Source organism: Carcharodon carcharias, chromosome 5 (genome assembly GCF_017639515.1).
Source record: "Carcharodon carcharias isolate sCarCar2 chromosome 5, sCarCar2.pri, whole genome shotgun sequence".
Taxonomy (NCBI): domain Eukaryota; kingdom Metazoa; phylum Chordata; class Chondrichthyes; order Lamniformes; family Lamnidae; genus Carcharodon; species Carcharodon carcharias.
The window spans coordinates 141172014-141316192 of NC_054471.1; the positions used below are offsets into that span (position 1 = coordinate 141172014).

General features: G+C 42.6%; 1 protein-coding gene across 1 annotated transcript; it reads right to left on the bottom strand.

The window, feature by feature from the left end:
- Positions 1 to 17447: 17447 nt before the first annotated feature.
- Positions 17448 to 101701, bottom strand: kcnk3a (potassium channel, subfamily K, member 3a). Its single transcript, XM_041188559.1, has 3 exons — positions 101685 to 101701; positions 100126 to 100415; positions 17448 to 18292 (listed from the first exon to the last, which is right to left on the bottom strand). Exons 2-3 carry the CDS (start codon positions 100406 to 100408, stop codon positions 17448 to 17450), a joined length of 1128 nt encoding a protein of 375 aa, XP_041044493.1. The 5' UTR covers positions 100409 to 100415; positions 101685 to 101701.
- Positions 101702 to 144179: the final 42478 nt, after the last annotated feature.

A 144179-nucleotide genomic window follows, 5' to 3' on the forward strand; every position in this document is an offset into this window, starting at 1 on the left:
GTATAATCCTTCTGAAGACCGTCAGGTAAGAGCCTATTTTAATAAGGTTGAGAGAAATAAACAAATGTAAAGGGAAATTATTGAGCAAATATTATCCTATGGCATAATCCATAAAGCGTAAAGGGAGATGGACTGAGAGAATTAGCAGATATGACAACCATAAGTTTTACTGCAAAGAACATTCACATAACAGTTAATAAAGGCCACTCAGACGGAAGGAAATTAATATACTAATATGTTAAGTTTTGTGTTGCTTCCCTAAAGGGTACAGCTGACAAGAAACGCACTAGCTTGCTTCATGAATCAATAACTACTCTGCATCCATTGTGTAGAGAAGGCTCCAGTACCCAGGAGCTCAGTGAGATGTTCATTCTGGTTGAATAATAGAAACAGAAATGCTGGAAATACTCACCAGGGCCAGTAGCATCTGTGAAAAGACTTAATTCTGGTAGACCTTCCCTGCTGGTTGTGAACATAGAATAAGAAAACAAGTCAGGGCAGCCACTCAGTTGGCCATTAAAACAGGAAGATTTGAGGCAGAAAAAGTATGTAGTCAGGTAGTTATAGCAACTATTTTGACCAAGTCAAGCAAGATGATGTGCAGCAGCAGAGCTTATCCATAGTGCTTTTATTGTTACGAAAAACAATACGCTTTGCTTTTAGAATCTAACCATACAAAGTAAATTTAGTTTCCGAATCCATATTTTGTGGAAAAATTGTTTAAAAATCTCATACGTCACCCTGAGCTGCTTTTCTATAACCTCTTGACTCCTCTTTCTCACTAATTATTGAAAAGCCACAAATTATGTATGAGTAAATGAATAAACTCTCATTTTTGTGACCCTTAGTAACCAGAATGCCCCAGCCAAAGTCTTGACCTTTGCTAATTCTGTGGTCATCCACAATCCCAGAAAGCAGTTTACTATTCTTCATATGTTCATTGTGTTATTGTGAGAAAGTAGCAAGTATCCCATTTAGCATTTCTGGGTGAAGGTAAGGTTTCAACCCATCTGCATTAGCAGTCAGCATATAAATGGCTATCTCATATTGTCTGGGCTCATATGACCTCCAGATTTGCACAGTAGGATTACCTAGAGACCAGCAGAAGCCTTGTTACCCACCTCATCACATTTCAAATGCTTGATGTTATCTTCAGGATGCTATTTGGTTGCAACTCCCCTGCACCTCAGCATTAAATGTAAAACCCTTCTGGCCTGTTATATCTTTGTCTTCCAGACATTTACCTCCAAGCTGAATAACGAATTATTTTAAAGAAATGCCCAAATTCTTTCTTAGTTTTTAAAATTTAACCCATAAAAAGCCAGTGAGTGCTTTTCCACTTAGTGGCATTGCAAGTTGGCAGGCCCATTTATTTTTCTCTCCTTTGTGTTGATTGGATGATAATTGAGATGCCCAGATAATACTGTCAACATCACCCCTCATGAAATATCCTACCTAATGGCAAATCCATGTACTAAAACAGCAATTGGTGCAGACAAGCCAACATGTATCAGTGTCAGTCCCCAGCCTGGATAAATGAGGAGGGGCAGGTGTAAAACCACCAGCCAAATAGCCCCCAAAAAATAATGGTTGATATGAAGGCGATCAGCCAGCATTGTCGTGACTCCATGTAATGTGGGAAAAGCTGAAAGAGAAAGGAAAAGGAATAGCAACTCCATGTACTATAGAGCCTTTTATAATTTTACAATAATATATACAGCTTGTAGCTATTATCTTGTTTCTGTACATTCCAAACACTGGCAAAATATAGTTCATAAAAAATCATCATAAAAGTATGACTGGCAAATCTTTTATCATTCTTTACAAACTCATGGAAATGCATCATTACACCAGTTGCATGGGCTGGCCATGCGAAGGAAATGATCCATAGTTCCTCTCATCCAAGCAGAATGCCTGTTTCCTTATGAAGCTAGTGCCTCTTTAAACAAAGTAATGTCAAACATTTTTAGTAAGTAATCCTGTTTACCAAGGATTATTGTTCCATTATCTTTTTAGGTGTCTCCAAGTATCTGTAGTGTAGAATTAGTAATAGTAGAATATCTATTGATAAAATAGTCATTTGAAAACTGTTCAGCAAATCATTTTTATTAAACTAAGAATTTTATTTACAACAAAGTAGAACACAAACCATCTTGGGTATATCCAGAAACAGCACACACAAAGCTAGATACTCTAGCATTATCTGCAAAGTTATGTACAACATAAAGTGAGACAATGCCAAATGTGTTTAGTTATCCCAGTACATCATGGAAATACACCTCATAAAAACAAATACCATAGGATAACAGATTGCCATTATGCAGTGCAGTTAGAGGGCATGTGCACTGGAATGTAAAAGCTCAATAAACAACAATGAACATGAGCACTGTGCATAACTGTTGAATTTCTATAGAGCTATAGCATTTTGCTGCACAGAAGATGATCATTCATCTTAACCGTCTATGCTAACATTTTGCTGGGGCATTCCAAAACTAATTCCACTGACCTGCTCTGTGCCCACAGCCCTGTCTTACTGTACTTCAAGAAATGTTGACATATATGTATATATATATATATATATATATATCATCAATTATTGTACAATTTGCTGTTCATTATTGCTATTATAACTTGGATGATCTCACACCCAGTTCTAAAGAAAAATACACTGTACATTTATAATGACAAGATGTGGTTCACTGTGCCTCATTACACAGGTTTTCAACTGATCATGCTTTAGGCCATTTCCAGAGGCAGTACGCAAGTTTAAAACACCTTTCATGCAAAATTCATGCAAACTTTATGCCCACCTTAGTTCCTTTAGCATGAATTAATGCTTTAAATATGCAGCAGCAACTCACAGTGAAGCACTGAGAATTTGGCATTTGTGAGTTCCTGTATTTATATTCAACTATTCAATGTTGAGTTCAATGTACAAGATTATGTTGTATGAATCAATTTGTACATACATTACAAGATGATATGCTGTTAATCAGCATGCTCCTTTAATAGTTGTGAGGTACCTTTAAATTAATTGAAGGTGAGCCAATATTTGACTACAGAGACACAGAGAAAGTGGTGGGATGGTCACAAGACTACCAGAGTAAAAGTGCAGTCTTGGCATTCACTTTATGGGGATACCAGTGGGGAGCTTCAGCCACCTGTAGTGCAAATCATAAATTTAGATCTGCATAGCCCATAATTTTCCAAAAATTCCTGCAGGTACCCAGATTTCTGCTGTCAGTAGGCAAGATTCCCCATTGGCAACTCATTTAATAAATACAGACGTGACTTTACCAGTACATGCTGTTAACTTTAAGGACTGACTACTCCCAAAAGATCACCCAGTAGAAGCAACTGTTATTTACATTAACATCAAGACAAAACAAATAATGAACAATTGCTTTATTTTTCGCTTAAATTGAGCACTTGCTTGTAATATGCAACATTCTTCCTCAAACTTGGTTCTCATTTCTTCAGTCTTCTCCATTTTCAATATTCGCCCTCTCTCTCTCTCAATGCAGCATCCCTGCTGTCTGAGGGTTGTTATTCATAGCTAATACCATGATATCACAATGGGGTAAGGCAAGGAGGCAGCCCCCCAAGAACTACCTCAGCCAGTAGGGGATTGAACCCACGCTGTTGACATTATTCTGCAACACACTCTCGCCATCTGAGCTAACTGATCCCCGTTTTAATAATCAGGATCTTAAAACTCAACTTAATCAAGACTGATCAGTTTATCATGTTTTCTCTTTTACTGTTAACAACTTTGGTTTCCTGATAAAGTAAAATATTTGAAGGATGCCAAACCCTAAGGCTGGGAAATTATAAATACATATTAGTAATTTATATGTGTACTGTATGACTTTGCGGTAAAGACAACTGGGAAAGAAGTTAGATGCAATTGATTCCAAATAAGCCAGTTTCATTCATTAGGCAAATATTTAATATCTTAAGATGAATAACTTCTGGCAAAATACTTTCCACCATTTCTCATGCCATCCTAGTCATATATTGAGAGTCCTGGATTCATTTTTGCTTTATTTTTCTCAAAAATACAATATAATCCCTGCAGCTTTAATAGTTTTTTTTGTTACCAACACCAGTTAATAAGTTCATATATTTACACCAGAAATTAACCTTAGCTATTTCCTCATTTAAGTTCTTACTGTCTTAAAATGTTTTGACTTTTTAAACATATAAATCTTTTCAGCTCAATGTAACAGAAAATGTAACAGGCAGAATTTTCTGTGCCCGCTGGCGGCGGGCGTGATAGGTGACGTGCGTGAATAATATGGCGCAATCGGCAGGAAGGCAGGTCGTGATCGTCCGCTCAGCCCACCAACGGCGAGCCTCGTTTCCTGCCAACGATCATCGGGGAGTTCATTGTAATACATGAGCATATCAGTAAAAGACCATCCCACCAGGATCTTGGATGCCCGCCGGATCGTCCATCCACATTGGCGGAAGGCATATCAACGTGTTTCACAACAGTGCTCAGGCGATGTGCACTTGGTGGAATTCACTTTGGGGGAACTGGAGGTGAGTGAACAGCATCGTTCTGCAGAGCACACCAGGGTCGCCTGTTGCTTTGCAGCTTCAGGGGCACCGGGGAGCTGGAGTGAAGTGCTACCCTGCCACGGAGGCGACAGTTGACGGGGGGAGGTGTCCGGGGGCAATTAATACTCAGCCATGTTGTCTGGTGGAGGAGGGGGGCAAATGCTGTACTGGCATTGGATCTCGCACACAGGAAATTGAGTTGGGGAGCAGGGTGGGCGAGGGATGTGACCATGCAGTAGGGACACCTGTATAAACTGACCATTCCTCTGCTACTGAGACAGCTCAGACGCAGCCAGTGATATGATTGGGGTCCGGCTCCTAGGCTGCCTGCCCATGCAAGCAATGTGGAGGCACAAAAGTGCCACCAAATGCTCCAGACCTTACCCCACCACCCCCACCCTGCCATAGACTGTGAGTCCGCCACCACTTTATTGGACCACGGAGCAGCTGGGCTGAACATGTTGTACAATCTCCTTGCCAACACTGGTCATGTAACAGTCACTGCTTGAGGTGCTCACAGCCACTTGCAACCTCAGCATCCCAGTTAGGAACAATCTTCCCCATGTCACAAGCTGACAGGGCAGCCATGCAGTGCACTCATCTCTGACCATCCGTGAGGTGGCCAGCACTCTCCGGGAAGTGTTAAGGAGCCATCACACAGGGCCAGGAAAGGTGCTAAGTACAGCCATGATCACCACATCTCTCTCTCTCTCTTTCATGCCGCAGGAGGACCACATCAGGGGCATGGAGCCTCCTGACCTAGCTGGCTTAATGGCCTGCAGAAGCAGAGAAGACGGAGGAGAGAGCAACGGAGGCTCCTGGCCGCGCAAAGGCAGGAGCAGCAACCTCAGAAAGAAGGGACAGCAGAGGCTCCCGCACACGCTGCCCAGGTGTGGCTGGTCAGCACCTAGTGATACCCAGGGTCTATAGAAGCTGCCTGTAATTCCTGCAGTTGACCAAGGACCAGTGTCACCGACGACCTGGTCACTCACATCTGCCACTTACAGCAGGACTTGGCACCAAGGGGACATGGAGGGCATCCACTGCCAGTAGCTGTGAAAGTGAATGCGGCACTCAATTTCTATGCCAGAGGCTCCTTTCAGGGCTCCACAGGTGACCTCTGGGATAACACAAGACACCACCCACAAATGCATCCATGAGGTCACTGATGCCATCTTCTTGAGGGCACACAACTTTGTGCATATCGTCCGGGACTGTGACAGCCAGGATGCAAGGGCCATTGGATCCTCCCGGATTTCGGGATTTCCACAGGTGCAGGGTGTGATTGACCTCACCCATGTGGTGCTCAGGTCTCCGTCGCTGTACATGGTGAACTACATCAACTGCAAGGGGTTCCGCTCACTGAACGTGCAGCTGGTGCACGACCACCAGAAACGCATCCTGCAGGATTGCTCACAGTTTCCAGGGACTGTGCACGATGCCTACATCCTCAGTCGGTCACAAATCCCTGGAGTCTTCCAGAGTCCACAGAAGCTGCAGGAATGGCTCCTCATGGAAAAGGGCTACCCACAAAGGCTGATGACACCCATGCGGCAGCCTCAGACTGCAGTAGAGCGACGCTATAATGAGGCTCATGCTGTAGCTCGCAAGGTTGAGCAGACCATCGGGATGCTGAAGATGAGGTTCCGGTGCCAGTCTGGTGGAGCCCTGCAATACAGTCCACAGAGGTTGTCACACATTGTTAACTTCTGCTGAGTCCTTTGAACCCTAGCACTGCAATGGGAAGATGAGGTGTCTGAGGGGAAATGGAGGAGCTGCACGTCTCCTCCGATGAGGAGGATGCCAATGGGAATGAGGATGATGGGGTCCTCAAAGGCAACAATGACAGGGATGAGGCCTTCGCACAGGGATGAGGCAGGTGCACTCAGAAGGCCCTCCTAACTGCTAGGTGTGTGGAGGATGATAATGGTATGCAGTGAGGTGACTCCATAACCCTCACATCGCACTTGTGAACGTTTGACCTCAGTCTGACTTATGGCAGCACGAATACTGTCTGTGAGAATGTTCCTGTCATGGAGATGCATTGGAGGCCCTAACAGTCACTCAGTTGCCAGAGGATGATGATGACACGCAGTGAGGACCCTCCATAAATCTTCATGTCTCTGAGAATGTCCGACTCCTGTCTGGCTGAGGGCAGCTCGCTTACGTTCCGTAATCAGGGTCATATCATAGAGAAGTAGCCATGAAACTTTAGAAGCATCTGATCTTTTGTCCGCCTTCAGCACCTGAGCCCTTCAGGACCTGGAGCACAGCATCAGTGGTCATAGATGCTGAAGAGATGGGGACCAGGCCCTCCTTAAAGTTGCTGAGAGTACATCAAAAGAATGAGAGAACTCTGTGGCGCCTGCTCACTACATTCTGACAGCAATGACTAGCAGCGCTGAGCTGCAAGCATCAGTAATGTCTCCAGGGGGTGTGAGGCTGGACCGTCACTTTGGTCTGAAGGCTGCACAAAACACAGGGTAAAGGCCCTGGATTGAGACACCTGCCTCTAACTTGTGCAGAAAGGTTTCACGTCTGAGTGACAAGAACACTACTCATCACAACAAGGAGCCATAGGCAGGGAGTCATTCTTGGGAGTTTATTGACAATAGTGAACAGTATGTACAAGTGATTAACACCCATGCCCAGGCTGTGCAACTAATTCCCTTTAACTTTTGTCCCTCATTTTGTTAATTTAGTTTATTTGGTGGACTCTAAAAGAGTTAATTCCCCTTAACTTTCCTAACCCTGCCGTTACATCTTGTTGCTCTCCGGGCATCCACTGCAGAGGTGGAAGCAGCCTGCTGACAGTGACACCCTGTCTGTGATGACTTTGGCAGGGATCCTCTGAAAGGCTGAGACTTGGAGGACCCCAGCCTGCTTTCGGGGTCATGCTGTGTGGCCCATGGAGCTGGAATGTTGAGGTCAGTTGCTGAGGTCACAGGAAGAGGGAAGTCGGATTGGCCGGACACCCTCAGAATCACCTGGGCCCAGGGTGGGCACCTGCAGATCCTCCTCCCTATGGGTGTCCAGGGGCTCTAGGCTGACTTCATTAGCTGGAGTGAGATCGAGCTGCCCGGCACCCCTCTCGCGTACACATTGTTGGAGGCCAACTATGGCATCAGCAATGGAGCAATGGCAGCCACCATGCTACCAGTGCTGACTTCTATGCATTGGTATGCTGGCACTATCACCTCAGCCTGAAGGCAGAGGGACTGCTCTATTGTGCCTTGCAAACTGAGAAGTGCAGTGGACATCCCTTCCTGATGTTCCTGAGCTTGCCTTTGCAGCTCCAGCAACTGTGACATGACCGAGTCCAGAGGCTCGTCATCCGACTCGGACTCAGCAACATTCTGGCCTCCAGCAGTCTTCCGAGTGCAGGACACCTGGGAAGTACCTGCCTCCACCTGCTACAGAATGAAATAAAATGATATAAAATAAAATAAAGTACTAAATAATCAAGGGGCAAAAGGCGGGGAAGAAATAAATACAATAACTATCACTGGAGAAAAAGTACTCGGGAAACTAATGGGGATAAAGGCTGATAAGTCTCCTGGATCTGATGGGTCGCATCCTAGGATATTAAAGAAGTAACTACGGAGACAGTGGATGCATTGGTAGTAATCTTCCAAGAATTCTTAGATTCTGGAAAAATCCCAGAGGATTGGGAAACTGCCAATGTAACACCCTTATTCAAAAAGGGAGGGAAGCAAAAAACAGGTAACCATAGGCCAGATAGCTTAACATCTGTCATTGGGAAAATGTTAAGAGTCTATTATAAAGGATGTAATAGCAGAGCATTTAGAATTACATAATCTAATCAAGCAGAGTCAGCATGGCTTCATGAAGGGGAAATTATGCCTGACAAACTTAGTAGAATTCTTTGAGGAGGTAACAAGCAGGATTGATAAAGAGGACCCAGTAGATGTAATATATTTGGAATTCCAAAAGGCGTTTGACAAGGTACCACACGTAAGGCTACTTAAAAAGATGAGCTCATGGTTTTGGAGGTAGTATATTAGCATGGATGGGGGATTGCCTAACTAATAGAAGACAGAGAGTTGGGATAAGGGCGACATTTTCAGGATGGCAATCTGTAAATAGTGGAGTGTCACAGAGATCAGTGCTGGGGCCACAATTATTTACAATATATATTAATGACTTGGATGAGGGAAGTGGATGTGCTATCACCAAGTTTGCGGATGACACAAAAATAGTTGGGAAGGTAAGTGGTAAGGATGACACAAAGAGTCTACAAACGGATATAGACAGGTTAAGTGAGTGGGCAAAAACTTGGCAGAAGGAATATATTGTGAGAAAATGTGAGGTTATGCACTTTGACAGGAAGAATAAAGGAGCTGAATATTATTTAAATGGAGAAAGACTGCAGGAAGCTGTGGCACAGAGGGATTTGGGGGTCCTCATGCATGAATCCCAAAAAGCTAACATACAAGTTCAACAGGTAATAGGGAAGGCAAATGGAATGCTGGCCTTTATTTCAAAGGGAATGGAGTATAAAAATAGGGAAGTCTTGCTAAAACTATACAAGGCACTAGTTAGACCACACTTAGAAACTGTGAACAGTTTTGGTCCCCTTATCTAAAGAAAGATATACTGGCATTGGAGGCAGTCCAGAGAAGATTCACTAGGTTGATCCCAGAGATGGAGAAACTTTCTTATGAGGAGAGGTTGAGTAGGTTCGGCCTGTACTCATTGGAGTTTAGAAGAATGAGAGGCAACCTTATTGAAACATAAAAGATTCTTAGGGGGCTTGACAGGGTAGATGCTGAGAGGTTGTTTTCCCTTGTGGGAGAGTCTAGAACCAGAGGGCATAATCTTAGAGTAAGGGGTCACCCAATTAAGCTAGAAATGAGGAGGGTTTTCTTCTGTTAGAGGGTAATGAATCTGTGGAATTCTTTACCAGAGAGGGCTCTACAAGCTGGGTCATTAAGTATATTCAAGGCTGAGATAGACAGATTTTTAATCAGTAAGCGAATCAAGGGTTATGGGGAAAAGGCAGGAAAGTGAAGTTGAGGATTATCAGATCAGCCATGATCTTACTGAATGGCATAGCAGGCTCAATGGCTTGAATGGCCTACATCTGCTCCTACATCTTACAGTCTTATGGTCTGTGGATCAGACAGTGCGATGTGCTCACCGGCTTGTGATCCCGGGGCTACTGTAAAGCTTGGTCCCACGGAGATGTGTGTTTTTGCACTGGTGGAGGGTGTGGGTGAGCACTGTGATGAGACTTCAGGGAGGGTGGCTCCAGATTCCTCTCCAGCAATTTCTTCGGGGCTTGATCAGAGGCCATGGGTCATGGACTCTGTTGGCTGTTTCCCAGGTGTGCCTGCGAAAGCAAGGAGAGGTAATTAGTGCATGGCAGTGGCCTGTGAAACAGGACACATCACTCACGGCATGGTTGTCTGATGGATGTTGCACTGCTGGATCCTCATTTGGTAGAGAAGCGTCGACCTCACTGTCAGCACAGAACCAGTCCAATTTGTGGCCAGCTCTGTTTTCAGAGTCTGTGGGGACCTTGATTTTGGGCATTCTGCCACCGGTCTGCTACCTCTCTCTCTTGGTGTGTGCCAGCTTGTCCTGCAAGGATAGAGATGGAGAAAGAGTAAGCAAGACACCGACCAGGCCAGATGATAATTATGCCAGGCCTGTGTGGGCGGTGAGCGGTCCCATGGATGGGATGAGGATAATGATGGTGTGTGTGAGGGAGTGAATGTCCCTTGAACTGGCAGTGAGTGAGAGTCCTGTGGATGTGTGATGGGTGTGTGAGTGTGTGAATTGAGAGTGATGAGAAGAGTGACTTACTCTGGCTGAGTGGAGGAGATCATTCATCCTGTTTCAGCACTGGGTGGTTGTCCTCTTCTGAAAGGCATTGGCGCTGACCACTGCCTCCCAAGCTGGATTGGTCATGTTGCTGCCCATCCAGCAGCCAGAGCGGGGGCACAGGACATCCTGGTGGGCTCCACAACATCCAGCAGACACTCGAGGGAACCGTAGTTGAAGTGGGGGGCTGTAGTCTTTTTACCTTTGCTGGTCATGTCTTCCATGCAGCAGTGGTGAGCTGGAAGCAATGAGTGCTGAGCCTGCAGCTGGCCTTTAAACATGGCATCTAGCGTGATGCAGCAGCAAGGTGATGGCCAGCGGGCAAATGAGAGCCCACCCGCCATGGAAATGGCGTGTTCCCCAGAAGTGCATAAATAATGAGGTGGGTTCGGGATGATATGGCGTGAAAACCTGCTATCGCAGCCGGCAGATAAAACATCACTTTAGCTGCCTGCTACCACACTTAGTGCAAATCTGGGAAAATTCCACCCAGCATGTCTAACATATGACATTATATGCGTAATATTGATGTAAACATACAAGTAAATAAAATGCTCATTTACTTATGCCAAATACACACAAAAAACAGACACAGTAGGCAAATATGTGTCGATGATCACTTGATATGTAAATATATTTAAAACTTAATATACTTTTAGTGCAGATTATTAAACTGTAAACTTATTCACATTATTTTATTTTTTATTTTATGTACATCTGAAATTTACAGTATGTGCCTAGCAGACTATTTGGAATGTAATGTATGTATTTGTATTAACTTGTCCCTATTCAATACATATTGAGGCCTTCGTTGGCTGAGGCTGCAGCTGAGCCAGTCATCAGTCCACTATCAATAATAATATAATTAGTTCATTAGCTGTGAAATTTGAATGCTAGATTTAATTTACAAATTTAGGGATGTGTATTTTTCATGTCATAGTTGAAGCCCGAAAATGAAATCAAAACTTTTTGTTTTCCTCTCATGTATTCCTCTAAGTAAAATCTGTCTAGTTTCATTCCACTGAAGGCTGAAAGGTTTCCTTGGACAGCCGCAAGATGTTTTATTTCTTGATCTTGCGTTGAGTTGTGGAATGGAAAGTATTATATTTGGCTGTATGCTTACAAAGTATTTCTTTTTATAAGCCTCAGTACACTCTGCTGTTTACTGTGAAGCATTAAGATTGAAAATATACTCTGTCCTGATTATAGCACGATCCTTGGAACCTAAGCATTTTCAGCATTAAAGAGAGGCATGCTTCTGGGAAGATTCCATAACGTAGCATAATATCTAACAGTGGAAAGTGAAAATCCATGTGCAATGACCATAGAGAATAGTAGTGCACAACCTATATTTTATGATTAATAAATTGTAAGTATTCATCAGCATTATATATTAAATGAAAACTAAACAGGCAGATATACTTTATAGTAACTTAGTAAAGATGAAATATCTGCTTTTTTTGTTAGCTTGATTATTTGACTTTTGATAGCATAATGTATCAAAATGGTCCAGACTTCAAACATCTTTTATGCCCCTTGGGCACAAAGCAGATATGCCCTCCAATTAATCCACAGTTTTAATAAATGTTTTAAGCATCTGGAAACCATATGAATGTAGTGTAATAAATGCAATAAGTCCACCAGAGAAAAAATGCAGAATTAGATATGTACATTTTAACTTTGCAGGATCATGCAACAATTGCAATTCAATGCAAGCAGCAGATACTTGGATGAAAACTAATTTTCTGATTTAAAATCAGGAGATTAAGAATACGACCTGGTTAGGGATGAATGACGTACATAAATGTGATCTGAGTTAGTTTTAGGTCAATCCTACTCATGCACATAAAAGCTTCAAACTGATGAATGATATATTAATTCTACATTTTATTCACTGACCAGCTTATATATACATATATATAACGTGTGTGTGTGTGTGTGTGTGTGTGTGTGTGTGTGTGTGTACAAAATACAGTTTTTCCCGATTAATATTGATGATAACATTGTGCCCTGCTGATTCTACTGGGGAAATTTAGAACATAGGCAGGCAATGCTGCAAATTCTAGAGGCTATAGGATAAAGATAGAAAAATCAAGAAATCAGAAATAGCAAAAGATGCTTTTATAATTGGACACAGACATACATCTGGGCGTTAGTTGACAAACGTACCATGGATGCTAAATCCACATTTTTGTGATGGGAGGACTAGGGTTTTGCGTTAGTCGAGGGATGCATTTCTTGCTGTGCCAGCCATGCATCTCAAGCAACTCTAAACTCCATAGGGCAGGTGCAGCAGACAAAACATGGATTTGAGGGAACATTCACTCTCAGGGTCACATAAATGGTTTTCCAAAATGGTTGCGTAAGTGCACCACCACTCTGCCCACATTTGTACCAGCATTCATCCAAGGGAATTAAGCAGTATCAGTGAAGTTTATGTGGGCTGTACACCCCTGTCTGACTGTGGTGCTTCCAATCCATGGGCTGGATTTTGTCAAGATAGCAGTGAACTCAACGGCAGGCCAGAAAGCGAGGTGCAATCCTGGCTCTGCCGTTTGGATGAGTCCTATTCGGATTCTCTGTCCATCAGATAACTAATTAGCTGCCATCAGGGTTACTGTCCCTTTAAGGGATGAGATCCCACCTCCAGGAGCTGCTACCAATTGGAGGGCCAGCAGATCTTCAGTTTCAGCAGCACTACTGGGAACAATGACCACTTCTGGGTTTGCACCCAACCAGAAGACTGAGTGATGGACACTAGGCTCACATCAAGGTAGGTGTGGTCAGAGGTCGCTGGGGCGAGTTGGGCAGGTCCCAGTGAAGGAAAGGCTGGAGTGCTTGCTAAGAGGAGGGACAGGTGTTGCCGCAGAAGTGGCCACTGCCCAACTAAGAGGCTCCGTTCTCACTGAGCCTGCAGGGAAGCCGCACGGGTTCACCAGCCACATGGTGGAGGGTCCACCTGCCGCTAGTAAAATGCAGGAACAGGCCCTCAATTGGCTACTTAAGTAGCACAATTGGCCTCTAGTGGGAGGGCCATCCTCCACCTTCCTTGCTACTCGCAAAATGCCATGGCAGCGAGAAAGTAATGGGCATGCCAAACCCACCCTCTCTCTTGATTTTTTTGCCTGCAACCCCACCACCTCCCAGCCCACTCCTGCAAGCCCCATAAAATCCAGTCCCATGTCTGCCAAGATTTGAACCATTCCTGATACAGGCATGCTGCTGTTGTAGTCATCTAGAAATGTCATGTTATGAATGCCAGGCTGCAATTTTCTCTTATGTAGATTTTTTAATATGTTAAACTTAAAGAAATATTTAAACAAGACCTGTTTATTAGTTTTTCTGTTTCAAATTCAAATTGTTTGCTTGTAATATTTGATTTCTTGATATTTTTGAACATATTTTGATATATGGAAAGGACAAAGTATCAAAAATGCTGGAATTGCACACTAATTCAGTCAGTATTTGATAGGGAAAGGCTTGTGTTTCAAAATTACAGGGAAGTAATCTGAACAATCTGATATAACCATGCAATTTATAGGGATAAATTTACTGCATCGCAAAATGAAAATTAACATCTCTGCCACACAAACCCCAATCTGCAGTTTAAACGTTTCCTAACAATAAATCACAGAAGAAAATGGGAAATTACCATTGACTAACATTGTCGAGGTCCTAGCGCATGTTCATCTATTTTTGGAGGCAATGGTGAAACTCGATCTTGAGCGATCATGTAAAATGAGGTAATAGTGAGTCAGCAGCCCGTTTTACCATTCTCCCACATTTTATGTCAATTTAAATCTGGAGAGATGTAAAACAGACTGCCAACTCACTATCATCCACTTTATGCTATTACACAAATTTACGGTGCACCTCATTGGTTTCAGAACTCAATGGATAGGATTAATAAATGTAGAGTAAGGAACCCTGTACAAAGTCAAGGAGATTTGGATTCTATCAGCCTAAATGACTGCGGCTTAAAATAAAATAGAGAATTTCACAATTATAGATTTTAACCTTAAGGTCCTGCCAGTCCTTGGCACTGTGGTCCTTTCTTTGTTAAATTATAACTATATCAGTAAGATACCGAACAGGGAAAGAACCTGTAACACTATGGATGAAATAAGAAAATTATCAACCAGCAATTCTTCACTATCTCGCAACATTTTGCAAACATATATTTTAATTTCCAGCCCAATTTTAGGGGCAGGATTATATGTCCACGGGTGTGATGAGGTTTCCAGCAATAATTTTTAAAAAAATAAAAACTTTTCAGCATCATTTTTAACATGTCCCTCTTCATGTGACTGAGGCACATATGGGGACATGTTTATATCATTTGTAAAATCTTTATTGGTCAGTGTCTAATTCTTCAGCTCCCTGAGGCAGCTCTGTGCCCTCAGGGAGCTGTCAGCGCGCGTCACCTCATGCAAATGCAGACTTCCTCCCACCCCCATCCTGGCAGCGCTGGGTGTTTCAGCACTCCTTTCACGTTGGCTGGTCATTAATTAGCCAGCCAGTGTGAAATCGTGGTCGCGGCCCAATTGCAGGCGGCGGTCCATTTCACGGCTGTTCCTGGGCCCACCCACTGCACCGACAATGGGAAAATACTGCCCTAGGTGTTTCATTATCATTATCAAAGCAGTGCCTGTTAATCATGAGTTTACTCATGTTTAGATGACCGAACATAGTTAAACTAAATTGAGGGGTTTTTTTGCACTTGTAATGCTGCATGGGGCCTTTCGGCTTATGGATTTCTGATGTGCTGTCAGCAGCATAAATTTAGAAATTTGACCACTAACATGTGACCATTAAGATATGCAGTAACACACATGCATTCATGCAATACAACTGTCAACAATGTGATAAAATGGCATGGTGTAATATCAGAAATAGCTTTATGCTAACAGATAGAGTAAAAGTTAAATCTGAAATGAAATGAGAAAATATTGGTAATATGCAGCAGGTCTGTCCACATCTAGAAGACTTTGGTTGCTCTTATCTCTTTTTAACAGCTGAGTATTTCCAGCAATTTCTATTTTTAGTTTTCAAAGTCCTGTTTTATTCCTGTTGAACTAGCAGCACAATAGGAGATAAATTAATTACATATTTCTTTAGTTTGCAATTTTATATTGATACTGTCAATCTTGACCTATTATAATGTTCATTACATTTATAAATAATGTTGGCAACAAGTAGTTAAGAAATGAGCACAACCGGTGTTAAAATATCTGAATAATAAGATTTAATAATTGATTGAGCTAATCCAGTCTGCAGTGGAAAACTAATTGGACAGAAAAGAGGGGAAAGTGGCATTCTTGAGAAACTGGAGAAATATTAAATCGTGTACAAGAGAAAATTTTGATTTTGATTTGAAATGGGCCAAACCAGTCAGTAATGAGTTATTATTTTGTGGAGTTACGGTCAACGTACATGAAATGGCAATTTTCCAAGCTAAATGTTTGTTATACGTGGGAGTTTGCAGAACGTGGGTTTGATTACATCACCTTGCTTCCTAAACTCAGCTGTTCACTGTTGTACATTGAATGTGTTGTACATTGTAAAAATTCAAGGAAATCGTTACTCACTGAAGTAATCTTCCTATGAGCTATTCCAGCATTTTGATACTTTCAGTTTTTTCTCTCAAACTTTTTTCCCTCCTCCTCTCTCGAACATATTGGCTACTTGAAGTATGTCCAGAGGGTGTCATTAATATTTCTTTTAAGTGGCCATTATTCATTACAGTTAACTCCCGCCATTCGCAAGCCCCTCTATCGCAAATTAATTTACCCGCGCAAATGTGTTTGTACACCCGATTGTGGTTCATAGCCCCAAAATTCATTCATCCATGATTTAGAATGTTAAACTCCTCACCTTTCTCGTGTTTTTCCCATGTAGAAAGCACACACTGTGCATGTGCCGTCTCGGCGCATGCACATGTTCGCCATTCACAATTTCACCCTTCACGAGATTTCGTGGGAACGGAACCTCTGTGAACAGGGGTATTTTACTGTTTGTCTTGACAATATAGGCCTGCCCCTGAATCTATTTTTTTGAAGTCTAATCCACTCTAAATATAGGGCCTCGGGTTTCATTTCCATGGAGGGAGTGAGCTCTGCCGAGCTGCCGCTGAAATGTAACTGAAGATTGGACCAATGCAAGTGCTGCAGCCCCCAGGTAAGGACTGGGGCCTCCATATGGATTAGTGCCACAGTGTGCTGTATGAGTTTAGCAAATAATAAGCGAAATGCTAGAGCATTAAAAAAAAGGGTCTTGGGAGATGCACAGTACCACCACCACCATATTGGGAGCTTTATTGGGCCGGAAAGCTCCTGAAAGTGTGCATTGCCAAATTTTTAGGATATAATTTCTGAGCCATAAGGAGCGAAAGCTGCTTCAAACCGTTACACTCACAGCCTTGGCTCCTGCCTTCAGTTCCAGCTCCTGCCACTCTCTTCCTCTTGACTCCCAGTTTTATTCCAAGCTCCCACTCTCTGGTATTAAAAGTAAATATTTTGACACCAGCTTTGGCTTTGACAGATTTGAATATCCTGAACTGCATAATAACACTACTCATTATATGTGAGCAGTATTACCATTAAGTAACACTGCAAGCAATTTGAGACCTTTAAATCTGTTTACTATAGATGGTGATTCATTGAATCAGGGTATTTATTAAATGCAGCTGACGATATGTCAAATGTTTATCCCAGGTGGAATTAAATTAGGATAAGCTGCAGTTTTCTGGTACCATTTCCAGGGACAGATGCTCTTTTTAAAAAAAATGTTTCCATCCCTGTATTTGCTCGTGCACTAGGCAGTTTGTTTGCATTTTTTCTCAAGCTTAGTATAAATCCCAAGGCAAACACCATAACTGATATGTTTCCTTCCAACTTTTTTTGAATAAACATCTTTGATTTTCACGTGGTAAGATATTAAACAAAATGAATATGGTCCAATTGACTTACTAACTTGTAGATACTGTTAATTATATACATGACATCCATTAATATCTGAACTAATCTGTTGAATCCTTATTATACAGAACTTCTTCTTTTCATTAGTCCTCTGATGGCAGATAAGCTGTGTAGTCCTGTAGACACAGAGCTAATAGTAGATCTGTGCAGATTACACACGCATCCATTTGAAAAATTTTCAGGAAGCCTATTTGGAGATGCATCACTCTGTTCGATGCAAGTGTTGGATGTCGATATATCTCTGGGGATGATCATAGGAATTGAATAATGCAACTTCTCACGACTCTTATACCAGAGACATGAACACATGGAGTGAAAATGAAGAACCTCTGCATACATGTTCCGGAAGTTCCCAGAGGTTTCTGTTGTACGAATGGTACTTTGTCCATTTCTTATTAACAAGGCTTTCTGCTCTGCATCACGTTTTTCATCTTCTGCATTCATCGTCATAAATCTCAGAACTACCAGATTGAGGAAAGCTCCAATTACTGTCAGGCCTGTCAAAATGTAGACAAAGCTAAATGCCACATAGTGAGGGTTCTTTTGAAGAGCATCATGTTTCTGTAGAGCCACGTAGTCCCCAAAGCCGATGGTGGTGAGTGTGATGAAGCAATAGTAATAAGCATGGAAAAAAGTCCAATCCTCATAATATGAGAATGCAGCAGCACCAATACATAAGGTGCTAATGCAAGAGAAAAAACCAATGATGACCATGTTTGCCATGGAGACTTCTGTTCGTTTCATCCTAAGGCACTTCTTGATTCTGTGTAAGAGATACTTGACAAATGTATTGATTCTTTCTCCCATACTCTGAAACATGACCAGGGTGAGTGGAATCCCAAGCAGGGCATAAAACATACAGAAAATCTTCCCTCCATCAGTGCTTGGAGCAGCATGGCCATACCCTGCCAAAGAAAAATTTACATTCATTTGTTAACATTTAGGATTTAATATCAATAAAGCTAATTTTATTACATTAGTCAGGAAACTTTGCATTAAAGTATCCAATAAACCTGCTACAAAATAGTTTTGTCCAGAACATTAAAGGGGACATAATTTCTCACTAATGTCTTTGAAAACCTTGCGAGTGCAAAGCAAGGAAAACCCACATTTTGCATGTCACGTTCTTACTTGCAAACAGAGACAACCAAGACAGATTGACTAGATACTAACTGCTAGAATTTGCAACAGCAAAACACTGTGCACACTGGAAGTCTGGAATAAACACAGAAAATGCTGGAAATACTCAGCAGGTCTGGCAGTTGTGAAGGGAGAAACAGAGTTAACGTTTAAGGTTGATGACCTTTCATCAAAACTGGGAGTGCTTAGATATAACAGTTTTTAAGCAAAGCAGGTAGGAAAGGGAGAGGAAAGGAAAAAAGGGGAATTCCTGCAATTGGGTGGAAGACAGGAGAGCTTAAATGACAAAAGGAATGATGGCGCAAGGCAAAAATAGACAAGTAAAGGACAAGTAAAGGAAGTGTAAATGGGGAAAGCAGGACCACTACCAACAGCTGCCTTCCAAATGAAAGGGGAAGGGGGAATTAGCTGAAATTGGTAAACTCAATGTTGAGTCCAGAAGGCTCTTTAGTACCTAGTTAAAAGATGACATGCTTTTCCTGGAGCTTATATCGAGCTTCTTTGTAACAGTGCAGAAGCCGAGGACAGAAAGTTCGGAGTGGAGCAGTGCGGAGGATTAAAGTGACAACCAACCAGAATCCCGGCGTCACTATTATGGACTGAATGGAAATGTTGCGCAAAGAAATTGCCTAGTCGGTATTTAGTCTCCCCAGTTGAGAGAAAACCACATCTTGAACAGAAAATACAGTGTACTACATTGAAAGAAGTACAAGTAAATCGCTTTTTCAACAGGAAAGATTGTTTAGAATCTCAGACAGTGAGAAGAGAGGAGATAAAAGGGCGAGTGATGCATCTCCTATGCTAGCATCGGAAGGTGTCATGGGAAGGGGTGAGAATGTTGGGGATGATTGAGGAGTGGACAAGCATATCACAGAGGCAACAGTCCCTCCACAATGCTGAAAGGGGAGGGGAAGATGTGTTTGGTGATGGCATCAGGCTGGAGAAGGTGGAAATGATGGAGGATGATCCATTGAACATGGAGACCGATGGGGTGGAAGGTGAGGACCACAGGAATCCTATCATGATTCTGGGCTGTGGGGGTGGGGGAAGGGGGTGGGGGGGCAAAGGGTGAGACCAGAAGTGCAGGAAATGGAACAGACACAGTCAAAAGCCCTGTCAACCAAGGTGAGGGGGAAGTTCTCACTTGAGGAAGAAGGAAGACATTTCAGAAGCACTATTATGGAAAGTTGCATTGTTGGAACAGATACAATGGAGGTGAAGAAAGTGGGAGAATGGAACAGAGTCCTTAGAGCAAGCGGGGCGTGAAGAGGTGCAGTTGAAGTAGCTGTAGGATTCAATGGGTTATAGTGAATTTTGGTCGACAGCCTATCCTCAGAAATTTGCCAAGATGGAGGACATTTCCATTGTGGTGAAAATCCTGGAAATGGCCAATAATTCTAAGTCCCACCCTCAAACCCGGCATTTCTCATCTTCGCGTGGGCAGGACTGGAGTTGGGCCAGGGTTCACATATGCACGATTCGCAGATTAATGCTGTAGATTCGCAGTGTTTAGATCACCAGCTGCCTCCACTGAAGTGGGATTTTGGAAGGTGAGGAGTGTAGAATCTGGAGTATGCAGATTAGAACAGGTAAGAGGAGATCTGAACTTGGCGAATGCATTTGGATAGCCAGGATAGCATTTGGAGAGGTAATGTACCCCTTTGGATAGGGTTCTGGGATACCTTTAAGAGAGATAAAGCATCCTTTGGGATTGTTAAGAGTGAACATAATTATGCGCTTTTTATGTACAAACTCATTGGAACAGTGAAGATGTCAAAGAACTGTCCAGCTGTCAAAGAACTGTCCAGCTGCCATGGAAGTGTTAAAGAGCTGTCCAGCTGTCAAGGAAGCATTAAATTCAGTCATGCTGTCAAGGAGCCATTCAGTGGTCAAACCTCTCAAAGCTGCCCTGTAAAAGCTGTCAAATCTGTAAACCCTGTCAAAGCTGTCCAGGAAATGTCAATCCTGTCAAGGAACTGTCCAAGAATATTAGGTAAGTTGGCATGGAGGGGGTAAGTGCAAAGGGTAGTGGGTGTGGGCATGGGTTGGCATGAGTTGGCACTAAGTTGGCATAGGGTTATGGGGAAATGAGGGTGGATAGAGGGGCACACACTTGGCATTGGTGTTATAGGGGCATTGGTGGGATTTTTTTTTAATTATTATTTTTATTTATTTAAACACAATGCCAGAGCACAGCATCCACACCTGGCAGCCTTTGCATTCGTTCCAGAGTTGCCTGCCCCAACTCTCGACCGAAAATCCGACCTGCAGGCGGGCATTTTTAAATGTTGGGTTCACCGAGCCATGATATCTCCCAACGTGGCAAACCCACCTGGGGACAAAAATCTGGGCCAGAGAAGTCAAGGAAAGGAAGGAAAGAGTCGGCAATGGACCATATGAAGGTGAGGTGAGGGAAGGGTGGAAATTGGAAGAAGGGCTGATGAAATTTACCAGTTCAGGACAGTTCAGAGCAGGATGTGACACCAATACAGTCATCAATGTACCAGTAAAAGAGGTGAGGAAAAGGACCTGTGCAGGACCACAACAAAGAATGTTTCCACAACAAGGCAGGCATGACTAGGACCCATACAGAACATATTTTATTTGTAAAGGCAGTAAGTAGAGCTAAAGGAGAAGTTGTCCAATGTGAGGACATGTTCAGCCAGTTGAAGGAGATTGGTGGTTGATGAGAACTGGCTGCGTCTGTTGATGGAAGAAGCAGACAGTTCACAGACCACTCTGTTGGGGGATATGTAAAGGGATGAAGACGAGACACTAGGGTAAGGAAACTGGAAATTGCTGAAATGGCAGAGGATGCTGGAAGTGTCATGGATGTAGGTGGAAAGAAAAGGAGAGAAAAAAAGTTGAGGAAAGAAGAAATCAGTTCTGTGGGGCACAAGCAGGCTGGGCCAATGAGTACATTAGAACTGTGGATATCTGTGGATTTTGGGAAGGAGGTAGCGTGGGCAGTTTGGATTTGGAGTCTATGAGTCTAAAGGCTGTGGATGGACAATATCCAGAGGAGAATAGATCACTGTTTCTGTCTCCACAGATGCTGGTATGCAATTCCTGTTTTTATGCTACTATTTTCACTTGGATTATTTTATGGAATAATGAAAATTTAAAATACTCATAATATACTCTTTAATTCATGATTGCAGAAAATATTTAAAAGCTAAAAGCAGTGTGTGAAAGATGTTACTGTTAACTAAAATAGTTAAGTTATGGAACAGGCTAAAGTAACTAAACATATTTCCACTGGACAAAGTACTATAGAGTGATACGATGCTATATGATAAGGATGAAATAAATAAAGCTATTAAACTTATATGATGACCATAAGGCTAACATGGCCAATGCTGGGAATTCTGCAGTGAGTAACTCACCTCCTGACTCCCTAAAGCCTATATACCAAGGCACAAGTCAAGAATCTGATGAAATATTCTACATTTGCCTGGATGAGTACGGCTCCATCAACACTCAAAAAGCTCAACACAATTCAACACAAAGTGTTCCGTTTGATCATGATCGGCACCTCATCCACCACTTTAAACATTCACTCCTTCCACCATCGATGCACAATGGTAACATGTACTGCGGCAACTCACCAAGGCACTTTCACTAGCACCTTCCAAACCTATGACCTCTACCAACTAGAAGGACAAGGCATCAGACGCCTGGGAACATCAACTCCTGCAAGTTCCTCTCAAAGCCACACACCATCCTGACATGGAACTGTATTGCTGTCCCTTCACTGTCACTGGGTCAAAATCCTGGAACTCCCTTCTTAACAGCACTGTGGATGTACCCACAACCCATGAACTGCAGCGTTTCAAGCAGGTATCTGACCACCACCTCCTCAAGGGCAATTAGGGATGGGGAACAAATGCTGCCTTGTTAGTGATGCTCATGTTCTGCGAAAGAATAAAAAAAATGCATGTGCAAAACTCACAAGCCTTGAATAAGGTTAGTGATTATGAAACACTTTTGTTCCTCAGGGTAGTGACCTCTGCAACAAATCCACAAGGAGGTTAGCTTGGCGTAATTTGACAGTTTTGAAAAAATCTTGATCCATATTTGTTGAGAACAGGGTTGTGGTCTATATTGATATCAGCAGTACTGTTTGATTGCATTTTTCAGGTGAAATAGTGGAAGGCCCTTAAAGGGTGATTCCATACCCAGCATTTCCAGCAACAAGCCTCATTCATAGGCAGTGCAACTCAAGAAATTACAGACCCACATAGGCCATAACTGCGCATCTCTTAAAACCCATGGATGGCAGATAGGGGGCTGGGGATGTGGCTTTTCCATAATTCATTGCCAATAAATGATGCTCTCCACCAGGGGTGTTGTATAGCTGCTATCTTATAGAGAATCCATAAGTGTGTGTGAGAATAGAGGTGTATGCATGTATGTGCAGTAGTCATGGAAAGCAGAGATAAGTGTACGTAATAGAGTAGCTATACTTGGATATATAGACCATGGATGTAGCTAGTTGAAGAACAAGATGTCTTCAGTTGTTTGGATTTTCTTATGTTTTTATAACAATCAATGCTGATAACAGCTCTGTGGGTTACACAATCACTATGGTTAATTGTTGATCTGTTTGGGTTTGGGGTAAAGAACTAAGAAACCATTTGTTCCAAAACCACTATTTATTGCAAAAGTTCAGCACTCCATAAAAATGATTCATTTGTGGGTTAATTAATGCCAGTGATCTAATTTTTAGTGAACGTCTCGCTTTACAAAGTGTCACTATAACTGCTGTACTATTTGACATAACTGAAAGCCAATCCATTGCAGTGAAAGTTGCATATAACAAACCTGATGTCAATTTTGAACAATTTAAGCAATCTAGGAAATTCCAGTTGTGTATTACAGCTGTAGAGTCATTGCAGAGTCCCACCCCTCGCTGACAGCAGAATACAAGAGCTCATACAGATTCATTTCTATCTTGGTAAAAGGATGCACACGAGACAGAGATATATGTTAAGGATGCAATAGCCCTGAAATTCCATAAATATAACTGACACCTTCCTCAGGATCATGCCCAGTAGCAGCCAATAGGAGTGCACCTCATCAGCATGGAACAGAGGACAGAAACATCACTCTGATCAGATAGCTGATGCCCAAGCTCCAAGCAAGTATGCATTCTTGGGGCATAGGTGTCACTGGCAAGGCCAGCATTCACTGCCTATCCCTAATTGCCCTTGAGCAGGTGGTGGTGAGCCACCTTCACAAACTGCTGCAGTCCATCTAGTGTGGGTACACCGGCAGTGCTATTAGAAATGGAGTTCCAGGATTTTGACCCAGTGACAGGAAGGTATGGCAATATAGTTTCATATCAGGGTGGTGCGTGGCTTGGAGGGAAATTTGCAGGACAAATTTATCTGCTGCCCTAGTCCTTCTAGGTGGTAGAAGTTGTAGTTTTGGAAGATGCTTTTAAAGGAGCTTGCTGCATTGCATATTGTAGATGGTACACACTACTGTCACTGTGTGCCAGTGGTGAATAGGCAGAATGGTTAAGGTGATGGATGGGGTGCTGATCAAGCAGATAATCCAGAAAATATTTTTAAAGGAACGTTTTCAAGGGCTGTTTTTCAGATGAGGCATTAAAACAAAATCCCATCAGCCTATTTAGATAGATGTAAAAGATCCAATGGCAATATTCAAAGAGAATAAGGATTTCTGCTATGTTCCTGGCCAACCTTCCTTTCTTAACCAACACTATTAAAGAAAGAATTTACATTCATCCCATATGCTGTTTCTATGGCGTGGCAGTGTGAAAACTTCGTTGTCCACAAACAACTGTGACTGCATATCAAATGCATCGCCCATGAAAGACTTTGGGGCAAGCTGTTGGAAGATATGAGAAGTGTTGCATAGAATGAAAGTTTATTTGTTCATTCTCTTGCCAGCTGAACTTTTATCAGGTGGAATTTTCACTGTGACTATCCCATGCATACAAATACACAAACATAGTACAATCCATCATTCAATTGACCAGGATTGCTGGAAGGTGCAGCCCATGAAAAGTCAACAGTTTGCCTGGAGTTACTCTAAAAGCTTCTGTGCACTGAGTCAGGATCAAGTTCCTGAGATGTCTGTCTGCGCTATAGTTATTTCCCTCTATAACCTGTTACTATGCAATCAGATGAAAACAATAACTTTTATGGTTTATCAAAATTATGGGGTAAAGAACTAATGAATCGTAGAGTGTGAATACTCAGCCATGGGCTACGGAGTTCACTCCACAAGCAGGAAGGAGCAGATACTCCATAGTGGTATTTTTGAAGTATATACTGTTTCTTTTATAGCTGTAGTACTTCACTTAGTACCCTGTTTCCACAATTTTTACAAATTATTTGACAAAGCAACATAATTAATTAATATCTAAGGGAAAAATTTTGCCCTCATCGGGCGGGCTCGGCGGGGGCAGGTATGGGCGGTTGAGATGGACCGCAATTTCATGCTAGCGGGCACTGCATATGTGGGGAGGGAGGAGGGCAAGTGTGCAAGCTTGCACATATGCACAGGTGCGTGCAGCAAAAGTTCCTTGAGGCACAGAGCTGAAGATTTAAAAAATGAAAATTAAAGACTTATAAAATGGTAAAAAAACACATGGCCCCTCATGTGACTGTACCACATAAGCAGGGACACATTCTTAATGAAATGTTAAAATGTTTATTTTATTTTTAATTGCTGTTGGAAACCTTTTAATTGGGACTTTAATGGCCTTAATAGGCCTTTTAACTGTTGGCAGGGGCGCTGTGGGCTTCCACACACACCTGCCAACCGAAATATCATGCGACTGAGCAATGATGTCGGGACGCTCACCCAACGTCATCATACATCATTTTACACTTGTTCAGGTCGGGCATGTGCCCGCCGAGCGCAATATTCTGGCCTAAGTTATATTAAACACAGATCGTGCTTTAATTCTCTTCAGTACAGATGTCAGTGTGTTGCTTAAATCTCTCAAGAAATGAGTGGTGCCAATGTTATGAACTTCTATAACCAGCACAATAAATTAAATTTATGGGGCTATCCTGGATGGAGCATGTTAGACTAATCAGTCATAGAGCAAAAATAAAATTCTCACTCCATGACACAAAAAGATAAAAGTGATTTATAAAACGTGTGTTGATTTATTTCTGTACTATGACCAAACTCTTATATTTCTCACATATGTTTAAACCTAGTTCCCAGGGAATGGATGAGATATGACGTATTATGCGCCTGTATATATATGTCTCTCTTGTACACTTAAAGGATACAACAGTTGTATATTAAAGTTCTGATTTAAGAAAATGTTGTTCTATAAAGGCATTCAATGACATCCAAAAAAGGGTGCAAGGTCCATGATGCATGATTAACTTGTGCCCATTGCTTCTGATGCAGGTAGCTCGCAAACTTCAAGCTGCCCGTTCATTTAAGTAATTGCAGCATGAAGCCAGCAGTAAATGCAGTGTTAAGTGTCTACACCCCTGAGCAGGGGACACAAAATCATGAGACACTAGCACAAGTTGAAGCTAGCCTGCACTACTTAAAACCAACCTGCACCTCTTAAAAGGGAAATTTATTTTGGCTGTAACAGTGCTGGAAGCCATTCTAAAAGTGAGTCTAACCTGGGACAGACACAAGAATGCATAACATGGCAGAAAGAAGAATTCAATTTTCCAGCAAGGCACTGGAGGCCCTGGTGCAGGAGATGGAGAAAAGGAGTGTACTTTATCCACAGGGGAACATGGCATCCAAACAGACATTGCAAAGACAGTGGGAAAGTCATGACAGTCAATGCCAGGAGTCTATATAGCCAAGGACCTGGGTTCAATGCCACAATAAATTCAATGGCCTCAAGGCCAGTGAATGTTTCTTCAAATGTCACATCCTACCAATGCACAGGCAAAATTTTTCGCTGAAAGGGCAGGCATGCGCCCGACCCCCCTCGAGCATAATATAGCGCATGATGACATCGGGTGCTTGGTTATGGCTTGTCTTCTCCCGGAACAACAGAGGAGCATTAATTAGGCCGCTCTCTACCTGCAGCGCCATTGCAGCCTGGCCAACCACAGCTGAAGAACACCTCACAGGGCACATCCAAGTCGTGACCCTTGAACTGCAAGGCATTCGTAAAAACATAAGAACATAAGAAACAGGAGTTGACCATTCGGCCCCTCGAGCCTGCTCCGCCATTCAATAAGATCATGACTGATCTTCTTGTGTTTCGATTTCCACATTTCACTCAGTCCAAGCAGCCAGGGCTCACCCTCTTGGCCAGCTCCGGTGTCATTGACACTTGGCACTCAGACTCTTGCAGCCCTGAGGTCTACATGGGAAAGTCCACACCTTTACACTTCTTCACATTGACCCATGCCAACATGATACTCACCCTTCCCGAGCGCAGCAGGTCATTGAACTTCCGGCACTGCACCCATGTGCACAGCACCACGTCGTGGCTGCTAACCAGCGCTGCCACCTCCTCCCATGTTCTCTCTGGGGTCAAGAGTATCCCTTCTAGCAGCCATCTCCTCCAGGAGGACCGCGAGACACTCATCCAAAAAGCAGGGGGCTGAGTGCCCACACAACCTGCCCTCCTGCCGCACTCAACTCCATCACTTTGCTAACGCAGGGGCTGCCTGGGCCATTTTTAAACTAGTAGCCGGGTCGCCATTGGACCTGGCGGCCAACAGGCCCTCAACCCCACTTGGCCCTTCCTGACCAGCGAGGAGCCGCGTATCACGCTGGGCGGACTTTAATTGGCCCGCCAGCATGAAATGGCGGTCGGGGGTCAATCGCAGGTGGCGGCTTGTTTTACGGCTGATCCCAGGCCCACCGAATGCACCTGCCCACCGAACTCAAAATTCTGCCCCACCACTAGCCTCATACACTGCTCAATACAGCATCACCTACCAAAAATGTCGATTGATCAAGACTCTCACTTAAAATTCAGAGCTTCACCTCACCCTTACACACTTAGCACTGCTGCAAACCTCACACCCAACATTAACAGCTTGTACACATTGCCAGCTATTCACCCATGACAGACTTATCACCCAAACACATTGGGCCTGAACTTCCGCAGAGTGGCAATCCGAGTCGGAGTCCCTGTGGGGGGAGGGTCGGGGAGGTGGAGGAGTGTCCCATGGGGGTGATAGTTGGGGATGGGGGGGAGGGGGGGGAGTCCCTTGGAATTCAGAGGGTGTTCGGTGAGTCCCATTGGTGGTGGGGGTGTGGTGGGATCAGTATGGATCTGTACAATGGTTACCCAGAATGTAGACATGGTTTTAAATCTTCTAACTTTTCTGGGTAACTACTGATGTAACCCAGTCAGAACTATCTGAAGTTTGTGATTTAAATTGTATTTTCAGATGGTTCCCAGTAAGGGTGGTTGCCCAGGGGAAGTTTGCACTTCCCAGGCAATAGCATTGTAAACTTTACCTGGGAACTTGCAGGGTGGGTGGGTGGGGGCGCGGTTCCCCTGCACACCTTTGGGGTACCCCCCCAGATATGATGCCCTGGCGCTCGGAAGTTACCGTCCATTGTACCACACTCGCTGACACACATCCCTCTCTCTTGCAAGACATGAAGGTTCATAAACAGAGGCAGCAGCACCTCTGGTACCGATGGGAACAGACATGGCAGCATGTCCTCACCAGATGGAGGAGATGTTGCTCACCATCATTCCAGCAGACATGGCTGAGGCCATGACCAACAGCAGGGCTGAAACGATAGATCATGGTATCTTTGTATATAATCCGCCTTCTCACACCTCACTTTTCCTCTTCCCATGATTGCTTCTGATTTGTATACTGCTGATGGTGTACATATACCCTTCTTGCTTTCCACCTCCTTCCCCTCACCCCAACCCTAACCTTGTGTCTTTTTCTTTTCAGGCACTCAAGGACTGCAACCTGGCCAGGCCAGAGGTGGAAGAGCAAAAAGATTAGGAAAAAGAAGAAACACCATCATTTGCTCACACACTTACAGCGACTGTGTGTATTATAGAGGATAGCTTAGAAGCCTGATCTGCATGTGGTGAAACACCAGGCATGAGCCGCCTGCAGCTGGGGCAAGGGACCCGAGTAGCATAGGTGCCAACTTGTCAGAGAGCATGGTCTCACACATGTTGTGTTGCAGAGGAGACCCTGTCTGTCTCTCTCTTTCCCTCTCTCTCATACTCCTCTTTGGGTGGAATTTTCTAATCCCGTTGGCGGCGGGCACCATGGCGGGCATGAGCGGACAATATGGCGGGCAAGAGCGGACAATATGGCGGGCAAGAGCGGACAATATGGCGGGAAGGTCAAAAATTGGTTTCATGCAGTCGTAAAACCAGTTTGCGATCGTCCTCTCCACCCAGCCATGGCTGGCCACGTTTCCCACCACTGTACATTAAGAATGTTACTTTAATGCATCTGTATAAGCCCACATGTTTCACAACTGTACATAAGCAACTTGCACCTGGTGAGCTGCACTTCACTCGGGACTTCAAGGTTTGTTTGTCTACCTTGCTTCGGGCAGCACTCACAGTCATCAGCACCAGGCTTCGCAGGCAGCACCACATCACCTTTAGGAGGGCTCACGGGCAAGTCTCTACCTATCAGACCAGCCGTAAGGTGGGGGTGGCTTTTCAAGAGCTGCAGGGCTGGGGCTTGTTTGGGGAAGTGGGAGAAGAGGCCTCAGACAAGAGAAGAGGTTGCAGGGCAAGGGCTGTACTGGAGAAGGGGGATATTCCAGGGTGCATGTGGGAGCACACGTTGATCTGTACAAGTGGCCTCAAGATGGTGAGGGGTGAGGAGGCAGTCTCCAGAGGAGATGAGTCCAGATGGCAATGTGAGGATGTGTGTGAGAGAGTGAGTGGTGATGTCTCTTGGTCTGGCAGTGAGTGAGGTGCCAGTGAACGTGTGATGGCCTTGTGAGTGTGTGAGTTTACAGTGATAAGATGGTTGCCTTACTTTGCTGGGGATGAGATCATTTATCCTCTTTCTGTACTGGATGGCCAACCTCTTTTGGGCAGCATTGGAATTGACCACCACTGCCATCGCCTTCCAAGTTGGAGTGGTGAGATTGCGGGACATCCTGCGGCCAAAGCGGGGGGCCTCTAAAAGGCATTCCAGTGACGGGTCACTGAACTTTTTCAGGATCATGTCTGCACTGGAGCAGTCTCACCACTCCAGCTTGGGAGATGATGGCAGAGGTGGTCAGTGCCAATGCTGCACACGAGGTCAGTCCGGTGCTGTAAGCATGGAGATCTGTGTGCGCGGCTGCAGTCTAGATATGGCACCCAGAGTGAGGAAATGGTGTGGGAAAGGCGTGACGGCGATTCAGAGGTCACCTGCCAACAAGATGGTGTGTTTCCTATGACTGCATAATTAATGAGGCAGGAAGCAGACAATACAGCTTGAAAAAGCGTCATTGCAGCCGGCGGGTAAAACATCCTTTTTCCCATCCGCCACTGCACTTAGTGCAAACCTGGGACGAATCTACCCTTTGCCTCTCTCTATCTATCTGTCATTACACTATGCTTGTGACATCTTTTCATTCTCCTACCTCTTAAATTTTTGTACCAAATTAACATAATAAAGAGCACTGGGACAGAATCGTCCCAGGTTTGCACTAAGTGCGGTAGCAGGCATGGAAAAGATGTTTTACCTGCTGACTACAATGGCAAGTTTTCGCACCATTTCATCTCCTTCCCACCTCATTAACTATGCAGCCACAGGAACCATACTATCTGGTGGACTCCGATTTGCCCGCCACACCATTACTTCGCCACTTCCTCACGCCGGGTGCCATATTTAAACAGCAGCCATGCACACAGTTCTCAATGCTTGCAGCTCAGGACTGCTCTGGTGAAGGCATGGTCCCAAAAGCCAAGGATGTGCAGCCCCCAATTCAGCAATGCATCCCTGGGCCACCTTCTGGACACTATGGAGGCCCACCTCTACCCTCACTCTGGCCGCAGGGGAACTTTCAGTCTCACCACTCTGGCTTGGGCAGCGGTGGCAGAGGTGGTCAATGCCAATGCTGCACCCAAGAGGTCAGCCATCCAGTGCAGAAAACGGAGGAACAATCTCATCCGCGCTGCCAGGGTAAGAAATCCATCTCATCACTGTAAACTCACACACTCACAAGGCCTTCACATAATCACTGGCAGCTCACTCACTGCCAACTCAAGGGCCATCACCACTCACTCTCTGACACGCCCTCACATCTCCATCTGGCTTCATCTCCTCTGGAGACTGCCTCCTCAACCCTCACCATCTTGAGACCACTTGCACAGATCACCATGTGCCCCCCCCACCATAAGACCATAAGACATAGGAGCAGAAATTAGGCCAATCGGCCCATCGGGTCTGCTCCGCCATTCAACCATGGCTGATAAGTTTCTCAACCCCATTCTCCCGCCTTCTCCCCGTAACCTTTGATCCCCTTACCAATCAAGAACCTATCTATCTCGTTCTTAAATACACACAATGACCTGGCCTCCACAGCCTTCTGTGGCAATAAATTCCATAGATTCACCACTCTCTGGCTAAAGAAGTTTCTCTTCATCTCTGTTCTAAAAGGTCTTCCCTTTACTCTGAGGCTGTGCCCTCGGGACCTAGTCGCTCCTACTAATGGAAACACCTTCCCCATGTCCACTCTATCCAGGCCTTTCAGTATTCTGTAAGTTTCATTCAGAGCTCCCCTCATCCTTCTAAACTCCATCAAGTATAGACCCAGAGTCCTCAAACGTTCCTCATATGTTAAGCCTTTCATTCCTGCAATCATTCTCGTGAACCTCCTCTGGACCCTCTCCAGGGCCAGCACATCCTTCCTGAGATATGGGGCCAAAAATTGCTCACAATATTCTAAATGTGGTCTGACCAGAGCCTTATAAAGCCTCAGCAGCACATCCCTGCTTTTATATTCTAGTCCTCTCAAAATAAATGCCAACATTGCATTTGCCTTCCTAACTACCGACTCAACCTGCAAGTTAACCTTAAGAGAATCCTAGATTAGAACTCCCAAGTCCCTTTGCACTCCAGATTTCTGAATTCTTTCCCCACCCCCGACACACTGCGATACCCTCTTCCCCAGTATAGCCCTCGCCCTGCAGCCTCTTCCCTATTATGAGGTCAATTCTCCCCATTCCCCAAGCAAGCCCTAGCCCTGCATATGTTTAAAGCCACTCCTGCCTTACAGCTGGTCTGGTGAGTAGAGACCTGCCGGTGAAGCAGCCCTAAAAGTGACGTGGTGGTGCCTGCAAAGCCTGGCGCTGACGACCATGAGTGCTGCACAAAGCAAGATAGGCAAACAATGCTTGAAGCCCCGAGCAAGGTGCAGCTCATCAGATGCATGTCACTCATGTACAGTTGTGAAACATGTCGGAGTGTGCCTGGATGATCCAGCATGGGGGGATGATTCTGGCGAACAGGGCTTATAATGAGATGCTAAAGTGTTGAAATTAGGTTCCCAACCTGCGGCGGCGGGAAACATGACCCACCATTGATAGGTGGAGCGGACAATCACAAACTGGTTTCTCAACGGCGTAAAACTGATTTTGGGCCTTCTCACCATTTTATCCGCTCACACCCATCATAATGCCTGCGCCAATGGGACTGAAGGGTTCTGCCCTAGGTATATGTATAAACACAAACTTCTATGATACCAGTAATCCAAAACTTGTGACTATCTTATCCCCTATCCCCATACATCCCCTAGTTTTAATCAATTGTTGGACAATGATGTGAGTAACTCCATTTTTATAATATTTTACTTTTTTTCATAAATATCAAGTTACAGGGTTAAAATAGCTTGACCATGTTAATTTGGCTCGAGATTTTTCTTATATTTAGATTTTCTTCTATTTTCAAAATATTGGATGCAAAATAAATCCAATCATTATGTTGGTGATCTCCAACAAGTGATTGACAAATTACATTCAATTATTTTCAGGCAGTGAATGGCTTAACTTGTCACGGAGCATCAAAAACAATGGCAAGTTAAGATACCCATTCAGAAGTTGGCTGAAATCATTTGAAGCTGCTGTATCAGCAATCAAAAATGAACTCTTTACATAGGCCAATGTATTCTAACAAAATTGTTGGTTATAGTAAAGATTGAGCCATGGAAACAAATGCCAAGCTCAAAATGTGGCCTTTCAAATCAAGTAAAACTGTATACTCAAGCAGTTCTTAAAATTAAAGGGGTGATTCTGTAATTCAACACTTGCAGCAGGAAGTGCCACTCACATGGGGAACATTTTGGGGTATCACATCTGGTCTGCTGTGATTTTTTCCAGTCATTAAAATTAATGAAGTCAAGATCACAGGGAGTGGCCTACCAATTCCTGAAATGCAGGTAAAGACTCCACGCTCTGAGATTCTGATCCTAGAATTAGCCCTTAAGTGCTTGCTTTTGAATTAAGTCAACACTGACGATCGATTAATACCTACTTTTCACAGTGCTATCAGATTTTTGATTAATAGGTTTAATTGTCAGAACAGAAACCAATTTCTTTTTAACATTCTACACATACTGTTTCAAATAACAGGCAGGCACAAATTAAAAATGAGAAACTTAAGGGTAAAGGAAAGTCAACAGAAAGGCAGATAGTGAGACCATTTTTTACCATCAGAAAAGAATATTATCTGTGTGAGTTAAGGAAATGGCTATCAAAGAGATTCAAATAGTCAAAGTAATGGGTTCAAAGGACAGACTAATCACTTGACTGGGAAAATGAGGTTACATGAGTCTAACGACTTATTTGGACCTGTATTCCCATATGGCTAGCTTAACCTGTGCTATACCCATGGTTTGGTCATTTGGGTGTTGCCATTGGGTGTAAAATGAAAATCATCCATTCCCCAATGCTGACATCTCTCAGTGTAATAGACAAAAAACAATCCAAAAGTATCTTAAAATTTGAGAGTTATATGGAAGGGTACATTTCCTTTTTAACTGCAGTCTTAGTTTCTTTTGGATGCATAAATACTAAGTAAATGCCTTCCAATTAATAGAATGTTGTCTTGTAACTGTACAACATGACACTGAATTCAGCCTGTTTCTTTCATCACAGTATGTGGCCAATTACAGTGATGTTTAATAATAAATTGTTAGGATAAAGGCTAATGGACATCCAGTCAATTGCTTTGCACAAACAAGTTTTGATCATACAAAACAAGCATATTTTTAAAAAACTTATGTGAAGGTTCCGAGTATTTCTTTAAAGTCGATTTTATTTTAGTAGAACTTGGCTATGATTCAACTTAGGCCATTAATATAAAAGATTCCCTGTCTCCGAGAGCTAAAGGGAATGAATGAGCCTGGTAAATGATATTTTAACCTCCAGGTATGTCTGCAGGGCACAAAGTAATTGAATCCAAGTTATAAAGCCGTATAAAGTGGCAAAATCCATTCAATCTCTGCATCCTCCCCTTCTCAATCTCTTTGTAGCTTTTGACATGGTTGACTACCCCATCCTCAACTAATTCAACTTTTCTATTGTCCAGCTTAATGACAATGCCCTTGCTTGGTTCCACCCCAATCATAACTAGAGCAACTTCGGAAATAGCTTCCTTCCTGCCCCCATGTCATTATATCTGGAGACCTCGAGCATCTAATCTTGACCCCCTCCAATTGCTCATTTATGTGCTATTTATTGGCAACATTAGTCAAAGTTACGGGGTTAGGTTCCGCATGTACACTGCTGACACCCAGCACTACCTCTCCACACGTCTCATTACCCTGCCATTATCTCTGTGCTGTCAAAGTACCCAGTGAACTACAATTTCCTCCAGTTAACCATTGGGAAGACCAATACCATTGTCCTTTGCCTTCACCACAAACTCTGTTCCCTCACCGCCAATTTCATCCTCTTTCCATTCCACTGTTTCAAGTTAAGCCAGACCATTCATAACCTTGACATCCTATCTGATCCTTAGCTGAATTTTTGAACCCATGTCTTCTCCATCACAAAGGCCATCTATTGCAATCTTCATAACATAATCTGTTTCTGCTCCATCTCAGCCCATCTGTTGCCGAAGCCATCCTCATCTATGTCTTTGTAACCTCCAACCTCAACTGTTCTGATGTTCTTCTGGCTGGCCTCCTCTCACCCTTACATAAACTTCAGTGCATCTGAAACTGATGCTGTAGACAATCCTACCCCAAATCCCGCTCAACCATCACTCATTTGCTTGTTGAACTACATTAGCTTTCTGTCCCCCGATTTCCTAGGCTTTAAAATCTGATCTTTGTTTTCAAATCCTTTCATAACCTTGTCCTTCCTCACTGTAACCTTCTCCAACCCTACAGGCCTGCAAGAATTCAGCATTCCTCCAAGTCTGATGCCTGTGCAGCCCCCATTCTCTGCATCCCACTATTGGTAGCCATGACTTCAGTCTGCTAGGCTCTAAACCCTGGAATTTCCATTCTAATTCTCTCTGCCTCTCTTCCTTTGACCATTCTTAAAATTCCCATCTTTGAAAAACTCATCCCGCTTAATACCCCTTTAGTTCTTCATCAATTTTACCCAGCCAGGCATGTTTTTGGCAGGGGTGGATGACACAAAATAGGGCAGATACCAAGCCACCATCTCCCCGCCCACCCCTGAGCTCACTCCCATAAGACAGAGGGGTGGATGGGCACCAAAATCAGCTGCCCACCTGCAATATTTAAATAAATAATCAAAGGTCAATTAGGCTTGTTAACAAAACACTCTTTCTTGGACTCGAACTCAAGTTCTGTCGAAAGGTCATGAGGACTCGAAACGTCAACTCTTTTCTTCTCTGCCGATGCTGCCAGACCTGCTGAGTTTTTCCAGGTAATTCTGTTTTTGTTTTGGTTTGGATTTCCAGCATCCGCAGTTTTTTTGTTTTTATATATTTAGGCTTGTTAACAAGCCAATTGGTCCCAGTCATAACTGCCCATGCCACCTCTGTAAAAAACAATGTGCACCAGTGAATGTTTTGAATCCAGTTTTGAATGTACATGATAGACATGGGGTTCTGTGTTCAGCGGATTGATTTGGGTCATTTAAGACTTTTTTTTAAAGTGAAGTATGGGTCTGTGAGCTGGGCTGTTAATAAATTGACATTATTTTACAATAAATAAATAAATAAAACAGTTGGTGTGGGCAGTCAAGCAGGAGTGTGCAGGCTGCTTTTTAAAAAAAAAACTTTTTAAAGGGCAGGATGTAAGGCAGGGTACTATCTTACTGGGATGCTCTTTTTGCATTGGGGAAAGCCCCCCCCCCCCCTCCTATGATAGTAACCCCCTTTCTTCCTACCTACCTATTATGTAAAACCCATGACCCTCACCCCCTTCCCCCCTCCCTAAACTGCCCAACCCCCCCCAAGATCCCAGGTTTACCTGGCTCCGAGATCCATGGGCCTGCTTGCAGTCTAGGCAGCGCCCACTTAATGCACTCTTAGCACTGCTGGGGCTACTGGAGCTGGCAGTCAATCGGATTGGCTGGCAGCTCCCAAGGGCGGGACTTCCTCCCCATTGAGGGGCAGAAGGCAAATTGGCAGCCTATTTAACCCGCCTGCAGCATGTTATCCTATATCAATGCAATCTGTTGTTGCTGTTGCTGGGCTAAGGTAAAGGGAGACTATTAAAGAAACCCGTGATTAACTACAGTTGGTGAGTATTGTACTTTTCAAAGACATAAGGAGTAACAAGTCTGTCATTCAGAATAACAACAGCAAGGATTTAATTCCCATTCCAGCTGAGGTAGACCTGAGATCTTTTTTTCTTTTCTGGGATCCATTGTCCATTTCTAATTCCCCTTGAACTAGGCCATTTATGAGTCAACCACATTGCTTTGAGCCTGGAGTCACATGGAGGCCTGACCAGGTTAGGACAGCAGATTTTCTTCACTAAATGACATGAGCAAACCAGTTACAACAATGAATGATGGCTTCATGGTTACCAAGACTAGCTTTCAATTCCAGATTTATTAATCAAATTCTACCAGCTACCATGGTGGGATTTGAACCTGTGTCCCCAAAGCATTAGCCTGGACCGCTGAATTACTAGCCCAGTGACATTACCACTACACTACCTGCCCCTATGCTAGTGAGTGGAAGACAATGGCAAACCACCACTGAAAAAAACTGCCAAGAAAACAGGAACAGCTCAGGATGAACTATCAGCAGACAATGTGCCAAGGATCTGCCACTGGGCAGAGCATGAATGAATGAATGAAGGAATAACAGGTGTTTCTTTTGGCTTGAGAATGTTGCTGGTTTTTCAATGAGTTAAAATAAAGTGTGTGCCTGATGAATACATATGCTGCCATTCTCCACTCAAGCATTACATTACTCACAGACTAGACAGCTGACAGTGAGTTATAAGACACCAGTAATTCAGTCAGATAGTTCTGATGATGTCCTAAATAGACAGTAGGTGGCTTTAGAGAATCCAAACAACGGTAAGGAAGAAACTGATCCTAATGCTATCTACAGGCTATTTGCTATTCCACCTAATGTATGATGTATTTTTAAAGTTATTGGGAATTTTTGATTTACTATACTTGGGGCCATCATGCAGCTACTGAGGAAATTGTATTTGAGCTGATAGCATAAGCTCAGGGCTTTAAACAGTGTGCGATTGAGGTGACAGTATTTTGTCTTTCATATTAGCTTCTTCTGGTACAGTGCTATCAACAAAGTCATAAGGAAACACAGAAAAGTGAGAAAGTTTGCGTGAGGATAATGTAAGGAGCAATGCTTCTGTGCAGTAGACAAGCTTAGGTCTGTAGGGCTCCCATTTCCTATAGGAAGGCACTCCCATGTTTTTCTAAACTGATTTAACATTAGTACTAAGAATAGGTAAAGAGGAAGTACAATGCTGAGTAGACAAGATTAATCTGACTGAACTAAGACAGATCATTTTGAAATTGAATCAGGGATAATCAAAGTCAATATGGCTGATTTTGCAGCCTAAATTGAGGATAAACTAAGTGTATTCTTTATTGGGGTCAAAAATCCTCAGCTCCACACCTCCAGTCCAAACAGCTGCACAGCTGACATTGAGTGATGATGCATGGATTTGTCATTTTTTAGAACTTGAAGAAAGTTACTCTTTCTGCAAGCAGCCTTTTACATTTGTGTGCTTTCTAGGCAACAAGCTTTGCACTGCTGAATGCAAACATTTTAGGCATTATAAAATTTAATTTATTAATTTGAGTGGGTGTTTTCCTCATGGTAACAGAATAAAACTATGCTTTGGCAGTTTAACCCCTTGAGCTCTCAAGTAGAAAGCTACAATCACCACCTTTTCTCAAGGGCAATTTGGAATGGGCAAGCCACGGATGAATAAATTTAAAAAATTAAAAAAGCACAGGAACCATGGTTTTCTGGACCACATGAGTGTCATTGGCACAAGAATTCTAGATTAAGAATTTACAAATTTATATGCAGACATTGAGAAACATGAAATGTCACAGCATGATGATGATTTGGACTTAAAATTTTGCATTTCAAAGATTTAGACTTAACCTATTCAAAAGCATTTGTTATCTTCCGAGACAAAGTGCTTGAGAGGTGGACATGTGGAAGTTACATTCAAACTAATTGGAAGCACTGTTGAATCTAATGTAAAACCAATATGATTGGGTAGGTTGGATGGAATATGGGAGGGAACATGCTTGGATGACTCCTGCTGCAAATTTCTGAGTCTGGGTTATAATCAGGAGACTTAGAACCACTCTTAATGTAGAAGGTTCTAAGGGTGAAAAAGGATGAATTGAAGAGGAAATGTGGTACAGGACATCATAATATCTACCCAAGGAGATCCATGTGATAATTTGGAAAGACTAGAAAAGTTGGGATTGCTCTCCTAGGAACTAGGTTAGGACCACATTGCAGTGTTCTAAATCAAAGATTTTGATAGAACAAATAAGGAGAAACTGTTTCTAGTGGCAGAAGGGTCAGCAACCAGAGGACACAGATTTAAGGTAAATGGCAACTCTTTTGAGTCAAAACAAATAAACTAAATTAAAAGGGACAAATTAATAGGCAGCCCTTTAAAGGGAAACGCTTTAGCCTGCTGACTGAAATATCACACAAGCGCAGGATGATGTCGGGATGCTCAACCGATGTCATCTCGTGCGATTTCACGTCCCATCGGGTCAGGCACACAACGGCCCTCAGCGTAAAATCCAGCCCCAGGTTTTTTCTTTGTTTCTGTGATACACCACTATGCTGGATACATCCACTGAGTGACTGGGTAGTTAGCAAATCATGGAAACTTCTTCCCCTTCCCCTTGCACATAAGGAAACACTGCTTGCAAGAGGCCCCATCAGAAAGAGGCAGCAAGCGAGATTTTCAGTGGAGATTCAGTGTCCTTTGGTCCCGTCAGAGGCCCTGCTTCCACCAGCCTCCTGTGCCTGACTTGCAAACAAAGACCACTGTTGGAGGCAAGGTTCTATGGCCTTTACTTGCAGTGAAATTATGGTGTGAGATGTATTGTGAAAATGCCTTTCTTATATACCCCTCACTTTTATTTTAATAATCTAAACAGGTTAACACTTCCATTAAAATGGCAAAGGGAGGAATTTCAGGCTGTCATATTAAGTGTTACTATAATACCCTAAGTGTACATTTAATGACTGGACTCTAATTTTGATGTAATAGGGATCAGCATGGGCACTAAAAGTCCTTCACCGCCTTGGCATTAATCTGGTGGGATGGATGGCATGCTGTGGTAGAACTTGCTCATTTTCATTTAGTTGAAATCAATGGATGAAAATCAAGAAGGTCCAAAAAGAACAAGTGTCTGTGCCATCAGATTCCCACCTAGATGGGGAAGACAAAATCTACCCCTTGATGGTTTATTTGTATTTTTTTAGAAAGCAAGAATTACACAAGCATTTTACCAAAATATTCTTTTTACAATCCGCGGTGCCACATAACATTATCACAACATAATAAAGACAAATGGAGTGATTTTGCTTATAATGGGATTTAACTCCATACTTCAGTCACATTGTGATCTTATTGTGAGCTCCCTATAGAAAATGATTAATCATGGATTGGTTTATGTTTTCTGTTCAACAGCTACAGGTAGATAATAAATTATTTACTGAACCCAATGCTGTTTTCTTCTTTAGAGCATGACATTTCAGCTAACTAATTTATTTGTGGTCAAGAGCTTGGTTGACACTCAACTGTGTCTCAGGGGTAGCACTCTTGCCTGAGTCAGATGGTTGCGGTTCAAAGTCTGCTCCAGAGATTTAAACTACAAAATGTCGGCTGACATTCCAATGCAGTATTGAGAGAGTTCTGCACTGTTGGAGGCGCTGGCCCCGATTTTTGCTACCAAAGCAGGCAGCTTGAGTCGGAAAATTTCCTGATTCGGCAGACACGGTTCAGTTTAAAGAACCCTGAATTGTGTGATTTTTGCTCTAGGGAGGGGCTGGGTGTGGATGGAGTCAGGCCCACTGACCCTGGGAGCAGATCCCAGTCTGCCACAGGGTCGAGAGAGTGTTGAGGCAGTCTAGTTAGAAGGTTTGCCTTACTTCTGGGACTTTGTTCCAGTTACAATAAAAGCAGTTAGACCCTCTGGCCCTCACCCCTCACTCTGCTCCACCCAGCTGTCATTCAATGGGATGAGGAGGTGTGCGTGAGGCTTAGAGGGCCCTTAAATGATGTTGGGAACTGGGCTGCTGTGGAGAACTGAGGCGGGCCTTCGAAGCAGCTCATCTCTGCACCCACATTTCTCACGCACTCCATTTGCAGCTCACAAAATGCACTGCAATCCAACTCCTGTGCGAAAGGACAAAAGTCCTGGGCAAAGTCACATATGGGTCAGGTGTGCATTTCGGGAGGCACATAACTGCACAGGTCAGGTTTTCCCGAGCCCTAACAAAAATCTGGACCTGGGTATCATCCTGGTAAACTTAATGCCACACTCTCTTCAACACCAATCTATCCTTACTAAATTATAGTGTGAAGAACTGTTCACAGTACTCCAGGTCTGATCTAACCAGAAGCATGACTTCTAACCCCTTGTATTCTAATCACTTAGATATAAAAGCCAGCATTCCATTATCATTTTTATTACTTTCTGTGCCTGCTTATGACATTTTATTGATATATTCCTGGATCCAAAAATTTCATCGGACTACCAAAGTTTCTAGCTTTTCACCATTTAGAAAGTACTGTTATATTCTTTTATCGGTCCAAAGTGGATGACCTCACATTTACTGACACTGATAGGCATTTGCCACAGTTTTTTCCGTTTGCTTAATCTTGAAAGTGGGTATCCTGGACATCCTTTGACCCTCTCTAGCCCAGATGTGCTAAGGTCAACTGCAGCACTATTAACCTCACCCTAGCTGAGATTATCCTACAATGTACTGAAAAATCAGGTGGCGTATAGTCAATTGAACTGACAGCTAGCAACCATTTCAAAAATAAAATGGCTAAAAATAAAAACTGGTAACAACCCTGTTCTGAACGCTGTAGGTTCTGCACACAGTGCCACAACAGTGAGCAGCAGAAACAGCTAAATGGCCAAAAGTCATCCACAACCTTTGCAATGTCAGCATATTCTGAAGACGGGCAGCAGAATTGCTAACCAAATTACACTTAACAGAAAAAGTGAGCTCGTATTTTCTTCCTTTTCCATTTAAAACTGTTTTACCAACCAAATATTTGACAAATTAGTTAACCAGCAATACATAAATTGAAGCTAGCAATTCATGGTGTGATGTGACATTTATGCAATGATTGAACCTGACTGGATATAATGGCCTCGATTTTTATTGGGTCAGGACAACTCAAGGGCCCTTTAAAAATGGCGGGCAATATCAGGATTCCTGACCCCATTCTTGGACTTACCAATTTTCACCAGACATTTTTAAGGGTGTGGGCTGGTTCAAGCCCGCACCCTGCATTCCAGACCTGTCCGGTATGTCTTCCTAATTTGCAGTGTTTATGGAGTCAGGCCAGATTTTTAAAAAGTCAGGGCTCATGGCACCTCAGAGGTGTCTTGAACCATAGTCTATATGAGAAATCTTTTGGAAGGTAAGTTCAAAAGGTCCTCCTTATACCCCCTATGCCAGGCTATGCCCCTCCACCCATGACCCCTCATGTCCCCATGCCAAGGTATGCCCTCTATCCATCTGTTATAGCCCCTCATGCCCCCATGCCAAGCTATGCCCCCCAATCCACCCCGTATGGCCCCTCATGACCCCAATGCCAAGCTGTGGCACTTCTAAATCCACTGACCTATTATACACTGTATAGAACCAATGAACCTTATAGTGAAAATAGAATGTGTAAAAAAGAAACCTTTAAAACAGTCATTCAATCATAACATTCCACTATGTTACAAAAGAAATCCTTTTGCTGCAGGGCAATAAAAGTATCAATAGCAGAAACTGCAAGCAGTTGAAACCTCAACATTGTATAAATAAACTGTGTAACTGACAGCAGAGATCAGAGAGCCAGAATTGTCAATCAAGCAATGTTTTCCCTGGGGCTCAGGTGTTTTAACAGACTAATGGATTTCTGGGCTCTCAGTCAAGAATGTATAATGAGTTCTCTCCAGCTGTTTTAAGCCCCAATCCACTCTTGCTTTTTCTGGCCCTTCACCAAGCCTAACTTGGGAGAAAGTTAAAGCAGCAGCAATACTCACAAGCCAATCAACCAACCACTTTCCTGTGCTGTCACAGTTCGATTTTCTTTTCCTTCCCACTTCAGTGATGCTGACAGCTTCACACTCATCCCAGTCTCTTCAGGGTGATGCTAATCTGCTTCACACTTGTCCCAGAAGGCATACTTTTCTTCCAAGGTAAGATGGTGGATATAGAACAGAAAATAGCTGCTCAGTTTTCAGCCTATGGCCTTCTTTCTCTGTTAACTGATTTCTTAGTGGTGTCAGTGGTTACAGATGCAGAGTTTTGCTCTCATTCCCCAAAACCTATTCCCCCAAATCAATGTTTATTTTCCTTTTAGAAGTGCAATCACCTTGGTCACTGCTTTCTGAAGGTATGGATAACAAATTAAGCACACTGATATTTTTGTGGCCAGATACCGCCTGAACATTAATGCAAGCCCTTTCTTTGCCTATAAATATTATGACCACAGCACAGAATCACACAATCAGAGAGTGCAGAAGAGGCCCTTCAGCCCATCGAGTCTGCACCGACACAGATGTTAATTGCTGAGTAAACCAAACCTCAGAGGGAAACTAGACTTCTGGGCCATACTTTTTTTGTATTCTGAAAACAAAAAGGAAACATAGTGATCTCAGCAGCAAGAAGTGCAGTGACACTTGTGAAATTTAAAAAAATTAGAAGTAAAAGTTTTATTAATGAGAAGAAAACTTAAGCACACAAGATTACAATTACACAGTTAAAATTAGTCATACAAAACATTCCCTCAAAAGGATCACCACTTGAGGATTTACCACAAGCAAACACCTTCTAAGCAACATTCCCTTATTTATGTCTAACTATAAAAATCCAGTAATATTGCCCAATATTGCTGTAGTTTTAATAAAGATATACCACATGACCTCTTAAACTCTCTTCCACTCTGCTGCGGAAATCCAAGACTTCAGAACAAAATTGCCTTTTGCAGCCCATGACTTTCCTGGCTGGACAAGATGATTGGTTCAAACTGTTTCTTCTCCCAGCCTAGAGCTGTTTCCAGGAAATCTTCCTCACACCACTCATAGCCAACAACCAACAGCCAAGCCCTGAGCTCTTCACAGTAACTCTAAAATACCTTTTTGCCCTTTTTCCCAGATTTCATTGTTCTCACACACCTTTGAAATTCAAATCATTCCAAATATAAAATCTTCCATTTTTTTTTATTTTGTCTCTGCTTTCAGGTCAATAAAATGTAATACACCCTTTTCTATTTACCCATGAAGTCCTGTAAGATGCAAAGATGTTTCTTGCTACCTCTGACTTCCCTTTGATATTCAAATAAACTCTCAACTTATCTAAAAATGCAAATGTTAGATCCAACCTATTTACTTGTACTGCAAACCCCTGCAATATCTCATTACAAATGTACAATTAATACGTCTATCCTTTCATGTCTTAACCTCCCAGGTAGCCTGCCACTAGTAACCTTTCCCTAGCTTAATTAAATCATTCATATACACACACACACACACACACACAAACAAACAGCTTTCTTCACAGAATAACAGAATATTCCCCCAAAATATTTTTAAAAACAACTATTCTCATAATATGGAACCCTGATGCCACATGGGAATCCACTGTGACACCTTTCACTCAGAAGATGGTTCCTTTCAATAGGAAAGTGATGACGGCGTTGGCCCTTGCAAACATTTACATTGCCGTGCACAACAGATTGCCTGATGAGGCGCAAGACCATGAGGTGGCTTAGGAAGAACCAATTGTAAGAAAGCTTCATGCTGTGAAAGTACTCATTGCTCTGAGAAGATCTGTCCCTGTTCCAATGCTTTTTGAAGGTCATCCTGCAGCAGATGGTCATGTGGAGGATAAATACCAACACAGACTGGCTTGGCCAAATGGCCTGCTTCTACGTTGTGGTTTCTATATAATTCCATGTACAAATCTGTGTGTTAGCCTTTCTTGTGAAGCTGAAGTATTGAAGTTAGATTTACTCTGACATGCCTAGGTACCTGTGGCATCTATAAGCACAGTCGCTGGAGTTCTGGTAGATGTGTACCTTGGGAATTTCAGATGACAGTGTAAAACAGGCGACATCAATTCAGCCATGTGTTATATATTTCTCCTGATTGACTTCATTGGAAATAAAAGTAAGAATCAGAGGTGATCTATAAGAGGCGATTGAATTATTATCATCCAAATTGAAAATGATGTGTTATTGCAGCCACATTTGTGACCAATCACAATTTCAACATTTTCCTCAGATGAAGCACCCAGCATATGCAGAAGCCACTTTGAGCAGAAACATTTAAGCGCCGGCAGCAACTAACAATAATGAAGAGTTACTGCTCGAGGCTGCAATGACATATCGCACAATCTAATGAGACCGGCACATGCTGGTAGCATGGCCTCCCTATTCATGCCAAAATTGCCTACTGAGAAATTGAGCACAATGTGAATTACAATCCTAATTTTCAAACCCTTGTCCAAAGCTTGAAAATTCCATTCCACTGGTAACACTTCAAAAAATGCATCCTATACATACTTTATAAATTTGATTCCAATGTCAAACAAGTACAGGCATGGAGCAGTATCCTGTGCCCTACCCCATGCTGCCTTTGATGAAGGAGGGACACTTAATCAGGCGGGATGGTGGCATATGGGGGCCCTGCCACATTCCTGCCTCCACCCTGATTAAGTCTGTGGACAGCCTTACCACCACTCCAACAATTAATGCCCAATTAAGGACCTCATCCTGCTGTCATTGATATTAACTAAGTGGCAGGCGGGGGGTCTCACCATGCAGGGACCATGACAAACAAACACATGGGGGTTGTTTGCGGAGCAACTGGGTTGGGGTTGGGTCCTTTGCTCAAAAGCACTCAGTGCCGATCGAAGGCCCCTGCATCGGGAAGGGGGAGGGGGCATTGAGAACCACCCCCTGCCCTTGCTGTTGACCCCCCTTCCACCCCACTACCTACAACCCCTTCCTGCCATTATTCACATATGGCTTGGGATCCAGTGACGATACTAGGCCTCAAATGGGTGTCGTATCTGCAGCAGCCACTGCTTCCCCATTGATGCTTGTATTCAAGAGAACTACTGGCTTCTGACTGGCTGACAGCTCTTGACAGGTGGTGCTTCCACCCTTGGGGTACTTGACTGTCAAGTGCCTATGTGGAACATGATGCGGTGAGCCTTCCCAAAAAGAGGCGATGTGGGGCTCTCACCGGCTCTCCAGCTAGCAGCCAAAACCCCCATCACCTCCACAAGATTCCATCCATGGGCGCAATGGGCCAACAAGCCTGCTTCTCTGCTGAAATTTCTTTTAGTCTATGTTATATTTGATATATTGTAGCATTGAATAGTATTGAGTTAATGCTGTGTTCTTTAACACTTAACAATTAAACCAAAGCTGATTCTAGGCTGTATTTTGCTTTATTTGTAAATGTGCTTTTACATTTCTGACCAAGGTATTAGAGGTAGTAAGCAAGTAATTCTTAGAAAAAAATGTCCATTCAAATGATTAAAATGATGCACGTTACACAAATAAAGTGCTTATCTCACTGAGTTAAAAAAATTTCTGTCATGTGTTACACATTATCTCACTAAATGAAACATTTTCTTTGATGTACTAGACAGTAGTGGTTGACAGGGTTTTAAAATAAAGTGGAACAGCAAAGCATCCTGTAATGGCTTCACTACAGGTGAATACTTTCCAAATTCGTGTTGCTGAGAAACTGAAGTCAGTTACTCTGATTATTTTAGTTTTGCAGCTAGCCAGAAATGCATAATTTCTGACTCTAGGGTACTTTGGAACATTAGTTGAAACCTGAGTACTTCCTCTAGAAGTTCTTTCGCAACAATAGTGTGCTTTTGGCTTTCTGCATTCCCACTTTAATTACTTTGATCCAACAATGATTCACCAGTCAGTACTGTTGGTTATGTTAAAACTAAGACACGATTGTTTGCACTTCCAGCCATTTTTAAACCGAGTGTTTCAGCCTGCCAGTATGAAAAAGTCAACATTCGAAAATTAATTTAAATCCTTAACACTGGGACTTACATTCAACCATGGTTTAAGTTGCTTGTTTTGGATAATCTCAATTTGACATGATTTTTCTAGCACTACATTATTCATGTATATTGGCATACAATCACAAGTCTAATTTAAACAGATGTGATAAAGGTCCTGGAAATCAATCCAGCCTAGGGTGCCAAATGCAACAATTCCTCACTGCCATGACAACACTGTATATGTGCATGGAACACTGAAAGGTAGTTGGAACATCACAGATGTTTGTCACAGTTTCTCTGTAATACAAGCACAACTTTCAACGTAAATAGGTAGAACCATCGAACGATAGCAATTTCCAGCACAGAAGGAGAGCATTTGGTTCATTGTGTCTGTGTCAGCTAGTGATTGCTAGTGCAATCCAAAATGGAAATAAGAACTGCATCTTTCTCTGCTTCAAATATTTATCCAATTTTCTCATTGTTAACTTTAAAATATAGATACTTTTAGGCTGAACTTCCAAACTCTTGCAAGAGTCTGAATCTGCTCAATTACTTCAAATATGTACTAATTATAAACAATTAAAACTCAGGGCTGACTGCACCCTAAAGCTGAACTCCCACTGAAACTAAACTCCACACTCTTCTGGCTTTTCACACTTTACTTGCTTCCCACAGCTCCAGATGCAACCCAGATTAAATCAGATGTAAAATATATTTATGTGGTCAACAGGAAATCATGGAATCATAGAAGAGTACATCAGAGAGAGGCCTTTCAGCCCATCAAGTCTGCGCCAGCAATCCAGTTACTCCCCTACCCCCACTCTTCCCCCACATCCCTGCAATTTTTTTTCACCATCAAGTATTTATCCAATACCCTCTTGAAATTTATCCAATACCCTCTATTGAAGCTGTATCTAACACCCTGTTAACAGTGCATTCCAAATCCTAACCACTCATTGCTTAAAAACATTTCTCCTCATGTCGTCTTTAGTTCTTTTGCCAATCATCTTAAACATGTGCCCTCTAGTTATCAGCCTGTCAGTTATTTGAAATAGTTTCTCTCTCCATTTACTCTATCTCATTCCTTTATGATTTTAAACACCTCTATCAAATCCCCCACATTGCCTTTTCTGCTTTTAGGGGAACAACCCTAGCTTCTCTATCTATCCACATAAGTGTAGTCCTTCAACCCTGAAACCACTCTAGTGAATTTCTTCTGCACCCTATCTAAAAGATTCACGTCCTTTCTAAAGTTTGGTGTCCATAATTGGATGCAACTCCAGCTAAGGCCGATCTAGTAATTTATTTAGATTTAGCATAACTCCCTAGTTTTTGTACACTATGCCTCTATGAATAAAGCCCGTATCCCAAATGGTGAATTTCTGATGGATAAGTTTATTTTTCATGCAGATCTGATTTCACTCATATCACTCATTCATACCATTCATCAGAATATTACTGCAGAAACCTACCCAACTATTTTCAGTTGCTTTATCAACAACTTTCCCTCCATCATCAGTTCAGAAATGAAATGGGGATGTTCAGTGATAATTGCAGAATATTCACTACCATTCGCAGCTCTTCAGATATTGAAGCAGTCTGTGCTTACATGCAGCAAGACCTGGGCAACATTCAGGCTTGGGCTGATAAGTAGCAAGTAACATTCACGCCACACAAGTGCCAGGAAATGGCCAGCTCCAATAAGAAAGAATCTAACCATTTCCCTTTTAAGTTCAGCAACATTACTGTCATAAAATCCCTCACCATCGAGATCTTGGGGGTTACCATTCACCAGAAACTTAACTGGACCAGCAAGATAAATGCTGTGGTTACAAGCAGGTCAGAGGTTGCGAATTGTGGCAAGTAATTCACCTGCTGTGTGATGACCTTTGACCAGAAGCACTACAGTAAGAAAAATTTGTAATTTCTTTAAAATATTTGTGCAATCTGTAATTGTTTTTAAGAACATTTGAAAAAGAACTTTTAAGAATTTGCATCAATTGTAAAGGGATAAATTGCAATTTTCTTGGATAATAAGAAATGCTTGTCCATGTGACCCAGCAACCCTTGACCAGGAAGCACTTCTAACAGGAAGGAAGTTAAGATCAGAAACTGTGTGGCTGACAGACAGAGAACTGTTGACACAAGTGAGGGCTACTGCAGAGGAACTGGAGGATAAAGGCACAGATGCAGACACATAGTGAAAGCAGGCAGAGACAGAAAGAGGGACACAGAATTCTTGTGAAGAGAAGAAGCAAATAACTCTCAAGAAGCGGTCAGTTTTTCTCTTTGGCAGGAAGGAGCTGCTGGAGGCAATCTGTGAACTGGCTAAAAAGGTCTAAAACCTGAAAAACTGTGTGAATGCCTCGGAGATGCTAAAAAGCTGGGCGTTTCTCAAGTGACCAAACCATGAATCAGGGTATTATTGGTTGGTCAGGAACTCTGGAAAGCTACACCATCAGAACTGTTGTGACCCAAAGGAGAAAGGGTCCATAGAAGTGTGCCTTACTGACGATAATCATACCTGTGAACCTCGGAGGTGAAAGCTGTTGACGGATGAGACTCCTGACCTACCCTGCATGAATAAAGAACAGTATACTGTGGAACTGTGTAGTTACATAGAGCCACATTTGTGCAGGGAGTGATGGGATAGCTTGTGGATGCGTAAAACCTATCTTTGTTGTATTGACTATTTAAAGTGAAATTAATCTTATTATTTGCAGTATAATTTGCCAATTTATGTTTAATTTGAATTAGTTTTGATTCATGTTAAAGTAAAAGCTATAAAAATTTGAAGCTTATTGGTAATTCTTTATTTGAGGTCATTCAGTAAACTTGGTTATTTTGGTTATCCCCACAGGGAGTGTAACAAGTGACACTACACAGCCTATCCACCATCTACAAGGAACAACTCAACAGTTTGATGGATGAGTTGCCTGGATGAGTGCAGTGCCAACAGTGCTTTAGAAGCTCAATACCATCCAGTCCAAAGCAGGCTGCTTGATCAGCACCTCATTCACCACCTTAAACATTCACTCCATCTACCACCAGCACACAATGACAGCAGTATATAACATGTACACAGGCACTGTGGCAAACCATTCTTTCACTGTCGCTGTGTCAAAATCCTGGAACTTCCTTCCCAATAGCACTGTGCATGTACTTGCACCAGATGGACTGCAACGGTTCAAGAAGGCAGCTCACCACCATCTGCTCAAGGGCAGTTAGGGATGGGCAATAAGTGCTGGCCGAGCCAGCGAAGCCCACATCCCATGAATGAATAAAAGGAAAATCAGAGAAATATTGTGAGCCCAACATGACTTGCGTATTCTTTATTTATTGTCACATCATTCCATAATTGCAAATTAGATGATAAGTCTGTGGAATGCCTGGGTTACAAACATTGAAGCCACAACAGAAGGCTTCACAGCTTGTTAAAGCATTCCAGAAACATCAGACAGTAATTAACTCAAATGTGTCTCTGGCTCCAGCCCTGTAGAAATTAGGAAACAAATTCTTACAATCCATGGACGTTTTGATGCTTTAAAGAAGTGTAATGTTTTGAATGACTTAAAACTTACTTGATAATAGTATCTAGAGTATTGGTTTAAGATTCATTCAGTATTATTCTCACCTGTGGGTCTAAATATTGTGGATTCAGGCCCAACTATTAGCCCATGATCTTAGCTCAGATTCCAGTGCAGCGCTGTGGGAATGCTGCATTGACAAAGGTGCAATCTTTCAGATGAGATGGTAAACAAAAACCACAGCACTACTCGAATAAAGAAAGGAATTATCTTGGCCAACGGTCTTCACTCAGATGGATTATCTGGTCACGAATCTAATTTGTTGTTTATGGAACGTTGCTTCACAAGAATTGGTTGCTCTGTTTGCCTACACAACAACATTACATTTAAAATGGATCCACTACTTATAAAATTATATGGGACATCCAAAGAATGCAATACAATATAGTGTAAATAAAATTACTTCCTCTTCTACATTGCACAGAAAGTTAATGTATGTCTCAGTTACACATACGGTGCACTCTGTATAGCAAAGGAAATGATATTCAAGAGCAAAACAAGATATGTTTCCACTGAAGAAGTCAGGAATCATGTGTCCAGATTCTCAAATAAGTATTGCAGTTGTATAATATATAACAACTAACTGGAGGAGGAGGGTCACAAATATCCCCATCCTCATTTGCAACAATCTTCAGCCAGAAGTGTCGAGTGGATGATCCATCTTGGCCTCCTCTGGAGGTCTCCAACATCATAGACGCCAGTCTTCAGCCAATTCAATTCAGCCCACGTAATATTAAGAAATGGCTGAAGGGTCTGGATACACCAAAGGCTGTGGGCCCTGGCAATATTCCGGCAATAGTACTTGTGCTCCAGAATTAACTGTGTCCCAAGCTAAGCTGTTCCAGTATAGTTACAACACTGGCATCTAACTGACAATGTGGAAAATTGCCCAGGTATGCCCTACACACAAAAAGCAGGACAAATCCAACTGTCCAATTATTGCCCCATCAATCTACTCTCGATCATCAGCAAAATGATGGAAAATGTCATCAACAGTGCTATCAAGCAGCACTTACCCAGCAATAACCTGCTCTCCAACACTCAGTTTGGGTTTCGCCAGGGCCACTCAACTTCTGACCTCATTACAACCTTAATCCAACATGAACAAAAGAGCTGCACTCAAGTGTGAAGTGAGAATGACTGCCCTTGACATCAAGACAGCATTTGACCGAATGTGGTATCAAGGAGCACAAGCAAAATTGAAGTCAATGGGGATCGGATGAAATCTCTCCACTGGTTGGAGTCATGCCTAGGACAAAGGAAGATGACTGTGGCTGTTGGAGATCAATCATCTCATTTCCAGGACATCACTGCAGGAGCTCCTCAGGGTAGTGTCCTTGGCACAACCATCTTCAACTACTTCATCAATAACCTTCCTTCCAATCATAAGGTCAGAAGTGGGGATGTTCGTGGATGATTGCACAATGTTCAGCACCTATTGCAACTCCTCAGATACTGAAGCAGTCCATGCCCATATGTAGCAAGACTCGGACAACATTCAGGCTTGGGCTGATAAGAGACAAGTAAAATTCGCACCACTCAAGTGCCAGGCAATGACCATCTCCAACAAGAGAGAATCTAACCATCGCCTCTTGATGCTCAATGGCATTACCATCACCGAATCCACCATTATCAACATCCTGTGGGCTACCATTGACCAGAAACTGAACTGGACCAGACATATAAATACTGTGGCTACAAGTGCAGATCAGAGGCTCAGAATCCTGAGGTGATTAACTCACCTCCTGACTCTCCAAAGTCTGTCCACCATCTACAGGGTACAAGTCAGGAATGTGATGGAATACTCTCCACTGTCTGAGTGAGTGCAGCTCCAACAACACTCAAGAAGCTTGACACCTTCCAAGACAAAGCAGCCTGCTTGATTGACACCCCTCCATCACAATAAACATTCACTCCCTCCACCACTGATGTACACTGGTAGCAGTGTGTACCATCTACAAGATTCACTGTAGGAACTCACCAAGGCTCTTTCCACAGCACCTTCCAAACCTGTGACCTCTGCCACCTAGATTGACAAGAGCAGCAGATGCATGGAAACTATACCAGTTGTAAGTTTCCCTCCAAGTCAAATCATCCTGATTTGTAAATATATGGCCATTGTTTCATTGTTGCTGGGTCAAAATCCTGGAACTCCCTTTCTAACAGCACTGTGGGTGTTCCTACAACACATGAACTGCAGCAGTTTACGGGGGAAGCTCACCACCACCTTCTCAAGAGCAATTAGAGTTGGGCCTCATCCCATGAAAGAATATGAAAAAAAGTTCCATAAACCATTGCTTGCTGCCTATATTAATGGCATTTGTTATATATATGTTTGTGTGTATCATATGTTCATCGGTGACAGCTTTTACACAGTACATTCTGCATCCGTTTTTAATGAGCTTTTGTATATTTCCCAGCTTATCAAAATCCTTCTATAATGCCAGCTTCCTGTATAATTACTTCATTGTAAGGGACGCAGAATTGAGTTTAAGCTCTTCCTTCACCTAAAGAACTATATGTGGTCCTGAAAAATGTTGAAATTACTGGTAAATCTTTAATCTACTTGGAATTTTTTTTTACATAAACTGAAATTTTTCTTTTGATCCTCACACAATATTTGACCCTAATACCAGAATAATACTTTATAAAGCATTATCACCAGAAAAAAACAATAGGTAACAAAAATTAAATTGAGCTTTGCTTACCAAATATTTTTAAGAATAGGGTACAAACGTACAAGCAAATGTAGATTGGAACTTAGTTATAAAAAGGGTTATTTTTTAAATCAGGAAAACTAAATATAGTCAGTAAGTTACAAGAAAGTTGTTTGGATTTGTTAACATATTTCTTCTCTGCATGGTTTCTGAGCTGCAGATTAGGGAAGCTTAATCTACTGTGTAATCTGCAAAGGATATGAGGAGGGAATTGACTTTGTGTTAATAACAGTGGCCTGCACAATTTTAACCATTGCAGCAAAAAATGAAAACTCCCTTAAGAGCAGAGATGTTCAAAATAAACCCCATAGTCCAAGTGAGGGCCATGAGGCCTCATTATTTGGCCCCGAGAGCTCCAGTGCTTAACCTCCTGCAGCATAATGTTCACTCATTTCTGTTTGAACTTGGTGGGAGCACCAGGTTGAAAAGCTTTGTTTTCAGCATTGCTTGTTTGTCGAATCTTAAAAGGCACAGCATAGAATGAGGCCATTTACCACCCTGTAGCAATGCTTTTGCTAGCTATGAATTTGGAGTGATTTACTCTTAGCTATTTACCCTGAAAACCCACACGCACCAGAGCAATTCATGAATTTCCTTTTGGGGCCCTCCACTCAACAGATGCAGTGGAGCTGAGGTGCCTTGCAGCAAAGTGCCCTTGAATTTACAAGGCTAGCTGATCAACTTCAACAATATTTACTTGGGGCCTGTGGCAAACCCAACAAATGTAGCTATGTATGTACTGGGGTGACAGTAGCACAATGATAACGTCAGTCACCTAATAATCCCGTGTTAATGGGTTGTGGATGTGGATTCAAGTCCTACCACAGCAGCTGGTGGCATTTAAATTCAACTAATAAATATGGAATATAAAGCCACGGTCAGTAATGATGGCCAACTTAACCAACTCCTTGAGGGGCTGATAATTGAATAGTGATGGTTTTTCCTACTGTCTCCTCAGCCCCGCTGGTCCTTTGAAAATACAATATTGTCCTGGAGCCATTGGGAGCCTGTGCCGACCTCCAGGACCATGGTTTGTAAGTCCTGAGCCCACAGCCTTTGAAAATCTGGCCACAGATTTGTTTTGGAACCTAACTGTTTTGATGCTCAATGGTCAGACAGACATGGACTGAGGTGGTAGGTTGGAAATGCACTTTCCAGCCTCAACAACATCCATCAATATTATGGGGGTTACCATTGACCAGAAACTGAACTGGACTACCCATATGAATACTGTGGTTACCAGAGCAGGTTAGAGGCTAGGAAGCCTGCAGTGAGCATTTCATCTCCTGACTCCTTTGGGGAGTCCATCATGTACAAGACACACGTCAGGAGTGTGACAGAATACTCTCCACTTGCCTGGATGAGTGTATCTCCAACAACACTAAAGAAGCTTGACACCATCCAGGACAAAACAGCAGGTTTGATTGGCATCCCATCCACAAACATTCACTCCACCCACCACCGATGCATAGTGGCAGCAGTGTGTACCATCTACAAGATGCACTGTAGGAACTCACCAAGGCTCCTTAGACAGCACCTCCTAAACCCATGTCCACTACCATCTAGAAGGACAAACGCAGCAGATAAATGGGAACACCAATGCCTGGAAGATCCCCTTCACTGTCACTGGGTCAAAATCCTGGAACTCTCTCCCTAACAGGACTCTGGGTGTACCTACACTACATGGATTGCAGCGGTTCAAGAAGGCAGCTCACCAGCATCTTCTCAAGGGCATTTATGGATGGGCAATAAATGCTGGCCTAGTCAGTGACGTCCACAACCCTTGAATGAATAAAAAAAAATCCCATGAATGAATTTTTTTTAAATTGTGATATTAGTGTTGAAACTGTATCTACCCTAGCTAAGTACTGTTCATTTAGGGATGCTCAAGTTATCCCAAAGCAGCATTCTGGGGTTGCAGAGCTGTTTTAATGGCTCATTCCCCTTTTTCCCTCTTTGCTCCAGCTGAGAACAGAACCAGGAACAGGAAAATCATCCTTTAGATCTTTCTAACCCATATATCATGTTAAACTCAAGGGACTTAAAAATGTAACTGAAAATAGGCATGAAGTGACAGTTAAATAAAATTTACTCACAAAATGGCTGTGTTTAAAAGAATAGAGCACATAGTAGTTTCAAATTTTTAAATTATTACCTTTTTTGCCCTTGCCTTGTTTATTGTCCTTTTGCACAGGCACCATCTCTCTCTTTTTCTATACATTTGTCATGATCCTCCTCATAAAGGCCACCTTTGATCCATCCATCTTCTCCAACTACAGTATTACCCTTGCCAAAGTAAAAATGGTGACACAGTAGTCCCCCTGACACCTTCACAGCGTTCAACAACTCCATCCTGTGCTATCAGCTCTAGCTTGTTCTCCAGTTTCTTTCTTTCTTCCATATTTCTCATCCCAATGATGGTACAGCCCTCAGTAATTTTGGCTTCACTCCCTCTCCAGAATTCTCTCCCACTCCTCTCTCCCCCTTTAGAAGCTTTCTTCACAGCTCTATTTCAACAAGGCTTGTAGTTTAGTGCCATGTCGTAAAATCATGAAGCCTTACAGCACAGAAGAAGGCCAATCATCCCACCAGCCTGGAGTGGTTCTCTGAAAGAGCTATCCAATTCAGTCCCACATCTCAGCTTTTTCCTTGATAATTAGTCCTCTCCAAGAGAAATTGATCCACTTGATCCACAATTTTCCCTTTGTAAAGTGTATTGAGATGTTTTCCTACAGTAAAGATACAATGGTGCAAGAACCAGAGGGAAGGTGAGGAGGAACTTATTTTTTAAGCAACAAGTTGTCATGATCTGGAATGCACTGCCTGAAAAGGTGGTGGAAGTAAATTCAATATTAACTTTTAAAAGGGAATTGGATATATATTTGAAAAAGGAAAAAAAATTGCAAGATTACAAGGAAAGAGCAGAGGATAGTTCTTTCAAAGAAACGGTTGAACAGCTTCATCCTGTGCTGTGCGATTATATTTTGCTGTATGAATGCATTTTTTTTGTAATACAGGTTTCACTTTTTCTTTCCAAGCTCAAGGCCAAAATGAGGAGGAACAAAACATGCCTTTGTTTATTGTGCATGAAGTATCCTGCAGCTCTTTGTGTCAATAAAGTGAAAATAAAAATACAATGAAGAGGCAAAAGAACTTTGAGTGGGGGAAAATTCCTTCGTTGCTGTTTTTGCATCAAAAAAAAGTTTAGTTTAAGCCATGATTTGTAATCATCAAACAGATAAAGTACAAAAACTGCTGGTAACGCTTTGGAGGTCATTAGAACCCTTCTAGATTTTAGTTTGAATTAATTTTTAATTTAAGTCTGTAACTTAGCTTGAGGGAAGTGGTTTTATGTGTTTTTAATAACATGTAATTAAAATTTAATCTAAGTTGGTAATGTAGCTCGGAAAGAATGCTCTAATGTATTCTGCTGAGGCACTGAAGAGCCCACTTAAAGCAGTCAGGGCCCTCAAGAAAGTATTCAAATTGGGGTCCTATTATGTCAATAGAACCTAATTGCATTTTAACCTGGGCCTGAGCAGGAAGTTCAGGGGGAGGTGGTGTCGTGGTATTGTCACTGGTCTAGTAATCCAGAAACCCAGGGTAATGCTCTGGGGACCAGGGTTTGATTTGAATTCAATATTTGAAAAAACCTGGAGTTGAAAGTCTAATGATGAGCATGAAACCATGTTGATTGTGGTTAAAAATCCATCTGGTTCACTAATGTCCTTTAGGGAAGGAAATACGTTAGCCTACATGTGACTCCAGACCCACAGCAATGTGGTTGACTCTGAAATGGCCTAGCAAGCCACTCATATCTTAAGGGCAGTTATAGATGGGGTAATAAATTCTGGTCTAGCCAACGATGCCCCCATCTCATGAATGAACAAAAAAAAGCGTCCCTGTCAGGTTAAAGCAATTGATAGCTGTCAGGAAGGAATAAAAGGCTCCAAAAGTAAGTCAGAAATTTTCCTTTATGGGGACAGAAGGGATTTTTAGTGGACAGGAAAAGACCAGCAGAATTTAAACAAACAACAACTTGAATCAACTAAGGATTCATACTGTTGTTGGAGGTCAGGAAATTAACTCCGAGCAATTTCCTGTCGGAAACCATTTCAAGTTAAAAATCTACCTCATCATTCCCAATCATGGCAGAACTCTTACCACAGAATTTCAGAGGAATCAAAATTTGGGGTGTAGCCCATAATCCACTAGCTTTCTGCTCTTTGACGGTAGACACAAAAATTTTTACCTGATCGGAAATGAATATCCTTAGTCCCTTCTATTTCTCATCAATGTGTTGCCCCTCAGTGACATCATCTGAAAACACAACTTTAGCTTTCACATATATATTGATGATACTCAGGTTTATCTCAGCATCACCTCTCCTTACTTCCCCACTATTGCTAAATTATTGGACTGCTTGTCTGACATATGGTCACTGGATGAGATAATTTCTCTAATTAAATATTTGGAAGACTGAAGCCATTGTCTTCAGTAAAACTTTATTCCCTTCCCATATATGACCCCAAGATAAACTAGCAACCACATATGCACACCATCTTTAGAGCACCAATTTCCACCTCCATAACATCGCCCTAATCCACCCTTGCTTTCGGTCATCTGCAGCTGAAACCCTGGTCCATATCTTTATTACCTCTAGATTTAACTATTCTAACATATTCCTGGCCACTTCCCACAATCTACTTTCTGTAAACTTGAGGTAATCCAAGACTCTTCTGCTTGTCTCCTTACACAAAGTTCCATTCAACCATCACCCCATGCTCACTGGACTGCTTACATTGGCTCTGAGTCAAACAACACCTTGATTTTAAAATTCTCATCTTTGTTTTCAAGCCCCTCCATGTTCTTACCCTTCTCTATTCCTGTAATTTCCTCCTGTCTCACAGCCCTCCTGGATATCTTCAGTCACCCAACTCTGATTTTAATCACTCCACCATTGGTGGCCAGACCTTTAGCTGCCAAGGATTTAAGCTCTGTCTTTCTATCTCTCTTTAAGACTCTCCTTAAAGCTTACCTCTGGCCAAGCTCTGCCCTAATATCCCTTTTACGTAGATCAGTGCCACATTTTTTTATGATGCTTTTGTGAAATACCTTTGGATATTTGAAATATATTAAAGGTACAATATAACTATGAGTGAAGGAGAAAAGTATATGGGTGCAGTGCTTTTGTGAGACAGAGGTTAAAATTTGCTGCCAAGACCCTAAGTGCTGAAATTCCCTCCTTGAACTTTACCTCTTTACCTCCCTTTATCCTTTAACATGCTCCATAAAACCTATTTCTTTATCTAAGCTTTTGGCCATCTGTCCTCGTATTACCACCTGTGACTCGGTGTCAACCCTTGCTCCTGTGAAGTGCCTTGGGATGTTTTATTATGTTAAAGGGACTATATAAATTGTTGTTGTTACGTTGATGGCTATTCCAATGTTCTCCAGGCTGGGCTTTCATCTTCCACTTTACATAAGCTTATCCAAAACTCATTTGCCATATACTAATGGGCACCCATTCACTCATCATCTCCTGCTCACTGACCTACATTGGCTCCCAGTCCACTAATGCATTGATTTTAAAATTCCCACCCTCATGTTCAAATCCTTCCATGGCCTCACCCCTCCCTATCTCTGTAACCTCCAGCAATCTTCAGGGAACCCTGATTTCCTCCAATCCTGGCCTCTTGTGTATTACCATTCACTTTGTCTCATCACTGGTGGCCGTGCATTCAGCTGTCTAGCCCCTAAGCTCTGGAATACTCTCCTTAAACCTTTGTGCCTCATCATTTTTCACTCCGCTTTCAGCTACTCCAAGTGGCCCCTGATGGCATTATAAACCTCAGGTATAAGTCTTAATAGGAGCATAGGAAGCAATGTGGTATGGGCCTAATTCACCTTACAAGTTAGCATTCTTAGAACTAACAGAAACTAACCTTAAAAAACAAGAGCATAATGTCTCAGCCTGACTGTTCCAAACTCAAAACTGAACAAAGATATTTAGGTCAGAGTGATGAACAGATAAAAACTTGACCTCTGACTCCTCCTTCAGCTTTCTGTGCCAAGGCTTGTCAAGATACAACCTTGAATTAGAGACCTCCCTCTTGGTTTTGGAGCCACACTAAATGCATTTTCTATTTAGTTAAGATCGTTGCTGGATGCAATTAACAGAAGGAATTTTCGTGTTACAGAGACATGCCCATCTCTAGCACATACTAACAACTTCATCCCATTGTCCCAAAGAAAGAAGAAAGAAATACTTGCATTTATACAGCACCTTTCATGATCTCAGGGTATCTCAAAATGTTTCACAGCCAATGGGTTAGTTTTGAAGCGTAGAGCTGTTCCCACTGTAATGAAGGAAATGTGGCAGCAAATTTACACACAGCTAACTCCCACAAATAACAATGCGACAACTACCAAATAATCTGCTTATTAGTGATGATAACTGAGGAATAAATATTGGCCAGGACACCAGAAATTACTTTCCTGCTCCCCTTCAAAACAGTGTCATGAGAATCTTTTACATCCACTTGAAAGTGCAAGTGGGGCCTTGGTTTAAATTCTCATCCATCAGATGATACCACCAACAAATCAGCACTCCCTCAGGACTATACTGGAATGGGACTTTGAACCCAAAACCTTCTGACTCAGTGGTAAGAGTGCTATCAAATGAGCCAAGGCAGACACCAGAAAACTAATCTAGTATGCAATTCTGAGATAGCTGGCAGTCCAATTAAAGTGACCTAAACAACATCCGCAATGACTTGTATCTCGTTTGAGAGTTAAACCTTTGTAAACTAAATCTAATTTCACATCAATAAATTAATATAAATTGCACTATAAGTTCTTCCAGGCCAATGCTTGGCAAGCACTTGTCTTATTTCCTTTTGTAAACTTTAACTTACACATTGTGTATTGGAATAATTATCTGTAAATAGGGGAAAACCTTAAAAACTTACAAATACCTAACACCCATTCAGAACATGTTGTCTATGCAAGGTAAGAGTGAGATTTGAATGCATAGTATTTTCACATGTGAGTAGTACATAGCATTATTCAGCTACATAAAGTGTGCTCAGTGGACACTGCTGGCTGTTTCATAATGCAGTGAGACAAAAATTATCGTGTAGTCCAGGAGTGTAGAAGGCATACAAAACATAATATTCACAAAATAAGCAGGGGCACTCTGCACGAGGGTTCCCAGCTGACTATAACAAACAGCAGCAGCATAACATGAATCAGGTTTGGTAGGGGTGCAGTTATTGAAGTGTGCTGCCTCACCCAGGAAGGCCTTCAAGCATGACCAATGATCTGCATTGCACTTATAATGGTGCTGAAAGCCACTCAAGTTTTATGCCACTGGGCTTTCTAGGTATCTGCAGTGGTATTAAAAGAAAGAAAGGCTTGCATTTATACAGCACCTTTCATAACATCAGGATAGCCTAAAGCACTTTACATTCATTGCATTCATTGTTGTAATGTAGGAAATGTGGCAGTCGAATTGTGTACAGCAAAGTCCTATAAACAGTAATGAAATAAATAATCACATAATCTATATTCAGCAACTGTTGCACTGAGCAAGTATTTGGCATCATTTTTGTTTAAGTACACACACACACATACACAAACGCACGCACGCATGCATGCACACACACACACACACACACACACACACACACACACACACAAAAACTATGGGCATCATGTCAGCAGTTGTTATCCGAATAGGCCAATGACATGTCTTAAGAGGAATATTTACTATTCATTCAAAAACATTTAACAAGTATGCAACCTCAGCCAGAAAACAATGCATATTTTCTAGGGAATATACATAATCACCCAAATCTTCTGTGGAGTGGCATTCAGGGTCAGATTGCCACTCCATAGAAGATTTGGGCCATTATGTATATTCCCCAGGAAATATACATTGCTTTCTGGTGGAGGTTGCATACCAGTTATGCTAGTTATTTGCCTGGAAATGAAGCCGCTCCTTTCTCGTGCAACATTCTGACTCAGGCTGGTTGAGAACAGCATAGTGCAGTGGGTTCCTGAAGCCTTGTGTCGAGGGGTGATGGTGGGGGTGGGGTCCACAACGCATCTTTGGGTTACCCCCCAGAATTGATGCCTCAGAGCTCGGAAATTATATGCCAATGCTTACATTCTGAGTCAATCAAACATGCTAGTACTCTTTGAAGGAAGAGATATGTTCAAGGGTTAACTCCTCAGAGATATAAGTTAAACAGTGTAACTGTATTTAATGACACCTCTGTGCAATCCTCATTTGCTGGTAGGTAGCAGATAGCACCAGGCTGATAGGTAAACCAGGGAACTAACATTCAGAATGCTTAAAGCAATGGTGCAACTGGTTGAACTGCACAGTGAAGGTCAGAAACATATAACAGTCTGCTGCTGACTTCAATATTCATGACGCTCTGGCTGTACTATTAATTGTAAACTGCTCATCTCTTCCAAATAGAGTCATGCTTCGCAGAGTGACTTCTTGCAACATGCCTTCCAGATCATGATTACTTAACAAAGCTGGTCTGCCCTAATCATCATTTTTGCATCCTAAAAAGGTGTGCACCTTGAAGGGCAGGAAATCCCATCTAGCTCTCTCCCCAGAGTATGATGCAGTCCCACTTCGTCAGGGTAATGCTAGCAAATGAAAATAATCAGCTGACAACACATTATCAAGCAGAGGCTCCAATCAGCTGTGGCAGGTCTGCATTACTGGCCCACAATATTGGGGCAAATGGCCCAAGTGAGAAGTCCACATTTCCAAACTACAACCATTTTCCTGAAAGTTTGTGAACCATTTTTATTTTCTCTGCAATTTTCCCGATATAGTTTTTCTTTCCACTCCTGAAGGAATTTTATCTTTGTGGTTCCACAGATGCTGCTGACCCTGCAGTTTCTTATCTAAGTGTGAGAAAATCATAGAATGGTACATTGATTCTCCATAAGCTCTTTCAAAGAGCAATCAGGTTAGTCCCACTCCCCCTCTTTTACCCCATATCTCTGCATTTTCTTTCTCCTTCAAGCATTTATCCAATTCTCTTTTGGAGGCTACTGCTGAATTGCATCTATCCCCTCATTAGGCAGTAAATTCCAAGTCCTAACCACTCACTGAATAAAAAAGTTTTTCCTCATGTTGCCTCTGGTTTTGTCAATGACCTCAAAACTGTGCTTCCTGGTTACTGATCTCTTCCACCGTTGAAAAGTTTTGCTTTATTTACTCTAGCAAAGCCTTTTACGATTTTAAACACAGCTACAAAATCTCTTTGCCTTCTTTGCTCTAAGGGAGGCAACCCCAACTAATCACTTAGCTGTAATCCCTGATCGCTGGAGCTACCTAGTAAATTTCTCCAAAGTCCTCAAGTCCTTCCTTCAGAGTTGGGCCCAGAATTGGATGCAGTTTTCCACCTGTAGTCACACAACTGCTTTATATAGACTCCTTATAACTTCCTGGCTTTTGTACTCTATGCATCTATCAAAAAAGCCCAGGATTGCATATGCTTTAATAACTGCTTTGTTATCAATTCCTGCCACGTTCTAATATTTGTTGCCAAGCACCTCTTTAAAATTGTATAATTTAGCATGAATGGTCTCTCCTCATTCTTCCTAAAAAAAGCATCACTTCACATTTTTCTACATTGAATTTCAACTGCCATGCGTCTGCCCATTTCGCCATCCTGCCTATGTCCTCTTGAGGTCTACTATCTTCCTCAGTGTTTACTGCATTTCCAAGGTTTGCTTCATCTGAAAATTTCAAAATTGTACCCTATAATCTCAAGTCATTTATGTTTATCAGAAACAGCAGTGCTCCTTGTACTAAATCTTGGAGAACTCCACTCTATCCCTCCCTTCAGTCTGATAAAAGCCATTCATCATAACTCCATGGCCTAAGTCTGTCAGACTCCCATCACAGATGGGCTGTAACTTGGGAGATGCAAACGTTCTGACACCTGGGAAGTTTAAACTTCCGATGGGCTGATTTGCCCAGCTCAAGACCCTCCACTGATATCTCCAACCCTGAGATCAAGGTGGAGGCTTGGGTCAGGTACATGGAACTTACCTGCATATTTATTCAGCAAATGTTACACAGGTCTAACTCAGTGATCAGCCCGTGTAACTCAACTGAACACGATAACTGACCACCTCCCCAATCACCCACCCAACTAATCCTGCAACCAGACTCGGCTATCCCCCCAACCATGTGACTACACCCCCCAACCACCCGACAACCCCCCACACCAGACCCAACTACCTCCCCAAGCATCTGACGAGGCCCCGACCACCAAACAACCCCTTTGACCACCCAACCAACCCTCCCACCCCTCCTACCAGGCTTCACTGACTCCCAACCATCTGGCTACCCCTTCCAACAAGATCCAACTATTCCCTGACCTGACTACCTCTTCTAACCACCTGACTATACCCCCCTGACCACCCGACTGCGGCCCCCCCCACAACCAATAACTAGACTACTCATCAGCTACCAGCCCACCTTAACCACTCACCCACCTCGACCATTCATCCATCTACCCACCTATCCACCTTACCCATTTACCCACCTCACCCACTCCCCACCTACCATATTTATTCACTCACCCATTCACTAACTCACACATATTTCGTTGTGTGATTGGGGTCTAGACAGGGGTTTTGAGGATTGTTTATTCTCCCAAAGTATACTGCTTGAGTCTGTAGTTTCATAAAGCCATGACTCTTTATTTACAGCAAGTATATACACATTTGGACATCTTAGTGAGGCTGAAGCTTCTCCTCCTCCCATAAAAGCAAAATACTGCGAATGTTGGAAATCTGAAATAAAAACAGAAAATGCTGGAAAAACTCAATGGGTTTGGCAGCATCTATAGAGAGAAACAGAACTAATGGTTCGAGTCCATATGACTCCTTTTCAGAGCTAAAGAGAAGTAGAAATGTGATGGATTTTATACTGTTTAAGAGGGGTGGAGCAGGTAGAGCAAAATAGAAGATCAGAGATATATGGAAGATCAAAAGGGATTGACAAAGATGTCATGGACACGCTCCTTCCTCCATATCTCACTTACTTCTCGGTCATGTGATCTGGCATAATTATTACATCAGCATTATATATGTTTCTGATGTTACTCCTTTATTCTACATTTCCCCCAAAGTCTTTATCCCTATCATATATACATCCTTCTACATCTCTTCCCAAAGTCTCAGACTTCATAGAGTTAGTCTCCAAGGTGCTTTGACCAATCCCCCTGATCTCCTTCTGATCTCCTTTTGAGATTGAGGATATTCTATACTCTCCCTTCTGTTGGTGTGAGTGTTCTACACCTGGGTGGCAGTAGAGCTAGTAGTAAGGATTTCTTCTTCTTCATCAGGATCTGAGTCATAAGCCCAATTTTCTATTAGCTTTCTCTCCAAGGAGATGGAGTCGGTTTCTCCTTATGATACCCTGGTCTGTCTCAATCCTGTATGATCTTGGTTGTGAATTTTTTTCAATGATTGTACCTTCCCTCTGTTGGTCTCGGACAATATTCTCTCCCCAGCTTCAGTACTGGTCTATGCCTGTGATTAAAGTTCCAAGCCTCATTGTTTCTCTGTTCTTTCTCATGCTGTTTTATACTCTTATGGTTATTCTTAGTGATACTGAGTTTAATTTTTTGTTCCTGACTGCGGATGGCACAAGTAAGACAGTTAGAAATCATTTCTTCCATAGAGCAAGTAATGCCTGGCTACCAGATTGATTGCTGTGCCTTCGCATGACATTTTCCTATTACTAGATGACCTTGGTGAAGTCTTTGAAGAATATCAAGCCAGAATGCTCTTGGCATGACTATTCTCTCATTGAAGACTAGTAAGTCAAGGTGCTGACCAAAGTACTGCTATAATACCTGATTAGTGGGGCCATGGTCTGGCCATCCTTCCAGGCAACATTCTCAGATTTGGAGGCATTCTTCATTTCTAGGTTTGCTTTATTTCTTGCAACTTTTTTGCTGTAGCTGGTAAGTGCTGAGTGATGAAGGGTGTATATACTTCAACCTCCTTGATGAGGTGTAAATCCTCTTATTTAGTTCATGCTGACAGTATTTGTGATAGTGTGTCTGACGTTTAATACTTCCCTTGCACATACTCTGTGATGTGGTCATATCTCATTATTATGAAGAGATATTAATGTCTGTAATGTTATTAGAAATTTTTTTTTAAAATAGAGTTTATGGTGTCTGTGTCTTAATTGGATTAAAGCCAGCTGGTCTAGAGGTTCTAATGTATAGAAAAAAGTAGGTTTGAAATGTTAATTAGATAAACATGAGGAAGTTTAGAAACATAGGAGTCAAGGGGGCAATTTGCATTTTTAAATAAATCATTCAAAAGAATGGGTGAAATCTTGTGCCTAGCTAGAAGACGCAAAGCAATGTTTATTTTTTTCAGCTTACTAATAAAATTGGTGGATGTTATTGTTAGAAGAGGTAAAAAATGCAATGGAAAATTTACATTCAAAGAAAAAGGTATGTATGAAGAATAAAGGAGATTGTGTATAAGCTTGAGAGGCATTTTAAGATCCAACAAGTGTGAGAAGCCTCAAACTGCTGTCTGCAAGGACCCAGAGCTGAAAAAAAACTCATTTTAAATGTGACTGTCCAAAGTGTGCTTTGCCAGGTGTCTGTTTAAATCTAAGGCCAGAATCTTAGGTTCTGCAAGTAGGGGCGGGGGTGGGGCCCACTCGCTGACACGTAAAATGACACAGAGTGACGTCGGGCGTGCATCCCGATGCCACCACGCGTCATTCAGATCTTCAGTTCGGCAGACACGCACCGGAGTCAGCTGCGCGCCTGCTGAGCTGTCAAAGGCCTATTAAAGCCATTTAAATAGTAATTGAAATATTTAACAGAGCTGCCCATCCAACCATAAGGTTGCCAGGCAGGCGAAGAACGCAGGCGGCCTTCGCATTTAACATGAAATCTCATCCACAGGCAGGAGGAGGTTTCATGAAGTGTTTATAAATTGAATGAAAGCTTTAATTAAAGTTCATTGATATATCCCAGCTCATGTGACATGTCACACGAGGGTACATGTCCCCAAAAAATTTTATTCTTTATTAAAATTTTAAAAAATCAAACTAATCTCCCTGAGGCAGCTCCGTGCCTCAGGGAGATTTCTGCGCTCTTTCACATGCATGCGCGAAAGAGCACAGGCCCCTACTCTCCCTCCTCCCTCCGCCCACACAGGGAGTGCTCAGTGCTTCCTGTGCGGGCGCTGGGCAGGCCTTACTTGGTGATCGCAGGTGGCTGTGTGCTCACCTGCACCTGCTCCCATCCAACCCTCCCCCGACGGGGAGAAAATTCTCTCCTATGAGATTTACTGTTGCCTTACTGGGGGTCTAACTGACAGTCAGATTAATTAGGGGATTTTTATAGCTATTATAGTAGTAATTTTGTAGACATATGTATGTGCTTACAATTTTCTTATATTAATAAATGTTTAATTTAGTATTATAAGACCCTCTTGAGACTTGGTGGTCTAATTACTAGTAAATTGAAAGCCTGCATCTCGAAACATACAAAGTGCTAAAATGGGCTATGACAGTTGCTTCAAGTTTCTGTGTGGGCTTTGAACAACTCAGCCTTTGCCATCAGCTGTGTCATAATAATTGGGGGCTCTTTGCAGGTTATATTTGAAATTCCTTGAATTTTTTGGAATTGTTGATTCTTAAGGCAGAGTAGGAGAAGCACTTTGAATACAAGAGTGGGTATGAGGTATTTTTTAAGTAGTGAGACTGCAAAAATGGCTGTATCCATGGCTAAACTTTTTTGGAAGTAGGGTATATAACTCTGATTGGGTTACAGAAAGTATCCAAGAATAAGTTGATAGAGTTGGTGGATAAGCTACAATAAACTTACCTGTGGGGTTAGGAAATCTGACATAATGGAGGTGATAGCACGGCATTTGAAATTGGAACGAATACCTGAGAGACAGAGTCTCCATGGGGTAGTTCATTGGAATGGGCTCAAATTCAGTTGCAAATGAAAACAATTGAATTGGAAGAAAAGGAAAGAGACAGGGCATTCCAAAGGGAACAGGCAGAAAGGCAGGAGAGAGAAAGAAAACAGGAAAAGAGGTTAGAAATTGTGAAGATTGAGAAGGAGGAAGAGAAAAAGGGAGAGAGAGAATGTTGGCAGCTAAAAAAGAGATGGTAGGAGTGGAGGAAGGACTTATCTCAAGAGTAGAACCCAGTGGGGAGATGTTTAAATTTGTACAAGCTCTTCCAAAGTTTGAGGGAAAAGATATTGAAGCATTCTTTATTTCATTTGAAAAGATAGCTAAACAGATGAAATGGCCACAGGAAATCTGAACATTATTATTACAGGTTGGTGGGTAGAATGCATGACGCATATGCTTCGCTATCAGGAGAAATGTCGATGAATTATGATGTGGTAAAAAAAATAGGTTATTTTGAGTGCACATGAGTTAGTTCCTGAAGCATACAGGCAGAAATTTAGGAATATGAGAAAACAGCCTTGGCAAACTTATATTGAGTTTGAGAGAGTAAACCAAAGTAATTTTGACCAGCGGATGCAGGCATTAAAAATAGAGACAACTTTTGCAGCTCTTAGAGAAGTAATTCTTTTGGAAGAGTTTAAAGATTCAATCCCTTCGGTAGTGAGAACTCATGTGGAGGAACAGAGGGCTGATTCTGTAAGACAAGCAGCAGAGATAGCTGATGATTATGAGTTGGTTCATAGAGTTAAACCATTTTTTCATCACCCTTTTAAATCTGAAAAGAATAGAAAGTGGGAAGGTGAAATGAAGGTGGGTAATCAGGGAAGAGAAGGAGTAGCTGGAAATTCCCAGGAAGTTGTTTCTCAGAATAAAAAAGGTGTTGAGTGTAGAAGTGACATTCCAAAGCTGAGGTGTTTTCATTGTAGTAAAGTGGGACACACGAAGCCAGTGTGTTAAAATTGCAGGGAAAATCTGTTGGGATTATTGGGTGCAGAAACATTCTGGAAGTAAAAGTACTATAGGCTCTGAGGTTCAGGCACAGGATAAAGCAGTGGTTTGTGTACAAGTGAAACAGGGAAAATCAGTGATAGGTAAAGAAGTGGGAATATATTCATAGTTTACCCAAGAGAATTCTCCGGAGCAGGTTGCAGTAATGTTTAAAAATTTTGTGTCTGAAGGGAAAGTCTTTCCATTTATACAGGGTGGAGTGGGTAAAGATGTTAGAATTTTAAGAGACACAGGGGCTAGTCAATCCTTAATGTTGTGAGATAGTGATATTTGTTGTTCAGAGGGAGTATTACAGGAACAGATGATAATAAGTGGGGTTCATGGAGATGCTCAACCTATTCTATTGTGGAGGGTAAATTTAAAGAGTAAGTGGTAAACTGGTGAAGTGACTGTTGAGGTGGTGCAAAAACTGTCCATTGCAGGAGTTCAATTTATTCTGGGTAATGATATAGCTGGATCACAAATGTGGGTGGTGCATATGGCAGTTGAGCAGCCTTTAGAAGTGTTTTCAACAGAGGTGTTACAAGAGGAGCATCCTGGATTCTCTCCAGATTTTGTGATAATGAGATCACAGGTACATAGGTTAAAAAAAAAACAAGGACAGGAAGTTCAAAGGCAGGAAGAAGATATTGAAATCCAACAGGAAGGCACCGATTTGAAAGCATTGTTCAGGAGACGATAATCCAGCTGAAGTGTTTAATTCAAGGCAGCTATTAAATTGCAGAAGGATGATTTGCAATTAAAGCAGTTATATCAGAAAGCTTACTCAGAAACAAAAATAAAAAGAATATCAGAATGTTTTTACCTTAAGAATGATATTTTCATGAGAAAATAGAGGTTGGACAATGTCTTAGTGAATGAAAGCCAGAAGGAGGTACATCAGATGGTTCTCCCATTAGGATATAGAAATGAAATTCTGAGAATTGCTCATGAAATTCCAATGGGGAGACATTTAGGAATTAGAAAGATACAGGAAAAAGTATAGAAATGTTTTTATTGGCCAGGATTGAATAGGGATATAGTCAAATTCTGTAGAATATGTTATACATGTCAGGTGATAGGGAAACCACAAGCAGTGATTAAGCTGGCAACTTTAATCCCAATACCAGCATTTGAATAATCTTTTACTAGGGTCATAATTGATTGTGCAGGACCCCTCCCTAAGACTAAAAGCGGACATCGGTACTTACTGATAGTAATGGATGTGTCTACCAGGTTTCCTGAAGCAATACCGTTAAGAAATATTACAACTAAGAAGATTGTGGAAGCGTTAACTAAATTTTTTACAATATATGGTTCAAAGTTTATGCCACAGCTGTTTAAGGAAGTGATGAACAGTTTGGGGATAAAACAGTTTAAATCAACAGCTTATCATCCTGAATCACAAGGGGCTTTGGAAAGATGGCATCATACTTTAAAAATGATGATGAGAGCACACTGTTAGGATTATCCATGGGATTGGGATAGGTGAGTTCCAATCTTGTTATTTGCTATTAGGGGCGCTCCTAATGCATCGGCTGGTTTTAGTCCTTTTGAACTAGTTTATGGTCATGAGGTCAGGGGACCACTGAAATTGATTTAGGAGAAATTGGAGGGTCAAAATCCAGAAACTACTCTCCTGGATTATGTATCCATATAGCATTTTATTCCTTCTAGAGTGAGACATTGTTCTCTGGAAAATTTTAGGACCGACGCAATTCCAAATAGCAATATATTGCAACAATAACAGGCATTATAAATATGGCCATCAATCTGGGTTCTTTGTCCAGAGGCAGCTCTCAAAATCCACTGTTCACATTCAATTTGATGAATAGAGTACTCTTGGCTAGTTTGGCAAGGCTCTTATCCACTGAGGCCATCAGGTGGATCTCACGTCCCAATGATTTGTTTAGCTGAGTTAAATCCAGATTCTTATAGAGCCATTTGGCTTTGGGATCATAGCCATTTCTGAACATAATTTTCTTGGCATGGTGACCAGTGAGATAACCCCTTGCTATCACATCTTCCCAATTTCACCTTGGCTTTGTCCAAAAGTGGGTGAGGGGCTTTCCTCAGTGTAAAGAGGTAAATTAGTTTAGCGTCAGCCTGTAGGGTGATATGGTACACTCTCTTTAAGTTCCCTAGGCCTGTAAACAATTTCAGAAATTCATTTCAAAATGTACTGCTATAATTCTCATCAGCAACTTCATCCATTTCATAGATTAATTTCAACTTTAGGCATGAATGACATAGACACTCTGTTCAAGGATTTCTCGATCTATATATTTCAGCTTTGCCATGGGCTGGCCTTTAACTTTTAAAGTTGTCCTGCCAGGACTTTATAATTTGATAGATGAGGGTTGTAATGTAATCCGTTTGAGCCATTCGACTTCATCTAACAAAATAGAAACCCCTGCTCCTGTGCCTAGTTTAAACTCTGTGGGGTGTCCATACACTTCAAGTGTAATACTCCAATACATATTTTCAGTATCATACCTTCCCCCAGGAAGGTTAGTTCCTTTACTTGTGGTTCTGCCACTTATATGTTGTTCTGTTTAAAAATATTCTCCCTCTTTTGACAGGTTGTCAGCATTTTCAAGCACGAAACAGTTCTGAAGAGGCTTATTTTTCCTGTGCTCCATCTCTGCACCACCCATCCACCCTGCCAACTCTCCATCGGACAATCTTCTCATGTGGCTAGATCCCACCCCACCAAAGGCATTTTAAAATGGCAGTTGATGTGCTTTTTCCTGTTTTGGCAGGCTTAGAATTTGGCACACACTCTCTCTTATGGCCGACAAACTGAATGGTCTCACTCAATCTTCTCCATGGGAGCCTTCCCTCCCCACAACCAAATGCCCAATTCTTTTTCCTAAGTTCCATTTGCCTCACAATCTGCCCTATTTTTACAAGTGTTAAATCCTCCCTCATCTGTGAGAAATCTGCTAATGCTTCATATAGGACCCCAACTATGATTCTGTTGTTCACCCTTTGGGATTCCATAATTGCAGTTCCCTGCAAGCCTAGAGAGACTGTTGATGGATGAATCCATGCTTTCGCCTGGTCTTTGCTTTCTTTTACCAAATTTAGCCTCTCTATTTTCAAATTCCAACAGACAATGAAATAACAGTCGAAGGTATACAGGACTTCTTCACAAGAGGTTGAAGGCTTATCAACCGCCTGCCTTGCTATCATGTCATTAGGAATAGATCCTACTGCATAAAGTGGTGCACTGACCTCGTCTTTTTGATCTTTTTGTGTAATCCTGAAGCAGTTCTGTACCTTGTGAACCCTTTTCTCCAATTATCCCAGTTCTGAGCTTAGTAAGTGCCTTCTGCACTTTGCAATGGTTCTGAGAGTGGCAGTGGATTCCATGTTTCTGCTGAGCCTTGGAACTGTTCCTGTGCTGCTACTTGCTGCTTCTGGCCTGTGCTTACTGCCTGTCCAGTCTCCGGGTCTGTGTCTCAGCTTGCATCTACTGCTCCCAAGTTGTTCCGATGTCTTGGTAAGTCTTAGGGCAGGATTTCCTGGTCCCAGCAGTGGTGGGCATCATCATGGGCAGGATGGAAAAATTTGGAGAACTGCAAAAGTCAATTGCCCGCCACTAGCGGGACCGGAAAATCCTGGCCTTAGTTTTTTTTTCTTTTGTCATTCCTTCAAGAATCTCTTTTCTTGCCAGCCTTGAATCTTCTTCTTAAGGTTTACTCGGTCTTTTACTCACTGCCGCCATGTTTCATTGTGTAGCTGTTGTCTAGATGGGGGTTTTGGGGATTGTCTATTCTCCCAAGGTATGTTGCCCAAAGCCTATACTTTCTTAAAACCAATACTCTTTATTTACAGCAAGTATTTGCACATTTGGACCTCTACACACGAGAATAGAGCTTCTTCTCCTTCCAGATCCTCAGACATATGATATAGGAGCAGAAGTAGGCCATTCGGCCCCTTGACTCTGCTCTGCTATTCAATAAGATCATGGCTAACCTGTTTGTGTTTGACTTCCACATTCCCATCTAACCCCGATAATCTTTGATTTCCTTGTCTAACAAGAATCTACCCACCTCTGCCTTAAAAATATTCAATGATCCCACCTCCACCACCTTCTGAAGCAGAGAGTTCCAAAGCCGCACAACCCTCTGAGAGAAAAAAAGTCTCCTCATCTCTGCTCTATAAGGACGACCCCTAATATTAAACAGTGCCCCCTAGTTCTGGATTCACCCACAAGAGGAAACATCCTTCTCATTTCCAACTTGTCAAGACCATTCAGGATCTTATATACTTCAATCAAGTCACCACCCACTTTTCTCAACTCCAGTTGAAACAAGCCCAGCCTGTCCAACCTATCCTCAAAAGGCAACCTGCTCATTACAGGTATCAATCAAATGAACCTCCTCTGAACTACCTCCAATGCATTTATATCCTTCCTTAAATAAGGAGACCAAAACTGCACATAATATTTGAGATAAAAACATAAATAAATGATATAATATTTGCGATTTATTTGAGATTATTTGATAAATAATATTTGAGATTTGGTCTCACCAATGCCCTGTATAACTGAAGCATAACATTCTTACTTTATGTTCAATTCTTCTCGTAATAAAGGATAGCATTCCATCAGACTTCTTGATTATCTGCTGTACCTGCATTCTAACCTTTTGAAACTCATGCACGAGAACATCTAGATCTCTCTGCACCTCAGAATTCTGCTGTCATTCTCTGCTTAAGTAATACTCTGCTTTTTTATTCTTCCTGCCAAAGTGAACAACTTCACACTTTCCCACATTATACTCCATCTGCCAGATTTTTGCCCACTCACTCAAACTATTTATATCCATCCACAAACTCCTTATGTCTTCTTCACAACATACTTTCCTACCTATCTTTGTGTTGTCTACAAATTTAGCTACCATGCCTTCGCTCCCATCATCTAAGTCAGTGATGTAAATTGTAAAAAGTTGAGGCTGCAGCACAGGCCCCTGGAGGACTCCACTCATCATATCCTGCTAATCTGACAAAGACCCACTTATGCATACGCTCCGTTTTCTACCAGCCAGCCAATTGTCTACCCAGGCTAATATGTTATCCCTGATATCATGAGTTTTTATTTTCTGCAATAACCTTTGATGTGACACCTTATCAAATGCTTTTTGGAAATTCAAGTACAGTATGTCTATTGGCTCCCCTCTATCCACAGCACATGTTACTCCTTCAAAGAACTCTAGTAAACTGGTTAAACATGATTTCCATTTCATAAAACCATGCTGACTCTTCCCCATTACCTGAGTTTTTCTAAGTGCTCAGCTATAACCTCTTTAATGATCAATTCCAGCACCTTCACCATGACAGACTTCAAGCTAACTTGCCTATAGTTTCTTGCATTCTGCCGCCCTCCTTTCTTGAATAGATGGTCTATATTTGCTACTTTCCAGTCTGATGAAACATTTCCAGGGTCTAGGGAATTTTGGAAAATTAATACTAATGCATATACTACCTCATTAGCCACCTCTATTACAGCCTTAGGATGAAGTCCGCCTGGACCTGGAAACTTGTCAACCCGTAGCTCCATCACTTTGCTCAGAACTCCTTCACTAGTAATTGTAATTTCACCAAGTTCCTCTCTTCCATTCACCTCACAATTTACAGCTATTACTGCAATGCTTTTTGTATGCTCTGTAGTGAACACAGAAGCAAAATATTTGTGCATGGCATCAGCCATTTTCTTATTATCTACTATTAAATGGCCATTCTCACTCACTAGAAGGCCAACACTCACTTTGCCCACTCTTTTCCTCCTTAAATACTTGTAGAAATTCTTGCTATCCATTTTTACATTTCTAGTTAGCTTCCTATCATGCTCTAATTTCTTTCTCCTGATTAACCTTTTATTCATTCTCTGCTGTTCTTTATATTCTTCTTCTACTCTCCCTAGTACTGGTGCCAGTGCCCCGCAAACCGGAACCCACACTTCTCCTGCACCAGTCTTTGAGCCATATATTCATCTCTCTTAATTTTATGTACCCTTTGCCAATCTGGACATGACTCAGGTAATAATCCAGAGATTATAGCCTTTGAGGTTCTGCTTTTCAATTTAGTGCCGAATTACTTCTCTGCCATGTGACCTGGCATCCTTATTACTTCAGCGTCATGTAGGCTTTTGATGTTAACCCTTTACTCTACATCTCTCCCCACCAAGTCTTTATGCCTATCATATTTACATCTCCTACAACTCACTCACCCATTCACTAACTCACTCACTTACTGAAAGACTTGGACCTTTAAAAACTTACTTGAATGCGGCAGCTACTGTTATGAAAAGGGGCATGTTCTCCCCTCTTCTCTCTCCTTTTGTGCCCGATGATCCTTTTCAGAGATGGCTGCACTGACCCTTTGATGCTTCACCTGGGATTGGAAGATATGGCTGAAAATTTGTAAAAGGGTGGAGTCGCAGAAATTTCACAGGTGGCATCAATGCACTCAGTGTCAATGCTGAATAGAAGGTTTTGGCCCCTATTTTCTAACCCTTAGCCAATTTTCTATTCATGCTGCTATTGTCCCTTTTACCCAATGGAACATGTTAACATATAGTACTTTATCAAATACTTTTTGGAAGTCTATATGCACAATACCAATGGCACTGTCTTCATCCACCCTTTTCTATTACCTCATCAAAAAGTTCAATCAATTTAATTAAATAAGATTGACTGTTAACAAATTCGTGCTGGCTCTCTTTTATTAGTCCATGCTTGCCCAATAATCTTCTGGAGTATTGTTTCCCCAAATTGATGTTAAACTAACCAGCATGTAATTAACAGTGTTATCCTTCTCTCTTTATTAGAACAAGTCTCTAACATTTGCAACTCGCCGTCCTCTAGCCACTACCCCTGTATCTAAGGAGGGATGGAAGTTTGTAGCCAGCACCTCCACAATTTCTACCCTCACTTCTCTCAGCAATGTTGAATGCATCCTATCAGGACCAAGTGACTATTTGTTTTAAATCCTACTAGTCTTGCTAGTAGCCCTTCTTTATCATTTTTTGTCTCATTCAGCATTCCTTGTTTACCAGAGCATTGGCAAAGTCCTTCTCATTGATAAATACTGATGCAAAGTACTCATATAGTGCCTCAGCCAGACCCCTTGCCTCCACCAATAGATCACCATTTGGTCCCTAACTAGCCCCACACCTCCTCTGACAATGATTTTACTGTTAATATGCTTACAAAAGACCTTTGGATTCTCATTTATGTTAGCTGCCAATCTATTTTCACTGTGCCTCTTTGCACCTCTTATTTTTGTCTTCAATTCTTCTTTGTACATTTCATCTTCAGCCTGATTCTCCTTCATATTATCAAGTTGTCATATGGTCATCCAGCTTTTCTGCTTCCTCTTACTGTCTCACTCTTTTGTCATCCAGGAAGTTCTGGCTTCAGTTGACCTCCTTTTACCGTTTGTGGGAATGTACCTGGACTGTAACTGAACCACCTCCTCTTTCAAGACTGCCTATTGCTTCATTGCAATTCTTTTTGCTGATCTTTGGTTCTAAGTTACTAGATCTAGATCCCTCCATATCTTGTTGAAATTGGCCCTCCTTCACTTAAGTATTTTTATTCTTAGTTTGCCTTCTTGTCCTTCTGCATAACTAATCCAAACCATGCAATCCTATAATCATTATTCACAAGGTCTCCCAAACTTTCCCTTTTGGGAAGGAAATATACTGATCAAAGGAATTCTCCTGAACACACCAGAAATTCCTCCCCTTCTATATGTATTCCTAATTTCTGAGCTTTAGTCATAAGCGCCTGTAGTTGTTCAACCAAAGTGGGAGGGAAAGAGTATTAAAAGTTGAGTCTAAACATGTCCCCACAAAATGTTTACATTCATGTACTTCCAGCAGAGTTTACCAAACAGCAGTCAGGAAGAGAAACTACCAAACTACCACCTGATTTTCTCCTCACTGTCCAAAAGCTGCTATCTTCACAAAAATCTGCACATATGCAACCAAACCTAAAGCTTCTTGATTTATATAGATGTCAGTCACTGGATAATCTCACTGAACCACCACGGAAGCTGACAAATGTTATGGTCTGTTACATTATTAATCATAATTAAACAAACATACTTTAGTCCTCAATCTGCTAAACAGGTTATAATGAAAACAAACTGTTTTCCTCACATTGAAATCTTTTATAACAACTAAGCCAAGGTCAATTATTGTATTTCCATTCTCTTCCAGGATACTGGCTCTGTTAAAACACTATAACTTTCTGTCTCCTCCTCCTTTATCTCTCCTATTCTGTCGCACTGTTTCACTCTCACCATCTCCCTTGGAATATTTTAAATGCTAGAGATTTAAATACTTCTTACAGAAGTATATTACTGAGTAAGTAAATAAAAATTGCATATGTGTACATAGTGATTTTTTTCATCCCAAACTCTGCTCTCGCTTTACGCCTCCAAATCACATCTAGATGCATTGAAACCCAATCCTTCAGACATTGCAGTAGACCCTTGAGGCTCAGCAGGTTACAAAGGAGGCAGTGTGAAAAGCTCAAGTGGGATGAAAGCCAGTTGTTTAACCTGGAGACTTACTGAAGCAAAACTAAGAATAGCATCACGAGTAGCATCACACTTAGTTGTCTGCTTAACTCTTTAACATCTTAACTAAAGGAAAACCTATCATCAAAGAATGAAACACAATTTACATCAGTAATGCTTGATGAGTCTTTGTAGGGTAGAAGTTGGTTTTCATTGCATCTGTTTGAGGGACACAGTGAAACCATTTCAGGGGACTACGTCCTATGCCCCAAAGGCACAAGGCCAAAGTCTGACCCTATATTCAGTTGAGAGATTTTTCAGGCAGCTAGGGCTACCAAATCTGATCATACATATTCTGAGGGATCATCAGATGACTTCCTCACTCCAACAATCTTACCCAATCAAAATAAACTTTTCTCCCCCCTATTTTCAACATTTTTACAACAAAGAAAATGAAAAAAAGCTGCCTGAATGGTCCATCTCCTGGTTTGCTTGCAGCGGTAACCAGGAGATTATTCTCAAATTTCTAGTGACTCCAGGGCAATCCTGGAGGGCCAGTAACTCTAATGGTGATCACCTGAAACACTTATTAGGCCTTAGCAAATGTTAGTAAGGGTTCTCTTAATTTTAAAAGAGAAGAATTGATATTTTGATGCAATTTTCTTCTTCCATTTGTTTCTGTTCCCACGAAGGTAATCATTTTTTGCATCCTAAGACTTATATTTTGCAAAAGTTTTCACATTGCAGCAAGGAAATTATCTTGGGGATTCCAATACCTGGGACACCAAATAAAAATGTAAAGATACCTGCAGCATTATGTCTGCACTTATATTTACTCAAAGAACTGCATTTACAGACCGAGACACTTCCACCTGGGCTTATAACAGGAGATTACACGTCAGATTCTATGAGGAACATGAGTGTGTCAGCAAGGTTCCAAGAATTTAGTGGCTTATTCAATAAGAATCCACATACAATGTTCTGTTCTGCACCTCCATTTCAAAAGGGAGGTACCCTTTCTGCGGCATATTAACCTGCAGGCAACTTGTGCAACAGGTAAGGCTGTTCCTGTAGTTGTGAAGATCAGCACTTTCACTGAGGAAAGTGACGCTCCTTGGACAGGGTAGATGACTTTTGCCAGGGTTCTTAAGAGCCCAAGGCACAATAGATGACAGTCATGCCTATAATCATCTTGTGTGATTCCATTCCGTTATAACATATATGCTGTTTCTAGTGGCAGTATTGGTTCTGAGCACACACTTCAACATTTCTGTGCCACAGTGCAAACTAATTTTCCCACAAAAAGTGTGCTCTTCAGGTTTTCTGCAATCAAACAGCAAGTAAAAAGAGGTAAAATTTTCAGCATGTTTGGTGTGCTACTTCCCTGAGGATATTGCAGCTCAGTTTTGGTGTGTGCCATATGTATTATGTATCTATAATAGCATAGGTTCAGTGTCTCAAATCCTGCTCTCTGAAAACTGATGGTGTCTGAAAACTGATGGTGTCCGAAAACTAGACATTTAAGCTGCCTTGCATGAATTTTTGTTATTATTAGATGAGTAGAATAACTTACTGACTTGTTGGACTAATGACTAGCTATTGGCTTATTGCGCCAGTCTTTTCCACTTCGAGTGGTCCGAGCAACCCTTGACCTGACCCAGTCCAAACTGCCCAACTCGAACTGCCCAACCCAAAAACCAGAAAGATCCAAAATCTGGCACTGCCTCAGTCCCGAGTTTTACAATGCATGATTATGATTTTACAAATTTTAGAAAAAATGTTTAAACAAAAGCCTTGACTCCAGGCTACCAGAAAGAAGTGTAGATTTCAATCATCTTTCTTTTATCTCCCAAGGAGACCAGGATGCATTCCTCTACATATACATTTAAAATTCAATGAGTGTTCCAAAGAGTAAACAGAAACGCATTGACTAGATGGATTTTCCTTCAAGCGCAAAGACACTAATTGATAAACCACTTCAAGGTGTGAGCAACCTTGACCCTTTTGATCACTGCAGGGGGTAAGGAGAGTTTGGATAACTGTAAGGGAATTACCATTTGCTTTATATGGAAAGTGATTCGGCATTGTTGCACAGGTCACATGCAAAAAGCATTGAAATGGCAGGAAAAAGGCAGATCCACGGAAAACCATCTTGAAAAGACTTCAACCCAGGGAGAGACAGAGAAAGGCACCTAAAAACAGCTACTGGTCTGCTGTAAAGTAACTAGGGAGCTAAAAGTGCCACGCCTGCAGAACAGAATTAAGGAACCACCTCTCCCTGTAAACCCTGATTTCCCCCGATTAAGCTCAACTGTTAAATCAACCACTGGAAATTCAACTGTGGAAGCCATTGAAGCTGCAGAGACAATTCGACAATCTGAAAACTTTCACTTCAGACAATGCAACATCCCAACTTCAAAACATATCAGATAAAAGCAAAAAATTGCGAATGCTGGAAATCCAAAACAAAAACAAAAATACCTGGAAAAACTCAGCAACTCTGGCAGCATCTGCGGAGAGGAGTACAGTTAACATTTCAAGTCCGAATGACCCTTCAACAGAACTAAGTAAAAATAGAAGAGAGGTGAAATATAAGCTGATTTAAGTGGTGGGTGGGACAAGTAGAGCCAGTGCTAGGTGGAGATAACCAAAAGCTGTCACAGACAAAAGGAAAAAGACCCAAAATCCACAAACAGGACTGTCCCAGCAGACTGATCGTGTCAGCCTGTTCCTGCCCCATGGAATTCATTTCTTGCTATCTTGACTCCATTCTCTCTCCCTTTGTCCAGTCCCTTCCCACCTACATCCGTGATTCCTCTGAAACCCGACCTCATATCAACAATTTCCAGTTCCCTGGCCCCAACCGCCTCCTCTTCACCATGGACATTAAATCCCTCTATGCCTCCATCTCCCACCGGGATAGTCTGATGGCTCTCTGCTTCTTCCCTCAAACAGAGGCCCGAACAATCCCCATCCACCACTACTCTCCTCCGTCTGACTGAACTTGTTCTCACACTGAACAATTTCTCTTTCAACTCCTCTCACTTCCTCCAAATAAAAGGTGTGGCTATGGGTACCCGCATGGGCCTCAGCTATGCCTGTCTCTTTATGGAGTATGTGGAACATTCCTTGTTCCTGTCCTACTCTGGCCCCCTCCCACAACTCTTTCTCCGGTACATCGATGATTACTTTGGTGCTGCTTCATGCTCTCGTCGGGATCTGGAAAAATTTATTAATTTTGCTTCCAATCTCCACCCCTCCATCATTTTCACATGGTCCACCTCTGACACTTCCCTTCCCTTCCTTGACCTCTCTGTCTCAATTTCTGGTGATAGACTGTTCACCAATATCCATTACAAGTCTACCAACTCACATAGCTACCTCAACTACAGCTCCTCACACCCCGCTTCCCGTAAGGACTCCATCCCATTCTCTCAGTTCCTTCACCTCCGTCGCATCTGTTCTGATGGTGGCACTTTCAAAATCAGTTCCTCTGACATGTCTTCCTTCTTCCTTAACTGAGGTTTTCCACCCACAGTGGTTGACAGGGCCCTCAACCGTGTAGGGCCCATCTCCCGCACATCCGCCCTCACACCTTCTCCTCCCTCCCAGAAACATGATAGGGTCCCCCTTGTCCTCACTTATCACCCCACCAGCCTCCGCATTCAAAGGATCATCCTCCGCCATTTCTGCCAACTCCAGCATGATGCCACCACCAAACGCATCTTCCCTTCAACCCCCCTGGTGGCATTCCGTAGGGATTGTTCCCTCCAGGACACCCTGGTCCACTCCTCCATCACCCCCTACTCCTCAACCCCCTCCCACGGCACCTTCCCATGCAACCGCGGAAGGTGCAACACCTGCCCCTTCACTTCCCCTCTCCTCACCGTCCAAGGGCCCAAACACTCCTTTCAAGTGAAGCAGCATTTCAGTTGCACTTCCCTCAATTTATTCTACTGCATTCGTTGCTCCCAATGCAGCTTCCTCTACATTGGAGAGACCAAACGCAGACTGGGTGACCGCTTTGCAGAACACCTTCGGTCTGCCTGCAAGCATTACCCAGACCTCCCTGTTATTTGCCATTTCAACACTCCACCCTGCTCTCATGCCCACATGTCTGTCCTTGGCCTGCTGCACTGTTCCAGTGAAGATCAACGCAAACTGGAGGAACAGTACCTCATCTTCCGACTAGGCACTTTATAGCCTTCCGGACTGAATATTGAATTCACCAATTTTAGATCATGAACTCTCTCCTCCACTCCCACCCCCTTTCCAATCCCCCCCTTATTTTCCAATAATTGATACAGATTTTTCTTTTCCCACCTATTTCCATTATTTTTAAATGTATTTCCATCCATTGTTTTATCTCTACCTTTTAGCCTTTTTCGATTCCTTCACCCCACCCCACCCCCACTAGGGCTATCTGTACCTTGCTTGCCCTGCTTTCTACCCTTAATTAGCACATTCCTTGGATAATATCACCACCTTCAACACCTCTTTGTCCTTTTGTCTGTGACATCTTTTGGTTATCTCCACCTATCACTGGCTCTACTTGTCCCACCTCCCACTTAAACCAGCTTATATTTCACCGTTCCTCTATTTTTACTTAGTTCTGTTGAAGGGTCATTCAGACTTGAAACGTTAACTGTGTTCCTCTCCACAGATGTTACCAGACTTGCTGAGTTTTCCAGGTATTTTTGTTTTTGTTTCAAAACATATCAGGCCTGCAGTGAACAATACAGAGTGAACTTGGTTCACCTTTATAGGTATCATTTTTCCTTAATCTGAAACTAATCTTCCTCTCTGTGTGTGTTCGTAACTTTGGGTGGGATTTTCCACACCCACCCACCACTGGGATCTTCTGGTCCCGCTGTGAGTCAATGGACTCCTGGGCAGGGTGCTGCCTCACCCATGGCGGGTCCCACCCACAATGGGGCCGGAAAATCCTGGCCTTTGTCTTTTCTGAGATAACTTTTGGAACAATTGCGTGAAACAAACTAACCTTTTCCTTTTAGGTAAAAAAAGCTTTGCTGCTGGGTTTTTTAAATTGAATTTCTCACTCCATGGATAAGAAAATATACACGTACACACAAATACATTGCTCATGGACCAGTTTGGGGAAACAACTTTTAAATCATTCGAGACATGATCTTGCCGATTTTGAGATGCCGTACAGATGCAAAAATGGATACACATACTTTGGCATTTCACTTAACAGAATAAAACTTCTTCTCCATTCCTCTTAGTAAATTACCATTCATCACCCCATCTCCATTCTGGTAGCTTGCACCTCAGTACATTCACAGCAGGGTATCCTACTGCTCCAAAGAAAACCATGCTTCTTTGCAGTATCTCCCACAAGATCTTCCAGAACATGCTCAATAAATGGGTGAGTCTTTCCAACAACCTGCTTGTACACACTTTCCATCAAATCCAGCCTCAAATTTCCATGGAATTAGAGAAACAACCCAAGCATAAGTTGAACAGGAGATCAATGTGACCTCACAGAAGCTGGCAGGGTGGGCCTGAATGTAGCATGTCTCAAGCCAGGCTGAGAGTTTCTGACGGGGTCTATGGGGCAGTGAAGGCAGAATCTTTGAGTGCACAAATTTGACCCATGATATTGGAGGGGGTAGGGTCAAGGGCTTGAATCCACCAACCTGGAATCTCTTTGGCTGCACCTTCTCTAATGAAAAATGGCCTATCTTCTGCAAACAACCTGGCATTTGGGTGTTTAAAGTAACAAATATGAGATTTATCTAGGGATCCAAGCATAAGTTCTGGCCTGGAGCCTGAATCAAAATACAGCTCATATCAGTCGATGCGATATCAGTCCTTTACAAGGAGGGCAAACTGGACTGATGAAATATGTTTTAGCAAGCTGTGCCAGCTGTGGAAAATGTGACTTGTTAACATCATTGTTCCAAATCACATTACTTTTGGCAGCTGTGTGAGATGTGCCCACAGTGGCACAGGTGTCTGTCACTTACATGCTGGAAGATGGCCTCCTTCTGCCCCCATATACTCTCATGGGTTCAGAAGCAGCTGTTTCTAGCATCAACTCTGCAGAGCTTTCACAGCAGACTGTGCTTAGGAGTTTTGACCCCACATATGCAGACTGTAGAAACAATAATCACCAGTTGTTATAGAGGCAGAATATGTTTGCTGCAGGAAAGACCTGTATGGAGGAGGGGCATGGCTGGTAGGTATATCAGGGAAAATGCCAACTTTTTAAATTTAACTAATTTAACCTTGGTGAGGTCACAGCTGGAGTACTGTGTGCAGTTCTGGTTGCCACATTATAGGAAGGATGTGACTGCACTGGAGGGAGTGCAGAGGAGATTCACCAGGATTTGCCTGGGATGAAACATTTATGTTATGAAGAGAGGTTGGATAGACTTGGGTTGTTTTCATTGGAGCAGAGAAGACTGAGGGGTGACCTGATCGAGGTGTACAAGATTATGAGGAGCGTGGACAGGGTGGATAGGGTGCAGCTGTTGCCCTTAGTTGAAGGGTCAGTCACGAGGGGGCATTAGTTCAAGGTGAGGGGCAGGATGTTTAGGGGGGATGTGAGGAAAAACTTTTTTACCCAGAGGGTGGTGACGGTCTGGAAGGCACTGCCTGGGAGGTTGGTGGAGGCAGTTTGCCTCACATCCTTTAAAAAGTATCTGGATAAGCACTTGCACATCATAACACTCAAGGCTATGGGCCAAGTGCTGGTAAATGGGATTAGGTAGGTAGGTCAGGTGTTTCTCACGTGTAGTTGCAGACTCAATGGGCTCAAGGGCCTCTTCTGCACTGTGATTTTGTGATTCTGTGATTCTGCATGTAAACTATACAGGGTACTTACTGTTAGCAAGAGGGAAGAGGACCAAAGTGCCCCGTCCTAGTTCACTGGCATCCTGCTCACATGGACTCAGTCCTGCCCATATTAGAAACCTCAAAAAATCTTTGGGGGATACTGGCCTCACACCATGGGTCTCCCTTCTCATTTCATCTTCATTGCGCCTGGGAACTGAACATTCCCCAGGTGCAGTGAAAAGGAAAGTCTACCCTTTAATGTATCACATATTTGTAATAGAAGTAAGAGGGAATACTTTTCAGCTATTGAGGGAAGCCTAACCTCCTGTCATATTACAACAGTGCCGTCTCAAGACTTATAAACCTGCAGGGTTAATTGTATACTGTGTTAGTTGTATGCAGGTGATGAGCTAGGTTAGGAGGAACAGGCTTGTAAAAATCTGTATCCCTATAAATAAAAGCTTGTAAAAGTGTGTAGGGTGCGATTCAAGTTCTATCCTTTAACACCTGGCTTTCTGAAATAGAACAGCAGGCTCCTGACCTCAGTCTTTGTTGCCTTTGGTTCAATTACAGATTTTGACAATGCATTCCAGCCCCTGGATTGCCTTGTTTAATACAAAAACAGAAATACCTGGAAAAACTCAGCAGGTCTGGCAGCAGCGGCGGAGAAGAACAAAGTTGACGTTTCGAGTCCTCGTGACCCTTCAACAGAACTAAGTAAAATTAGGAGAGGGGTGAAATATAAGCTGGTTTAAGGTGGGGGGTGGGGGGAGAGAAGTGGAGGGGGTGGTGTTTGTAGGGACAAGCAAGCAGTGATAGGAGCAGATAATCAAAAGATGTCACAGACAAAAGAACAAAGAGGTGTTGAAGGTGGTGATATTATCTAAAAGAAGGTGCTAATTAAGAATGGATGGCAGGACACGCAAGGTACAGATAGCTCTAGTGGGGGTGGGGTGAAATAAGACTAAAAGGGCATAAAAGGTACAGATTTAAAAATAATGGAAAAAGGTGGGAAAATAAAAATCTATATAAATTATTGGAAAAAAACAAAAGGGAGGGGGAAGAAATGGAAAGAGGGTGGGGATGGAGGAGCGAGTTCAAGATCTAAAGTTGTTGAACTCAATATTCAGTCCAGAAGGCTGTAAAGTGCCTAGTCGGAAGATGAAGTGCTGTTCCTCCAGTTTGCGTTGACATGTGGGCAAGAGAGCAGGGTGGAGTGTTAAAATGGCAAGCGACAGGGAGGTCTGGGTCATTCTTGCGGACAGAACACTGTCCGCAAAGCGGTCGCCCAGTTTGCGTTTGGTCTCTCCAATGTAGAAGAGACGGCATTGGGAGCAACGAATGCAGTTGACTAAGTTGGGGGAAATGCAAGTGAAATGCTGCTTCACCTGAAAGGAGTGTTTGGGCCCTCGGACGGTGAGGAGAGAGGAAGTGAAGGGGCAGGTGTTGCATTTTTTGCGTATGCATGGGGAGGTGCCGTAGATGGGAGTTGAGGAGTAGGGGGTGATGGTGGAGTGAACCAGGGTGTCACGGAGGGAACAACCCCTACGGAAAGCCATCGGGGGAGGGGGGGGCCGGTGGTGTGAAGGGAAGATATGTTTGGTTGTGGCATCATGCTGGAGTTGGCGGAAATGGCGGAGGATGATCCTTTGAATGCGGAGGCTGGTGGGGTGATAAGTGAGGACAAGGGGAACCCTGTCATGTTTCTGGGAGAGAGGAGAAAGCGTGAGGGAGGATGCGTGAGAGATGGGCCGGACACAGTTGAGGACCCTGTCAACCACCGTGGGTGGAAAACCTTGGTTAAGGAAGTAGGAGCAAATGTCAGAGGAACTGTTTTTGAAGGTAGCATCATCAGAACAGATGCGACGGAGGCAAAGGAACTGAGAGAATGGGATGGAGTCCTTACAGGAAGCGGGGTGTGAGGAGCTGTAGTCGAGGTAGCTGTGGGAGTCGGTAGGCTTGTAATGGATATTGGTGGACAGTCTATCACCAGAAATTGAGACAGAGAGGTCAAGGAAGGGAAGGGAAGTGTCAGAGATGGACCATGTGAAAATGATGTAGGGGTGGAGATTGGAAGCAAAATTAATAAATTTTTCCAGGTTCCGACAAGAGCATGAAGCAGCACCGAAGTAAACATCGATGTACCGGAGAAAGAGTTGTGGGAGGGGACTGGAGTAGGACAGGAACAAGGAATGTTCTACATACCCCATAAAGAGACAGGCATAGCTGGGGCCCATGCAGGTACCCATAGCCACACCTTTTATTTGGAGGAAGTGAGAGGAGTTGAAGGAGAAATTGTTCAGTGTGAGAACAAGTTCAGCCAGACGGAGGAGAGTAGTGGTGGATGGGGATTGTTCAGGCCTCTGTTTGAGGAAGAAGCTAAGGGCCCTCAAATCATCCTGGTGGGGGATGGAGGTGTAGAGGGATTGGACGTCCATGGTGAAGAGGAGGCGGTTGGGGCCAGGGAACTGGAAATTGTTGATGTGACGTAAGGTGTCAGAGGAATCATGGATGTAGGCGGGAAGGGACTGGACAAGGGGAGAGAGAATGGAGTCAAGATAACGAGAAATGAGTTCTGTGGGGCAAGAACAGGCTGACACGATCGGTCTGCCGGGACAGTCCTGTTTGTGGATTTTGGGTAGGAGGTAGAAACGGGTCGTCCGTGGTTGGGCGACTATCAGGTTGGAAGCTGTGGGAGGAAGATCTCCAGAGGAGATGAGGTCAATGACAGTCCTGGAAACAATGACTTGATGTTCATTGGTGGGGTCATGGTCCAGGGAGAGGTAGGAGGAAGTGTCTGCGAGTTGATGCTCAGCCTCCGCGAGATAGAGGTCAGTGCACCAGGCAACAACAGTACCACCCTTGTCAGCGGGTTTGATGACAATGTCAGGGTTGGACCTGAGAGAACGGAGTGCAGTAAGTTGAGAGAGAGACAGGTTAGAATGGGTGAGAGGAGCAGAGAAATTGAGACGACTAATGTCACGCCAACAGTTCTCAATGAGAAGATCAAGAGAAGGTAAGAATCCAGCGGGAGGGGTCCAGGTGGAGGGAGAATATTGGAGGTAGGTAAAAGGATCCGTTGAATGGGGAGAGGACTCCTGCCCAAAGAAGTGAGCACGGAGACAAAGGCGGCGGAAGAAGAGTTCAGCATCATGCTGAGCCCAAAATTCATTGAGATGAGTAAGGGTATGAAACTAAGTCCTTTGCTGAGCACTGAACGTTCAGCGTCGGAGAGGGGAAGGTCAGGGGGTATAGTGAATACACGGCCGGGGCTGGGACTGGAAGTTGGGGTGGGGGCGGAGGGACAGGCAGGGGTGGAGGGTCCTAGATGGGTGTTAGTGTCAATGAGTTGTTGGAGCTTGCATTCCTTAGCACTTGAGAGAAAGAGAAAAAGTTTTTTGTTGAGGCGTTGGATAAGACGAAGAATAAAATGAAACTGGGGGCACGTGCAGCTTTGAAAAAGGGTGCGGCGGTGCTGCTGGAGGGAGAGGTCTTGTGTGTTCATATGGCGGCGCATGGCACTGAGTGTGGATCTCAGAATGCGATGAAAACAGCAGTCCGAGAAACGTTTTATGTCCCGGAGATACCTGTAATCCTGGGTGGGTTCGAAACATGAGGGGTGAAATTTCAGTTGAAATCCACGTGGGGTAAGTCGGAGACGGAGACAGTCACTGAGAAAGGAAATATGGCTGAGAAAGCAGGTTTTAGTAAATACCTTGTCAACACCAGGAGAGAAATGGAAAGCAATGAAGGTGAACAAGGCAAAAGAGAGATACGGAAATCCTGTCAGAAAGAAGAGCAATACATCTTCAATGTAGGCATTTCTTGAAGAGAAGTGGCAGTCAATTAAACACAGAGATAAAAACAAAAAACTGCAGATGCTGGAAATCCAAAACAAAAACAGAAATACCTGGAAAAACTCAGCAGGTCTGGCGGCATTGGCGGAGAAGAACAAAGTTGATGTTTCAAGTCCTCATGACCCTTCTTAATTAGCACATTCTTTTAGCTAATATCACCACCTTCAACACCTCTTTGTTCTTTTGTCTGTGAAATCTTTTGATTATCTGCTCCTATCTCTACTTGCTTGTCCCTAAACCCCCCCCCCCAACTTTTCTCCCCCCATCCCGCCACCTTAAACCAGCTTATATTTCACCCCTCTCCTATTTTTACTTAGTTCTGTTGAAGGGTCATGAGGACTCAAAACGTCAACTTTGTTCTTCTCCGCCAATGCTGCCAGACCTGCTGAGTTTTTCCAGGTATTTCTGTCCCTAGCTACTAAGTGGAGGCTGGAAACCAGCAACAGGAGACTCAAAGAAGCTGCTATTTGCAAATTCCAGTAGCCAACATATACTATTCAGGGTGAGGTGTGGAAGATGACACAGTACTGCGGGACACAGTTCCAGGTGACACAGTTCTGAGCTGGGCAGTAAAGTAGGGAGGCTGCCCCACAAATTATTTTAAAAGTAGAGAAAGAAATCAGCCAAAAAGAATAAAAAGTGGCAATCTTATGCATGCCTTTTATTATATGGTCAACATGGACCAATGTTGGATTCTGATTGGTCCATGTTGAAAACATGATATCTAGGAACAATCAGCAATGTAGAGACTTAAACATTGACATATATTTCAGTCTTAAATTTTACAAGTTAATACCCTTAAGGGAAGATAGGTGCTGCTGTCTGATTCCCATCCTTCACAAATTTCCAGCAATTAAAAATAACAACCAGAAAATTGGAAGGGCCTCAAAATGTATGCACTAATCTTGTCAATTGTCTGGGCAGCTTTCCCATTGAATCAGGCTCCATGTCAGCAGCACTAACTCTTAAAAATTTACCTTGGAGGCTGGAATTTTTCAGAAGCGACAGGAATCCCTCTGCTGGGGCCAAAAGCGGTGGGTTGGGGGGCATAGAGGACTTGTGCTGGGGAGTGAGCATTGGGGCTGCATTTTGCCAGTGGAAGCCAATTGATCGTCTGCCGCCAGGCCTGCCATCCAATTAAGGATGTGCCAGTTCAATCAAAGGGCCGGCAGCTCAGCAGCTCCACCAGGAGTGGTGAACACTGCTGCGGCTGCACCTGGAGGAGGAGGATGCAGTGATGGATGGGTGCCCTCACAACCAAGTAAGTGAGCTCTGGGGGTACAATGGCTTGTCAGGCTGACCCCTTACCAGCTGCTGGGAGTCACTGAGAGCATGTGGCACCATTGCCATGGGGTAACCACTGCCACTGAGAGACCCTCCAGTGGCCAATTGTGCCCAAAAAGGAGACCCTACCTATTTCCCAGATCCTGCAGGGAGGATACCAGGGTTTACCTGGTGGTCTCTCTACACAGCAGAGCCCTCCTGCCACTGGTAAAATACCAGGGGAGGCAGGGACAGGCCCTTAATTGGCCATTTAACTGGCTTAATTGGTCTCCAGTTGGACTATCTGGCCCCTTTCCCAATACTGGGAGACCCCACCCATTTCTCAGGGGAAGGTGGTGGCATAGTTATATGGTTACTGGACTGGTATTCCAGAGCCCCAGGTTACTGCTCTGGGGACACAGTTTTGAATCCCAGCATAGCAGATGGTGAAATTTGAATTCAATAAAATAAAAAATGAAACCATTGTCGACTGTTGTAAAAACCCATCTGGTTCACTAATGTCCTTTAGGGAAAGAGATCTGCTGTCCTTACCTAATCTGGCCAACATGTGATTCCAGACCCACAGAAATGTGGTTGACTCTTAAGAAATGCCCTCTGAACAAGGGCAATTAGGGATAGGCAATAAATTCTGGCCTAGCCAGTGATGCCCACAACTGGGAAAGTGGCATGGCAACACAAAGGTGTTGGCCATGCCTGCTGTCACCTTCCAATGCCACTTTTCCAGTCTTCCTGCCTCCAACCCCATCATCAAAGGGTCTAGAAACTCCTGGTCTTTGGTTTTAATAATATCAATAAACATATACATATTCTGAAGACTGTGATGAAGTTATCTGTTTAGAATAACATGCTGAGTACAATGTAGAAACTTTTGAGGCAGAAATTTACTCCCAATATCTGATCACAAAGTCTGCTGCAGTTTTCCTGCTAACTCCATATAGCAGTGGCTACCACCATACTCATTCACTCAGTGCTAATTGCATTATAATGAGTTCACAAAGAATTCTGTCCCGTAACACATCTGACCCACTCTGAAAACCAACACTTGTATATAACAGGCATTACTGGTGGCTAGGCAACAGTAGTCAAAGTAGAAGTAGTGTTAAAGGCCATTAGATTCAAAGGACATTTGTCTATTCATCAGTGTTTATGAATATTAACTTTTTCTGCTTTTTGCATCTTTATCAATCTAGTTCCATCCTTTTGTTTTCTGCTTCTGCAGCCATTTTCTTCAAAAGACAGACATTTTCACTGCCACTATAACAGAGATGAACTGCAGTGGCCAAAAAAGTTGACTTTAGGGCAGATAATTCGGCAAGCAACAAGAGCAAGGACAACCTTTGCCTGATGTCACACAATCGTGAACAGTCCATAAAGGACTCTTAAGCTAAATAATTTCTCTGCCCACTACGACACCAGTGCTGTGCTTTTGAACGTGCATCCAATCATTTATATGCTAACATTCCACTCAACTGCCCCACTACCAATGGTAGTTATTCTGATACACTCTGCACATCTCGCTGAGATTTTCCTTCACTAGGCTACATATCCAAACTGCAAATCAAACATTTTTGATAAGTTTTCTTTAAGATATATCAAACTAGAAATTAATTTACACCAGTTATCAAGTACCAAATAGAAGCAGGCGTCAAAAAATAGAGGTTCGAGGCTCACAAGTAATTGTTTATCAAGTTTCATCTAAATAATCCCAGTTTAACTATTCACGTTGGTCTGGTCTCACCAAAATGTCTCTCAGTCTCTATTCATAAATATTGGGACAGTGTGCATGGAAATGTGTGAAAGATGCAATATCCAATTCGGATTACAAAGTGGTTCTACTGTTACAACCTCTGGATTACACTGTTGGATAATTAGATATTAGGCAAGATAGGCATAAATTGCTCAACATCTTATGGGAGTGACCAGCCCTGCTGCAACTGAAAGAATATCTGAGGCTGACCCAAAACTTGCAACAAAGATGCACAAGTGTCACTGGCCTGAGAGATAGTATCATCTTATGCACATGTACGCCTGCCAGACCACTAGTATTGAGCTGTGAATCTGTTTAGCCACTAATTGGTGAGAATGCAGAACAAATGATTCCAAACAGATCTTGGCAGCTCTGAAAAACAGCCTCATCTTTTTGCTGCTCAAAGCAGTTAGTTACTATGCTGTGGCTATGAGTAACCTTGGATTAGTTTTTGGGGAAGCCTGTGCTACAAATCATGCTGGAGCTGTCAGACGCTACAGGGTCGGTTACATTGTTATATATACATCCACCATGGTGGTGCAGATGCAGTTAATAGACTCCTCCAATTGTCTATCATCTACCACTAATTCTGGGACCTGATCAAACTGACTGCACACATGCTTGATATTCTGTAAAGCATCCTTTGTTTAAATAGTGGACCCTAAGATCTATATCCTGAGATTCCTCAATTAAGAATAGACTCTTCTATCCCATCAAGTAGCAATGGTGTCTCCTCACCTATCATCTCCGCACTTTACTTTGTGCATCTGCATGTGATCTGCCCTCAATCTATTAAAGCAGTCCCATGTGCTTGTTTCCAAGCTGCTGCCAATGAGGTGAGATGTGGTGCAGTGGTAATTTTGCTGGCCTAGTAATCCAGAGGCCCAGGTTAATGTTCTAGGGACATGGGTTCTAATCTCACCATGGCAGCTGGTAGAATTTAAATTCAATTAATAAACCTGGAATTGAAAGCTAGTCTCAGTAATGGGCGATCATGAAATCATTGCCAATTGTTGTAAAAATCCATCTGGTTCACTAATATCTTTTAGGGAAGGAAATCTGCCATCCTTACCTGGCCTGGCCTACATGTGACACCAGACCCACAGCAATTTGGTTGACTCTTAACTGCCCCCTGAAATGACCTAGCAAGGTTAGTTCAAGGGCAATTAGGGATGGGCTACAGATGCTGGCATTACCAGCGATGCCCACATCCTATGAAAAAGTAAAGAATGTAATGGCAGAACGAATGAAGTGGTGTTGAATAAAGCTAAAGTTGAGAACTCTGGTTCTTCAAGCTACTTCTCGTGCTGGAGTTATTATAGGAGAACAAAAAAACAGAAGAGAGGTTAGCAGGAGTAGCAGAGCTATGAAGCTCCAGAGCTTGGAAGAAGACATAGGCCAGAATTTTTAGCTCGTCGGGTGGGCATGCCTGACCTGAATAAGAGCAACATGACATGTGATGACGTCAGGCGAGCGTCCTGATGTCATTGCGCATGTTCGCGATATCTCAGTTAGTTGGCGCATGCAGGAGTCGGCAGCGCAATCACCGACAACTGAAAAGCTTATTAAGGCCATTAAAGTAATAATTGAATTAAATTTTTCGCTCCCCATCCAACCTTACGGTTGGCGGGTGGGGGAAAATGCCAAGCAGCCTTTGGAAAATTTAGGAAATCTCATCCACAGGCGGGATAAGGTTTCCAACAGCTATTAAAAATTAATGAAAAATTTAAACATTTCATTAATAACATGTCCCTGCTCATGTGACAGTCACATGAGGGGACTTTTTTAACAATTCAAATCCTTTTACTTTTATTTCTTAAAATCTTCAGCTCCCTGAGGCAGCTCTGTGCCTCAGGGAGCTTTTCCTGTGTACATCTGCACGCATGCACGACCTTGCGCACTCACCCTCCTCCTCCCCCACTCCCACCCCCATGCCCACCCCCACATGGGCAGGGCTGAGCACTGCCACACACTTTTCACGCTCGGCCGGCCTTAATTAGTCTGCCAGCATGAAATCGCGGTGCGGCCCCGATCACGGGCAACAGTCAGCTTCCCAACCACTCCCACCCGTCCCTCGCCGAGCCTGCCCAATGAGGGCAAAATCCTGGCCATAAACGTAACCATTGTTAATGCATTGAGAGGACAGATCTTACTTGAATAGCAAGAACTGAGAACCAGAATTTTACTAACCAACCTGTAGCTGGCAATACCCTTTCTATATTTCCATTCCTGGGGAGGCAGTGGCATTGTCACTAGACTAGTAGTATTCCAGAGACCCTATGTAATGCTCTGGGGACCCAGGTTCAAATCCCACTATGGCACATGGTGAAATTTGAATTTAATAAATGTCTGAAATTAAAAGTCTGGTGATCACCATGAAACCACTGCTGCTTGTCATAAAAACTCATCTGGTTCACTGATGCCCTTTAGGGAAGGAAATCTGCTGTCTTTACCTAGTCTGAACTGCATGTGACTCCAGGCTCATAGATATGTGGTTTACTCTTAAATGCCCTCTGATAGGCAATAAATGCTGGCCTAGCCAGGGACGTTCACATCCAATGAATAAAAGAAAAATTCATAATGCCAGAAGGAAGCAATAGTAAAAACCGGGATATAAGTATGCCTTGGTCTTGTATTCTTAAAATGGAACACCTGGGAAATAAGAGTACTGGTCTGAGCTGTTTTTTTCCTTCTGGGATGCTGTCTCCTTGTGTTGGTCTAGCATTTCCATGTCATCCTTCTCAAAACAGATGGAAGAGTGAGATTCTCTTCTGTGGCATTTTTCTGCCTGATGTTATATGTAGTTTTCTCCTTTAAGCAGAAAATAAGTCTGAAGGAATTTTGTTTACCATTAAATGGAATGCAACCGATTTGCGAGTAAGCATTGGTTAATGTGTGTGAGAACAGGCACAGGAAATTAATATATACAAAAGTGACCCTTTTAGATCTTTAGGCTCTGAATGAAGAACAATTTCAGAAGAAGAGGGTGTGGATGTCTCAAGCTTCCCTGTGGACATTTCAGGACCTTAATGCATGTTGTGGATTACAGGAGATGCAATGGGCTGGAAGTTGAAAATGCATTTTTAACCTTATTTTGGTTCAACTTATGATGGTCTCCTCATCTAAATATGCTTTCTGTCAGAAAACATTTCCCATAGGGCAACTTCCCTTTATCACCATTGGTCCACCATTCCCCACCGTAGCATCCATCTGAGACACCCCATCACAACATCCCCTTGGCCAATATCCTACAATAAAAGCTACCAACAGACACCTTTTCATTAACACCTTTATCCAAAAACACATCCAACTATACAAACAAAATTGAACTATTCAGCCTAATCACCCTTGATGGTTTGGTGGCTTGCTATGCCATTTCAGGTGGCAGTTAAGAATCAACCACATTACTGCTGGGTATTTCCAGCATTTTCTCTTTTTATTTTAGTGACAGGAGGCTGTCTGGTAGACCTGAACCAAGCATCTCAGTGTCAGGATCCATAAGCGTTCTCCTGAATGACTCCCCATCGAAGTCCTCATTGAGTATCCTGTAACAGAACTTGTCTGCAACCTCGTCTTTCAGTGAGCTGTCACATGAGCTATCCTTTCTCCTGGGCCTCGCTGCAGCACTCTCATGCCGGATGACTTATCACATGCAGATCCTGATTCTCTACTAGCCTCCCAGTATCTGTGCTAGTTGATGCGAGTGTCAGATCAGTGATAGTGCTTCTTCATCAGAGGTCTGGTGCAGTCTCTCTCTTTCCCCTAGGGCTGCTGTGACTGAGCAGATGACAGTCTTTTGGATATCTGAAAACAGGATATCTGAGGGGAGGTTGGGATAGGGGATGGGAAATAAAGCAAGAAGCCCATGGTCACACCATCTGTTGCTTGCACACCATGCCAGATAGCAGGATGAGGGTAAGGTCATGTTAAAAATGGGCATAGCAGTAACATACTGTCATCCTGAATGGTCTCAGCAATGGAGGATATTACAGACTCTATTGCAGCTGACCCCATGATGCATAGTGCCATCTCCTCCATTGGGCTCAGGGGTGAAGGTGTGCCTGCCCCCACACTAATTTAGCTTTGTTCCCTTCTATTGTGGACAAGCAACCTTTCCCTGCAAGAAGAGAGCCATTGGACCCCTCCCCACTTGGTCATAACAGAAATTTGGGGAATCTACATCTGTGATAAAACCCACAGACAAATGAGAAATTGAAACTGGAAACCAAATTGATCCCTGGAAATAATTTTAAAATTTCAATACGGGTTTTTATGTGGGTTGCTGTGCTAAGATACTTAAAAATGTTCACATTCAAAACCAAAACTAGAACAGGGTAAGGTAACTTGGGACAATTTAAAAGCCCTATCCATTGGCAAGTTAAGGAATATAGCTAAGCATTCAAAGATAGATATCTGAACAAAAGCTAAGAAATCTGAAATCCTACCACTAGATGTTAGTGATCACCCAGACCCGGCTAAACAATACCTAACAGGGATCTAAAAGGAAAAAGGAGCCAGAAGGCACCAGGTTTTGAAACAATTCCTTCACAAAGCCAGACCCCAACACTAAAGAAAGAGTCAAAACCTATAATGAAAGGTTATTTAATGGAGCCTGTTTTGCAACTTTATCACTTAAGATTACCTACATTGCAGGAAAAGATGATGTGACAGCTGATGCTTTATCCAGAGTTAACTCGGCAAAGATTTGTCCTGGACAAAAACTTAAACAGAGCATAGATGTAACAGGGTAAGGTTAAGATGTGAGTGTTCGGGGATGAATGTGTGCATGTATTTATTTTTATTGCAACCTTATAATGAAATGTTCCTGTGGTCACGTTTCATTTTGTGTGCTGTTAGGAAAGAAGTTCCATGGTTTTGACCTGAGCAAAGGAGCAGCGAGATAGTTCCAAGTCAGATGTTGTGTAACTTGAAGAGAAACTTGCAGGTGTTCCCATGTGCCTGCTGACTGTGTCCTTCTAGGTAGAGGTCGTGGTTTGGATGGCACTTCTCACACAAGGACTGCAGTGGCTCAAGAAGTCAGCTCACCGCCACCTTCTCAGTAGCAATTAGGGATGGGCAATAAATACTGGCCTTGCTATCGACACCCACATCCCATAAATAAATTAAAAGAAGGAGCCTGACGAGTTGCTGCAGTGCATGTTGTACATGTTGCACACTGTTAGTGGTTCTCCAGCAGAATGTGAAGGACACACATCCCCTGTCCCAATAACAAGGCATTAAGGTAATCACTTGGGGTATGCAACTATTGGAGATGAACCATTAAGAATAATCACTTGGACAAAGGGACCCTTGCTACGATAGCTTTCCAGACAAGAGCTAATCAAGTTACCCTTAATATAAATGGACAATGACTTTAATTGGATTCCCTGGCAGTTGGAAAAGGAAGATCACATGGCAAGTCAGCCCTTTGTAGATCTTAAGTAGATGTTTTCTCAGCAACTGGGAAGTTGGGATATAAGAGCCAATTAGGGTCCCTCCTGCTTCCTTCTCTCTCTCTCCCTCACCCCAACCCACCCGGCAAGCTTTGATTCCTGTTTTCTGACTATGACCATCCTGGGATGCCATTGCTGCAAACAGAAACTTCTTAAAAGAAATTCAGCCCAGCACTAAAGTCTCCAGAAAAACAATCAAATTGGCTGGCTACACCTTTAAATTGGATGCATCAGGACCACCAAAGGAAAGTCTGAAGCCAGCCAAATCACCAAACTCCAGACTGTATATTCCTTTTTACTTTTTGTGGACTCTAACTTGGCCAAGCTATCCTTCCCCACTCTAATCTGCATTTGCATGTGTGAAGTTCGGATGTGCATGCGTAAAAGTCATGTATATTTTACAGAGATAAAAACAAAAAAACTGCGGATGCTGGAAATCCAAAACAAAAACAGAATTACCTGGAAAAACTCAGCAGGTCTGGCAGCATCGGCGGAGAAGAAAAGAGTTGACGTTTCGAGTCCTCATGACCCTTCGACAGAACTATATTTTACTATCTTACTTAGATCAATTTATTTAATAATGCTAACCTCTCCTCTATTTGTTAAACTCAAGAAAACCTGTCTGATGGTTCTTTTATGATCACAGCACATAAGCAGTTAAGTACTCATTCAATTGGCAATTATATCCTTTTCAAACAAAAAAACTGCTGTGGTTAAACGAGCAGGGGGAAATGAGGGGAGACATTCTACCTCTCCTCACTTGATTATAACAGTAGTGAAAAATCTTTTTATTCTACATCAACTGAAAATTTCAAAACTGAGAGTGATGGATTTTTGTTAGATAATGGCATTAAGGGATATAGAGCCAAGGTCGAGTTAAGCCACAGATCAGCCATGATCTAATTGAATGGCAGAGAGGCAAAAGAGGATGAATGGTCCACTCCAGTTACTATATTCCAATGCATTCTGCCAAGATAAAGCACAAACTTAAGATCAATAACATAAATGGCATAATGAACAGTGTACATTTTTCATAGTGAAAGCATAAATTCTCCTACACTCCTTGGTCACAAAAACAATAAAAACTCAATCTGCTTTCTCTCTAAATACAGGTGCTAAGATGGAAGATTTTCTTATCTAGATTAATCCTTCAACTGATTCATATTTTAAAAAACAGGTAGCTTTTTTCTTGCTGGTTGCCAGGATTAGAAACATTCTGTGACTGGGAGAGAAAAACTGCCCCTCTGTGAACAGCTCTCCCTTAAATCTCTGAGAAGCAAGCTCAGCCCATCAAACTGGCACTACAAAATATTACCTTGAGGTGAGAACTTACCTTTTGATGAGGCTTTAAAATGTCTGCCTGGCTAAGCTGCCTGCTCTGTGATTGGATAGGAACAATGTTCTGGACCATCAGGTGCCAAGGAGTAATCTACTAAGAATAGCACAAACTGTTTAAAATTATAGGTAACAACCCCCCACTGAAGAACTAATTATCAGTTCAAATCAATATTGCAACCAGACAAGCTATATTGATTGAATAGACCATTTTAGTTCATGTATGATGCATTCTTGTGTGCAGGAATACAGTGGCCAACACAGGTGCTACTAACTACATCATGAACTTTGAGAAATCCTGTTTTTGATGAGCTCACTTTTTGTGCTCTTTTACCTATGTCACCTGCTTTATGCATTGCATCAGTTTCCATGCTTATGCTGACAATACCAGTTCTACCTCACAACCAGATTTTTCAATCCCTCCACTACCTCTATAATGTCAGACTGCATGCCCAAAAACCAGTACTGAACAGAAAATATTCCTCCAATTAAATATTGGGATGAGAAACTGCATTCACTAGCCATTGATCCCATCACTCCCACTAGCAATTGTCTGAGGCTGAACTAGACTGTTTGCAACCTTGATGTCATATTTGACCCTGAGATGAGCATGCAACCACATATCCACATCATCACTAAGACTGCCTATTTCCAACTCTGTAATATAACCTGATTCCAACACTGCTCAGCTCATCTGCTGCTGAAACCTTCATCCATGCCTTTGTTACCATTTGGCTTGACTATTCTAATGTATTAATATGCAGTCTAGATGATAATTCCTCCAGCATGCCTTCAGTTGTCAAAGCCCTAAACTCTGAGATTACTTCCCCAAACCTCTCTTCCTCTCTATGAAAATATTCCAGCTGAACTGCTTGATTGTGCAAGGACCACATCCTCCTCCATCTCACTCTATACCACCTATCCCCTTTGCTCCCCACAACCCTCCCCCCCCCCACCCCCCAGCCCCCTGCTTTTGGTCATCTTTGCCCCCCCCAGATCTGACTAAACTGGTCTTTACTTTCTGGAGTTTTGAAGAATGAGAGGGGATCCAATTGAATCATACATGATTCTGAAGGGGCTTGGCAGGGTAGACACTGAGAGGTTGTTTCCCCTGGCTGGGGAATCTAGAATACAGGGGCACAGTCTCAGTATAAGGGGCCAATCATTTAGAACTGAGATGAGGAGAAATTTCTTCACTTGCAGCATTGTGAATCTTTGGAATTCTCTACCTCAGAGAGTTGTGGATGCTCCCTCGTGAAGTATACCTAAGACTGGGATAGTCAGATGTTTGATCTCTCAAGAAATCAACATATATGGGGAACCAGTGGGAAGGTAGAGTTGGGGCAGAAGATGATCGTGATTGTATTGATTGGCAGGGTAGGCTCAAATGGCCATATTATCTACTCCTGTTCTTATTTCTTATGTTCTTATCTGACCTGTCAGCCAGCTCAGCTTGGGAGCCTGCAGATTTCCTCTCATAGCCAGAAAGCTGCAGTGGGACACCCATTTGGTGCATTCCAGCTCACTGGCAGCATTTGAATGAGGACCAGATCTTAAAATGGTTTAAACCTCCTGATGCTAGCTACGCACGCAGCTGCTAGGATGAATGTGTGTCCATGTCAGATGGAAGTTGATGATTGTCCTCCCTGCACCTTCACTATTAATTAATTATGTAATTGGATTCTACAGTTATAAAGAAATATTAATTTTATAATTCTCTGCACCTTTCGTTCATAATATCTGTAGAGAAATATTCAAATAAGAGCAGGCACATCCAAATAAAACAGTTCAGAGGAGTCACAATAACTGCATAATACAGCAGTTAAAAATAGACCATCTGATCATTTATAACAGATAGGAGCTCTCTAAACAACATAGCCATTTTTTTCACAAAGCTGACAGCTTTCCAATTTAACATGACACATACTTGGATTAAGCAGTTGCTGAAATGGATAGAGCTTCTGAAAATATTGCAGAGGAACACTACAAGCAAAGTGAACCTGCACCTAATTTAGGTATTCCTAAATATGTGGATCATCATTAAATAACAACAGCAACAATAAATGGTATTAAAGTTATACATTTAATGGAGGAACATGCCAACACCACTACACAAATAGGTATTACAAAATAAGATGTCAGTCCAGGAAGGGAAAAATTGGAGGGTGGAGGTGAAAAAGTTGGTTGGAGAGATTTTGGAAGATAAATATAATGGTGGAAAGGTTTAGGGCAACAGTTCTATGGACTAGGAGCCAGATCACCAAAGGCAATGCGCCAATTCACCTATGTAGAATTGAACAGAAATTCTTGATGGTAACTGAAGCAAATTGCATGGACTTACATAGAATTTACAGCACAGAAAACAGGCCTTATAGATAAGCTCATCTATGCTGATATTTATGCTCCACATGAACTTTGTCCCATCCTACTTCTTGTAACCCTATCAAAATGTTCGATTCCAGTCTTTCTCATGTATTTATCCAGCTTCCCCCTTAAATGCATCTATGCTATTTGCTTCATCACGTTCTGGTAAAGAAGTTTCTCCTTGTATTCCTGATTGGATTTATTATTGACTATCATATTTATGAACCCTGGTTTTGGAATCCTCAATAAGTGAAAATACCTTCTCTACATCTATCCTATCATATCCCTGCATAATATTAAAGACCTCCATCAAATTGCCCCTCAGTCTTTATTCTAAAAAACTGCAGTTTGTTCAATCTTTCCTGGCAGTCTAACCTCTCAGTTCTGGTATCATCCTTGTAATTTATTTTAATCCTCCGGTGTGTATATATCCTTCTGCGAATGTGGAGACCAGAACTGTGTATAGTACTCGAAGTGTGGCGGGGCCAAGGTTCGAGATGAGTTTAGCAGAGCTTCTCTGTTTTTCAATTCTATTCCTCTAGAAATGAGCCCCAGTGCTTTGTTTGATTTTTTTAAAGGCTTTGCTGACCTGCAATGCCACTTTTCATGATTTGTGAATTCCTACTCCTAAATCCTGTTGTTCTCTATCTAGACTCCTACTTTACAAATGCGGCAGTGTTTAAGAAATAATCAGTATAATGTTTAAACAGTTTAAATAGCTCATACCCACAAACTGAATGATAACATATTTCAAAGAAAAGTCTTTGTTAATGGATAAAATGGCTTTAGCGATTTTCATGATTTCCTTTCTCCTGGAAGAAAGGATTTCAGTGTTTAACATGCCTAGGTTTGACTGCAAGGATTGTTCATGAAGAGACGCCACGGCTTACAACAGGTAAATGAATTCGACATTAGAAGTTCCTAAATTGATTAGACAGAAGCAGTTACTCCGGACTATCGTACCCTGCTCGAGAACTTAAAAGCAAACACATCTATTTGTTAGAGATGTCACTGAAACATTCCTACTGGGTATTTAGTGCACGGAATTGTGTAACATGTTTCAATCTTTGAAACTTTACTACAATTACTATACCTTTAATAAATTACCAGAAAAAAATATTTATTACCTTCAACAAAAAACATGAAATAAATGTTGTAGACAGCTACAGGTATTAACTTTTGAGTAAAACAGCATCCAAACGCTGTTTGATAAACAAAATGTGTCTTTCCTTTACTGATGAATTACATAAATGCAAAAAACTTGCAGGTCTGTAATACAGGGCGAAACTACTTACCGATAGTTGTAATCACAGTGATGGCGAAATAGAAAGATCCGGCGAATTTCCATTGGACCCCAGCTTTATGCTGCTTGAGTTTCAAGACAACCAGCTCGAGTTCCTCATAGTTCTTCTCGCTCAGATTATATTTGGTCATGAGCTCGAACCTCCTTTCTTCCAGGTTCTTCTTCTCCGAGGTCTCCTGTTTGGACTCCAGGGCATCGAAGACGGCGGCTCCGACCAGCAGGTAGGTGAAGGTGCAGACAATGAGGGCGAGAGTCCGCACGTTCTGGCGCTTCATGGCGCCGCTCCGGGAGCTGCTGGACTCATGATGCACAGGAGAAGACTTGAAATCGCGGCGGAGCGACAACCCACACGCTCGAACACTGGGAGCTGTCTTTCAGCACCGTCGAGCCATGTCGCCACGCCTACACTGCTGCTGCTTCTAACCATATTAGGGGAAGGGGAAGGGCGGGGGGGGGGGTGGGGGGTTAGGGATGGGGGGAGAGCTGATTGTCACCAGGGCAATTACAGAAAAGGCACGCACCCTCATCGGCAAGCAAACCTATACTGGGAAATATTGATACATTGAAGGGAAATTGGTATGTTACAATGGCAGCTGTAAGCTGTTGCAAAGGTTATAAAGTGGATCTCCATATTCCCTACACAGTGAGTCTTGGGTACGAATGCGGACACAATGCCGCATGGGTTTACACATTTGAAAGAAAACAACAAAAAATAGACGCAAACTATGCTGGTGATTGGTTTAAGCGGACGTTATATTCGAAAATCGTAATCTGAGAAGTTCACGTAATTGACCAATAAACATTGATGTCAATCATTAGTCAGGGGTAATAAAAAATGCATTGGTGTAATTATTGTTTCCACTCGCACTTGCTCATATATCTAAAACTGGCGGATTGGGGTCTGTAATTGTATACTGCACGCTTCGCACTATCCTTCAGCACCACTTCGTCAATGCTCGTTAAACAATTGGCTCTGTTTGTGTGTGTGTGTGTGAATATTGCTTAGCGTTTGGTATTTTTAACCTTAAATCAACTAAGAATAGAAAACAAAAGGTTACTCTATAATAAACTGTGCCGTGAGCTTTCATATCTCATGCCACTGCCCCACCGGGCGTGATTACAGTTATTCGCTATAGATGTATCCTTGAGAACTAATTTTTATGCATGCGGCTAGATGTTTATTCGCTTATATGAGAATTGACAGGAGATTAATTAACAGTTGTTATTTAAAATTACTGGCGGTTATTTTGAATTTTATTAACTAATTCAATTCTAAATCTACGCAAGAAATTTGTGAAGCTTTATTCAGCAATTTAGAGTAATATGCATTGTTCTATTTATTGGGGTGTGGGGGGGGGGGGGGGGGGGGGGGTTGTGTTTTGCACCAATCTGTTAATTTGCCATTTTCACCGTTTTTTTTTTGTTTCTCTCTCGTCATGCCATTCAGCTTCATGCACTTTCCTTTGGCTGGGTTTTCGACTTTTCCTGACATTAATTCTAAACCCCACCACCACGTCCCCAACACACACACACACTACACACGCCTTTTACAGCAATTGTGCAATGCTACTTTCATTGTTTTGTCATTTATTTTACTTAGAAATGCATTCATTTGAATTAATCTGTAAAGTTTCTGATTTAGATCATGTAAAAAATGAACGAAATCCCCGTAAGGCTTTTCCTAAAATAAAATGTGGTGAACCAATGAAGCTACCTGACATGGCATTGTCACTTCAGGCAATAACCTCCATATAAATCAATCATCTCAGTATTAACCTCACCGCTTAAATTTCTTTAAACCCTAGAGATGTCAGTGAGTTGACTTTGCAGGAGAACCACAGGGAAGTCTACTGCAGAGGACCCTAGATGGGGAATAAAATGCTCTGATTGCTATGTGCAGGGAGATTTTAAACATGTTCTTCAATATATGTATGACGTTAGACAGAATTCACCTGGGTGAAGCTTATTACAACATTACTGTCACCCTTTAAAAAGCTGGGGCTGATCTTCCCGGCTAAAGTCTGAGTGCAAAGGAATGGTGTTCACAAGACATGTAGTTTGAGAAATTGCAGGCACAGAGGTTTGGATTCGTCATCTTCTCTGTCACTTCCAAGTTTTCCTGCCAAAAATGACAGGACCATGGAATACATCTGCCCTCACTGGGATTTTGGTGCGTATGAGATAAGTCTGCTGTCTAATTAATTTTCCATTTGTCACAGTTGATTGCATAGGCTAAGATCGGAATTGGGCCAAAAATTTAAAAAAAAATTGGGTATTCCCACAAGCTACCAGCCATGTTTTCCTGCAACAGATACCCAAAACTTACCACAACTATTTTCCATCATCTCCTCCCCACTGCACAATGGATTTCCCAGTGGAATTGGGAATCCTTCTCAAACTCCACCTAAAATATGCAACAGAGCAGATAGAGTGATAGTATATGAACATATCTTTTTCATACATTCTCAGGGTGTGGATGTCACTGGCTAGGCCAGCATCCCTAATTGCCCTTGAGAAGGTGGTGGTGATGTGCCTTCTTGAACAGCTGCAGTGCATGTAGTGTAGGTACACCCAAGATTTTGACCCAGCCTTGGTGCTTTGGTCAATGCCAGCTGGTCCATCCGGTTTCATTCCTTATCCAATTTCTGTAGCAGTTTTGATACAACTGAATGGCTTGCTAGGCAAGAGTCAACCACATTGCTGTGGGTCTGGAGTCACATGCAGGACAGACCAGGGACAGCAGATTTCCTTCCCTAAAGGACATTAGCGAACCAGATGGGTTTTTACAACAATTGACAATAGTTGGATTTTTAATTCTACCATCTGCCATGGTGGGATTCAAACCTGGGTCCCTAGAGTCTCTACCCTGGATCTCTTGACTACCAGTCCAGTGACAATACCACTGTGCCATCTCCTCCCCAATAAAACATTAATCTGATATTGTTACCACCTGTAGTTTTGAGAATTATGTTATCTATAATATTGCTAAAATACAATAATATACATTTTCTGGTTGTCACATCATCTTTCCTGTGTCAGACTTAAGGTACACTTCCTGATTCAGTCCCACATTTTAAATGTGCTTTGATTTCATTCTCAGCAAATTTTAACTCACAGGCTAAGCATGACAACTAAATGTACCAAGTGGAACCTAAATGAATTAATCCAATAATAAATAAATCCATATCATTTCATCTTCAACTCATTCATATTCAGTTCTCCTAGTTATAAGATCAGATAAAATCTACCAGTAAACAGACAGAAGCTAAACATTAAGTTTTGTTGGTACAGCTTAGTCTGTGTCACCGGTCTGGAGCTTAATTTTACAGTTTCATCCCAAACTAACTGCATACTGTTGCCAGCCCATAGGACCATATTTGTCATCCACCTTGAACTGTTCCAGCCCACCCAAACCCTGATTTTTCTTTTGGAAGTCAGGAAAAAGGTAGGAGCTATTGAAATATGGAGATTGGACTACAGTCCAGGGATGATTCTTAATGTGATCATTAGAGGGGCTCACCTTCACCAATGCCACAAGATCCTTCTTTGCCCCATTGCCCAAGAATTCCACCAAATGACTCCAGATTATGAGAACTCCCCCTGCTGCCAAACTCTAGAATTACATCCTTCCAAGCATTGCTAAGATGGTGTGACCACCCCCCCACAATTCTGCTGAATCCCAGTGCTGTGAAGTTCAATAATGCACAAAAATGGGCATGGAGATCGTGATGTGCAATTATTCTGCACCTGTTCATTCTGATGCAAACGACTTGATAATAGCATGCAGCCAATGTTTAGCATGCTGCTGTGTGGTAGCATGCGTGAGGAGGAGGCCAAAAAATTCATGAGAGGTTAGCACAAGTTCAAGTTAGCCTGCATTACTTAAAGCCAGCCTGCTCCTCCTAAAGGTGAGGTGCATTTTGACTAGAGCAAATGCTGGAAGTAGCTGGGGAAGAGTGTTCAACAGGAAAAGCATTGAAAAATGGTGCAAAAGGGCAGAAAGCATTTCCAAGATTCTCTGACGAGGCAATGGAGGCCTTGATGCAGGAGTTGAACAGGGGGAGAAAGATCCTCTATACACACGGGAGCCTTCCAGACAGACACCACAAACACAGTGGCAGCAGATAGCTTTCGTGGTCAATGTCAGCACTGTAGCCCTGGGAACCTGGATGCAGTGCCACAAGAACTTCAATGAGTTCACATGAGTGGTCAAAGTCAGCGAATGGATCTTCAAATGATATATCCTTACAAATTAACCACTAACCTCCCGAACTTCTAAATTCACTATTATCCTTTCACTCATCTACCAACAGTATCAGCCATAAATCATACCTTACATTCATATCTCTTTCTCATACATTTAGCTTCAAGCCTTACACCCACATCTCACAGCTTGTAACCATAACAGGCAGACTATCCAAGCACATTGCACCACACTCACTGAGACACCTCCTTCTCTCTTGCAGGGTAAGCTGGCCCATAACCACAAGTGGCAGCACCTAACTGGCAGGGGAGACCAAATCTGCCCTAAGACTGATGGAGTAGACAGTGACAGAGCCAACATTGCAGCGGCCATAACTGAGGTCATGGGCGGTAGCAGAGCTGAAAGGATCAAAGATGGCCACAATCTCATACCTAATGCATCTTCTGGCAACCCATTTCCCCCTCAGCCCAGGGTCTCTTCTGATTTACAAGCCACAGATGGTCTAAGCATGCACCTCTCTCTTCCACCCCCCCCAACACCTCCCCCCAGCACAACCTCTTCTCAATTACAACCCCTTTTCTATCTCCTTGCAGAAACCTAAGGATTAGAACCTGGTTGGGCAGTGACGCAGCAACTAACATGTAAGCAGTTGATGATCCATTGAAATATCACTGTTGCATTCTCCTTCCCGAAGATGGACGCATGATCAGCTCTGTGAATTTAGGACAGGGTGTTAGCTTGACCTTTGAACTACAACTGGTACTGCTGGTATTAAATCAGCCTTACACACTGATTGACATAATTGCCACCTACTCTGGCAAATGTTCCCAGCTTCAGAAATGTACCAAATGTGTATGCACATGCCATAGGCACGATTTTGAACCCAAAATGGCATTCATAGCACAAAAAAGGCCTGAATTCTACCTTCAGCATGTGGGCACATGCCTGACATGCCAGAATGTAATATGACGCACATGACATTGGGTGCAAGTCCTGACATCATCGCGCATTCGCGTGATATTTCATTTGGCGGACGCATGCTGGAGTCAGTTGTGCATCTGCCGATAATTGAAAGGCCTATTAAGGCCATTAAGGACCCAATTAACTTGAAATTTACGCTGCCTGTCCAGCCTAACAGTTGGCAGGCAGGCAAAAAGACCAAGCGGCCTTTACATTTTTTAGGAAACCTCATCCACAAGGTGGGTAGGGGTTTCCTAAAGCTAATACTAATTAGAAAACCTTTATTTTGAAAATAAAAACATGTCCCATCTCATGTGACACAGTCACATGAAGGGACATGTTTCATTAAATTTTTAATGTCTATTTTTTTAAAAAGCGCTTCAATCTCCCTGAGGCAGCTCCGTGCCTCAGGGAGATTGAAGCACCCTTTCGTGCGCATGCAGGAGCTGCGCGCTAGAACCAACTCTCCCTCCTCCTCCCGCCTGACAGGTACTGCTTGCGATCCACACAGGGCGGGCCTTAATTAGCCCACTCACGTGAAATCATGGTGCAGAGCAGATCGTGGGCAGAAGTCTGCTCCCTAACCGCCCATACCAGCTCCTGCCAAGCCCACCCAACGCAGGAAAAATTCAGGCCATAAGATACAGGGTTGAATTTTGCAGCACATGATTCTCCCCATGTTGTTAATTCCCTGTATCGTAAACTGTCAGAATTTGCCAGAGATGAAGCCAAATACTCACTCCCAACCTAGATGTACTATCACTACAATGACTGTGGTGGTTCAAAAAGAGGGCCCACCACCTCCAACTAAACACACCTAAGGATGGGCAACAAGTGCAATCTTGGTAGCAATTCCCACATCCTAAGAACATAATTCAAGAGCATCCATCCCCAAATCTAACATAGTCCAAACTCTCAGAGTGTTGCTAAGCTCCTTGATTTCCCCCATTTCCACCTCTTTCCTGTGCTGTTAACTGTATTCTGGCCCATTAAAAAGGTAAAGGAAAAAATGAGTACACAGATAAAAGAATACATAATAATAATCGTAGTAGTTTATGAATTTCATAATCCACGGACTATGGGATTTCATTACTGAACAGTGGTTAAAATCCCAAACCACCATATAAAGAAATTACAATTTTATGTTTTCAATCACTGTGAATCATTGTTAATACATTATATATTATATTCCTGTAGTTATCCTGACTGATTGTCAGCATTGCCACTAGGTCTGCCAGTCAGACAGAAAAAGAGAATTACTTTTAGACAAATTTTGTTGAAACTGCTGTAGAAAACCCAAAAGGCATTCACTTGATGCAATTAATATTCATTTTCGCAAGTACATAGAGTAATATATAATGGTTATTTGTGCAGTGAAAGAAGCTTGCCCATCAACTCAGAACATAAATTTTCAATGAGGACAAAAGGCTGTCCTGTCATCATGTTGAAACAAGATAGTCACCTTGAAACTGATGCTTGTGCCAAAGATATCGGTTTTCAAAAGATGAATTTCAAGTTAATTGGCACAGATTTTAAGTGAGATCTTTGAGAGGGAACAGGATTGAGATTTTGAAAAGCTGTTAAACTATAAAGTACTAAAATTAAGTTGAATGATATAAGTCAACCTGCTTGAAATGGAAAGGATAGGAACTTCAGGTTAAGAATTTGCGCACTACTACTCTACAGCAAAATTTCATGACAGAAGTGTATAAACTATAAAGCACATTAAAGAACAATGTGCTAGGCTGTACTGTGGCTGTCTGCTCTACTCTTGGACCTTGCCATTTTTGAGGCATTGCTCCTCCCACATTCTCAATCACTGACAAAGTCATAGACTCATAGCACAGGAGGCAACTTGGCCCATCGTGTCCACCCTAGTCAACAAAGATCTGACAACACTAATCCCATTTTCCAGCGCTTGGTCCATAGCCCTGGAGGCCATGGCAATGCAAGTGAATATCTAAACTCTTCTTAAATGTTACGAGAGTTTCTGACTCATAGGGTCATAGAGTCATACAGGTCTACAGCACAGGAGAAGGTCCTTCGGCCCATCGAGTCTGAGCCTGTCAAACAAGCACCTAACTATTCTAATCCCATTTTCCAGCATTAGGCCCATAGCCTTGTATGCCATGGCATCACAAGTGCACATCCAAATACTTCTTAAATGTTATGAGGGGTTCTGCCTCTACCATCCTTTCAGGCAGTGAGTTCCAGATTCCCACCACCCTCTGGGTGAAAAAATTCTTCCTCACATCCACTCTAAATCTTCTGCCCCTTACCTTAAATCTACGCCCCCTGGTTATTGATCCCTCCACCAAGGGGAAAAGTTCCTTCCTACCTACCCTATCTATGCTCCTCATAATATTATACACCTCTATCATGTTCCCCTCAATCTCCTCTGCTCCAAGGAAAATAACCCTAGTCTATCCAATCTCTCCTCATAACTAAAACTAGTCCAGGCAGCATCCTGGTAAATCTCCTCTGCACTCTCTCTAGTGCAATCACATCCTACCTATAACGTAGATTCCAGAACAGCATGCAATACTCTAACTGTGGTCTAATCGGCGTTTTATACAGTTCCAGCATAGCCTCCCTGCTTTTATAATCTATGTCTCAGCTAATAAAGGCAAGTACCCCATATGCCTCCTTAACCACCTTATCTACCTGTCCCCCTACCTTAAGGGACCGGTGGATATGCACACCGAGGTCCTTCTGATCTTTGGTACTACCATTCATTGTGTATTCCCGTGCCTTGTTTGTCCTGCCCAAGTGCATCACCTCACACTTATCCAGATTAAATTCCATTTGCCACTGATCAGCCCATCTGACCAGCCCGTCTATATCCTCCAGTAATCTAAGGCTATCCTCCTCACTATTTACCACACCACCAATTTTCGTGTCATCCGTGAACTTACTGATCAACCCTCCTACATTCAAGTCTAAATTGTTTATATATACCACAAACAGCAAGAGACCCAACATTGATCCCTGTGGAACCTCACTGGACACAGACGTGCAGTCACAAAAACACCCCTCGACCATCATGCTCTGCATCCTGCCACTCAGCCAATTCTGGATCCAATTTGCCAAATTGCCTTGGATCCCATGGGCTCTTACCTTTGGTAATAGTCTCTCATGCGAGACCTTATCAAAAGCCTTGCTGAAGTCCAAGTAGACTACGTCAAATGCATTGCCCTCATCTACACACCTGTAGATTAATTCTGTCCTACAGAATTGCTTCCAATAATTTCCCCACCACTGAGGTTAGACTGACTGGTAGTTCCCTGGTTTATCCCTTCATCCCTTCATGAATAACAGTACCACATTGGCTGTCCTCCAGTCCTCTGGCACCTCTCCTGTGGCCAGAGCGGTATTGAAAATTAGACTTAACCACCCTTTCAGGCAGTGAGTTCCAGACTCCCATCACCCTCTGGGTGAAAAAGATTCTCCTCAACTCCCCTCTTAGCCTTCTACCTCTTACCCTAAATCTATGCCCCCTGGTTATTGACCCCTCTACTAATGGAAAAAAGTGCCTTCCTATCTACCCTATCTATGGCCCTTATAATCATATTCACTTCTATCAGGTTCCCTCTCACCCTTCGTTGCTCCAAGGGAAACAACCCCAGCCTATCCAATCTTTCCTCTTAGCTCAGACCCTTCAGCTCAGGCAACATCCTGGTAAATCTCCTCTGTACCCTCTCCAGTGCAATCACACCCTTCCTATAAAGTGGCAACCAGAACTGCATGCAGTACTTCAGTTGTGGCCTAACTAGTGTTTTATACAGTTCCAGCATAACCTCCACGCTCTTGTATTCTACACCTCAGCTAATAAAGGCAAGAATCCCATATGCCTTCTTAACCACCTTATCTACTTGTCCTGCTACCTTTAGGGATCTATGGATATGCAAACCAAGATCCCTCTGATCTTCAGTATTTTCCAGGGTCCTACTATCCATAGTATAATCCTTTGCCTTGTTAGCCCTCCCCAAGTGCATTACCTCACACCTTTCCGGGTTGAATTCCATTTGCCATTGCTCTGCCCACCTGACCAGTCCATTGATATTCTCCTGCAGTTTACAGCTATCTTCCTCACTATTTACCATCCTAGCAATTTTCATGTCATCAGCAAACTTCTTGATCATACCCCCTACATTTAAGTCTAAATCATTTATGTACACCACAAACAATGAGGGCCCCAGCACCGAGCCTTGCAGAACCCCACTGGAAACAGACTTCCAGTCACAGAAACATCCCTCCACCATTACCCTCTGCTTCCTGCCTCTCAGTCAATTTGGATCCAACGTGCCACTATGTCTTGGATCTGATGGGCTCTTACTTTCTTGACCAGTCTGCCGTGAGGGACCTTATCAAAAGCTTTGCTAAAGTCCAAGTAGACCACATCAAAAGCATTACTCTCATCAACACTCCTGGTTAACTCCTCAAAAAATTCAATCAAATTTGGCAAACACGTCCTTCCCTTAACAAATCCATGCTGACTATCCTTGATTAATCCATAACTCTCCAAGTGCAGATATATTCGGATCCTCAGAGTTCTTTCTAGTAACATCCCCACCACTGAGGTTAGACTGACTAGCCTGTAATTTCCTTGTCTATCCCCCTTTTTCCTATGACTACTTCCTTGTGCCCCTCACCATCCACGTAGCCCTTTCCCTTTTTAACTACACTTCTTTCTGTACCCATCCCTGGAGTAAACGTTCATCCAATTGCCACAATTGCACTCTCAAAGTTCCAATTGCCTAGTCTTTGGCCATTCATTCTCCACTTTATTTCTACATATGTTGACGTGCTCAGCCAGTCTTTCATTTTCAACTTTGCTGTCTTTGTTCCCACCAAAACATTAACTCTGTACTATCATGGTCGTTCCACCCATTGCAGCATCCATCTTTGCTGCACAAGGCCAAGGAACACAGACTCGAGCCATCTGTCACAAACAAAAACAAAAATAGCTTGAAAAACTCAGCAGGTCTGACAGCATCTGCAGAGAGAAATACAGTTAATGTTTGGAGTCCGTATGACTCTTCATCAGAACTAAGGAAATATAGAAATGAGATTAAATATAAGCTGGTTGAGGGGGTGGAACAGGTAGAGCTTGATAGAGGGCAAGTGATAGGTAGAGGCAAAGAAGAGATTGCCAAAGATGTCATAGACAAAAGGACAAAGGGGTGTTGACGGTGGTGATATTAGCTAAGGAATGTGCTAATGGTGACATTAAGGGTAGAAAGCAGGACGAGCAAGTGACAGATAGCCCTAGTGGGGGTGGGGTGGGGGGAAGGGATCAAAGTAGGCTAAAAGGTGGAGATAAAACAATGGATGGAAATAAGGTCTGATTTGACTGCATCACTGGAACTCATTTTTCTCTGCCAAATTCATCCACTACCCCAGTATCATCCTGGATAGCAAAGGTAAACCCTGCTTTGTTTTTTTTCTACTCATCATCTCCTTAAGACTCTCTCCCTTGTCCAACTGCAACAAGTGTGACAAGATCATGGATGACTTTGTCACGAAGGTTGTGACCATCTGTTCAGCCCTAGCCCTGAATCTACGTCTCGCTCAAATTTTTCTAGCATCTCGTCTCATACCCTCTCCACGTTATCTCATACAGGAAACCAACATCCTTCTCCAAAGACCCCATTCCCACTAAACTGTTAACTGTCCATCTTCCTTTCCTGGCTCCCAAGCTAACTGGAATTGTTATTGGTGCTGTCTCCTCAGATGTTGTCCTTCTGCCTTTCAACACCACTGTTTTACTATCTGCTTCAAAAGACATAATCTAGAACCTCCTGTCCTTGGAAACTAACTCTCCATCCCCAATTTCTCTGTTTACTCTCCAAAGTTTCTGAATATGTTGCCATCCTTCAAATCCATACCAAGCTTTCCTGTAACTCCATATCTGAATCTCTCTAGTTAGCTATCTGGTCCTGCTACAGCACCAAAACAGGCCTAACCAATGTAACAAATGATAACTTCTGTGATTGTGACCATGGTTCAATAATCCCCCGTCATCTTCTTTGACCTCTCTGCAGCATTTTATATAGTTGATCACACCATCTTCATCTAATGCCTCCCTTTCAGCACAGTAGGAATACGCTTGCTTGCTTCTATTTACATATCTGATTGTAGCAACAGGCTCTCCAGCAACAGCCTTCTGTTTTGAATCTGGACATTATAAATTAACGTTTTTCATTCTAGTTGTGAATCGCTATTCAGTTTGCTAAGATGCAGTTGAAGCAAACTTTGAGCCCGTTGGACATAAACAGGCATGGGACTACAGAGAAAGTACGATATAGGTGGGATAGTGCTGAAAATATATTTTTTAAAATGTATGAAGGCTACTTCCATCAGAAGGTCAGTTAGGATTCTTTCATTCCTTGCATCTCATGGTCTTGCCACATTGATGTGGCAGATATAACGGGTGTCAGCTGCCCATCTGTCAGTTACGGTGTGACAAGTATGCTAATAGCCCTTCTGTAAAAGGGCAGTAGCATAATTCGATAACTTATCTCCAGATGAAGTGTCTCAGTGCTTTAGAGTGTGGCCAGCAGGATAAATCTTAGAGATAGTGTAAAATGCGTTAAAACAGCATTGCTCATATTTGGCATAATGATGTGGTGAGGTTGGTAAAAGGCTCAAAATATATCTTTCTATACTTTTCTCCATTCCTGATAAATATATAACTTTCTTGACACAATACTTCATTGTTTGTTTAGAATGTACATGCAAAATACCAAGTACCAGGTGCAGATTATTTTAATTGTACTGAAATAATTTCTGAAATGAAAATTGTTTAAATTATCGTTATCTTGAATGCTTTTTTGTGTTTTGGTGCATTGTAATACAATGATGGAAGGTACACATTATTTAAGGGATGTCATTGTTGTTTGAGTTATAATTGTAATGACATATGTAAAATGGGCAAGAAAGATATTCACCATAGAAGGAATAAGAAAATATAATAAATGCTGAGGGAAAATGCTTTGGAAGTGTTAGCTTTAAATCAGGTATTGGTCATTAATTTTCGTATTATTGAGTGCATAATACAAATTTTATAGTTAGGTAATTGGCGACGTGAACTCTATCCTCTGAGTTTTGTAACTTAATGTCTTCCAGCTTTTCAATTATAAAGGAAAGTTTATTTTGGAACCTCTCTTATTTGCTTATGTGAATCAAGTATAATTTGTATAATTAATCATAATGTCTGTTATTATACAATATTAATACTCATCAAGTTTCATGGATAGAATTTTTTGAGTTTTGGAAAGTCGACTTTCTAATTAATATAATTTGGATATTATTTAGATATTCAATTTATGTCTAATTAGCAGAATTCATAATTACACAGTTTGGGATCTTGTAACTCTGAAGGTGCTTCTCATGCTAGCAGTCCTATAAATTTTCACTTATGGACACTAAAACTGTACTCTTACTCAATTTTAATCATGCCACCCAATCATTGCTGTCTGCTGAAAGGTGAAAAAAAAACTGGGCATTCTTGACCACCAAGAGTAAAAGTTAGACTCAGCAATCAGCCCCAAAACTACTGTGAATTTTAATCTCCTGCACTCTACATTATAAGGATAAGCTTGTTGATGCTGAATTCCTCCAGGGTAATAATAAGGGCATTGTGCCAAATTTCTTAATACATAACAGATTGGAATAATTTGTTCTGCATCTCAAAAAAGCACTCAACCAAAACATTCTCCACCTTCAACCTGTTAAAACTTAAAACAACACAACATGCATTTAGATAGCATCTTTAACATAGTGAAATACATAAAGATGCTTCACAGGAGCATTGTCAGACAAAATTTGACACAAAGTCACCTAAGAATATATGAAGACAGATGACCAAAAGTTCACAAAAAGAGGTAGGTTTTACGGAAAATCTTGAAAGAGATACGGTAAGCAAAGTGGAGCGACTTAGGCAGGAAATGTTACTTGATTTTGAGAAATTGTGGCCAAATTGTTCGAAATGGCTTGATTACATTTGGGTGTGATGTAAAAAATTAATTATATGCTAATTGGCATCTATGAGAGATTTTCATCCACCATTCTCTGACTTTCTTTCATGTGGCTTTTTATATAGTGCCCTCATGTGGTTCGTCCTCAGTTCTTTTAACCAGGAATTTAAGTAGCATAAAAACTTGCAAGAAATCACAGGACAGAAATTTGACCATTTGGTGTTAAAAAAGAACTTGTTGTGGATACTATCCTATTGCCTATCACAGAATGTAAACATTATCCACTGGCCATCTCTTCGTCCACTAAAAGGCAACAGGTGTTTTTTAACATTAATACCATAGCAAAATTGAAGCATTTAGGTCCATAAAGTATCATGATCTGAGTTTCATTTTTTCTGCCACAATATGTATGGGTTAGACATTAGGTTGACTGAAAGAAAGTGTTCCAAAACATAGATGTTTTGTTTGGTCAGGTGACTGAGAGTTGGCCTAAGCTGTTCAATTCAAATGCAAAAGTTTTATTTTTTTTTACATATGTGTAACTGGTAAATTTTTTGGAGTTAAAAGACACATATCCAAGTTTTATTTGCTCTGCTTTTTAAGTATTTCTCAGTCTATCTTGTTAAATTGAGTAGTCTATCTGAAACCATCAACTGAAGGTTAATACTAAGGAAGCTATGTCCAGTTTACAGCACATTTTAAGGTAATCCAAGCTTCTGTTTGTTGTTTTCAATCTTTCAAAGGAAGATGGTTAGGAATATATTTACCGTAATTTCACAACTGCTTATTATGTCAGCCTATGAGGGCACACAATGTAATAGAGATCAAAGTAGATGTAGTTTAGCATGAGATAACATGGGTTAGAAACCCAGCTCACTAACAAACAGAATGCTAATGTTGTAAACTGTCTGGTTCAGCATCAGAGAGTGGCTGGGAAGGGAAGAGAGTCAGTGGCAAGGGAGCAGAGTTTGTGCCAAGGGCTGAACATGATAGTTTTGATTATCCCAGTTAAGACAGTCTTGTTTTAACACTTTTCAAAACTTAGTTTTCCCAGTTTTCCAGCTACAACACCGGGATCAAGCTGTCAATGTGAAAAATTGCCCAGGTATGTCCTGTCCACAAAAAGCAGGACAAATCAAACCCAGCCAATTACCGCCCCATCAGTCTACTCTCGATCATCAGTAAAGTGATGGAAGTGGTCATCGACAGTGCTATCAAGTGGCACTTACTTAGCAATTACCTGTTCACTGATACTTAGTTTGAGTTCCGCCAGGGCAACTCAGCTCCTAACCTCATTACAGCCTTGGTCCAAACTTTGACAAAAGAGCTGAACTCCAGAGGTGAGATGAGAGTGACTGCCTTTGACATCAAAGCAGCATTTGACGGAGTGTGGCATCGAGGACCCCTAGCAAAACTGAAGTTAATGGGAATCAGGGAAAAACTCTCTGCTGGTTGAAGTCATACCTAGCACAAAGGAAGATGGTTGTGGGTGTTAGAGGCCAATCATCTCAGTCCCAGGACATCACTGCAGGAGTTCCTCAGAGCAGTGTTCTAGGCCCAACCATCTTCAGCCACTTCATCAATGACTTTCCTTCCATCATAAGGGTCAGAAGTGGGGATGTTCACTGATGATTGCACAATGTTCAGAACCAACCGCGACTCCTCAGATACTGAAACAGTTCATGTCCATATGCAGCAAGACCTGGACAACATTCAGGCTTGGGCTGACAAGTGGCAAGTAACATTCATGCCACACAAGTGCCAGGCAATGGCCATCTCCAACAAGAGAGAATCTAAACATCTACCTTTGACATTAAATGGCATTTCCATCACTGAATCCCCCACTATCAACAACCTGGGAATTACCATTGACCAGAAACTGAATTGGACTACCTATATAAATACTGTGGCTGTAAGAGCAGGGCGGAGGCCAGGAATTCTGCAGTAAATAACTCACATCCTGACTCCCCAAAGCTTGTCAACCATCTACAAGGCACAAGTCAGGAGTGTGATGGGATACTTATCACTTGGCTGGATGAGTGTATCTCCAACCATACTCAAGAAGCTCAACACTGTTAATAGGATCTATGCAGGTTATCATCTCTCATGACTCTTCCATTACTTCATTTCACTACAGTGAATTCAAAATTAAGACACAGAGCCTTTCCTTGCTGAGAGAATTTATTGACATTTTTAGTGTCAACACTCCTCACATTCCACCCAGTGTCCCAGCTATCCCCTATTTATTTGCATTCAAATACCGATCACCTGTTTCCCTTAACAATGTAATTGACATTGACCAACCTTAACAATGTAATTGATAAGACATTGACAGCCACCATCCAGGAAAAAGTAGCCTGCTTAATTGGCACCCCATCCACCACCTTAAATATTCATGCCCTCCATCACTGATGCACAGTGGCAGCAGTGTGTACATCCACAAGTTGTGCTGCAATAACTCACCAATGCTCAATTGACAGCACCTTCCAAACCCGCAACTGCATGAGAACGTCAACACCTGTAAGTCCCCCTCCAAGCCACACACCAGCCTGACTTGGAACTATATCGCTATTCCTTCACTATCTCTGGGTCAAAATCCCGGAACTCTCTTCCTACCAGCACTGTGGGTATACCTACACCTCATGGATTGCAGCAGTTTCAGATGGTGGCTCACCATCACCTTCTGAAGGGCAATTGGGAATGAGCAATGAATGCTGGCCAAGCCAGCAACACCCATATCCCATGAATGAATTAAAAAAAGACAGATACATGATTGTATGTTGAACAAACAGCCTGGTGGTCGAAGTAGTGGAAGAGTCATGAGAGATGATAGAGCTGGGTGTCATCATAGACCTGCCAGAAGTATTTAATTAACACATAACAGGCAGGCACTGCTAGGCTGGAGCAATGCAGGAATATATGGCAGTGAATAGCTACATGGGTCAGCAGTTGACGGGATGCAAGTGGCTTTTTACCATCATATATCTCTACTCCACTCCAACTAGCTGATGCCTCAGTTGTGCCAATACTGACATTAGTGTTTGTCCACTGTAATCCACTGACCCTGGGAGTACAAACAGGGTCAGACACTTAAGTCACTGGTGAAATGGAACATCCACTTGACAATGTTTATGGTGGTGGACTAGGATTTCAGGTTTTCAAGCCCAATTTCACATGTATAAAATGTGATCCTGGCATTGTTGCATTCTATAGGAAGAATTTTCTCCCCATTGGGGTGGCTGGGCGGTAGCGGGAGCTGGCGTGGGTGGGCGCACAGCCGATTGACGCGCACCACCATTTTACATGGGCTGGCGTTTTAAGGCCTGCCCAGCGTGACATACACCCAGAAGTGCTGAGTGCTCCCTGTGCGGTTGGGGGGAGGAGGCTGAGTCAGAGCCTGCAAAATTTCGCACATGCGCACAAAAGAGCGCAAGAATCTCCCTGAGGCACAGAGCTGCCTCAGGGAGATTAGTTCGATTATGAAAAATTTTAATAAAAAAAAAAAAAATTATTCAGACATGTCCCCTCATATGACAATGTCACATGAGCTGGGACATGTCCAATGAATTTTTATAAAAATTTTTATTCAATTTATAAACACTTCATGAAACCTTATCCCACCCATGGATGAAGTTTCATGATAAATGCAAAGGCTGCTTGACCTCTTCGTCTGCCCGCCAACCTTAAGGTTTTACGGGCAGCCCAGACAACCAGCTTAATTAGATCATTAACGGCTTGACAGTTCGGCGAGCAGTTGGCTGGAGTTGGCTGCATGCCGCCGAACTGAAGATCTGAATGACGCACGGTGACGTCGAGACACACGCCCGATGTCACTGCACGTAATTTTTCACATCGGTGAGTGGGGCCCCACCCCCGCATGCCGACCAGAAGATTCAGGCCTATATTTACAAAAGGAACAATGCTAATGAAACGTGTTTCCAAAGAATGTGTTCTTTTCAATGCGCTGTTTTATCTGTAAGTAAGCATGTATTCAAATTCAAAGATCCTTCCACATTCAATAATGAATTTAATGAATATTTGTTAAATGTCAAGTTAGTTTCTGTCTCAAACAATAAACAAGAATGTACATTTGAAATAGAAGGAAATACATTCATGTACAAAGTGCAAATGTAACCACTTTTGTTTAAACAACATTACTGGGAACTGAGTCAGTGTGATTTATGCAAACATAAATGGCCAAGCTCAAGATTGTTACCATGTCACAGTTTCTTCACATCAATTGATTTTCACATGTTTTGATCTACATTTGTTTAATGTACTAGTTAGTGCCACTGCACACGGAAAATGTTCAGCAAAAGTAAATGATAGTTTCCCATTGTAATTAAAAGGTACCAGATGGCATAAATGAACAAACAAACAAAATGTTACTTGCTTGACATTCAATACCTCAATAATATCCTCTACTTCAATGGAATCAGATTTGTCTTCATAAATCCTTCCATGGTGAAAAGTTCTGGTAGTAATGATATGGTCCATGGAATAATAATATATGCAAATCATAGTAGCATTCAATTTACGGAAAAAAGTAACTTGATATCAGTAACTTGATTCCAGCAGTAACCTATAATTATAAACCATTAGTGCTTTCTTTAAATGCTATTCATCATTCCCAAATGGTACAATGTGAAATTTCACAATAACTGAAACTATAAAAGGATTTAATTTTTGATGTGTTTTCCATTTGGACATCAATTGGATACTGTTTTAGGAGTACTCACACAAGCATTAATGTGCTTACCCCATCTACAGTGCAGGCTGGTTCCCAGTCTATACGAGGAAATTGCCAGAGATAGGATGCTTACAATAAATAATATTAATGAATAAATTAAAAGGATGTCATCACTTAAAGGTAAGTAGTCCCATGTGGGGATGGAAATATAGATTGTCTTTAAAGAGGTGTCTAATATTTTCAATGCATGTTTTAACCTTTGCAAAGGCAGTTAGGGTAGAATAAATACTGCTAAACATATAGACTTACCCAATAGATACAGAAAGGAGGAGTGGAATATTCAAAACACCCATTTAACTGCTTGAAAATTGGAGGTTATATGAGGTGCAGTAGAGGTTGAGGAAATTGGTCTTGCTTGTAACTCTGGGGAACCCTTCCTTTAGGTCAGAATTACAGAATGCCTGGAAAGAGAGAGAGAATTTGAGGGCACAGATAATTTAACTGCCACTGGCAGCACCTACCTCAATGGTGCTCATTAGAAGTAGATGTCATTGTGCCAGATGGCACAACTCGATTGTATTTCCCTGATGATGCAGAACATTGGCAGGGAGTGGTCCCCTGAAAATTACCGACAGGTGTTCCTCTGTATGTAAATATGGGTGGGGGAAATCCACCTTCGATACAGCCTGGCAGCTTCCTGTTGTTCATCTTCTCCCTGCAAAAACATTAGTAAAAATGGGTTCCTATGGGAAAACCTAACACACTATTCCAAAGGAAACCTCTGGAGCAACTTAATGTTAAAAAGGAAAAGGGGACCAGAAATCAATGAAAAAAAATGGCAAAAATAGTCTTGAATCAGAGCTATCAGTATTCTCCAGGGCCCTTAAAACTCATTTCAGTATACAATGCTGTCCTTAGCAACCCTGACCAGCCATCAGATATGGATAGGTTAATGATCTGTTACTATTCTGAGCGAACTCCAGGAAACTGTGTGGATGGCTAAATGACACATCAGGGCTTCATTAGATAAAAGCAAAACACTGCGGATGCTGGAAATCTGAAACAAAAACAAAAGTACCTGGAAAAACTCAGCAGGTCTGACAGCATCTACGGAGAGGAATACAGTTAACATTTCGAGTCCGCATGACTCTTCATCAGAACTAAGGAAATATAGAAATGAGATTTATAAGCTGGTTGAGGGGGTGGGACAGGTAGAGCTTGATAGAGGGCAAGTGATAGGTGGAGGCAAAGAAGAGATTGCCAAAGATGTCATAGACAAAAGGACAAAGGGGTGTTGATGATGGTGATATTAGCTGAGGAATGTGCTAATGATGACATTAAGGGTAGAAAGCAGGACAAGCAAGTGACAGATAGCCCTGGTGGGGGTGGGGTGGAGGGAAGGGATCGAAATAGGCTAAAAGGTACAGATAAAACAATGGATGGAAATACATTTAAAAATAATGGAAATTGGTAAGAAAAGAAAAATATATAGAAAAAAATATATTAAAAAATTATAAATTATTAGAAAAAGGGGTATCAGAAAGGGGATGGGGATGGAGGAGAGAGTTCATGATCTAACCTTGTTGAACTCAATATTAAGTTTGAAAGGCTGTAAAGTGCCTAGTCGGAAGATGAGGTGCTGTTCCTCCAGTTTGGTCCAACCCTGACAGGTCTAACCCTGACATTGTCATCAAACCTGCTGACAAGGGTGGTGCTGTTGTTGTCTGACATCTACCTTGCAGAAGCTGAACGTCAACTCACAGATACTTCCTCTAACCTCCCCCTGGACCATGACCCCACCACTGAACATCAAGCCATGGTTTCCAGGGCTGTCACTGACCTCATCTCCTCTGGAGTCTTCCCTCCACAGCTTCCAACCTCATAGTCTCCCAACCTTGGATAGCCTGCTTCTACCTCCTACCCAAAATCCACAAACAGGACTGTCCCGGCAGACTGATCGTGTCAGCCTGTTCCTGCCCCACGGAACTCATTTCTTGCTATCTTGACTCCATTCTCTCTCCCCTTGTCCAGTCTCTTCCCACCTACATCCATGATTCCTCTGACACCCTACATCATATCAAAAATTTCCAGTTCCCTGGCCCCAACCGTCTCCTCTTCACCATGGATGTCCAATCCCACTAAACCTCCATCCCCCACCGGGATGGTCTGAGGTCTCTCCACTTCTTCCTTGAACAGAGGCCCGAACAAACCCCATCCACTACTACTCTCCTCCATCTGACTGAACTTGTTCTCTCACTGAACAATTTCTCCTTAAACTTGTCTCACTTCCTCCAAATAAAAGGTGTGGCTTTGGGTACCCATATGGGCCCCAATTATGCCTGTCTTTTTACGGAGTATGTGGAACATTCCTTGCTCCAGTCCTACTCAGGCCTACTCTTTCTCCGTCGGTACATCGATGACTGCTTCTGTGCTGCTTCATGCTCTCGCCTGGACCTGGAAAAATTTATTAATTTTGCTTCCAATTTCCACCCCTCCATCGTTTTCATATGGTCCATCACTGACATTTCCCTTCCCTTCCTTGACCTCTCTGTCTCAATTTCTGGCGATAGACTGTCTACCAATATTCATTACAAGCCTAAAGACTCCAACGGCTACCTCGACTACAGCTCCTCACACCTCGCTTCCTGTAAGGACTCCATCCCATTCTGTCAGTTCCTTCACCTCCGTTGAATCTGTTCTGATGATGGCACTTTCAAAAACAGTTCCTCTGACATGTCTTCCTACTTCCTTAACCAAGGTTTTCCACCCATGGTGGTTGACAGTGCCCTCAACCGTGTCCAGCCCATCTCCCAAGCATCTGCCCTCACACCTTCCTCTCCCTCCCAGAACCATAATAGGGTCCCCCTTGTCCTCACTTATCACCCCATCAGCATCCACATTCAAAGGATCATCCTCCGCCATTTCCACCAACTCCAGCATGATGCCACCACCAAACACATCTTCCCTTCACCACCCCCCAGCAGCATTCTGCAGGGATCGTTCTCTCCGGGACACCCTGGTCCACTCCTCCATCACTCCCTACACCTCAACCCCCTCCCACGGCACCTTCCCATGCAACCACAAAAGGTGCAACACCTGCCCCTTTACTTCCCCCCTACCCACCGTCCAAGGGCCCAAACACTCCTTTCAAGTGAAACAGCATTTCACTTGCACTTCCCTCAATTTAGTTTACTGCATTCGCTGCTCCCAATGTGGTTTCCTCTACATTGGAGAGACGAAATGCAGGCTGGATGACCGCTTTGCGGAACACTTCTGGTCTGTCCGCAAGCGTCTCCCAGACCTCCCTGTCGCTTGCCATTTCAACACACCACCCTATTCTCATGCCCACATGTCAATCCTTGGCCTGCTGCAATGTTCCAGTGAAGCTTATATTTCTTAGTTCTGATGAAGAGTCATATGGACTTGAAACATTAACTGTATTCCTCTCTGCAGATGCTGTCAGACATGCTGAGGGCTTCTTAGAGTTTGCAACTGGGGAACTTCTGTCAGCAATTGCGAACCTGAACTGTAAACTAAATTGGGTGCTAATGGATAGAAATCTGGCATAAAAATAAAAACAAAAAACTGCAGATGCTGGAAATCCAAAACAAAAACAGAATTACCTGGAAAAACTCAGCAGGTCTGGCAGCATCGGCAGAGAAGAAAAGAGTTGACGTTTCGAGTCCTCATGACCATGAGGACTCGAAACGTCAACAGCAAACCCTGTCAGGTCTGTCTACGGCCTTCTGGGGGGAGGATCCCACGTACTCAGGCACTTTGTCTGATTGAGAGACCTGATTTGGCATGGAGTGCCCCACAGGAAGGCACCCCCCCGCCACCCTTTCTATCAACTCTCCTTCCCTCCTCACCAGCCCACCCTCCTTGGTATCCTAATCCTGCCCCTCTCTCCAGGGATCCAGTGGTGATCTCTGCTGAAGACCGCAGTGCAGTACCAGCAGTGGCCACCACTCCTGGTGGCGCTGCCAGTACTGGAGAGCTGCTAGCCTCAGACTGCCCGGCAGATCTCAGGGGCAGGGTTTTCATCCCGTTTGGGGCTTAAATTAACCAGAGGCTCAATTCAGCCTTGGTAGCTGTCTGATTCTTACAAATATGTCAGGCCTCCCAAAAATGATCGATGCAGGGTTCCCAACAGTTTTCCATCCTGTGGATGTGAATCCTGCTCAAACAATAAACGGTATGTATGTTTTCTCAGTATATTCCTGAAATACTTAGTGCACAACATGTAGACAGGTAAAAACATAAGCATCAATTTAAAAAAGCCAACTCATTAAGCTCAATACTTTCATTCATAATTTTCGCTATCCTGCTTTCTACTCAACATATTCAGTTTTCTTAGAAAATTTCTGCATGCGTCATCTCTTCCTACATGTATTCAAGTGAAATCTAACTAAGCTCAGAATCTGCAATTTTCAATTTGCTATCAAATGATGGACACTTTTCCAAATGTATATCCTTGATGTAGCATATTGCCCCTTAGGGGCACATATCGGTACACTTCTCACAATTTTATATTCATTTTTGCACAGAAAATCAAGAATAATGTGTCTCTGATTTCATAAATTGGTAGGCTGCAGAGCACATATTCTCATAGGGAAAAATTTTCCCCCCTTTGGGGGGAGGAAGTGCAGGAGCAGGTGCGGGCAGGCACGGCTCCGATCGGCACCTTTGATCAGGGGTGCACCACCATTTTAATTCGCCCGCCCAGCGTGACGTCCGCCAGGAAGTGCTATGCACTCCCTGAGAGGCAGGGGGATTCCCTCAGCCGGGAGTGCGCTCTTTCGCGCATGCGCGCAAAAGCACACAGATCTCCCTGAGGTTAAGCACTGCCTCAGGGAGATCAGTTCCGATTTAAAACTTCTAATAAACATGTTTAAAAATTTTCCCTGCCATGTTCCCTCATGTGATACTGTCCAATGTCCATTAGTTTTATTGAAACCTTTCTTAAAAATTTAAATACCCTCATGAAACCTTTATACCAACCGTGGATGCAGTTTCATGCTTTTTCTGAAGCCCGCCAGGGTTCCCGGCCTGCCCACCAACCTTAAGGTTGGATGGGCAGGTCCATTAATGACCTTAATTAGTTTTTCAATGGTCTCAATAGGCTGTTGATCGGCGGGCTCACAGCTTGCTTGGCTGCGCTCCTGCCGACCTGAAAATGGAAATGACGTGCAGTGACATCGGGAGTTCCACCTGGCATCATAATGCGTCATTTTACGCGTCAGCGAGCGGGCCCCACCCCTGCTCGCCAACCGGAAGATCCAACCCATCATTTCAACATCTCAGGGCCTATCATGTTCCATCTTTTCTTTACCCCTAACTTCTCCCTTTCTAAAATGAAGCAAGTGACTTATGCTGGAGCATGATATTAAACTAAGCTGCTATTTATCATAACTTCCAGCCTGTCTCACTTGGGCAGTAAATAATTTTTTCGACTGTGTTACTATTACATTCTTGGCAGTTATGAAAAGTGGTTTTGGTGCATAAGTTAGATTGCACAATTAAAAAGATGGGTAATTCAGATTTGCATCATAAATTTTAATGCCCCTTGATAATTAACTTGTGGTAAGCCGTTCAACGCCTCCTATTTAATGTAGCCTCATCCCAACAAAAAAACTGCCTGACTCTGCTGCACCAATGTGAAATCAGCAAATTGTTGCAAATGTGACAAGTATTCCTGTGAGATAATTGATTTTAACAACTTACAAACATAAAATAATGCACCACTGTAACTTTTCTTCATAGATTCAAGACAATATTTTCGCACTAAATCTTTATCAAAAACACTCCAGCTTCCTTTCTTATGAACTCCAAAGTCACTTTATAATATGCATATAACTATCCAAGGATAATCAAAATTCATTTACAGAAATCACAAAATATTAAATATGTATAAGAAGCATTTTGTTGAAATGGCAAATTGCCAACTTAATGTTTCTGGATAGGAGCTTTGCCTCCACAAACCCCCAGCAGAACCATAATTCAGAAACTCAGCTAGGGTTGTTTCAGTCACTGTGGAGGTGAAGAGTTAGAAAAATGGGTATATAGAAGACTGTGGCACAAAAAAGAGTACCATCAATTATTCTAAAAATGTTGCAACACAAAAAGTAAACCACTAGGTCAATCTCACCAAGGCATTCAACCGTGTGAGCAGAGACAGTCTATTTAAGCTGCTGGAGGAAATTGGCTGCCCTCTGAAGCTACTCAGTGTGATCTTCTCTTTCCATGACAACATGATGGGTAAGGTCAGCTATCTTAGGGCAACATTGGAACCCATTGATATCCTCAGTGAGGTCAAACAGGGTTGCATTCTGGCACTGATGTTCTTTGGCATATTCTGCTCTTTGTTGCTGTTATGTGCCTTCAGTTCATCTACAGAAGGTATCCACTTATGTATCAGAACTGATAGAAAGCTGATCAGCCTTGCCAGCCTGATATTCAAGACAAAAGTGCACCATGTGCACATCAGAGAGTTGCTGTATGCTTGTAATGCCACACTAACATTCCATACTGAGGAACACATTCAGTGGAAAGTGGATAGACTCTCACACCTGGAAACAGTTTGGTTTGATCATCAGCATCAGGAAGACAAATATCATGGTCCAGGATGTTGCTATCCCGCCATCTATCAGCATTGACAGTGTGACACTGGAGGCTGTTGATAGCTCTACACATCTATGACAGATTTGCACAAAGTGTGGTAGCAGGTGGATAAAATGACATTTTACCTGCCAGCCGCAATGGCAGCTTTTCACTGTATCATTCCAAACCCACCGCATTACTTATGCATTCCTGGGAAACACGCCGTTTCCATGGCAGGTGGGCTTTCAGTTGCCCACCACGCCATCATCTCACCGCTTCAGCACACCAAGCGCCATATTTAATGTCCAGACACAAGCACACATCTCAGTGCTTCTAGCCCACAACTAATGCAGGGAAGATGTCCACGAAAGACAAAAAGACTGCAGCCCCAAGTCTAATCACACGTCACTGGAATATCATCTGGATGCCATGGACACAGCCGTGATCTCCACTACCCCCACTCTGGCCGTAGGATGGGCAGTGGCATCACCAGTTCAGCATGGCAGGCAGCGTAACAGTGGTCAGTGTCAATGCTGCACAGAAGGGGTTGGCCATCCAATGCAGATAGAGGATGAATGATCTCATCCATGCAGCCAGGGTAAGGCAACCATCTCATCACTCTAAACTCACACACTCACTGGCATGTCACTCACTGCCAGCTCAAGGGATGTCACCACCCATTCTCACAAACACACCCTCACCTCTCCATCTGGCCTCATTTCCTCTGCAGACTGCCTCCTCAGCCCTCACCATCTTGAGTCCACTTGCACAAATCAACATGCGCCCCCACACACATCCTGGGATACTGTTCTTGCCCAGTACAGCTCTCGTTCTGCAGCCTCTTCCCTTGTCTGAGGCCATTTCTCCCCCTTCACCAAGCAAGATCTTGCCCTGCGGTCATTGAAAAGCCATCCACATGTGGCTGATCTGGTATGTAGGGACCTACCTATGAGCCCCCCCTAAAAGTAATATGATGATGTCTGTGAAGCCTGGCGCCAGTGACTACGAGTCATTGCCAGAAGCAAGGTAGACAAACAAACCTTGAAGTCCTGAGCGAAGTGTAGCTCGCCAAGTGCATGCCTTATATATGCTGCTGTAAAACCCATTGGCCTGTTTTCCTGCCAATATGGGTGAACATTCCATTGAAGGGTGGTGACTCTGGCGGGCTGGCCTAATAAGGATATGCTGATGTATTACAATGAGGTTCCCGATGTCCGATAGCAGGAAATGTGGCCCGCCATCGGCAGGCGGAGCGGATGATTGCAAGCTGGTTTCACATTGTTGTGAAACTGATCACACCATATTGTCCACTCATGCCACCGAGTACACTCAACGCTGGCGGACATGGAGAATCCAGACTCCACAATCAACAGCAATCTGTCACTTGATGCTGAAATCAACACATGCATTGCAAAAGTGGCAGCTGTCCGAGCTGAGTAGAAGAGTGTGGAACAACAGCAACTTTACTGAGAACTTCAAATTTTGAGTCTACCAAGTCTGTATCCTCAGCGGACTTCTCTACATTGGCGAGACCTGGCCAACATATGGTAAGCAGGTGAAAAGGGTGAACTGTGTCTACCTTCACTGACTCAAATGTATCCTCAGCATCTCTTGGCAAAACAAAATAATCAAATCAGAGGTCTCCTGGAGCATGCTAATTCTATCAAAATACGCTCATTGTTAAGACATCAAGATCGCACTGGTGCAGCCATGTTCATCGGATGGCTGACAGCTGTATACACAAAGACATTCTGTATGGTGAACTGGCCACCGGATCATGACCTGCTGGGCATCCATACCTCCACTATACGGACACCTGCAAATGAGATATGAAGGTGGTGGACATTGACACTAGAAAGTGGGAGACAATCACTAATGGCCATGACCTCTGGAGGCTAACTATTCGGACGGGCATTGGAAAAGGCAAGCAGAAATTAAGAGCTCACCTGGCTGAGAGGAAGGCCCAGAGAAAATTGAGGTCAGTGAATTCTGCCCCTTCTCAGCCCACTATCATCCTCTGCAATAAGTATGGCAGACTGCCATGCCAGAGTAGAGCTCCTGAGCCACACCAGGCGATATTTAATACAGGAATTGACCATCACAGAGCAAATCACCATCTTATGGAATGGAAGGCTGCCAAGATACTGGAAACAAATCACATAATAATTTTTTTTCATATGATGACTGGTGTTTTGTGGTTCAAAGTAATTTTATTTTTCATTAAAGGTGAATAAATGACTCTGAAGAGGAACATTATTCATGGATTTTGCAAATTTATGACCTTCATCAGTGTTACAATTGGATTTAACAGTAAAGTGCTCATTATATAGGTTTGTTTAACAAATGTGTACACATTAGATAGGTGTGCTGAAACCCTGATGGATTGAGCAGATGGCAGAACAGTCTGTTAGAGCTATTAAATAGCCAGATCAAAGAGGAAGTCTCACCATCTGTAAACCTTTCAACACTTTCAACAATCAAATGATTGAAAGCATTAATAATTACCCTGAGATGTTTGACAAGTCTGGGAATTTAACTATCTCCCTCTATTGATTCTATTTTAAGGTTTTAACTTACATAGTGACCCTAAACAAACAGTGATCTTTCAATATTAAAGGCATTCAAGTACCTTCCATTGTGTTTCTTCCTCTTAGAAAGGGACTGGGAGAGTATTTCATTGTCATTTATTGTTATAAAATAAGTCAAACAATGACCAAGTTAGCAGTATCACCACCCATTTTTGAAATGAACATGTGTTAAGGCCACTTGTTACAGACAGGAGGGAGGTTAATTTAAATAGCACTGATCTTCCCTCTTGCACCCCCCGTCCATAAACAGACAGGTATTTTGATTTGCTTCTTTATAAGTGGTGGCATATTTCTCAACCCCGCCACCCTCCCCCCCACTAGTTTTGGTGTGATCCAATTTTTTATTAATTGCCCCACACAAACTTGAGATAGGATGAACTCAAAGGGTTAGTTTATTTGCACATTCTCAAGCCATGGGAGGAGGGTCACCACATTGCCTCCTGTGCACTCATACAGTAAAAGAGGGGTAAAGAAAAGAAAGATTTACAGGACAAAGACCACAGGGAAAATAATTATTGTTTTACGTGGGTTCCAGATTCCAGAATCAAAGTCCAATGAAGTATTCCTTCATGGAGGTCATCAGGCTGAAGACCAATGACTTTTTCAGTAGAGTTGACTTCACATGATGAGATAAACACACAGAGATGTATCAATCTTGTAGCCGATGATACAAAAGTTCCAGCAGAAACAGTGTAGATGGGGTTAGGGATTCAACTGGGCAGATCCCCATTTCTGTGAGGCTGCTTGTAGATGGTAAAATGGCAGACTGAGTTTGCAGGACTGCAAGGTAATATAACTGGTTCTACCAGCTATGGTCATATGACTCCCACCTCTCTACAATGTCTTTGACAAGGGATGTGTATCCCTCTTCTGGGTTCCGAGGTGGTTAAAGATTCCAACAATTAAGACTTGAAAGATTTGCAGAGACCAAATTCAAAGAGAACGATACAAAAACCGTCTACATTTCATAAGCCAGGCCTGACCAACTGGAGCCAATTTGTCTGCTAGGACAAATGACCCCACAACCTCCCTTTAAGACTTAATGATTGGAACATTAACGATCTCAGGGACCCAGATAAAGTGATACACATCCTTTGTCAAAGCCAGAGGGGAGATGTGGGAGTCATATGACATGGAACCCTACCTGGTGAACCAGTAATATTACCTTGTGGTACTAAGAAACTTCAGTCTGCCATTTTTCAATTTACCAAGCAGCAGCATAGAAAAGGGGCTCTGTCCAGGACCCGTCTACACTGTCTCAACTGAAACCCCTGTACCACCACCTACAAGGCTGATTCATGTCTGCATGCTTATTTCATTGTGGAAGGCATCTCTATAGGAGAAGTGAATTTTCCAGCATCATTTCAGCTTGCTGAACTCTGTGAAGGAATACACCATTGGACTTTGATTCTGGGCTCTAGACACATGTGAAACAATAATTCTTTTCTCTGTCATCTTTGATCTGTAAATTATTCTTTCTCTATCCCTCTTTACAGTATGGGTGCACAGGGGGGTTATGTAGCAACCTTCCTCCCATGTTGGAGTGTGTGTAAATAAACTAACCCTCTGAGTTCATCCTATGTCAAGTTTGCTGTGAGATTATTTATAGAAAATTGGATTACACCAAAACTGAGGGGTTGGGAAACATGCTACCGCTTATAAAGGGGGAAGCAAATCAAAACCACTTTCTGTTTACAGATGGTTGGTGAAAGGAGGAATCAGGGCTGCTTAAATTAACCCCCTCCTGTCCATAACAGGATCAGTATAAGGTGTCATTTGGGCCTGGGGTTTTCTAGCACAAGATTCCAGAGCACTGTATGATTCATAGCTGGAAATGGTTGGAAATGAACTTATCTCCAACTGATTCATGTTCACACTTGCATTAAACCCCTCTACTACTTTGTTCAAGTGGAATGTTTATTTCAAATTGGTTAATTATTATATACAAAATTGTGAACAGAACATGTGTTTAAAATATCTGAATGTGAACTTCACTAATTGAATGTTTTGTCATATAATATTTATTTTTTATGATTGATAAAGAAGTCTCTGCCACAATTTGCCTTTTTGTTAACTGGATGCACCAGTCTTTTTTTGATATTTATCAGATTTTATCACACTATTTTTGCTTCGAAGCATACTCTGTGTATATACTGACCCAGATGATGTGGTCAGCAATGACGTGGCCTTGAAGAAATTTGTCCACAAAGGAATCTATGTGACATGGATTTCAACTTTTTCAACATCAGTTTGAATCCAATGCTCAGTAAAGGGGATCGTCAGGTGTCCAGCAACAGTGGGCAGAATTTTTCATCCTGCGGGCAGACGCACGCCCAGCCCAAACGGGAGCAAAATAGTGCGCGATGACATCAGGTGAGCGTCCCGATATCGGTGCACTTGCGTGATATTTCGCTCAGCGGGCACGCATGAGTGCCGGAACAGCGCCCGCCATTAATTAAACGGCCACTTAAGGCCCTTACCGTTCCAATTGGCTGTGACTTTTACTTGCCCGTGTGATTTTCTGCTCGCCACATGGGCAAAATGGGCAGGCGGCCAGCCGACATTTTCACAAACCTCATCCAAGGGTGGGATAAAAAGAGTCAGCAATGCATTGCCAGTGTGAGGAGATTTAAAGATAGTGTGCAGCTGGTTGCTTATTGGTACTTCTTTAAAATTCGGTCTTGGGATGTGGGCATCGCTGGCTAGGCCAGCATTTATTACCCTTCTCTAATTGCCCTCGTTTAGAGGGCATTTAAGAGTCAACCACATTGCCGTGGGTCTGGAGTCACATGTAGGCCAGACCAGGTAAGGACAACAGATTTCCTTCCCTAAAGGACATTAGTGAACCAGATGGGTTTTTACAACAATTAGCAATGGCTTCATGGTCATCATTTGACTTTTAATTCCAGATTTTTTTAAAAATCAAATTCAAATTCCACCATCTGCTGTGGTGGGATTTGAATCCAGGTCTCCAGAGCATTACCTGGGATCTCTACATTACCAATCAAGTGACAATACCACTACACCTCCATCTCCCCAGCTTCAGGTCTGTTTGGGATTTCATTATTTGTATTCCTAGGCTTCATTTCAGGACTGATTGCTGTCTGCCAGGCCCCCAGAGGGTTCAGACAGTGTGGACCTTTCCAGGTATCAGACAGCCTTCCCTTACCTTGGTAATGGGGATTATGATTTCTGCTGGAGGCACTTCTTCCTCTGAGGAAGAGAGGGGCAGAAGGGAGATGAGGCCACGTGTCCCTACGTAGCTTCCAAGGGAGGGACCTTTGGGAGGAAAGGCGCAGGCACAAGGGGCACAGGGCCAGCATGTAGTCCAAGGCAGAAGGAGCCATAGAAGACACCACTATCCTGCTGCCAGGGTTTACAGGCGGTGATGTAGCTACCTCAATATGTCTGAGGTGCAATGCCAAAGGAGGCTCCACCTCTCAAGCATGACTGTGACCTCCATTTTTCAGATGATTGGGGCTGAGATCAGCTCCAACTGTGTGGGTGGACACCCGATGCCAGCGGCTCTGAATGTCACAGTGGTCCTCAACCTCTATGCTTCCTGTTCTTTCCAGGGTTCAGTGGGAGTGGGGGGATCTGTGTGGAGTGTCCCAATCAGCTGTGCACAGTTGCATCAAGCTGGTGACAGAAGCTCTGTTCAGGCAAGTACTGACCATTATTCATTACAGTACGGATGAAGCTAGGCTGAGCAAGCTAGAGGCTTTGCAGTGATTGCTGGGTTCCACCGTGTCCAGGGTGCCATCAACTGCGCACATGTGGCCATAACTCACCTTCGTCAACAGGAAGGGATTCCACTCCATGAATGTGCAGATAGTGTGTGTCCACAGGATGCAGATTCTGTAAGTATGTGCAAGTTACCCCGGCAGCTCCCGCGACACTTACATCCTGAGACACTCCCAGAGACTCTTCAGTGCTCCAGCCGACTGGATGGATGGCCGTTGAAAAGGTGGCTCATGAAGCCTCTCCGCCACCCACGAACAGGGGCAGAGAAGCATTACAATATGAGTCATGCCTCCACAAGGGCAGTGGAAGAGAGGAACATAGGTCTTCTCAAGATGTGCTTCTGATGCCTGAAAACTATAGTACCTCACGGAGCAGGTGTCACTGATTGTGGTTCTATGCTGCACTCTCCACAATATGGCACTGGCAAGGGGAACCCACTGGAGGAAAAGGATCTTGAGGCATCTGCACAGCCCACAGATGATGAGTCCAGCAGTGAGTCCGAAGATGAGCACGGTGGGGAGATCGCTGAGAGCATGAAGCCAGACTTCGGTAACCTGCATGGAGGCAGAGCCACCAAGGATGCCTTGAACCAACGCTCCTTAAGCTAGGTTACCAAATATCAGCCAGGGCTGCTGCCTCCTTCCCAGATGTCTGAAAGGACACTTTCATTTGAACAGAAAAAACACTAAGTGCCTGTGCAATAAAGTTCAGAGCCACCTACACCCAGCATTACATACTGGCAGTCCCCGCACCAATGAAATAAAAAGTTGAAGGATAGCCAGGCCATGAAGACAAAAACACAATTTATGTCATCCTGACAATTCAATAATCTTAACAGAAACCTTTCTGATATTCAACATCGGATCAGTATACATAAATTTAACAAAAATGAACATAAAATCACTTGTGTCCCTCTTGTGCTCATGGTGCCTTTAACTTAAGTTTGCAAGTGCTCTGCCTAAGTGCTCCCCCTTCACTGGCACCAGCATTGGAGACAGCCTGCTGACTCTGCTATCTTTTGGCCTTGAGGAGCTTGGCAGTCATCCTCTGGCCAGTGGAGCCTGTGCTGGATCCACCTGGGAGGGAGCCACAGCTGGCATCACCCTAGTCGCTGCAGCCTCATCAGATGCGACGGTCACTGGCAGAGAGGCAGAGGAGCTGCTGCCATCATCCAGAGTGCCCTGAGAGGAACCCGCAGAGACAACGGGTAGCCTGTCTGCCAACACGAGGTCACTCTGGATCTCTCTGCACACCACTGATGGACCAGCACCTAGCTGAGATACTAGGTTCCTCATCCATCTCCCATACTAACACTGGCTACCTGAGGTCAGTGCCTGTGTGAGGGCTTGCAGGTCCGAGCGCAACTCCAGGAATCCCTGATTCTGTCCCTGGAGCTGCCTCTGTCAATGAAGGAGGCAGTGCGCTAGGCCATGAGGGTCAACACAGTGCCCACCCAACCTGCCCTCCCGCCTGCCGTGTGCAGCTGCGCTTGGGTCCATTGTGCTGGCTCAGGGAACGCCCTCAGTGGCAGCCTTCCAGGGTCTGCCTAGTCTGCTTTTAAACCGGCCACCGGGTCACCGACAGACCCCCACCCCCGCACAGATGTTCTCGGCCAGTGTGGAGCCGCAGTTCACGTTAGGTAGACCTTAATTGGCCCAGCAGTGTGAAATCGTGGTTGGGGCCTGATCGCAGGCAGCGGTCCGTTTCACGGCCACTCCAGGGCCCACCCACCTGACAAAGGGAAAATCCTGCCCAGTGACACCATCAACAGGCTAAACAGCCAATCATTCTAATAGACAGCAAATCAGGAAGTAAAATGCACTGATTATCCTTCTCTTTTTACAAATTTTACTAAGCTTTATATAAAGAATTATTATATTAGAATTTTAGGTTACATTAGAATCTTAAATAGTATAAATGAATTTAATGTTTATTAAACCTTTAAAATTATGGAGTCATCATAATGAAAAAAATGACATTACACAAATATAAAATAGATTTTAAGGACAAGTGAAGCTCTTCAGCTTGTGATTTAGTATGGCATTAAAACCCCTCAGGAATACAACGTAACTTTTTCAGGGGTTTTTAAGAGCAATATTACAGAAATAAAGAGGAATTCTCATCAGTTCAATGATTTAAAATTGTTTGCCGTCTGCTGGGATCTCAGCAGTAATCTCTCTGCAGAAGCGCAGAATCACTCACAGTTTAACTGCTTTTACTTTCTGGGGAGTAATGATGGCAAACGCTTTTCCGTCATTATTCCAACAAAAGCAAAGCCCTTGTACTACAAAATTACGACTAGTCAGTTTCACTTTCATGTTCCCATACCACTCACCCCAACTGTGGCAGCTGGGCAGACAGCAGACAAGATTTCAGAGCAAAGTGACACTGCATGCATAAAATCATTGGACAGGAATATCTCGGTAACATGTCTGCAATTTCCCAGTGTGCCCTAAAGACGTGCAAGATATTTTGCTGTGTGTAGGTCTTAGAAAGAATTGCATTATTCTTATCATGTACACAATTTCTCAGAATGTATAAAAAAACTGGACAGTCAGTTAACTTCTAGTACACTTATTTTCAAGTTCGAGCAAATGTTCATTTACTTATTCAAAATTATTTGAAGGAAACCTAGAGGACATATTTCAAAAGCCTCATTCAAGTAAAATTTATATTATTTTATTTAACAGCAGGTTGTGCACTTTTTTGGAGAGAAAACAAAGGCTGAGTGCTTTTTTTTTGTTTAAGATTGTAGCAGATTTTATTTTGTATCATATCAACTTGAGAAAATATATTAAGGTATGAAATGTACAGAGCCCTTTAGGACTATTGTTCATGTTTGAGCTGGTTTAGTATTAAACTGTGTAAAATGGGATGGGAGTACCTTCCTTTGAAACCATCCCAAAACGTATTCACAGAATTTTCATCCTTAAATCCAACGCTGGGATTTTCCGATCCCACCAGCGGCAGGCATCATTGTTGGTTGGATGGGAATTTTTTTTTCGTCCCGCCCGTGATGATGCCGCCATGGCAGGACCGGAAAATCCCACCCCATGTTTCTGACATCAAAAAAATCACTGTGGTAACTGATTGCAATTGAAACTATACTTGGTACTGCATCCTGCCTAGAAATCTTTTTTTTTGTTCAAATATACCCTGTTACCAGAGCCTTTGCTGTCAATATGATAGACCTTAATGGGGAAAGAAAGTTCCCTCAAAGACATGCCAGATAAGCAGATCAGTTCAACATTTCGGAATAAGTAAGCAAAGAAGCACAAACATGCAACACGGAACACCCTTAGGGGCCTTGTTCATATACGGAAGCACGAGGTCATGAAAATTTCAGAATTACCATCCCTATATTGCTGCTGCTGAATTCTGAGTTACAAAAGTTGTATGATAGCAAACCGAGAAGGAGACATGTATAAATGAATATAGCCAAACTCACATGATCATACCTTACAGCCAATACCCCAAATTCCTCCATCACCATTCCCAGGCATGTCTTGTTGCATGAGCAGCACAGACCAACCAGAGGTGGTGGCACAGTGGTTCAGGAAGGAGTGGTTCTGCGAGACCTCAACATGGACTGCAAACCCCATGGATTCTCATGTCATCAAGTCAAACATAGGCAAGGAAACATCCTGCTGATTACCACCTGTTGCCCTTGTCATTATAATGTTATTATAATTACATAACACCTTGGGCTTATTTAATGTACAAGACACAAGGCGCCAATCGCTCATAAGGGATTGGACGAACACATTGTTGGTTCATTTATTAAGACTAGGCACATGAGAATAGTCCCAGATAGTTGAATTGCTTGAAGACATTAGGAACTGTGTGTGTGTGTGTGTGTGTGTGCTGTGCTCAAAGGCAAAAGTGAAACTAAGACATATTTCCCTTTGAGTGGTGTCATGCTGATATATCTTAAAGACATATTACAGCATTCCCCTTTCTTTTGAAAGATATTTTCTCCCCTTCCAAAGAGGTATAACTATTTACTAGAAACTTGTTTATGTTTGGTTACCATTACATAAGTACATATAACTGATGAATCCATGACTCTTTAAAGGTAATCAGCTGGTACACCCAGATCTTGTGATGGTAAATTTGTCTGGAAGTTCCTTTAATTGCTCACAGGAATCTGTGGGATTGTCATTATTGGATGCTGTTCCTGGTTGCATTTGGGATCTTATCCTAGATGCAATAGGATTTTATGTATGGTGGTTATGTATGGTGGAATGGATCTGATTTGTCCTCAGTTACCCCTCACCATTGCACTTTTGTGTGTAATGACTTCATTGGACCTTGGTTCTGAACAAATCTTTGTCACCTTGGCTGGTTGCCTTGTACCTTCTGTGGGATCCTGGATGCAAACTTGTTGTCTCAATATAAACTTGGCAATTTTACACCTGCATTTTTATCATGCACATTGGTCATCTTCGCTTGTAGTTTTAAAAGTTACTCTCTAGTTTCTAAGAAAGTGGAATGGGTAAGAGTAGGTAAATTGGTATGCACTGGTTTGCCAAACATGAGCTCTGCCAGTGATGGAATACTTGCACTTAAAGGCATTGCTTTCAGAAGAAACACTGCAATGTGTAGCTCTTGCTCAGTCTGTCTATATTAGTGAATTAAGGATTTCACCATGTGATTCATTCTTTCAGCTAGGCCATTAGATTTAGGGTAATGAAGAGAAGAATTAGTATGACTGATATTCTACTTTGCACATGTATCCTGAAATGGCTTATCAACAAATTGCGGACTGTAATCCATAAGGATCTCTCTATGCACACCAAATATACTGAAAATAGTGCTTGGAATGCGCGTGACAGTTGTACTTGACATACTGTGCAATTGTCGAATAATGGGGTACTTGGTAAAGTAGTTGACGATGACGATGAAGTCAGTGCCATGGACATGAAAGAGGTCAATTGTGATTTTGGACCAAAGATGGGTAGGAACTTCGTGTGGAATCAATGGTGCTTTGTGCTGATTTGGCTTGACATGACTTGCACTTCTTGACAATGACTTCATTGTCATTGTTCATACCCAGCCAATAGACTGTCTGTCTTGCAAGTATTCTCTTCCAATTTATGCCCATGTGTAAGTGATGAAGTTGTTGAAGAATATCAAGTTGCAAAGGTATGAAGATCTGTATGATGATCTGCCTGCCTTAAAAAATGACTCCCCAGGAGATGCCTAGCTCATGAGTGCAGCTCCAACAACACTCAAAAATCTTGACACCATCCAGGACAAAGCAGTTTGCTTGATTGGCACCCCTTCCACAAATGTTCACTCCTTCCACCACCAACGAACTGTGGCAGCAGCGTGTACCATCTACAAGATGCACTGCAGAAACTCACCAAGCAGCACCTTCCAAACCCAGATAGGACAAGGGCAGCTGGTACATGGGAACCTGGAAGTTTCCCTCCAAGCCACTCACCATCCTGACTTGGAATTATATCCCCATTCCTTCACTGTTGTTTTTTTTTTGTTCATTCATAGGATATGGGCTTCGCTGGTTGGGCCAGCATTTATTGCCCATCCCTAGTTGCTCTTGAGAAGGTAGTGGTGAGCTGCCTTCTTGAATCGCTGCAGTCCACGTAGTGTAGGTACACCCACAGTGCTGTTGGGAAGGAGTTACAGGATTTTTACCCAGTGACAGTGAAGGTCAAGTTGCTGGAAGGAAGTCATTGAAAACAGTATTGTCCAAATGGTGTACAAAATGTAGTAAGCTCTTGGGACTTCATCACGAAATGTACTGACCAGAAACCATGTTTAGCATTGAGCTTCAAGAAGAATTTTGCACCAGAAAATCTCATATTTAACTTTTCTAATGTGGGTATTTTGTAAGGTCAACGTTTCAAAGCTGCATTTCAATGTTGTGGATTGAGACATAATCTCAATGATCTATCTTTCTTTATGGTATATGTGATTGAGCTGCACCAATCTATGCACTCTTGTACTCTTCTAATAATTCCATCTTTCACCATTTTGTCCAGTTCAACCTTCAATTTGTCTTGTATGTTATTGCTGCACTTAAGTGGTGGATCAAATGACAGATTTGCATTCTCCTGTTAGTATGATGTGCAGCTCTCTTGAAACTGTCAATTCTGTAGAAAAGTTCTGGATATGTCGATGTTAGGTCGTGAACTGAGGTGATAGGAGTAGTTTCTGAGGTTGGTCTGTCTTGTGATGTCTGAATGATTTCGTGGATTTTTAATAGTGTGAGGTCATGACATACCTGTAATCACTGGGCCTTTAGTTTGCATGATGTAGAGTGTCTGTGACACCCAGGAGGATTGATTGCCCTTGCAGTTCAGGGTGGTGGATCCTGTGAACTCTTGTACCCTGAAAGTTTCACAGAGTAGGTTTCACCTTCACAGAGGTAATATATTGGCACTTGCCCCATGTCAATCCTGGCCAATAATGAATAGCCAACTTTCTTAGGGCAGATAATTTGAATCTTGGCAAACACTTCTGATCATGTGATGGCATCTATGTTTTCCACGAGATTGACAGTATGAAACATGTATTCACTGCTCTTAATCTCATTATACACATCATCATTTTCTGGTTTGTCAGTCACTTTATGTGTATGTTTCTGCTGGGATACCGGGTGGTCATTCCTATTGCTTGAAGGTACTCATTGTGCATGATCTGTTTGGATCAGTGCATGGCTCTTTGCAGTTGCATCAGCCTTTGCTCTAGTGCACTGCCATTGCCAATGGCTCTTTCTGCAACATGTCTTGCAGAATTGATGAAACGCTGGGCATTTCTTTGGTGAATGCAGAAGTCCACACCTTCTACATGTCTTGCTAGGTTTGGGCGTTTTAGTGAGTGCATCAACAATTGGGATTGTACTTAGGACCTGTAAGCTTTGTTGACCTGTGAGGATCGCTTCCTAATTATGTCCATCCTTGAGTAGCTCTTCGATGCCAAACATTTTGGTCTTGTCTAGCAGATCTTGCTGGAATGCTTCCATGGGAGTGGATGCGATCACCATCTCAACAATTCTGTCTGCTAGCTCTGCATTTGAAAAATCACAGTACATACCCTTTTCTCTGCATCTGCTGACGCAGTGGTCCACAGGTTCTGTTGGCTGTTGTCAAAATGACATGAACTCTAGTTAATGAAAATGGAAGTTAACCAGATTCTGAACCAGTCTTTCAATGTAGTCCATATCTTTTGGGGATCCTTTAGTTCTTCTGTTAATCCTGGTGTGTTCAGATTGTGTAGACCTTAATTCCCAGTTGCTAGGTGGATTTTTATGATTACTTGTCTGGTTCAGACACACTTGAATCAAAAAACTATAGCTCTGAACATTGCTTAAGTATTTTGAATTCGGATAGTAGGTCAGCACATCCCAATTCAAACTGGGGAATTTTGTGGACATTCTGACAATATCCCTTTGACTTTCCTTCTTCACTAGTATCAGAGATGAGAGTCTCTGTAGCTGCTTTTGCACGCTTTTCCGGAGCTCCGCCCATAAAGACAAGTTGTGGCAGGAACGTACCACGGAGTAATGGCATCTTTGCTTTTTATTCAATGTATTGTTCAGCAAGTTCCAAAACCACCCATTATAATTCCAACCTTCTCTGGCCCAATTTTTATGATTTGTTTTTTGTTTGACTCTCCCTTGCTTGCTATCAATCATGCCCACACCCTGGTCACTTGCCTTTCCCAACTGAGCTAACCCAATGCTGGTCCTCTCGACATGCTGTCCCACTCACAGAACTGACAGGCTATGCACTGCACTCTCACCACAAGGGATCCGTCTGCTTACTAGTAATTTATTTGAGTATGAGCTGGGCGCAGTATCTTCACAGCTTTTCTTCGCAGTCATCACCTGTGTTTTCAACACTCTCTGATGCTGCAAATTAGTTGCAGTCTGACTAAAATGTCGATGATCTCTTCATGCAATGATTCACGATCTAGGACAGTTCACTATGTCGTACCTGTACTTAATCTTGCTGCCACCCGTCTTACCACTGCTGATCACCATGTCATATTATTATAATGATATAACATCTTGGGCTTACTTACTGTAAAAGATACAAGCTACCAATCACTCATAAGGGATTGGGTAAACACATTGTGAGCTCATTTATTAAGACGAGTCATGTGAGAACAGTCTTTCATAGTTGTATAACTTGGAGACATTAGGAGCTGTGTGTGTGCTTGCTCAAAGCAAAAGTAAAGCGAAAATTGGATTACATTCTAGTGATGTCAATCTGATATCCCTTAAAGGCATATTACAAAAGCCCTCCCTCAAATGATGAAGCAGTACTACTCCATGTTGAATACAACTTGGAAGAAGTGGTAAGGGTAGCAAGGGCACAGAATATACTCAGCGTGGGGATTTCAAAGCCCATCATTAAGATTGGTTCAGTTACATCACTACTGACCAAGCTGGTTGGACCTTGAAGGACAAATCAAAAATTCTGGACCTGAGAGAGGTAGTGGGACAACTAACAAGGGGGGAAGAACCCATTTGACCTTGTCCTCATCAATCTACTTGTTGTAGATGCATTTGTCCATGACGATATTGCTAAGAATGACCACCACAAAGTCTTTGTGTAAGCAAAGTCCCATTTTCATAATAAGAACACTTTCCATCATGTGTTTGCACCACCACCATGCTAAATGGGACAGATTCAGAACTGATATAAGAGAGCAAAGCAGATCATCCATGAAGCTCTGTGGGCCATCAACAACATGACAATTATATTCCACCACCAACTGCAGTATCAGGGACTGGAATATCCTTCACTCTACCATTACCAGCCTTGGCACCACCCCTGGTTCAATGAGGAGTGTAGGACAGCATGTCAGGAGTAGCAGCAGGTACAAAGCTATAACACAGGGCTTAATGCATGCTAAACTGCGGAAGCAATATGCAATAGAACTAAGTGATTCCACAAACTCTGAGTCAAATAAAAGCTCTACAGTCTGACTACATCCATTTGTGAACAATAGAGGACAATCAAACACCAAACAGGAGGAGAAAGATCCATGAACATCCCCAACCGCTCATTCCTTCCAGCAAACCATTGCAAAAGACAAGGCTGAAATATTTGTAAGCATCTTCAGTCAGAAGTGAAGACTGAATGATCATCTCAGCCTCTTCCTGATGTTGCCACCATCACAGATGACAGTATTCCACCAATTTCATTCATTCTACCTTATATCAAGAATGAGATGAAAGCACTGGATAGAGCAAAGGTTATGGGACCTGACAACATCCTAGCCATAGTGCTCCAGACCTAGCTGCACTCATAGCCAAGATGTTTAAGTACAGCCACATCACTGGCATCTACCGTACAAAGTGGAAAATTGCCCAGATATACCCTGTTCGCAAAAAGCATGACAAATCCAATCCAGCTAATTACCACCCCAAGAGTCTAAGATCATAAGATCATAAGAAATAGGAGCAAGATTTGGCCACTCAGGCCATTGAGCCTGCTCTGCAATTCAATAAGACATGGCTGATCTGATTGTGGCCTTAACTCCACTTTCCTGCTTGTCTTCCAAAACCCTCGACTCCCTTTTCAATCAAAATTTGTCTAATTTAGCCTTGAATGTATTCAAGGACACATGCTCCACTGCTCTCTGTGGAAGAGGATTCCAAAGACTAAAGACCCACTGAGAGATGAAATTCCGCCTCACCTCCATCTTAAGTGAGAGATGCATAATTTTTAAACTGCGGCCCCTCGTTCTAGATTCCCCCACAAGAGGAAACATCCTCTAGCATCTACCCTGTCAATCTTCCTCAGAATCTTATATGTTTCAATCAGATAACCTCTCATTCTTCTAAACTCCAAATAGTATATGCTCAACCTGCTCAACCTTTCCTCATAAGACAAAACTTTCATCCCAGGAATCAGCCTATTGAACCTTTTCTAAACTGCTTCCAATTCAAGTATATACTTCCTTAAATATTGAGACCAAAACTTTACATAGTGCTCCAGGTACATTCTCACCAATGTACTGTACAGTTGTATCAAGACTTCCCTATATTTATACTCCATCCCCCTGGCAGTAAAGGCCAACATTCCATTTGCCTTCTTCATTACTTGCTGTACCTGCATACCTTTTGTGATTCGTACAAGGACACCCATTCTACAGTCTCTCTCCATTTAAAAAATATTCTGTTCTTCTATTCTTGCTGTCCACTCCCAATCATTAGCAAAGCAATGGAGGGTGTCATTGACATTGCTATCAATTGGCACTTACTCGCCAATAGCCTGCTCCCTAATGCTTAGTTTGGGTTCTGCCAGGGTCAGTCAGCATCAGATCTCATTACAGCCTTGGCCCAAACATGGAAGAAGAGCTGATTGTTAGGTGTTTATTATAGACCTCCAGATAGTCAGCGGGAAATTGAGGAGCAAATATGTGCATAATTTGTGGAGGTGTGTAAAAGCAATAACAATAAGGTAATTATATTAGGTGATTTCAACTTTCTCAATATTAATTGGGATAGATGTAGTGTTAAGGGCTTGGATGGAGTGGATTTCTTGAAATGTGTACAGGAGAACTTTTTAGGTCAATATGTAGAGGGTCCAACAAGGGACGGCGCAGTGCTGGACCTAATTCTGGGGAATGAAGCCAGACAGGTGGCTGAGGTGGTGGTGGGGGAGCATTTTAGTGATAGCGACCACAATATGGAACAGTTTAAGTTTGTTATGGACAAAGAAATCAATAAGTTGCAAAAAACTTTTTTATATTGGGGAGAGTGGATTTTAGTAAAATAAGGCAGGATCTGCCAAGGTAGACTGGGAACAGTTACTTGTGGGGAAATCTACTGAGGAGCAGTGGGGGGGGGGGGGGGGGGGGGGCGTTCAAAAAGGAAATGGGGAGGGTACAGGCTCAACATGTTCCCTCTAGGATGATAGGAAGGAGTAACAAGCTCAGAGAACCATTGATGACCAAAGATATTCAGGTCACGATGAGAAGGAAAAGAGAGACTTTTAGCAGGTAAAAAGGAAGCAAATCAGCAGAGGCATTAGTGGAGTACACAAAGTGCAGGGTGGAGTTTAAGAAAGCAATTAGGAGAGCAAAGAAGGTATATGTGATATCTCTGGCTGGTAAAAGTGGGGAAAATCCCAAGATATTCTATAAGTATATCAATGGGAAGAGGATAACCAGGGAAAGTGTAGGGCCCATAAGGGACCAAGGGAGCAATCTATGGGTGGAGCCAGAGGACATCGCTGGAGTGTTGAATGAATAATTCACATCCATCTTCGCCCAAGAGAATGAGGATGAAGGTATCGAACTCAGGGAGAGAGACTGCGAGGTTCTTAAGGAAATTGATATAGGGAGTGACAAGGTATTGGAGGTGTTGGCAGGCTTAAAAGTGGACAAATCTCCAGGTCCAGATGACTTGTGTCCCAGACGGCTGAGGGAGGCAAGGGAGGAGATCGCAGGGGCACTGAGCCAAAGCTTTAATTCCTCTCTGGCCACGGTGGAGGTGCAAGAAGACTGGAGAACAGTTAATGTGGTTCCTATATTTAAGAAGGGTTGTAGAAATAAGCCAGGGAACTACAGGGCAGTGAGTCTCACGTCAGTGTTAGGGAAACTATTGGAGAAAGTTCTGAAGGAGAGTATCTCTCTCCATTTGGAGAGGCAAGGTTTGATCAGGGATAGTCAACATGGCTTTGTCAGAGGGAGGTCATGCCTAACAAATTTGATTGAATTTTTTGAGGAGATGACCAGGTGTGTAGATGAGGCTAGTGTAGTTGATGTAGTTTATATGAATTTCAGCAAAGCCTTTGACAAGATCCTACATGGGAGATTTATAAAGAAGGCAAATGCACATGGTACAGGGTAATTTGATAAGGTGGATTCAAAATTGGCTTAGTTGTAGGAGGCAGAGGGTGATGACAGAAGGATGCTTTAGTGACTGGAAGCCAGTCTGTGACTGGAAGCCTGTGGCATACCACAGGGATCTGTGCTCAGTCCCCTATTTTTTGTCATTTATATAAATGACATAGATGACTATGTAGGGGATAGGATTAGTAAGTTTGCGGATGACACAAAAATTGGCCGGTTGGTTAACAGTGAGGCTGAGTGTCTTGGGCTACAGGTAGATATAGATGGGATGGTCAAATAGGCAGATCAGTGGCAGATGAAATTTAACCCTGAAAAGTGTGTGGTGATACACTTTGGAAGGAGTAATTTGACAAGGAAGTATTCAATGAATAGCATGACACTAGGAAGTTCTGAGGAACAAAGGGACCTATGTTCATGTGTCCATAGATCTCTGAAGGCAGAGGGGCATGTTAGTGGGGTGGTGAAAAAGGCATAAAGGACACTTGCCTTTATCAATCAAGCCATAGATTACAAAAGTAGGGAGGTCATGTTGGAGTTGTATAGAGCCTTGGTGAGGCCACAGCTGGATACTATGTGCAGTTCTGGTCGCCACTTTATAGGAAGGATGTGATTGCACTGGAGGGGTTGCAGAGGAGATTCACCAGGATTTGCCTGGGATGAAACATTTAAGTTACGAAGAGAGGTTGGATAGACTTGGGTTGTTTTTGTTGCAGCAGAGAAGACTGAGGGGTGACCTGATCGAGGTGTACAAGATTATGAGGGGCATGGACAGGGTGGATAGGGAGCAGCTGTTCCCCTTGGTTGAAGAGTCAGTCACCAGGGGGCATAAGTTCAAGGTGAAGGGCAGGAGGTTTAGGGGGGATGTGAGGAAAAACTTTTTTACCCAGAGGGTGGTGATGGTCTGGAATGCACTGCCTGGGAGGGTGGGGTAGGTGGGTTGCCTCACATCCTGGCACGTCATAACATTCAAGGCCATGGGCCAAGTGCTGGTAAATGGGTTTAGGTAGGTAGGTCACTTGTTTCTCACGTGTAGGTGCAGACTCGATAGGCCAAAGGGCCTCTTCTGCACTGTGTAATTCAGTGATTCTGAATTCCAAAGGTGAGGTGAAAGTGATTGCCCTTGACATCAAGGCAGCATGTGACTGAGTGTGGCATCAAGAAGCCCCAGTAGAATTGAAGTCAATTCCTTCCCTCTGGCTGGTTCAAGATCCTGGAATTTCCTCCATGACAGTACTGTAGGTGTACCGACATCACCTGGGCTGCAGCGGTTCAAGAAAGGGCATTTAGTGTTAGGCAATAAATGCTGACCTTGCCAGTAAGGTACACATCCATGAATGAATAAAAAGATACAGGGTGCAATCTGTATTAGGTATCCTAAACCCTATTACAGTAGAGGAAACCCTCTACTGGCTTGTCATTCCAAGCACAAAGGAAGATGGTTGTGGT

Excerpts from the sequence above, each read along its gene's own strand:
- kcnk3a (XM_041188559.1), bottom strand. The coding sequence starts at position 100,408 with ATGAAGCGCCAGAACGTGCGGACTCTCGCCCTCATTGTCTGCACCTTC. Across the intron at positions 18,293-100,125 it reads CACTGTGATTACAACTATCG|GGTATGGCCATGCTGCTCCA; the intron begins GTAAGTAGTTTC and ends TTTCTTTGGCAG.